We start from the raw sequence: 116,249 nt of genomic DNA, 5'->3' as shown, positions 1-116,249 counted from the left end.
ATACATATGTTAATCCCAGCTACATTTTTACAAATATGATAATCTTACACATCGTCTGTTCTAAAAAATTTCGAGTTTGAAACTGTTGTAATAATCAGCTTGAAATTCATCCATATTACTGATATCAATGCCCATAATTCTTTCTTCATAAAGCAGTTGTTCTCGCTCTTTCTTTTTTGTTTCTCGATCTTCCCTTTGTTTTTCTCGATCTTCCATTTTTTGTTCTCGCTCCTCCCTCAATCTTTCTCTTTCCAACTAACATCTCATTCGATTGTTCAAGTAATTTCATTTTGGACTACGTTCGCTTTTCAATAATTTCCGTCAACATTTTTGTAATTGAATTAGTAGGAACTTCTGTTACCTTAGATTTTTTTTTTCTGTCCACGTTCCTTTGAAGCATTTCTTCCTATTAGTCGTTCCAATGAAGGCTCATTGATACAAATATCAAAATCAGACAAGTTTAGCGAATTAGGAGTAGATGGCGATGATGTTGTAGGATTTGTATGTTCATAAATTTTTAATTTCTTCTTCGAATAACCTAAGACAAATTTGGGTGCATGTCACAACTCATGCCAGCAATGTAGAAATATGAAAGAAGATTTTTGTAGGCTCTTGTACATTTCTACTGTTTTAGAAATCTAGACAATTAAATAATAATATCAATAAAATAATGACTAGCAACATGATATTAATAATTATCAAGCATCAAATAATGACAGAGGTTATCTTATTTTGTTCTGTTGTTCCACTTTGATTTCTGTCATCTATTTGGTTATGGTATCCAGAGAATTTACTCACAACAAGTTGAATTGTAGACAACCGATGTAAGCACCCCCGCCTAAATCTCCTAACGACTCAGACTACCCGAACGGGAGCGCTTAAGGAAGGAGAAATAATGGAACATATAAGACAAAAACCACCCTAACATGCATATCAAAAATAAGAACAACGGAAGCGAAGCTAAACACATGCATGCACTACGGGTACCCCACTAGCATAGCGGTCACATGATAAATAAATAAACACAGACTCTTGTGCCAACATACACAAGACTCGAGGAAAAACCTGGCACAGTACAAAATAATAGAGTAAATCCTACTCAGACATCAGAGTTGACAGAAATTAATGGGACTGCCTGTACACCATACCGACACTGCTGCTAGAAGCTGACTCTCTTGCCTATGGCCCACGCTGCTATTACCTGGAATAATGGAAAGCAAAGTGAGTTGAGAGACTCAGCAAGCATAAGGAAAGAAAGGTTGGAGGCTGGACATAACTAGAAAACTCTCCCCAAAATAAACCCCCAGGTACACACAAGGCATAAGACGCTACAACACATCAGTATAGCATAATAAAACACATACCGGTCCTTGGGGCCCACATAAGACACACGACACCCAAGTCCCATACCAACCTGTCGCTGCCCTAAAAGGAAACAAACATCTCCACAAACCTGCGCACGTTGTCCCGGGTCGGTACTCCCGTCACCCGTCCATGTCGGTACTCCCGACACCCAAGCCATAGGTTCCATCGGAACGGTACTCCCGTCCGAGAACTATATATGACCAGTAGCCATGCAATGCACATAAAAATGCAATGGCGTAGTAAGCATCAACATGATACACTGGCACCCATACATCCAGGCATCAGGCCATGCTCCACCCACATAGTAAACCACACGCGATGCATATGCCCGTGCTGGATGTAACCTAACTAAGTTAGAATGTTCGTGTCCAAGCATACTTAATAAATGAATACCCTAACATGCAACCCATACCCATGTGCATATCAAATCATGAATAATAATATAATGAATCTAAACGTGTAGTAAATCACATACTAGTAGAGCTAGTCAGCAGTGTCCGGCACCGGTCAACGGCCAGTGACTAGCAGTGTCCACCCGACGGTCCATATCAGGGTCGTACAATAGTCTACCCCAACGTCACCAAACAGTTGACCCCTGCCCCACTGCTCGATAGCTCTAACCAAACCATAAATAAACCCGCACGTCTAGGAACATAGTCCCAGGCTGGGTTCGACAACATTCCAAAAGGAATGAGGGCAGTACAAACCCCCGTAGGCACACAACAAATAAAACTCTAGAAGTCCCGAATTTAATTTAAATTAAAACAAATGAATAATAATTCAACAAATAAGGCTAGGCACTGAATTAGAGTAAGGGAGAGGATAAAGTACGAGAAATCACGGGGTCTTTCACGGGAATTAAAGATCATGAGTAGAGGGTTAGGAGTTTGCCTTTACACGGCTATTTCCTGTCTTTCTTGCACTCTCGCTGCAAAGTAAAACGTTTAATAGGGATTAATAAAACCGTAGATCGCATTAATTAAATCTAACCGTATAATATAAATAATTTAGCTGTCTAAAATCTCACGTAGGCTCACCATAAATAAAATCCCAATAAGTCTCATATTTATTTTAAATTAAATTACGCTAATAAAATCCTCGAAGCCAGCTTAATAAATTAAATTTAAATCAAACAACTCAAATATCCATAATTAATAAACGGGCCGAAACAAACAAAGGAAGGGTAAATAAATTGACAACGAAAGGAACGTTGTAAAGGATATAAAGAACTTGCCTTAACGAAGATATCCTTAGGCTTGTTCTATTTCAAAGCAGTAAAAATTATACAAACTGTAACACCGTAATAATTTGTCAAAATTAATAAAATTGGCCTCTAAACGAAATTTCAACCGTATAGAATATTTATTACTAGCTTTTCTACATATCTGGCAATTTAAATCTTCGATTAAACTTGATTTAATCTGAATTTTCCACCCAAAATCTCCCAATTTCTCGCTCGCGCGCGCAAACTTTTCCTAATTTATTTGCTACTTCTGCTGGTAAAAGAAACGCCCGAAATCGAGCTTAATTTGAGGCAAAACGAGCGGCTGAGGCGCGGCCACGTGGCAGTCGCTGGGCTGCACAAAAGGCCACTGCCTCAAGTCCAAAACGACGCCGTTTTGGGCGTCAATAGCTGGGAAAAATTAGTAGAAATTCCATCCAGCCTCTGGCCACTCTCGCGCGCGACCGCTCGCGCCACAGGCCTCATCCAACCTATATATGCCTTTAATTATATTTAAGGTGATTTTCGGACACTTCCGCAAATCACGTTTCAGCACCCAGAACTTTCATTAATTGCACATACGCCCAAACTTTCATTTCCTCTTATTACACTTTCACCCTATAACTTTCAAAAAAAATCCACTAAATTAATTTATTTTCTTATTTTCTTAAATACTCCCAAATAAACAATTATTTTCTCAAAATTACATAAATAAACATTTTTCTTAATTCTCCAAATACCCAAATAAATTAATATTTCCTTTAAACCCACAAATAAAATAAATAATAATGATTAACCACTTTCAAATAATTTAATTAATTACCTTTACTTTCCTATTTTCTCAAACAACATAAATTATTATTTTCTCTTAATTCCTCAAATATTCCATAATGTCCTCAAACACCGGTTTGAATAATTATTATTTATTCTAAAATTTCGGGATATTACAATCGATGCATCAACGAATTGGGATTTCGATCAGATTTAAACTCTTTATATTGATTTAAATAAGCATGAATCCTTTCTCAATACCTTTGTTTTGTTTGATCATTATCGTGTGTAGCATCCGTACTAATATTTAGCCATGCTAAACCAGCATTAAATCCTCTTGCGTTGAGAAATTTTTTGTTCGTGGCTTTATTTGAATATTGAGTTCGAATGTATTAGGTTGGGATGGAGTGGTAGCGATATTCGCATACTCGTCATAAAGATTCAGGTTGTTGTTCAGCAAATTTGTGTAGTATGGTTCATTATCTCTCTTCATTATAAATAAAAACTAATTGGTCAAACTGCGTAAAAAAAATCACAAAAATAAATACTCTCCTTATGATACAATAAACTACTATTTTAAATATCACATTAAATAATTTAATTGAGTAACTCTAACATCCATTTTTACGTTTAGTTTCAAAATAATACATTAAAATAATGCGATACACGTTTACAAAATCAATAATTAAATACACACACAAAACAAATAATCAAATACACACAAAATAAATAATTAATAATCAAACAAAATCTTAAATAATAAAGAACTTCTTAATATTAGAAAGTAAACAAATAAAATAAAATAGTGAATAAAATTGCAATTACCATATAAATAATTCAATTTAAATAACTCAAAATTGATTACTTATTAAGAAATTCAATTTAGTACAAACCAAATCTCACTGTGTGTGCGTTGCAGATGAAGTTTAATTTAATATTAACAACTTCTTAATATTAGAAAGTAAACAAAATCAAACAAAATCTCAAAATAGTGAATAAATTTCAATAACATACAAAACTCACTGTGTGTGCGTCGCCGCTGCTCCGTGTTCTCTACGCGTCGTTGCTATGCCTTCTTCTCTGCACGTCGTCACCGGCTCCTTCTTCTCTGTACACCGCCGCTGCTTCTTCTTCGCGTGCTATCGCCGCTGATTCTTCTTCGCGTGCTATCGCCGCTGCTCCTCAATGTTGCTGCTGTTGCTAAAACTTTTCTCTGCTGCTTCTGTTCTTCTTCGAATATGAGATTGAAAACAGAGTCGTTAAGCTTCAAATTTCAGAAGCAAATAAAGCCGTTGAGAAATATAGGGAGCAAAACATGGCTCCTCAACTGTAGGGAGCCATTTCAAGCTCCACAAAAATTTGAGGAGTTATTTGACAGGTAAGAAGCAGCGTTGGAACAAAAATTTGGAGAAATGCTCTCCAAATTTTTACTTAGGGAAGATGTTGGCTCTACGCTGGAGATGGCCTTATAACCAAATTCAAATTACTTTATTTAATTAAATAAAAAAATTTGAGCTTACCTTTAAACTTATTTAATAAACAAATCGAATTTGAGGTTTAGGGTACTCATCAGTTTATTTATAACTCGTTTGTAGGTTCTATATAATTTGTAGTTCGATTCAAACTTAGGGGTGTCAAAAAATATCTGAAAATTGGTGAAACAGACCAAACCGAACAGAATCGTGCCTTTTGGATTGGTTCTATGGTTCAAATGTTAGGTTCTAGTTCTAAAAAATTAAGAACCCATATATTTGATTTGGTTATTGATTTTTTTTTTCAAACAGTGGTTTGAATCGTCGGAACTGATATTATATATACTTATATATATATTATAATGTTTTTAGGTATACATATATATACATATGCATAAATAGTATCACTTCCTAGAAAACTAGCGAGATTCATAAATTCATTTATTTTTAGACTTTTATGCACTATTGCTATATTAAATGGTCGATATAATCTCATTTGATAAGGTAGTCTATGAATTATTTTGTTCTACTTTTACTTCAACATTTGAAGCATTAATGAAGTTATGGGTTTATTTTAATTAACAAATTTGTTTGTAATTTCATATTCTATGAAAATGTTCAGAAGCTAAATGTTAATTGGATAGAACCGAAATCAAACCGAAACCGGTTCGGTGTGATGGATTGGTCACGGTTTGGTTTTATATATGTAATGGTTTGATTACGGTTCTTATATTTTTGGAACCGTTAAAAATGGTTCGGTTACTGGATTCTTATGGAACCAGACCAATCCGAACTATTAACACCCCTATTCAAACTAATGTATGTTTTTACAATTGAGGAATTTTTTAGTCATATTATTGTATTATTCAAATTTCAAATATGCATTGTATACTAATTTTATATGTTCTACTACATAAACCAAATTGAAATCAAGTTTTAAATGAGTTATAAATTTAAAATTTATGAAAAAGGCTTATTATTCTAAACTCATTTAAAATTCGTTTGAAACTCACTTAAAAGCTCATTTAAAGTTTATTTAATATAAATCAATTAAATTCGAGTCCCAAAGAAAATTTTAAATAAACAAGTTTGACACTCAATTTTAAGCTCAACTCAAGCTCGAATTTAACTTGAAACTAATAAAATTCTAAACAAATAAATTTGAGCTTTTATGGATTCTACTCAACTTTTTTGCATCATATATGCACAATAGAAAATATCTGCTGTGATGACAATTAATAACAATACCAAGCTATTTTGCTATTGTGATATGTTAGTTGTCACTTCATTTTATCACAAGTACTCGGATCCATATCACCTAAGCTAAGAGTAGGGTCGGCAGAAGAAAAAAATATCCAAACTATTCAAATTGAACTCTCAAATCACCATATCATAATTTTCTTAAACTAAGATGTCGATTCACTATTGATGAGTTTCAATAAATCAAAACCTAGTAAACCAACTGGCCAAACTACTTAAGAAGGCCACATCTTACATAACCTAAGTAATAAAGGAACCCTTATGCTTCACTTCTCAAAAACCCTAAGTTTGAACCTTATGCCTCACTCCTTTGTCATCCATCTCAACTCTAGACTCGTCTATAACACCCAAAATATTTTACAAGTTTTGGAATAAATATATAAATGTGAAAATTGGGGGAAATAAATATACACATATACTTATGATATTATATAATAAATATTAAGAAATACATATAGATATATAATAAATTTATGGAAATGGAATACTTGTAATTAATTCATAGAAGGATTTGACACTAAAATTTAAAATGAAAACGAGAGAAAGAATATGCAAATAGAAAAGATTTTGGAGAAATAGAAAACTTTGGTAAGGCCAAAAGTGCAAATTCTAAAGGCAATAAAAGAAAAATGAAAGGGATGAGGGTCAAATGAAATTTAGAAAAGAAATAAGGGTTTAAGTGAAAGTTCGAGGAAAACTTAAGTGTAACGCCCTATTTTTCAAGCACGTTATAATTCAGGACAATTCTGGGATAATGTTTTTTTTAAATACTACTAAAACTAAGACTAAACCATATCATTGCTCTTATCCATCTCAAAATTTCTATTTATTTATCTCCAAAGAGAATCATAATACATATCAAATGCGAAAACTAGAATTGAACCTAACATCATAACATTAATCATAAATCAGTTCTTACATCATGGGATAAGTTCAGAAACATTAATACATAAGTTCTCAACATAACATGAAACATGACATAAGTTTTTTTTTTTTTTTTTTTCCATCATAACTTGAAAACATAACATATCATAACTTAAAGCATAACATAGCACGACTGATACATGATTGGGTTCTTATACAGGAACTAAATGTATAAATTAACTTCATAATGCCTTACGTCTTTACAATTCATCCGCTTCTATGTCTTCGCTGCAAACCTCATCTGGAACGTTTGAATGTTCCAGGGGCAAGGCCCACATTAGATGATGAATCATCTAAGTAAGAGTACATCATAATGCATATGTATGAATGCAATGCACATAACATCATAACTCTCATGTTTGGGTCGACTGCACCTTAAGATTACCCGTCATTTTTACAGTCTCCCTGCTAGATTGGGGTATATGGGTGCATCATTGGCAAAAGCAGTGGTGCTAGTACCTAATCCCAAACTCATGCAACGTATGACCGTAAATCTCATCATGCTCATATGCATACTTTGTCATCAATACATGTAAATGCAATTCACATAACATGTTCACATTAAGACATGACAACATGATGAAAATACTTACATAAAATCAGATTTTGGTGAAACCACTTACAAACTATTTTCATAAACTAAATCTAGTTGAATAGTACCACTTACCTTGTAAAAAGATAATTTTGCCCCTAGCGTAATTTTGCTTTAAAATTTACACCGGACTTTCAATTATACTCAATTATAAACCTTGACATGCCATGACATCATAATTACTTAAGAAAATTATTTTTCTAATTTTTTTCTAATTTCTCCAATTTCCTCCTATTATTTCCTTAAAATTATGAAATAAATACTTTCTCATAAAATTTTCTCAATTTCTCTTCACAATAATTCCTAAAACAATATTCCTAAGCTCCTGAAATTTTCTCATAATTTTTAAAATCCATGTTCTATTTATTTCTCATTTTGCCTTTGATTTTTAAGCATCTATTGCCTCAAAAATCTATAATAAATACTAATCATGCATTTCTCTTCCAATTTTACCATAAAAAATTCTAGAATATCATTATAATATTTCTGTAATTTTTAAAGAAATTTTTGAAGATAACTGACCTTCCCCCGAAGTGATTCGGTATTCTTCTATACTGCGATGAAGTCTCGATTTGCGTATCTAACAACGCCTTTTGTCTCAAATTTTCACACGAACTACTAAACCAAACCTATAGGATTTTTCTACAAATTTTTGGTATTTTTCTCTATATTCTTTCTTTCTCTTTCTCAAATCTCTCTCTTACTCTCAAATCCTTATTTCTTACAACCTTTCTCTTTCTAATTCAATTCCTCCAACCTTTCAAGTTTTCTATATTTATTGAAGTTGAATTAAGTTTAGTATAATTGTAGTGATCCACTATCTTTTATTATTTTATCATTTTTTTAAATTATTTTTCGCTAAATCTCTCCCATAATTTTTAATTATTTGTTCATACTCTACTTTATCTTCCACATTTCTCCATTAATTCACCCATTATCTTTGATTATTTGGCCACACTCTACTTTGTCTCCCACATTTCTCTATTAATTCATCCATTATCTTTGATTATTTGTCCATACCATATTTTGTCTCCCACATTTCTCTATTAATTCACCCATTATTTTTTATTATTTGTCCACACCATATTTTGTCTTTCACATTTCTCCATTAATTCACCCATTATCTTTGATTATTTGTCCACACTCTACTTTGTCTCCATATTTCTCCATTATTTCACCCACTATCATTAATTATTTTTTACTTTAATTAATTTCAACTAAATCTTATTTTGAATAAACTATTCTTTCATTTAGTCCATAAATTTAAGCATACTTTCTTAGCCTACTAACTCTAAACCCATTTAATTAGCCTTTCATCTCTCAACTTAGCCCATTAACTATAGGCCCATTTACTTAGTTTTTCCTTTTTCAATTTAACCCACTAATTCTAAGCTCATTTATTTAACATTTCTCTCTCTTTTTTTAACTTAGTCTACCAACTCTAAGCCCATTTACTTAACATTTCATTTTTCAAGTTAGCCCACTAACTCTAAGGCCATTAGTTTTCTCAATTATAATCTCTAATGGATGTCAAAAAAAATATTTTAAATACAAAAATTATTTGCTCTTATTTTCAAAATACTAGGATATTACATTAAGGGCCAAAGTAAGATTTTAAAAAACCCAAACGATAGATTCCTTGCTCCACCAGCTGACTATGGCTTTTCCTCAAATGATGGGCTACGACAAGGCATTTGAGTGGATCTTTGCAACTTCATAGCCTCTCATTGAATTGTTAGGGCCCACTTCTGAATATACCCACTAGCATAGGTGTAATATCCCGAAATGTTGGAGACGATAATAATTATTAAATTTCAGTATTTCGGGTCCGTATTGAAAATTTAAGGATTTAAGGTAATCAAATAATAGTAATAATAATAATAATAATAATAATAATAATAATAATAATAATAATAATAATAACAATAATAGGGATAATGCTAATAATAATAATAAATGTGTAAATTATGTTAACTTAACTTAAATTAATGAACTAATATATAAATACATATATATATATTGCCAATGATAATAGAGATAATAATATAATTATAATAATAATAATAGAGTAAATCAACTAAACTTAGATTAATTTAAATCAAATTAGTATGTTTAAAAAAAATGTGTGGTTGTGTGCGTGTGCTTGGAGGCCAAGTATAGCATAGTGGCCTTGGTTCTTTGAAGTTAAAATAGAGAAGGAAGAAAGAAGAAGCTCGTGGGAGCAGGGGGCCGAGAGATCGGGAGAGGGAGAGAGCCCAACCGAGAGCGGAGAGAGAGAGAGAGGGAGTGTGAGAGAGAGCTTGAAGGCCAATCAGCCATGGCCGCGACAATGGAGATCGAAGGCGACGAGCTTGGTAGCAAGCGCGTGCGGTGGTGCAAGGAGGTGCTGATGGTGGCCGGTAGGGGCCGACGTTGGTGCGCACAGGTGTGCGTGCCATGGAGAAGAAGAAGGAGCAGCGGACGTAAGAAAGAAGAAGAGAAGAGAAGAAAAAAAGAAAAGAAAGAAGAAAGAAAGAAAAGAAAAAAGAAGGAAAAGAAAGATAAGAAGAAGCATGGCGCGTAAGAGTAGATGTGGGGAAGAAGAAGAAGAAGAAAGGGAAGGAAAAGAAAAGAAAATAAAAGGAAATGAAGAAAATAGGGGAAAAATAAAGGAATTTTGGGATTAATTTGACATGGAAAGTGATCAGGTACATGGGTAAAAATTAGTAGAAGCATAATATGTTTAAATTATAAATTTTATGCGGTTAGATTTAATTAATTTAAGCCATGGTTCTATTAAATGTAGCAAAACGTTTTATTTCCCATCAGGAGCACAAAAGAGGCAAGAATCAGCCGTTTCCAGGCAAGCTCCAAACCCTCTCTTTGCGTTATTTATTTCCCGTGAAAGTCTCCGTCGTTTCTCGTATTTTAAATCCACCCTCACCGTGACTCGGTTACACGCATTAATAATTATAATCCGCGTGGCACCCATTCCATCATTTGTATATTAATAATAGGTTTATTGGTGATTAAATATGTTAAGTAAATGATGTATTGGTGTTGTTTATTCTGTCCGTCACGGAGCTTCGTATCGCTTCGCTTTCCTTGGGAATGATGCCGAACCCGTTGGGGCTAAGTTCATAGAAAATGGATGTGGTCAAGAATATGTGGTTATGTTGATAATTTATTCTGAATGTTGAGATACTTTCCTATGTATTAGAAGAGATGAGCATAAGAATGATATAATGGAGTTTATGTTTTCATGGAGAAAGTTTGTGAAATGATAAGCTTAAAGTGACTAAGTTTAGTGTTATTTGTATGTGTGTCTAAGGGGATGGGTACAAAGCCATTGACTGTCGACCGTAGGTCGTAGCAGTTGATGGCTGGATGTATGGGCGCCAGTCATCAACTGTTACGATAAGCGTTAGATGGGCCAGAAGAGCTGGTACTATCAGATTCCCGCCCTAATTGTGTGAATATCATGATGTGTATGCTGCATAGGGACTGGGTCGCATTCACTTGGGGACATACCTTGTGTGTGACGGGATGTGTGAGCATTTGCATGACCCGATTAGTCTAAGAGCTAACCTGGGTACTTTAGGTGAGCCGGTGCATTTAGAGCATTCCGCATGTGTGTATTCCTATGTGGGCGTAGCATGGCCTGATACTTGGTTTATGGGGGCCTTGTCATCATGTTTATGCTGTAAAAGCCATTGCATTTCCTAATTGTTGCCCTACATGGTGAGAATGTATGGCTATAGGTGATTAGTATGGGTGGTAGGCGTGGCTCACGGTAAGACCTTGGGAGTGAGACCCACGGCGGTGTGGCCCACGAAAAGACCTTGGGGAGAGACCCACGACAACATAAAGACCTGGGGTGAGACCTACGGCAACAGATTATGTTGTGAGCGACAGGAATGAACATGTAAGGGAAACGGTATGGAGGTAGCTTATAAAAGACTGCTAACAGGTTTGTGTGTTGGACTTGGGTGTCAGTGTGTGTTTTACGTGGGCCCCAATGACTGTTTATGTGAAATTTATTATATGTTTATGCATCTAGAAATAAGGCCAGTATTGGGCATGGCATGGCATGACGTTGCATTAGCATGAATTGCATGGGGGTGTTATGGGAATTGTCTTGTTTGTACCCTTCAGCCTTTCTTTCTAGAACTTGCTAAGTCTCGCGACTCACGTTTGCTTTCCATCATTCCAGGTAAGAGAAACGTTTGTGATAGCAGGTACGTTCAGCGGGGTTTGGGTCCAAATCGTCGAGTCATGATAACAAGTGCAGAGCTTTCCCAAGACTAGGCCTTGGGTGTCATTGTACCTGTGTTAAGGTTAATGCTTTATGTTTGAGATATATGTGTATTTTGTAAGCCAAATGGGCTCACGGTGATCAGTTATCTAATGACAATTATGAGAAGTGTTAAATGATAAAAAGATTATGATTTAAATAAAAGTTGTTTGTGAGTTGTAGTTGTGTTATTATTCGGTATCATTTTAGTAATGACCATCTCACGGATCCTCTATGCGAGCGGAGGCTCCAGGAGACGGGCCGTTATAATAGGACATCCGAAAGAAGGTCATTCCAAAATGGAATACAGAAATAAACATATCAAAAACTTCATATAATAAATGGACATGAGCGATAATCATTCTTACATCATTTCTTAAGACTTTAAAGCCATAAACTTTTTAAAATAAACAAAGGGTGCCAATAACATACAAAAAGAAATAACCTTCAACATCGGCCTTACACACAAATCCCAAAATCTTTAGGCTGGGAGAAATCTTTGTACACGTCTAAATTTAACTTCGAGCCCTACTAGACTCCCTTTCTACCACAATTTTGCCCTCACCTAGAATGACAAAAGCAAGAAAGTGAGTCACAAGACTCAGCAAGCATATGTATAACAAAAGGAATAAAGATAAAATAGATCTATAAAGGCATGCATAAGACAAGAATCAATGGAAAACTATTACCTGACATTTAGAAACAAACTTTTGATCATGCCTTCTTCATTAGTAATACCTCAATAATTGGTATTTATTTGCTTAACAACAAGGCACACATTTAACTCATAGAGTAATATTCGCACAATTTACATAATGGCATAATACCCTTTTTCCATGCATGACTCATAACATAAGAAGTCACCAATCCATGCTCATGCATTATTATATAATGATAGAAATACATGTGTCACATTGGCCCTCCAAGCCTCCATATCCATGGGACTATATATGTATATATATCAAAATTGGAAAATGCTATTGGTACTCCATAGGCTACATAATGTAGCTAAAATGTCCAAAATACCACTCATCTAAAGTGAGGCTGTAACACCCTTTCCCTCGGACATACTCAACACCTAGAGATCCTCGGGCAGGGAACGTCACATGGGAGAGTAGAAACCTAAATATTCACATCATAATATGCATAAGAGAAACTGAAACAAACACTAGACTTTACATAACATTCATCATTATACAATCCAAATCATGCATGGAGACTTTCATCACTTTACAAATGTACATTCACAAAATATTATATTTACTTCAGGAGGAAAATCCTAAGATACTAGTCTCCTAAAACACTCCCAAGACCTTTGTTGAGGGTGGCCCGACACACATGGTACTACCCAACTACTTTACTTAGACCATCATCCGCTACATCCTTGTCCTTACCTGGAATGGTGAGGAATACAAGAGTAATCCACAAGGCTCAACAAGTAATAAGCATAAAAGAATGAGAAAGTTGAAAACAGGATATAGGTTTCAAAATATACAATGTTGTTTTTCTATGTTTCAGAATTTAAGATATGCAGGTTTTGACTCATTTTGAAACCGAAGGGAAACCATCTAATTCTTGTCCAAATGATTTTAATTTTATACCTATTCAAATCGTATCGAGTCTAGTTTACAACGCTTCAAATGGTTCATCAATCGGATATCTACATAAAAAGTTATGGCCAAAACTAAAACCATACATGGTGCGCAGGCTGGTAAACATACATGTTTCGAAACCTACATGACATGTTTTGAAACTTGGTAAACAGAATCTTATATTTCGAAACCTGCATGACTTGTTTCAAAATGTATGACTCTATTTTAGCTATTTTGAGACACTCTGCCCAAGTTTTGAAATGCCAAGCCAAATACACTATCACACACGCACCCAATGCAAGTTATGCCATGCAACATGCGCATTAAAGCTTGTAACACATACATGGCCTCCTGGCACAATTAATAATCATAATACATACTAGGCCCGTGACTGAAACCTGCATCCACAGAAATTGTAATAACTCTGGGGACTATTGGTTCTGCCATACTTATAGCTATAACCGAATACTTATACATACATAAACCTTCGCCCATGGTTATCACCAATGGACATACTCCCCAGTTGTCATCGAATGAGTGTAAACCCTAGTCCAGCTAATACCCATTGGTTTTGGGGGATATCCCGACGGAGATTTTCCGCACTGCACACTATAATGCTTATACAATGTAACAACTTCAGTGGCCACATTCAAATACTCGTGCAACAGATAAAGTATATGCTCCATGCTCACTCATGTATGAAATGTGGTAAGCTCATACAAATTTTATCCTCGATACACAATTACCACTCTTTCCAAATCATGCCATGCCAAAGCTTAACATTCATAAAATTAAAGACATCTACATACCATCATCATTGCCACGCTTTCTTTAAAACTTCATTAGAACTTTGGGGCATTTAGAATTATAAGGATATGCACCCTAGCATTGGTCCAACACATTTTTTTATCATTTGGGACCAACTACGACAAGAATACACAAACACAAGGTATGGGAGAAGACCAATTCTCTACCAAGCATAATTTCAAGAACACACCATTCCTTAGGAATTGTAGGAGAATTCAAACCCTACTTAAGCTCATAACAAACATGTACAAAACTTAAAAGCCTTCAAATTCAAGAATTTATCCAAAATAAAACCAAAACCCTACTTCACCCCCAAACCACTACCAACACATAAACACCATACTTTACAACCTTTACACACTTTCAATTTCTCACTTCAAGGCTTCAAATTAGGGAATTTAACCATAACCTAAAACCCCCCAAATCTAACCCTAGGAGAGAATTTAAATGACCATAGAGAAGATATGGGAAGAGGAACTTGCCTTAATTCTCTTCTAGTTGGGCACTTGATGATTTTGGAGCCTTAGGAGAGAGAGATTTTGCTTCAAAATTGGAAGGAAAAACTGGAACTTTGAAGGAGGAGAGACCCACGAGAGCCCTTCACGGTTGCGTCCCTTTTTCTCTTAAATTTTCAGATTTTCTATGCTTATATACTTCTCCCAATTTCCTTTTAATTCCCACCACATAAATTCCTTTAATTTTATTTATTTAATTCCCAACTTAAATCTCCAACCTAGCATTTAAGTCTTGGACTTTTCTCTTCCTAAGTCCATGCTTCTAGAAGCCAACTTCAATTGCCTTTTTGTGCCTTCCGAGAACACCACTTTCTCCATCCCAATTTGGCCATTTTTTTTTTACTTTTCAACTCTCCTCGTACTTGACTTTTCCATTTCCCTCATTCCTACACTAAACTTATATTTTTTCTCTAAGCCCACCATTTACTTTGCTTTGAATTTTCAACCACAGTTAGACTAACTCCTAATTTTCTATCCCCACATTATACCCACATAATTTGCATAATTTATTGAAAATGCATTAAACAAGAAATTTACTTACCCGGCTCTTCGGATAAAAATATTTATTTTTCCCCAAATAACCCGTCCCTAACTCTCAATACCTGACAATGATTGGATTAGGCTTATTAACCCAAATATTCTAATAATTAAATTACCAAAGAAAAATTAGGGCATTACAGAGGCAGTGAGGTGATGTGAAGCAGTGAGACGCATAACTAAAATACCCCTCACCCAAGGCGGCACGAGGCGCAGTGAAACAAGACGGTGAGGTGCGATGGGTATTTTTGTCATTTATGATGCATTATGTAGCCCATGGTGTATCCCATGGAGTACCTATAGTATGGTTCATCAAAATTCATCTACTGCCCACAGTGGCGAGAGCATCACCTACTGGGTATATGGCCACCTCACCCGCGTTCGACGCCCAATAGGATATCCCGTCTCACACTACAGAACTTAGCCCTCTCGCCAAAATAATAATAAGAGTCACAAATATAATGGTAGTAATGCATCACACATGAGATTTCATGGACATGCCAACCAAGAACATTCCTTAACAACTTCCCAAAATGTGATTATTATGCTTAATTTAGATTTAGGAAAGCCTTAACCAACTCAAACTATAACCAAAGTATATAACATTATATATCAAATTGAATGTTTCAAAGTTTAGATTATAACGCTTCAAACGGATCTCAATTTGGACCTCTACATCAAAAGTTATGGCCAAAACATTGCAGCATGCATAGTGTTTCCAAGAGTTATCAAGTCGACTTGGGGAGAATCTAAGTTGACTTAGGGCAAGTCGACTTTCCAAAAACAAAGTCAACTTAGGCCAAGTTGACTTGACCTTCTGGACGAGTCAACTTGGCTGAGAACAAGGAGAAATGGCCAAAAAAACTGGTTTCAGTTGAATCAACTTAACCCACAACAAGTCGACTCGACACAACAAAAATGCACGAAATGGACACAAATCACCCAAAATCACCCATGGCTAAACCCTTAACCCCCAAATTGCCATTCGTTGAAGAAAAGATGGGTAAAACAAGCCCCATAGAAACCAAAACAAGACTCCGTGAAGCCATTAACAGAGACTCAAATCTTAGGAAAACATAAAGAATAACTCATCTAACTCAAGCTTTCAAAACACCATTGAAGGTATGGAAAATATGAAGTTTAATTAAACATAAGGATATAACTTGCATTAAAAGATAGGAGAAATGAAGATAAATGCTTGCCTTTAGATGGAGAGACCAAGAAGATGAAGACTTGCTCAAGGTTGAAGACTTGCCATTTGAAGCTTGATTTTTCACCAAAAGAAGAGGAGAATGGATGATGAAGAAGAAGAAGATGATGATAGAAAAGAAAGAAAGGAGGAAGAGGGATGTCGAGAGAACCAAAGGAAAGAGAGAGAGAGAGAGAGATAAGAAGAATGAGAATTAGAGAATAAACAAGAGGGCATGGCATGCCCTTCTCACCAGCCACCTAACCCACCAGCCTCTTTTTTCCACATTTCCCCCTTACACTCACACACACAACAATAACTCTAATAAACCCCTTTTAGTCTTTTTGCTTCATTTTTATTTTCTTTAATCAATAATTATGCACACAAATATATATATAAAATTCATTTGCCAAGACCCACTTTTACTTATGGTCCAAGCCCATCCAAAAATCCATTTCATATTAGGCCCATGAAATTATTTAACCCACCACTTTCATTGGGCTTTAGACACTTGGCTCAAGCCTACTTTATGACACCATTTATTCCTTAAATATTACACACACACATTAATTTATTTTCAAGCAAAATTTTCCCAAAAATATTATTTTAAGTTAATTGCCTCTTAACCATAAGAAAATATTTGCACCATTTAACCTCTTAATCACCCATAAATTATTCTTGGCATCTAATAATTAAGGCCCACATGAAATGCACTACACCAAAAATATAATTATCATCTAAGACCCATTAAATGAGTCGTTACAATTTGCATAGTTGGGGTGGTTGGAAAACCTTATAAATAGGGTCACTACCATAAAAGGTTCAATTTGTTTGAAATATGGAAGGATTAGTCAAATATGAGAACTCTGGTCATTTTTACGATACTCCAAGGGCAGAGAAAGGTAAAAGAAAGTTGAATCATTTGCATGAATTTTAATGATTTTGATGCTTAACAAAACAAATCATGAAAATATAAAATGATAATCTCTTAGAAAAATGAATTTATGAAGTGCCTTTAGGTTTAGAAGAAAAATAATCGAGTATGAAATAAAGAAAACCAAGTTTGAGATTTCAAGAGTTAGATACTGAAGTACTAAAATGTATTTGAAAATTATACTTGAGTATTTTCTTAAGAAATCGAGAGCATTCTTGATGCAATTAACAATACTTGAGTACAATATAATACTTGAGAAACTGAGAGCATTCCTGACGCAATAAAAAATACTCAAGTACAGTAGAAAATAATACTCGAGTATTTTTTCAAGAAAATAAGAAAGTTTTAGATGTAGTAAAAATTGCTTGAGTATTAAACAAAGCAATACTTGAGATCTGAAGATTTTTTCAAAACCTAAAACAAGATTTGTTAAGATACTCAAGTACCAAAAAGAAATACTCGAGTAGTGGAAATTGAAGTTCCAAAAATTTGAATTTCTAGCCATTGGAATAGAACATTTTCAGTCTAATGTACTTCCTAATGTGCATTCAACTTTTCTCTAATTATTGCAGACTAACTTTTACAGACTTGATCTTGCTTATTTTGGCCCAAAGAATATATTATGGTTATCAACAAGTAGGGACAGCTATCACGCTCTGTAACAGTCAAGTGAATCTAACTAGTTGACCATTTTTGTCTATATAAGGATGCAACAGAGATAAGAAGAAAAGTTGGAGAAGAGGTTGAGCCAAACGATCTGAAAAAACAACAACTTCACATTCATTCTCGTTATACAATTTTTCTGTAACCTTTACTACCCATAAAACAAAACGCTTTGTTGCAAACTTGAGAATCCTCCTATTGTGCCTAATGTAAAACACCTTAAGTGTTATCTTTTGTGAGTTTTTTTTTTATACAATGAGTGTATCTCACAAATCCTTTTTCTGAAACTATAAAAGTGATATGTGAGGGATTATTGCTTCAGCCTTAGAAAATCATTTGTAAGGTTAGATGTTTGAGCCTATAAAAAATATTATGTTTGTGTAACAGAATGGCACCACATACCCAATAGGGAGGTGAATTAGGTGTTAAAAAAAATTGTTTCTTTTGAAAAATTTTAAAAATAAATATTAATTTTAGTCAATAGAACAGTAACTTGTAAAATGAAAAAAGAAATTGCAAGAAAGCAAAAATGAAAGAGCACAAGAGAGACAACAAGATTTAGAGTAGTTCAACTCAACCTAACCTACATGCACTACTCCAACTCTCCACTAGAGATTTTGAAATCCACTATAAAACTTTTAGGTTGCAAACCACAACTTTTTACACCAATTACCTCCCAAGCTAGTTCTTCTAGCACAATCAATTAGGAAGTAAATAATACAATAAAGATAATGAGAACAACTACTCTAAAAAACACCACTCTCTACGATAACAAACTAATACAAGGATATGAAAAGAATTTACAATGAGAGAAATGGTCTTAACTGAAAATGAGAGTGAATGATGAAATACAAGATTAGTTCAGAATGTCTAATATGAAACTTGAAAGCCCAATTGTTAATCTTCCTCTTTAAGCTTCAAATCTTATTCTATTTATAGGCTTTGTCGTCCCTTCTTAATGATATAGTCGTTAGAGACAAAAAAAAACTAACATACGGAGATTAATTAAGTACAATTAACTGTTGAAGTTTCTACGGCAAAATCAATCGACTAATTTTCAAATTTTTAAATAGGTTAGACAATGTATAAAAGCCAATCAATAATTTAGAACTTTCTACTAGAAATGATGCAATAATTGTCAATAGCAATCAATCAAGGGCATGTGTAACAGTCGATGGTTTTTAAGAATCGGTAGACAGTTTTTAAGAATTGGTTGGCAGTTTATAAAAATTGATCGATTGTTTTAACTATGAAAAGCTTTGTTAAATAGATAATATAATAATTGGTTAATAGGTAACACCACCTAGGTGACAATTTTGGCATTTGACTTCAAAAATGAATGTTTTATGGTTATTTATTTAAAGTTTTGTGAAACCAATAGTCATCATCAAAATTAATACAACAAAAAAAACACAAGGAATGTTAGGTGCTTGAGCATGTGTAAAAAGCACTAGAATAGTGATTGTATAGAGCATATATATAGTGCTTGATTTTTCAACAAACACTCCAATAATGGATTGCAAAATTCATGGTGAGAAGTCAAGATAATGGATATAGACAAGTTGTTGAACCACTATAAATACTAGAGACATCATCTCCATACCTTTCACTATTTACTATTATTTATTTCTGCTATATTTCAATTTGTTAAAAAAAAAAAAGTTTAAATCACTCATTGCTTAAGATTTAATTACTTAGTGATCAATATCTTTTCTATAAAAAGGAATGAGAGAAGAAAAAAGGGAAGAAAAAGAACCAAGAACTAATAACTTTGGGTGTGTTCTGGTAAGATGATAGCAAACGAAGAAACAAACAACAAGATCGATGCATGGCAAAGAGCACTCGGGATGGCTGATGTAAGCACATGAGCAAGCCAAGAAATTAAAAATATATATATGAAGTAATAAATAAATTTCTAGAATGATTAAATAAATAGAAATACCTTCCAAATCTTGTCTTATATTTGGTATAATAAAATGTGGAATCTTTCTATGAATGTCCTAGATTTCGAATAGCTAAACTTAAAACACCAAGTTAAGACCTAGTGAATAGGTGAGTTGTTCCATCCCCAAGTATTCAATTCACTTTCATATTGTTTACACACGTGTTATCATGTTATTGGTGTGAAATTTTCTACATTCACTACATCATAATATTATGTTTATATGTAACCTTGGATATGATATTGGATAACATATAAGGTTTGTTGTCATTTAATTTGGATGGATTTGATGTTTACCCATCTCAACCCAAGGAAGAAGGGTTGTAAAAGATCATCTAACCTTTCTTTCAGTGCTAACCACTTTATTATCGTCTTGTGGAGTACATGTTGCATTATCATACATGAAATCTCATTTCTTGAGCCCTCACTAAATAATTCAACATTTAAATGGGTATACTCAATATTGTCAAGTATTCATGAATGTAGTGAGGAAGAGAAGATTTATTACTAAATTGCTTCTTATATAATATTATTACGAACTTTATGATCAGTTTATTTTGTTAATTTCGATGGCATTCTTTAATTTATCATAATGTAATCTCGTTTATGATACGAACCTATTTATCTTTACGATAAAGAATCTGCACAACCTAATTTCCATACATTTGATCATTTACTCTTCATGCGTTACTTTATTTTCAAGAAATATTAATAGCAATTATTGTCATCACATTTCAAAAATATATATAAATTCTTGAAAGGAAAGAGAAAAGCCTATATTAACACCTCTTATTTAATTATTTCTATATGTATTGGGGTGTTACACCCTTCTTAAAGTCTCTCACCATCCATCCCTTTCTCTAGTCCATTGTTTCACTCTCTCTCTCTCTCTCTCTCATAATCACATCACTTCTAAGTATCTTTAATGTTTGTGCCTCATTTCTTTGTAATTGACTTTGATGGTTTCGTTGTTGATTAGATTTTTCGCATTGAAATGCTACATTTTTTTTACTTTATTATGTACTATTTGTGCACTATCTTCCTTCAAATTTTTTTTGGTCAAAATGACTTTGATGGTTTGGTTGTTGATTAAGTTTTTTGCATTGTAGGGCAACATTTTTTACTTTATTATGTACTACTTGTGCACGGTTTCCTTCAAATTTGTTTTGGTCAAAATTATATACTATTTGTGCATCACAATTTAGGGCCTGAAAGAGATGGCTTTTAACTTTAATCACTAATAATTCATTAGCTTGTTGGTTTTTAGTAATATGTTTTTGGTTGTTGGATTGGTGGTTTGGTTTTGACTTTTATATTATATGGTTTGATTTTGTGTATGTTGGGTCCATTCTATTTAAAGGAGGTGAAATGACGGAAAGTGTAATAGCTAGTAATCCACAGTTATACTTTGATTGAGAAAAAGAAAATTGATAGTTTTTAATTTGTGTAGTTTGATAATATATATATGTCTTTATTTTGTAAATGGAACCTAAAATAGACAACATCAATGAAGATGTCAATCTAAATGAAAAGTCACCAAATGACGAGGATTCTCTTGATAAATAATAAATGATAATTATCACTCTGTTTGTCATAATTAGATGTATCTAGGTAATGGATGTGCATATATCATATATTAAATAATGCATATATCATATATCATATATTAAAACTATTTTTGATGTGTCACTAGGTGTTCATCATATAATTAGGCATATCTTAACATGCTAACAGGTGATCCAAGTTAAAGGGGCAAGGAGAAGATGGAAAATAGATGATAAGTTTTTTTTTCTTAATTTCATATTTAAAATGTTCTTTCATTGTAAAGTTTAGTTTCATTAATTTAATTGAATATTGGAGAACGAGTTGAAAGGATTTAGATTATCAATTTTATATTACATCTTAATAAGGTTTGGTCTAGACTGCGTTACTTACAAAACTCTGATTAATTATCTTAATTATAATTAAAGGGTCAAAAAGTGAAATTCAAGAAATAATGTGGGTGCAAGTGTAAAAAAAAAAAAAAAATCCCAAACTTCCAAGATGATAACATGCCCAAAAGGACAGAGCGTTACCTTGACTAATAACGAAAATTGAACATTTTACACCTATTTTAAAATCATCCTTTCAATTTCTTTTTGTTCTCATCTCTTCTTTCTCCTTTCCTCACCTCGTCACCATTTCTTTTGAGTAGTAAAAGTGCAACATCTTACTTTTTCTCTCTATATTTCACCTTAAACCTTATAAAACATAGTGGGTTGTTGTGGTCAAACTATGTGGGTTTTGATCTCTCTCGCTGATAGAAATCTACCTCTCTATCCCTTTCTATATCTGTTTGGTAGCAAAAATGATCTGGCCTGATCCTTCTCTCTTTTCATACACACACACATCTGTTTCTTTTTATATATTTATCTCAAATGATAAAAATAATAAGTTTCTCTTGCTCTTTCTCTCTCTGACGACACCCATTGTCAACTGCTAGTAATAGGGAGAAATCATCGATCTCAACAATCATAACTATGTCCTATATTTTTTTTAGTTTTTTTTTTCATGCAGTTTTAGAAGAGAGTAGTGAGTGAGGAAGGAATTTTGTGGATTTTTATAAATTTAACTACTATTATTTTATTACAAGAGGCATGTGTTGCATGGTCATTAATCACAAGGAAGGTCAGTGATCGGCGGGGACTTTCAATCAAACGTTAAAGGTGGTATGTAAAATTTACCATCCCTATTATATTATCTTTTATATATTTTGCAAAATTATAAACTTAAATTAAAAGAAATTAATTTGTTTTCTTTTTATCTTTGTGTCTTTTCAAGATCATTCAAATTCAATCATTCCCATTGAGCCAACCCTAATTGATGATTAACTTAGCCTTTAGGCAACAATTTGTCACCATATTTTTCTGTAAAAGGATTTTTTAAATACTTTTTGAATTATATTTATATTTAAATGCCAATATAAGATATTTAATGTAATTGACCAAGATTAACAAATAACAAACAATAAGAAGAGAATGCACAAAGAAATTATAGCGATTTGGCTTATACCACGGATACATCCACTCCGCAAGGCAAACCCCCTTCCATTTTACCATCAATAACACCATTGACGTTTCCCACAAGTTTACTTCGAAAACTTATTACAAACATGTAGATCTTATTAGACTCTAGGAAGTCAACAATCCACATAAAGATTTATAAAACAATATACAAGCTAATATCTACACTTAGGCAAATATATAACAACGAATAACAATATCAAACAAAGCAACAAATCTTAACAAAATAAATGTTTTATAGCACTAGTAGCTCGAGGCTTTAAAGATATTTTTGAGTATCTAAGTTGCTTTGATTCACAATGAGATATTTGAAACTTGAGAGCTTTTTTATGCTTGAGAGTCAAACTTTAAGACCTTCATTTTCATGTTTCTAATGGTTAAAGTGCATTTAATGCTTGAAAGGAACTCTTGTGTGAAATATTAACATGCTGAAAAAATAGCCATTTATTGTAAAATAGTTAACTATTTCTAAAGTAGTCAACTAGTCTAGTCTCTTATTTTTTGTTCAGTTTGAATTAGTTTGCCTATAATTAGAGTAGTCAATTATTTGGATCCCTTAGTCTGGTGGCAAAATGCTTGTTTGGTCACCTATTCTGAAGTAATTGATTATTCGATTCCACTGTTTTTGTGCCAAAATGCTAACTTAAATTTATTTTGTTCTGCTACTCTTAGGGGTGAGCAGAAGTTCGGATAAACCGAACTGAATTGAACTGACCAAATCTGGTCGGTTCGATTTTTTTGAAGAAATTATTTAGTTCGGTTACTTCGATTCGATTTTTTTTATAAAACAATTCGGTTCGGTTTACAATATTCTAAATTTTCGATTAACCGAACTAATCATGAGTTGAGCCCCACCCCCCCCAACTATGAACCGTGAGTTGCCCTCCCCCCCAAAACACGGAACCCATATGGGCCACACCCAACCCGACCGACACTCATACTCTCCTCCCTTCTCTCTCTCTCTCTTTTCTCTATCTATCTCTCCCTATCCTCGCCTGCGAGCAGCGAGTTCGTGTGCTGCTGAAGGCATAACCGCACCCCCCATTCTCTCTCTCTATCTACCCCCACCTTCCCACTCGCAGGCAAGACTACGAGATCGATTCCGGCGGTCCCAAACCATGAAACTCACACCCAACCGAATTGAAACCTAACCCTCATCCCACCATCCCTTGCATTCGTTTCTTCTTTTCCTTGTGCTTGGTCGATCGACGAGGGCTATTCCAAGATCTAGGCCATGGCAGCGGCGTTAGCAGTGGTGGCTGTTGAAGTGGTAGAGGGGCAATCGGCGATGGCGACATGCACTTCGAAGCTCGTTGACCAGGCCCTTTTTCTTCCCAAGCGCTTCGAAGCTCGTCAACTCTTGCATCAAAGACTCAAAGGTACGCGTAATTCTTCTGATTCAGTGATTCTTGTTCACTTGTTCTAGAAAATTCCGATTGGGAAACTCTCTGGCTATTTCTGATTCTTGTTCATTTGTTTTGGAAATTCTGATTAGGGACTTGGAAAATCGTTTTGGTTTCATGTTCGGCTATTGTCGGTTCGATTCAGTTATTGCATTTTATTCTTCGGTTATTTCGATTTCGGTTAGTTCGGTTATACTAGGATTATCGGTTGGTTCGATTCGATTCGGTTATTAGGGACAATTCGGTTTGGTTTGGTTAGGAATTTTTGGGTGATTCGGTTCGATTATAACCAATTGCACACCCCTAGCTACTCTTGAGGAAGAGTGTAAACTTGATCATCTATTCTATAGTAGTTAACTGCTAATTCCCTTATTCTGAGATAAAATGCAAATTTGATCGCCTATTATTATGTTCCCCTATTATAAGATAAAATGTTATTTTACTCAACTATTATCATGCAATCGACTTTATATTCAACTACTATTGATTTATATTCAAACATATTTAAACATGAAATTTACTTTAAAAAACTTTATGCTCATACTTCATTGGTTTTGCCAATCATTAAAACTTAAGGTTGATTTTCTCAAAAAACTTTATGCTCGGCCACTCATTTTCCTGTACGATCAAATTACTTTTTGAATGTTATCTTAGCTTAACCTCATTTAAATCACTAAACGCATCCTTAACTCTACCTGTCATTCCCATGTGTACAGAGACTCATCTCATCCCAAACTTTTTCTCTTATAGCCGACCAATAATTCCCCGTCTAGTGTCCCCGGTCCAGTACCCTCAGCGTGTGGCTAGTACACAGTCCCCGATCCAGTACCCCCAGCATGTGACTAGTACACGGTCCTTGGTCCAATAACCCCCAACCTGTGGCTAGAACACGGTCCCGATCAGTACCCCCAAGCTTTGGCTAGTACACAGCCCGGGTTGCTCTGATACCAAAACTGTAGTGGCCCACTCCTGAATAGGATATCCGAAAGGAGGTCATCACAAGGATGATATAGAACAATAACATACAACACCACGTTACTATCCTTAGATAAATTCAGCGGAAGCCAACACAAAGATTTATAATATCTTGGCACCATGGCCTACACAAATGAAATACAAAGGCACAAATGAAATTTACAACATAAATTTTTTCTCATAACATGCCATCATCACAACCACTAACATGGACTGTCTATCTTGGGATGTCTCTATACACCTCTAACCCTGGGCTTTAGCCCCCACTGGACTCGCCCTCAACCATTGCTTTACCTTTTCCTGAAATGACACGAGAATACAACAAGCTGAGCCACAAGACTCAGCAAGTATATTTATAAAGTATGAAGATATAGAATCAAAGACATGGATAATCAAGATAGAGTAAACAACAACTCTATGAAAAGATATCAGTATAACACAACTCATAAGTTTTTCATTTACATCAATTTTCCATGCTGTGATTATTATACATACCAAGTAATCATTTTCACACTTTGCACCTACACCAATAGTAAGGTGTTGGTCCCTTGACATATAATGGCTACTCAAGAGGGGGGGTGAATTGAGAGATAAAAACTTATTCAACCGAATTCTTTTATTTTAAAAACTCTTGAGCTTTTCTTATACAAAAAAATACTTTTTATAAATATATATGTTGTTTGGGAGTGATAGCAATATAAATATGCAAGCAACAATAACAACACAAGAATATATAGTGGTTCTGTATCTTCAACACCTACTCCACTATCTCAAGGTCAACCCGACACTTGAGATTCCACTATAACCACACCTAGATTTTCCAATAAGCTCACCTAAGAAATTTTTACACAACCGAGGTTTCCCTTTAGCTCACCCTGAAAACTAATACAACACACCTAGATTACAACAGGCTCTAGGATACTACTCACAATTCAAAATTAATATAAATAAATCCTATATCCAAACAACCATGGACTAATATGGAATTAAACACAATGATATTATAAGGCAAATATAAATAATACAAGAGTTACTAATAAGACGAAAACTACTTCTTCTTTGCCTTGGGCTCCAAATGATGTATCTTTAATGCTTGGGTCTTGGATTCCTTTTCTTAAGTGCTTAAGAGCTTGAGAGTGCTTTAGAATGATAGGTCTTGATAGAGCATTAGCCATCTCCAAATTTATCCCTTTCCTTTTATAGTTTGGCTTTCAATGGCTCTTTCAACGGCTAGAAAATCCAACCATTGGAGTTTGGGAATCGACTTCTCTAAAACAGAAATAAACTTCTCTACTGCTAGAGTCGCTTCGAAATACATCAATACTATCATATCAACTCTACATAATATGCTCTCGGTTGGGTCGACTCTAACTTTGTAAGAGTTGACTTTAGCTTAAAGGGAGTCAACTCATTTGAACTAAGAGTTGACTTCTAAAGCCAATTTTACAGAAAATAAATTTTATACATATAACAATTGTTTGAAGATATAATCCATATCATGTATACATTACAACATATTTACATTTACTTCTGAAATAAATGTTCATATTTTCTTTAATTTATATTTTACCTTCTATTTACTTTAATACATAAATGTAAATAAGAAAGTATCCCCATTTGGATTCAATAAAAATATTTAAAAAATTAAAATCCATAACAATAAGAAAATAGAATTTTGGTTTTAGAACAAATTCGGGATTTGAAGATTTCACCACCCCCAAAATACGTACTTTCTATTTCTTAAAAAATTTATTAAAAATTATTTTAACAACAATAAATATTAGCTATCAAAATACAGGGAGATATGTTTTTCAAAATAAAAATATTTTCTTATATGTCCTCTTATAATGCACTAATCTTTTAGACTTAGAAAAATAGCATTTCTTGGTTTATTTTGATACACAAAATACTATAATACTTAAAATATATTTTCCAATATAAAATATATCAAAATTTTATTAGGGCATTTTAAATACACCAAAAATAGTTTTACTAAAATTATGTATTGTTAAACATCAAAATACACAATAGATCGATGGGAGCAATTTGGCTTAACATAAGAAATTTTTCACATAATTCCTAAGGCTCCCATGACCAATATATTCATACATGAATATATATATATATATATATAAATCATGAAAATGCATCAACAAGCAATAACAATTTGAGTCTCGCCTGTCAGGTTGATAGCCACCTCACCCGCGTTAGACGCTCATAGAATATCCTTGCATCACCCACGAATATAGTTGTCGCGCAAAATAATATGTGCACAAATATATAGCCACACATAGGCATCTCAATACAAATGCATAACATCATGCAAGTGTTACCCATTTTATATCCATGGACACATTTCTCAATTTCACCTTTATTTTTAGATTAGAAAATCAATAAATGAATGTTGAAATTAATATACAATTACAACCCATATCCCATAATAAATAATTTATAAATTATTTTTTTCACCACTCAGGATAAAAAATACAATTCTACACATTGAAATTCAACTTCTTAAAGCGAAAGAGTCGACTCTTGAAATATGGAAAGTCGACCCTTGAAAATAGGAAATTTTCAATTAAGCATGTACTTCAAAGGGCTCTTACAAACTCAAGAATTGTCCAAATGGTTCAAATCTTATATCAATCGAAGCCTCAAATCTATAGTTTATGAACCAACAATCGGATTCAGAATCAGAAATAATTACAATGAGTTATTGTATAACGCCCCGCTTTCCCGAGTGCGTTATAACTTGGGACAATTCCGGGACAATAAAATTTTTTCTTTCAAACACTAAAGCTAAACCACATTATTCCTCAAATCCGTCCCAGAATTCCCATACATTAATCTCGAAAAAAAATCATTATACACATCAAATGCGGAAGCAAAGATCGAAACATGATATCTTAACATTAATCATAAATAAATTCAACATTCCTCAAAACGTTCAGAATTCAAAGTAGCAGAACTTAAATGCATGGGCTACATAACATACATTTCAATTTTCATGCACCCTGATAAGTGCCATTTCATGCCTCATTCATCCTCGAATCTGCTACAATCTCCACCTAAAACGTTTGAATATTCCAAGGGCAAAAAACCCAAATTAGATGATAAACCATCTAAGTAAGGGTACATAATGCTATATCATGTGTGTATGCAATGTCTTTCCTCGTAGGTGTCAACTGCACCCCTCATGCTACCTACCATTTTTGCGGCCACCTCTTTTGAAGCCGGGGTGTATGGGTGCACCCTTGGTAAAGCAGCGGTGCCAATTCGTACTCCCTACGTCCACAAATGCGCGTGATCAATGATATCAACGTGTATTTATGCATTTCATAGTCATGTCATGTATGCAGTCTACGTGATGGATACATATCAGGGCATGTCAATATGATGAAAACATTCCCGAGAATTGAGTTTCTTAAACATAAATCACTTACAACCAAACATTTTCTATAAAACTAACTTTAATTGGGAAGTACCACTTACCTTCTCAAGCTATCTCGATATTCTCGCCTATCTCGAAGTTTGTGCATCATCTCGATTTGCGTGTCAACCTCAAAATTTGCACAAGTCTCTTCAACTTTAGCCTCAAAGCATCCTAATCACCATAATTATTTAAATAAGTATCCAAAACCTATTTTCCATAATTGCTTGCATTTTCTCTATATTTCTTCCTATTTTTCCTCATTAAATCCAAGCTAACTATTTCTAAAATATTTTCTCAAATATTTCACTACGAAAATTCATAAAATAATATTATTGAATTTTTAAATTTTTTTAAGAAATTTTACTTACCTTAACTTAGCATCTCCGGCTTCCTCAGTATGCGTGCCACATCCTCAAAATGCGTGCCCAAACTATTTTCTCACCCAAAATCTTCAAAATATTAGTAAATATTTAAATCCTATTTTTTGGGGATTTTTCTGAGAATTTTTCCTATTTTTCTTCTTCTTTTTTTTTTCTTTTCTTTTCTTTCTTTTTCTTTTCTTCTTTTCTCTTTTTCCCCACTTCTTCTTCCTCCTCCGCCTGGGCGCGAACAGGGCACCAGCCCGCCTCCACCCGTCTGCCTTCCTTCCGACCTGCGACCGTCCTCACCGCCTGTCGCCGGCCTCCGCGCGCCACTGCCTGCGGCCATGGCCGTACCTTCTTCGCGACCAGCAGCTCCGCTTCGCGTCAGCCATGGCTGACCGATGCTGCTGCTCACCTCAGCCCTCGCCGGACGCTGCACCGCACCACCGTGTGCCACCTGCCATTGCTACTAAACCCGCCGGCCTCCTCTGCTCCGCTCGAGCTTGTGGGAGCTTACGGCCATGGCAGCCGCAAGCTGCTGCCTCCCTCTCAGCCCTCTCTGCTCCAGCGCGCACGCACACACACACTCTCTTTCTCTCTCCCTTGCTTAATTTGATGCTTCTCAATTGGCCAAATTTCTTTACCTATTTATAGATAGCCATAGACGAATGTATATATATATAAATTATATATCACACATAGTCTCAATCTTATCATAATCTTACTGCCATTTTTCTCAAATCTTACTGACATTTTCTCCAATCTCACGCAAATCTCGGATGCTGAATCTTGCAGAAAATCCTTGGCCATCACTCCAGCAATTGAATAATTCAACTTGCAACATAATGAAGCTTCACAGAAGCTCTCATTCACGCACACGCGCACGGATGTGTATATATATCTATATATTTTGCACGTCACATTTAATTGCTAAATCTCTCAAATCTTCAAAAGCTACCACAATCTCCCCATTTTACGGCCAAAATCTCGGCCATTTAAAGCTTCACAGAAGCTAACCGTTGGCCACTATCACGCGCACACACATATGTATATATATATATCTATATAGTTATTATATAATACACCAACAAAAAGGAAAATTACACTTTTAATCCTCATAGTTCATCTTAATATCACTTGACAAATTTTTTATTACAACCATGCCCTCAAATCTCAAATTAATTTGCATTACAATACCGAAAATCCAAAATTAATAACTTAAAACTTAGTAAAAAAGGACGATTCGCCCCACCGTCCTTTTCGGGCTGTTCTTTCATCCCAAAACCACTGAAAGGTTGCTCATTACGCAAAACCGGAGCCTCCCTAGGGTTCTGTTGATTTTTTGGGAGTCACCTACGACAATTCAATTTTACAGCCTAAATAACAGCTGTATTTTAGTTGTACCGAAAACCGTTCCCGATTAGATTTCTTTCGATACCAAAAATTCTATCTCAAAATGTTTATCGAGACCATGTCATTTTCCTTAGACAATTTCACTCCGAGGCATTGCCTACAGTTCATTCGGTACTTATAACTGCTATCAAGCCAATTTTTCGATATTCTAAACTCATCGAAATTACGTGGCAACTTTATACGAACATGGGGTATTACATATTGCCCAAAAATCTAAGGTAGAATTACTATAATAAAATTACAGCATTCTATGAAGAATTCAACAAGGCTGTTGTGGGTTCAAATCATGACCAAAAATTTCAAATCCTATACCGAAACGAATCCTATGATGTATAGTTTACATAAAAACAAACAAATTATAAATCAGATATAACAACAGAAAGTTATATAGCAAAAACCCAAGCAAGGTCTAATTACATGGAGTAGTAAGTTACGAATTTTTAAACAGAAATTAACAAGGCCACTAGGGGCTCAAATCGAAGCCAAAAATTTCAAGCCCTATATCAAATCGAAGCTCATTGAGTCTAATTTATAATGCAATAAACGAATCTTGGATTAGATATTTTTACTGAAAGTTATGCCCAAAATAATAAAGAATGCACAGGTTTCCATGCCCCAAAATGAACATACGGACATAATGTAAAACAACCCAACAAATAATTGTTTTGTTCTAATATAACCAAAAATATGTCATTCTTTGAAGGATTTTGGGGTAAATCAAGCCCCAAATGAAGATCCAACAAGACCCATTAATTTTGAAGAATTTTCAGACAAAAATTTTGTAAATAAAAAGAAAAACTCATTTTTAAACAAAAATGGTGTTTTAGCCATGGAGAAGCAAGATATACTCAAAATGAAAGGAATTAAACAAGAAACTTGTACATCAAAATAAAGAGAGGAAATCCTGCATAACAAGAGATATGCAAGGAGAACTTGCCTTTCTTTTTTATGGAGATAAACCAAGGAGAATAAGCTTCCTTCAAGTCTAGAAGTCCACTCTTGAAGCTCCAAGCCAAGAGATCAAGAAAATGAAAATGGAGAAGAAGAAGAAAACTAAGAAGATGAAGAAGAATAAGAAGAAGAAGAAGAAGAGGATTCTCGGAAGTGGAAGGAAGAAAGAGAGAGTGGAGAAAAGAAAAGAGAGGGAAATAGGGAAGGGGAGGGCCATGTGTCTCTCATCGAAGATTGATCTTTTTCCATTCACTCACACACAAACACAATTATTATTATACCCTTTTTGGACATTTTTTATTTCCCATTTCTTTTCTCATACCCCCGTCGGAGACGCATTGTAATCGACGAATTTGGGGGTGTTTTGGTTGGTTTTTCGAGCCACTAGTAAGCCCATCATGTTCGGAATGAAGAATAGAATAAGAGGGAGGAAGAAAACAAGGGATTCGAGGAAAATCAGTGATCGGCCGGTGAAGGAAAGATTGGAGAAGACGACCGGCTTCAAGAGAGTGAGAAACACATGCAAGAAGTGTGGGTATGGGTCCGTGAGGCAAGAAAAAGAAGGGGAAAAAAGTGAGAAAAAATGTAAAAAAATTAAAAAATTAGCAAATTAATTTTTATTATTTTTTTCTGAAATTTGGTCAGGAAAAATATTAGGGCATGAGTCTCGAGGTAGGGCACGAATTTCGAGGAAGCTTAAACAGCTAGAACATAGTGAGTGATTTTTTCTCAAAAATTTATACATGATATGTCTTGCCTAAATTGAGCATGATTTTCGTGAGGGATTCGTCAAAATTTATGTTGTAACGCCCCACTTTCCCGGGTGCATTATAACTTGGGATAATTTTGGAATAATAATTTTTTTTCTTTCAAACTAATTTTAAATCACATCATTCTTTGAATCCGTCCCAGAATTTTCATTCATTTTTCTCGAAAGAGAATCATCATATACATCAAATGCGGAAGCAAGGATCGAACCTGATATCTTAACATTAATTGAAATTCTTACATCATCGTTCCTCAACATAACTTAATACATAGTATAAGTTCTCAACTAATATTAACCCTTAATAAGGTTATACATCAACATTGTTCAAAACATTCAAAATTTAAAGTAGCAGAACTTAAATACATGGGCTACATAATATACATTTCATTCCTTATGCACTCTGCTAAGTGCCATTTCATGCCTCATTTATCCTCGTATCTGCTACAATCTTCATCTGAAACGTTTGAATATTTCAGGGGCAAAGCCCAAGTTAGATGATGAATCATCTAAGTAAGGGTACAGAAAACATATTTCGTGTATGAATGCAATGTCTTACTCATCGTAAGGGTCAACTGCACCCTTCATGCTACTCATCATTTTTGTGGCCACCTCTTTCGAAGCCAGGGTGTATGGGTGCACCCTTGGTAAAGTAGCGGTGCCAGTTCATACTCCTTATGGCCACAATACGCGTGGTCAATGATATCAACGTGTACATATGTATTTCATAGCATGTCATGCATGCAGTTTACGTGATGGATACATATCAAATCATGTCAATATGATGAAAACATCCTCGAAGATCGGAGTTTGAAACATAAATCACCTACAACCAATCATTTTTCATAAAACTAAATCCAGTTGGGAAGTACCACTTACCTCGATATTCGTGTATCGGCTCAAAATACGTGCATCGCTTCGATTTGCGTGCCAACCTCAAATTTCGCACAAGTCTCTTCAACTTTAGCCTCAAAACATCCTAATCACCATATTTATTTAAATAAGTATTAAAACCTTTTTTTCTATAATTTCTTGCATTTTCTTTATTTTTCTTTCTATTTCTTCCTATTTTTCCTCAATAAATCCAAACTAAATATTTATAAAATATTTTTCTCAAATATCTCACTACGAAAATTCATAAAATAATATTCCTGAATTTAGCATCTCTGGCTTTCTAGGTATGCGTGTCCTGATCTCGAAACGTGTGCCCGAACCATTTTCTTGCCCAAAATTTCTAAAATATTAATAAATATCCACTTCCTATTTTTTGAGATTTTTCTGGACATTTTTTCTTTCATTTTTTTTCCTTTTCTTTTTCTTTTTCTTTTTCTTTTTTTTCCTCCTCCTTCCCTGTTCACCTTCTTCTTCATTTTCTCTATAACACGCCAGCCATCCTTCCTTTTTTTTCTTTTCTTTTCTTTCTTCTTTTTCCTCTTCTTCTTCTTCTTCGTCTTCCTCATTTTCCTCTCTTCTTCTTCCTCCCCTGTTTCTTCTTCTTCGCGCAGCCCCTGCGCGGGCGAACCAGCTTCACCCAGCTCCCACCCACGCTCCAACTAGCCTCCGCTGGTCGTTTCGGTGGCTTGTTGAGCCACCTCCGGCCATCTCCGGCCTCCCGCCATCTCGGCCTGCTCCGCCGCGACTGCTGCCCGCGACCATGGCTGACCTTCGCATGTGCTACCATGGCCACTGTAACACCCCGTTTTCCGAGCGCGTTATAACTCAGAACAATTATGGGATAATTTTTTTTTTCTTAAAAACTATTTGTTAAATCATATCACTCCTTAAATATATCCCGAAAGCTTCATTCCTTTATGTCCAATGATAATCATCATAAATATCAAATGCGGAAGCTAGAATCAAACATAATATCATAACATTAATCATAATTCAGTGCTTACATCATGGGAACATAGATTTCTCAACATCTCTTAATACATAACATAAGTTCTCAACTAACATTAACCCTAAATAGGGTTCTACGTCATCATTCTTCAAAACGTTCAGAATTCAAAATAGCTTAATTTAAATACATGAGCTACATAACATACATTCAACTGATCATATAACTCATCAAGCACTTTGCTAAGTGCCATTTCATGCCTCATTCTTCCTCGTTTCTCCTACAATCTCCATCTGGAACGTTTGAATATTCCAGGGGCAAAGCCCAAGTTAGATAATGAATCATCTAAATAAAAGTACATCATAATGCATATATATGAATGCAATACACATAACATCATAACTCTCATATTTGGGTCGACTGCACCTTAAGATTACCCACCATTTTTTCAGTTTCCCTACTAGACTGGGGTGTATGGGTGCACCATTGGTAAAGCAACAGCGCCAGTACCTAATCCCAAACCCATGCAACGAATGACCATGAATCTTATCATGCTCATACGCATACTTTGTCATCAATATATGTAAATGCAATACACATGACATGTTCATATCAAGAGATGACAACATGGTGAAAATATTTACATAAAATCAAGTTTTGGTGGAACCACTTACAAACCATTTTCATAAACTAAATCTAGTTGAATAGTACAATTTACCTTATAAAAGATAATTTTGCCCTTAACGTAATTTTGCCTCAAAATTTGCGTTGGACTTCCAATTGTACTCAATTATAAATCTTGATGTACCCTAGCACCATATTTACTTAAGAAAATCATATTTCTAATTTTTCTAATTTCTCCAATTTCCTCCTATTATTTCCTCAAGATTATGAAATAAATACTTTCTCATAATTTTTTTTCAATTTCTCTTCACAATAATTCCTAAAACAATATTCATAAACCCCAGAAATTTCCTCATAATTTTTAAAATTCATGTTCTATTTATTTCTCATTTTCTCTTTGATTTTCAAGCATCTATTGCTTAAAAAATCCATAATAAATACTAATCATGCATTTCTCTTCCAATTTCACCATAAAAAATTCTAAAATATCATTCTAATATTTCTGAAATTTTTAAAGAAATTTTTGAAGATAACTTACCTTCCCGCGGAGTGATTCGGTATTCTTCTATATTGCGATGAAGTCTCGATTTGCGTATCCAACAACACCTTTTGCCACAAATTTTCACATGAACTACTAACCCAACCTATAGCATTTTTCTATAAATTTTTTGTATTTTTTTTCTATATTCTTTCTTTCTCTTTCTCAAATCTTTCTCTTACTCTCAAATCCTTCTTTCTTACAACCTTTCTCTTTCTAATTTAAGTCTCCAACCTTTCAAGTTTTCTCTATTTATAGAGATTGAATTAAGTTTAGTATAATTGTAGTGATCCACTATCTTTTATTATTTTATCATTTTTTTAATTATTTTTCACTAAATCTCACTCATAATCTTTAATTATTTGTTCATACTCTATTTTGTCTTCCACATTTCTCCATTAATTCACCCATTATCTTTGATTATTTGGCCACACTCTACTTTATCTCCCACATTTCTCTATTAATTCATCCATTATCTTTGATTATTTGTCGATACCATATTTTGTCTCCCATATTTCTCCATTAATTCACTTATTATCTTTGATTATTTGTCCACACCATATTTTGTCTCCCACATTTCTCCATTAATTCCCCCATTATCTTTGATTATTTGTCCACACTCTACTTTGTCTCCACATTTCTCCATTATTTCACCCACTATCTTTAATTATTTTTTATTTTAATTATTTTCAACTAAATCTTATTTTGGATAGATTATTCTTTCATTTAGTCCATAAATTTAAGCCCATTTTCTTAGCCTACTAACTCTAAACCCATTTACTTAGCCTTTCTTTTCTCAACTTAGCCTACTAATTATAAGCCCATTTACTTATCTTTTTTCTTTTTCAATTTAGTCCACAAATTCTAAGGCCATTTACTTGATCTTTCTTCTTTTTTTAACTTAGGCCACTAATTCTAAACTCATTTACTTAACATATTTTTTTTTTCAACTTAGCCTACTAACTCTAAACCCATTTACATAACATTTCATTTTTCAAGTTAGTCCACTAATTCTAAGCACATTAGTTTTCTTAATTATAATTTTTAATTGATGTCAAAAACATATTTTAAATACAAAATTAATTATTATTATTATTCTCAAAATACTAGGATATTACAGCCGCGGCTTGCGTCTATGGTGGTTGTCCGCCTGTTGCAGCTGGTTCCGGCTATCCTTGCGGCTGCCTCCAGCTATCATTGAGAGCTCCCAGCTCTCTCTTGATCTCTCTCAGTCTCTCTTCCCTCTCTCGGCCAAGCTCGATGCTGCCTTGCTTCTATTTCTTCTCTAACTCTATCTCTATTTATAAGCCCTCACTCGCTCCTTCATCTCACTGCCCATACTTTCATGCGGAGAACACACGCCAATTTCCATAATGCTTGCAAGTCATGGAGATTATAGAGGGTATGGGATTTGCGTGCAAAGCCTTCCATAATTTGCATAGGTATGGGTTGCAGGGCATGGCTATGCCTTACGCACAAGCATACATATAATAATAATAGAAAATTACATATTTTAATTTAAAAATTCATCTCTATTTCATTTATACAATTCCCTAATTGCAAATACGCCCTCAAACGCTGAATTAAATTGCATTGCAATACCGAAAATGCAAAATTAATAATTTCGAAGTTACTCGATAATGTCAATTTCACCCCAGTGCCCTCACCGAGCCATTGTTTTACCCTGAAATCACTAAAGGGTTGTTCATCACGCAAAACCGGAGCCTCTTAGGGTTCCGTTGATTTTTCGGGAGTCCCCAACGATAATTCGATTTTACAGCCTAAATGGCAGTTATATTTTAGTTGTACCGAAAATCATTCCCGATTCGATTTCTTTTGATACCATAATTCTTATCTCAGAACGCTCATCGAGACCATGTCATTTTCCTTTAGACAATTTCACCTTAAGGCATTCCATACGGCCGATTTAGTACTTATAACCGTTATCTAACCAATTTCTCAGTATTCTAAACTTATCGAAATTACGTTGCAACCTTACGAAAATATGGGTTCTTACATATGTGATCTATGTGCATCTCGCCATGCATATGCATGTTTATTATATGTTGTCTTGGTATTTGTGATATTCCATTGGGCATGAAATTATTGACATATCAATAATTGTGTCATCCATATTGACTATGGTGGGATGAGACGTTGCTCTAGTAGCGAGCCTTGCATTTTTCCCAAGTGAGTTTTGTCGGAATGACTATAGAAGTATCCTGTGCTATGTGTGTTTGACAGGGTTACTGTCAAGGGTTCTGTGCTGGGGCTAGAATGCTAATGAAATCTACTCTAAAGTGTCGATTAATTCATATCCATGCATCATGCATTCATGAAAATTCTTTTAATCCTTCACTTAAATGATTCATCTTCCCATTTGGACTTCATCCTTGAAATATTCAATGTTCCAAGTGGGACGAGCAGTAGAAAAGGAATTGATGTTGCCGGGACATGATTTCAATTGTACATATTTATGTCCTACACCAATAACAGGACGAGTTATGAGATTTCTGATGATATTATACATGTTATTATATGCTGATTTGTCTTATGGATATTGTAATTATTATGGTTATTGAGAATAATATTGTACGGTTTAAATTCATTTACGATTATAACATCCATCAGGTTTCGATTTTACTTTCGCAAGTATTTAATTTACCATTCATTAACTTATTATTTAGAATGCTAAATATATATGTTTTATGAGATTTTAAATATGGTATGTTAGGGGTTTTGAGATAGTTACGGAAAAAAAATCCCGAAATAGTGGCATGACTTGGGAGGGCGGGTCATTACGTAGGAGATCTTTTAAGTGTATCTTTTTATTTTTTTAATTATAAAATTGTTAATGGGTAGGTTGGAGATGTGATAGTGTTGAAAACATTGTTCAATGAAAAAAAAATCTATTACTATTAGTGTTCTATGAAGTGTGGATCATTTAAATAAAATGCAAGGAGAATAATTAGTTCTTGACTTTTGAGAAATGCATGTTTGAGTAGCTATTAAGCATAATGCTATTCGAGCGCTAATTGGTATGTATCTGTACCACCCCGCTCTCCTAGGGAGGGTTAGGTAACGTAAGATTTTGGGGATATATTTTTTTCCAAACAAACAACGAAAACCAACACAAAACTGTTTCTTGAAGATCCTGTTACACCTTTTTAGTATATCAATTATGAACTATCAATAAACTAAGACAGGTTCATAAACTTAAATGCGGAAGCTGGATCAAAACCTTAACAGGTCATAACCGAAACCACTTTATTTATAATATAAAGTTGCACCAACATTTACATGACGTTCTGAAAATAAACAACATAACTAAAAGGACATAATATAAAATATCCTCTAATCGCCATCACTCCTTGGCAATTTCTTTTCCCTTCGCACCGCTGCCTGGAACGTTTGAATATTTCATGGACATAATCCAAATTAGATGCTAAATCATCTAAGTGAGAGTTCAAAATCACATTTTTTATGAATGAATGCAATACATGAAATAAACCAATACACCTGGTAAGCCCTAGCCCAAGAGAATCCCACGCGCTTAACCCTACCACGGGAAAAGAGCAATTTCTCTAAAAGCTATGCCACTATACCGACTCGACGACACGACGCGATTCTTGCTTAAATGGGGCTGTCAACGCATCTCACTAGATTACGTTCCCATCTTAATCATCCAGGAACCACCATACAATCTCAATTCCAAAATTTCACATGGACCACCTAGTCATCCTAGTGCAACTTTCTTGGCCAAACGGCCTGGCACGGAAACCAAGGCGGCTATCCTGACATGCACACCAATATCAGATACCCCTATTATTCCGTCACGCCCTTGTAGAATTACGGCTACACTATCTAGACAATATCTTAGGCTGACATCTCACATGAACAACACAATATGAACCACCTAGTCATCCTAGTGCAACTTCCTTGGTCAAACGACCCGGCTCGAAAATCAAGGCGACTATCTTGACATGCACACCAGCATTAGATGCCCCTATTATTCCGTCACGCCCTTGGAGAATTATGGCTATACTATCCAGACAACATCTTAGGCTGACATTCCATACGTACACATAAAACTCAAGACAATGACATATTTCACAATTCAAAGCATCATATAAACAACATTTTATAAAATGCAATGCATAAATTCAAAACATTTAGGGATGAATCTCCCTCATAAAATCAACCGTCACCGGTTATCGTTTGCATACAACAAAACCATTTTGCATGAAATCCCAACACGTTTAGATAGAACAAGTACCAAGTTTTTGTAGTGAACAACTCACAGTAAACAAGTTTTGGGGGGCGAACACTCACCTAGAACGAAACTCAAAACACCTTGAATCTTGTGCCTAACCTCGACTTTTGTGCAACTCCTCAAGTCTTTTAACCAAACCACCTTCTGACACGCCCTCACGCACTGCCCAAGTGCTCTGCGCGTGTGATGCCTCGAGTAGTTCTCCTTGTCTTCTCATACATTTTATACCTGATCATGTATCGATATAAACTGTTTTTGGAGTTTCTCACTAGAAGATTCATCTTCTAATTGGACTATATCCCTGAAATATTCAAACGTTCTAGGTTCGATGAGCGGCTCTAAGGGAAATGAGGTAGCTGAAGAAATTAGCTTAAATTACTGTTTGTAGCATGATTAGCATATTTTTGTTTATGTGCGAACCTATATAATTTTGGATATGTTTAAAATGTTCAGTTATCACTTGATGATGTCCATGTAATATATTTTGTAGACGTCTTGAACAATTTTATGATAAATAAAGTATTATGATTGTGAACCATATCAGGTTCGATCTAGCTTCCGCATTTGAAATTTTAACACATATCTTAGCTATTCGATTATTGGGTTTGTTAAGTTAAGAAGGTGAAAATTAGGGTTTTTGGGATATTGTGTGATGTATGGCAGTGATTATGCTATGAATAATTTTTATATTCCCAAAATCCTAAGTTATAACACACTCAAGAAATTTGGGGTGTTACAGTTGGTATTAGAGCGAATCTAAGGAAAAATTCGCATGTGGCTCGATAAGTAAAGCCACCGTAAGTTTTGGGAATTAGGTTTGGATTTTTTGAAATATTTAGTGGCATACTCTTGTTGCTTATTCAAATTGAATTGAACCATGCCGTGATGATTTAATAGATCGCCATGTCTTCTTGCTAGATGGTGAATACAAGAAGGAATAGGCGCGCGAGAGGCAATGGTGAAGAAAGCAACACTAACCCGCACCCAGGAGATGGTGTGGGAGGTCAAAGAGATGCACGAGCTGACCTCCGTGAAGGCTGGATTGATAGGATCGACAGAATCCTAGAAGGCATGGCTGGGCGAATTTTGGAGTTGCAGCCTGAGCAAAGAAGAGTAGATGTTTTGGAGAGATATTTACGACAAAACCCACCAGTGTTTCGAGGAAAATCAGCAGATGACCCTGCAATCAGTGAATACTGGTTGGACCAGACCGAGAAGATCCTGCAAAGATTGAGAATCTTGAATGAGGATAAGGTCGAGTGTGCGACCTATATGCTGGGAGAGGAAGCGGCTCAATGGTGGAGGTCTATGCAGCGAACGATACCTAACCGGACAGGATCTCAAGGGTCAACAACAGATGTAGAATTGGGGGAGGCACCCCAGATGTCGTAGGAACGATTTAAGGAACTATTCAACGCGAAATTCTTTCCCACTTGTTGGAAGTTGGCTAGAGCTCGAGAGTTTATGTGCTTATGCCAAGGGCCAAATATGACGGTGGCCCAATACGAGGCTGAATTTTTGCGGTTAATCAAATATATGCTGCTGTACGGGATGGACGATGTGGAGAAGGGACAAAAATTCTTACAAGGCTTGCGAATCGAATTTCAACAGCTGATGAGTCTGGTCCATGTGGAGTCTTATGCAGATATAGTTTTCAAGGCTATGACCACCGAGGAGAATATGATGCGGGTGGCAGAACTAAGGGCCATAACTGTTCAAACTGGAGGATAATATGAGAAATCCCACTCGACTATGGGACCTCGGGATGGAAAGATAGTGAAAAAGGGCAAGGCGTGCTTTAAATACAAGAAGAGGCACCCGGGTAAGAGGTGCGATGGCCAAAGCATTGTTTGTTATACCTGTGGACAGCCCGGGCATACTTCCAGAAATTGCTCAAAGGGAATGGTCCAAGAAGGTAAGGCCATAGCAGCAGCACCAGTGAATGTGATTTGCTACAATTGCAACCAGCACGGGCACATCTCAAGAAATTTCCCAAAAAAGAAAGAGCAGCCGCTAAGGATTGAAGAGGGAAAGGGGACCAGACAGGGCCGAGTCTATAACTTGACCAAGGAGGACGTAGAGGCAAATCCTGCAGTTATCCAAGGTACTCTCTTCATTTTGGATATTCTTATGCATGCATTGATAGATCCAGGGTCTACTCATTCTTTTATATTGCATGCTTTGACTAGGAGTTTGAGAGTAGAAACTGAGTCTATGGGATGTCTTATGGTGATTTCGACACCTATGGGTAAAAGTATGAAGTCCTCAGAAATGGTGAGGGGATGCGAAATTAGCCTGAGTAATGTTTGGTTCCAGGCTGATCTGATTCTATTAGAAATATATGACTTCGACATAATTTTAGGGATGGATTTCTTATCCAAGTACGATGCCAATATAGACTGTCGTAGGAATATAATGACCATAAGAAAACCCGATGGATGGTGGGTCAAAGTTCGGGGACAAGGCGACCCTGAGGTCATAAAGATGATTTCAGCAATGAAGGCAACAAAGTTGTTGAGCCGAGGAGCTCATGGATTTATAGCTTATGCTTAGTTAGAAGAAAGAGAGGTACCGAAACTCAATGATGTGCGAGTGGTACGAGAGTATGACGACGTGTTTCCGAAAGAATTACCGGGACTACCTCCACCTCGGGAAATCGAGTTCTTAATTGAGTTAGTGCTAGGAACCCAGCCGATATCAATTCCACCATACTGAATGGCTCCGGCAGAGATGAAAGAATTAAAGCGTCAGCTATAAGAGTTGAATGATAAGGGGTTCATTAGGCCAAGCACATCACCATGGGGCGCACTAGTGCTATTTGTAAAGAATAAAGACGGGAGTCTAAGGATGTGCATTGACTACCGTCAGCTAAAAAAGGCTATTATAAAGAACAAGTATCTGCTCCCAATGATAGATGAGTTGTTTGATCAATTGCAAGGTGCGAAAGTGTTCTCAAAGATTGATTTGAGATCCGGATATTGTCATCTAAGAATTAAACCAGATGATGTTCCGAAGACGGCATTTCGGTCGAGGTATGGCCATTTTGAGTATTTTGTAATGCCATTTGGATTAAGTAATGCTCCAGCAGTGTTTATGGATCTTATGAATAGGGTGTTCAAGCCCTACTTAGATCGGTTTGTGATCGTCTTCATAGATGATATATTGGTGTATTCTTCAAATGAGAGTGACCACATGGAGCACTTGAGAATAGTAATAGGAACCCTCAGGAAACACCAATTGTATGCTAAGTTCTCGAAGTGCGAGTTCTGGCTATCCCAAGTGGCATTTCTTGGCATGTGATCTCAACCGAAGGAATCTCAGTGGATCCAGATAAGATTGAGGTTGTTCAAGGATGGAAGCAACCGATGTGCGTAACTGAAGTATGAAACTTTTTGGAATTGGCAGGCTACTATCGAAGATTCGTGGAAGGGTTTTCAAAGATAGCTGCACCTATGACGAAGCTCATACGGAAAGAGGTCAAGTTTGAATGGACTGCAAAGTGTGAGGAAAGCTTTCAAGAGCTCAAGGACAGACTGACCTCAACACTTGTGCTGGCAATGCCTAGTGGGCCTGGTGGATATGTTGTATACACCGATGCCTCGAAGGTTGGTTTAGGCTGTGTATTGATGCAGCATGGTCGGGTGATCACATATGGATCACGCCAGTTGAAGAGACACGAAGTGAACTACCCAACACATGACTTGGAGTTGGCAGTGGTGGTATATGCTTTGAAGCTATGGAGGCACTACCTATATGGAGAGACGTTCGATGTATTCACAAACCACAAAAATCTAAAGTATGTCTTCTCACAGAAAGAGTTGAACATGAGGCAGCGACGATGGATGGAGTTCCTGAAGGACTAAGACTGCATCATCTTGTATCACCCGGGGCGTGCCAAAGTGGTAGCTGATGCTTTGAGTAGGACTGTGCCTACTGTTATGGCCAGGTTGATGGCCCAAGAGTGGCTGCTGATTGAGGCTTTTAACCTAATGACGGTAAGTGTAGTGCCGAAGGGATCTTCTGTCCTAGTAGCTAGCCTGACGATTTGGCTGGATCTGGAGATCGAGATACGTGAGGCTAGTGGAAGTGACCAACGTATACGTCTATGGGTAGATGAGCGAGCCCAGCCCAAGAGTTCGGATTTTGAGATGCGAAATGGCATTCTCAGGTTTCGGGGTAGAGTGTACGTGCCAAACCTTCGGGAGTTGAGGTAGAAAATTTTGGATAAAGCCCACAGAGCTAAGTATACCGTGCACCCAGGAGCCACGAAGATGTATCGAGATATTCGAGAAATCTACTGGTGGCCTGGGATGAAGGCCAGTGTGGCTAGGAGGGTGGCACAATGTGATATATGCCAAAATGTAAAGATTGAGCACCAGAAACCTACAGGATTGATGAGACCTTTGGAAGTTCCCGAGTGAAAATGGGAACATATCACAATGGATTTCGTGATAGGATTTCCAAATAGTCGAAAGGGCTATGATGCCATTTGGGTGGTGGTAGACAGATTGACAAAGTCAGCGCATTTCCTGCCTACGAGGATGGATTAACCAGCACGAAAATTTGCAGAGCAATACGTGAAGGAAATCGTACGACTCCATGGTGCGCCGGTAAGTATAGTTTCAAATCGGGACTCGAGATTCACCTCGAGATTTTGGGAGAGTTTGCAGGAATGCATGAGGACCCAGCTAAAATTGAGTACAGCTGATCACCCCCAGACTGATTGGCAATCAGAGAGAACAATTCAAACTCTCGAAGATATGTTGAGATCTTGTGCCCTTGATTTTGGAGGAAATTGGGAGGAGCATTTTCCATTGGTAGAATTCACGTACAACAATAGTCACCACGGCAACATCGGGATGGCTCCTTATGAGGCTTTGTATGGAAGAAAGTGTCGATCGCCTATCCGTTGGACTGAAGTAGGGGAATGACAGATGTTGGGGCTCGAGCTTGTGCAACAGACTACCGATAAGATTCAAATAATCCAAGAGAGGATTCAAGCTGCACAAAGCCGACAAAAATCTTACGCAGATCAAAGAAGAAGGGATCTAGAGTTCGAGGTAGGGAATCTAGTGTATCTCAAGGTGTCACCCCACCATTTGGTAACGCGTGGAAGCGATAAAGGAAAGGTGAAGCCAAGGTATATAAGACCATATCCGATTGTTGAAAGAGTTGAACCTTTGGCTTATCGATTGGAGCTTCCGCCTAGCTTGACCGGGATTCATAATGTGTTCCACGTCTCCCAACTTCGAAGGCATGTGCCAAATCCAACCCTTGGAGTTCCGGTAGAGACAATTGAGCTAAGGAATGACTTGACCTACCCGAAGTCACCTGGAGCAATTTTAGATCGCCAAACTCAAGTGTTGCGAAATAAAGAGATCTCGTTAGTAAAGGTTCAGTGGGGAAAACACTCGGATGACAAGGCAACGTGGGAACTTGAGGAAACAATTAGGAAGAAATATCCTCATCTATTCGAGGAAATGGAAATAGAGTAGGGAATTTTTATATTTTCTTCCAGAAATTGTATTCCAAAATGCAATAATTATTTAACCTTTAATAATTTTGAGTATATTTCAAATTTCGTGGACGAAATTCTTTTAAGTGGGGGAGAATATAATACCCCATATTTTCTTGAAGATGCCACGTATTTAAGTGAGTTTAAAATACCAAAAAATATATTTGAAATGGCAACGAGTGACCAAATCAGTCGCAGGGAGTGCCCTAGATCTTAGATACCTAAGGATAAAGGTATATTTTTTACGAGCGTCTCGACGCGAGATTTATGATGCTGAAAGAAATCAAATCAGAGACGATTTTTGGTTAAGCTAAGTTGTAGCCTAAAATAGCCGAATGATGGTAAGGGGCTTCGGGAAATCGTACATATCGAGTAATTTTGAGTTGTTAATTTTGAGATTTTAAGTATCTCGATAAATTTGATGTTTGAGGGTGTAATTGTAATTAAAGAATTATCCAAACGAAATAAGGATAAAATTAAGAGCTTATGTGGTAAAATATTAAAGTTGAGGATTTGAAATAAGGGCCAAAATATCATTTGGAAGAAGTTAGAGAATTAGCTTGGATTTCAAAAGTTAAATCCATTCTAGTTTTGGATTTCAAAAGCCATTCAAATATATCTTTGAGTCTTTGGAGTCCATGGCTTAGATTGTGACTAGTGGCATAATGTGATTGGTTGAAGAAATCTATAAAAAGACACCATGGGTGGTTCTCAAATCATTCCAAGCAAATTTGAGAGTTGAGTCACTCTAAGAGAAGGAGCTTTCTCTAGAGAGAGAGAAGAAAGTTTAGCAATAAGGCGGGAAGGAATCGAAGGAGAAGTCGGGGAGAACGAGCCTCGTCAGAATTACGACCCTTCGCCGGAATTCGCCAAAATCAGTCAGAAAAAAATTAAGGTAAGTCCCTTTTTTTTTATAATCATGTATAGGGGGAAGAGATTGTTGTGTAGGTTCAAACGGGGGTCAAATCGGAGTTAAAATAAGGAAGTTATGGCCGAAATACCAAACCGACGCAATGTTGTCAGAAATCTGGTAGCAACGCGTGAGATACATGTGCCAGAAGTGGCTGCGCGTGAAGGCACGTGAGCCACCTTCCTAGGGCGCGTGAAAGTGCGTGAGGGGTCCATTTTCCTTCAAATTTTCCAGTTATGCCCCTACTTTAATATCCTTCAACCCTATGTAAAAATATTTGAGGTTAGGTTTACCAAAAACGCGTGTTTTCTACAGAAACCTAGGCCGTTTGCTGTGAAATTATACTGTCTAAGAGATAAACAAACAAGGTGAGACTCCTATACTCCAAATCCTATTTTTTTATTCTCTTATGAGAGAATTCTATTACATTAGATGTGTTTTGTGAAGTTTTTATACATAAACTCTTATTATTCTCTTACGCGAAATCATGTTGCATGTATGAAATGTATTTATCTGAAAAATATATGCTATTGGCTTTTTAACTGTCGCATTTATAAAATTCGTGTGGCCATACTACTGTACCTATTTGTTGTTGGCCAAGGGCAAAGTCAGATATCCCCCGAGAGGCGTTATGCGTGCGCCATCGAGAAAGCTCTCGTGGGGAAGACCGTGAGTCTAAGGAACAACGAATATGGTGCTTGCATGAGTTCTATGAGGTCGGGCCAAAGTGACATGGTTAGGGACCTCCTGAGAGGCGCTATGCGTGCGCCATTGAGAAAGCTCTCGTTGGAGGAGGCTGACGTGTTCATGAGGCACTTCAGAGTAGTTCTCCTTATCTTCTCATACATTTTATACCTGCTCATGCATCGATATAAACTGTTTTTGGAGTTTCTCATTAGAAGATTCATCTTCTAATTGGACTATGTTCCTGGAATATTCAAACGTTCCAGGTTCGACCAGCGGCTCTAAAGGAAAGGAGGTAGCTGAAGAAATTAGCTTAAATTACTGTCTGTAGCATGATTAGCATATTTTTGTTTATGTGCGAACCTATATAATTTTGTATATGTTTAAGATGTTCAGTTATCACTTGATGATGTCCATGTAATTTTATGATAAATAAAGTATTATGGTTGTGAACCATATCAGGTTCAATCTAGTTTCCGCATTTGAAATTTTAACACATATCTTAGCTATTCGATTGTTGGGTTTGTTAAGTTGAGAAGGTGAAAATTAGGGTTTTTAGGATATTGTGTAATGTATGGCAATGATTGTGATATGAACAATTTTTATATTCCTAAAATCCTAAGTTACAACACGCTCAAGAAATTTGGGGTATTACACTTATCTCTAAAGTCATTTATGAGGATTTTCTTGAATCTCCCAAATGCCCCTAATAAAAAGGTTTCAAGAATTACACTTTGGCCTAAACTTTTGGGTAATTGCACTTTGACCCTTTTCAACATGGTTCCCGAACTAATTTTTAATTGCATTTTAGTCCCTGAAGAATGGGTTAATTACGCTAATACCCCTGATTTTTAGGTAAATTACACTTTTACCCGAACCTCAAAATTTACGATTTTGCCTCTGGCTTAGAAATTAAATTTTTATCTCCAAACATCCACAATCCCTTAAAACATCATATTTTCTCAAGTATTTGAATCTAAAAATCTCGAGTATTACATCCTTACAATCATTCGATTTTTCAAGCTAAAATTAGTCGTAAATCATGTATCAAGACACTTGTCACTGACATATATTTTTCCTTAGATATTTACATTCTAGGGTACTCTATTCCATCGATTCGATAATTACTTAACTAAATTCTCAAACTGATTTTCAGTTCCTTAAACTTATTTGACACTTTGCAACATGGGATATTACAATATCTTTGACACGGGCATGCAAATGGGGGTTTGGTGTCCCTCTTATTTTGTTTACATAAGGCAAATGTTATATTCTCAATACAAATAACATAACATTCTTGTGATAATAAATTAATTTTAATTTAAAAATATACCGTCTTTAAAAACTACCATACAATCATATAATGAAATTTTTTTGACTTGTTAGATGTTTTTAGGTTCTTGCGCATAATTACACTTCTATATTTTGTGTTATCAACATTGAAGTAATGATTATGTTTGATTTTTGGTTGTAGTTAGTACAACTAAAAAAATGTTAGATTTTAGCTACATCAATATTGTCTAATTGATTTGTCCAACTGCTATGTATAATTAACTGAAATATCTTGTAATATTTTTAATTATGCTAGCAATTCTATTTAAGTTCTTTTGTTATTGAATTAATTTAGAATTTATTAAGCATACAAATGGAAAATGAAAATGAAATGTGCAAGTGCCATTGAAATATAATTTGGTAGCATTTCAAATGTGACATTGAAATGTAAATGTGGTGACATTTATTTATTTTAATATATGGCATTTGCCACAATTATAATTTTCTTGTATCACTTTTGAAATTTTTAATTTTTATTTGTAGCATTTGCATATATTGTAATGCGAGGCATTTGAAATGTCACAGTTAGAATTTTCTTGTGCCACTTCTAAATTTAGGTTATATTATTTGTGACATTTGGAAGGGTCAAAATTGTCATTTCCACTTGCATTTAAAGTGTTAGAAAAACTATTAGTTATAAAGTATTAATGTCATTTGTAAGTGCCACTAAAATGCTACAAATTGCTTTGCCAACGTGCATATTCGAGTCCTTTGTAAAAAAGTACAACTAACTCTTTTTAAATAACATTTTTGTGTAACGAAAAATGTAGGGATAAAATGGTCATTAGCATATTCATTATAAAGGAGATATGTGCTATTTTTTAAAATATAGGAGTAGTCAGTGTAATTTAGATATAAATTTTTAAAATAATCTCTAAAATTGTGTTGTATTAACATCTCCTTTCCGTGTGTTAATATATACTATGTGACCGTTGTACTAGCGGGGTACTCGTGTGCGTGCATGTGTATAGCTTTACTTTAGTTGTTTTATTTCTTGTGTATGCATGCCAGGGTAATTCCCGTCTTGTGTTTCATTCTTTTCCCTTCTTTAAGCGCTCCCGTTCTGGTAGTCCGAGTGGTTGGGATATCCGGGCTGGAGTGTTTACATAACATTTCAGATCCAAACCCTTCTAGAGACTCTCATCTGGAGACACGTACTCGAAGCCTCACATAACATACTTTCATACTTCATTTTGCAGCATGATACTATCTAACTTTAGCATTGAAGGGCTCATGCAAGAGAGTTCCCTGTGTGCCATTTACTGTGTTTGTGCTACAGACTCATTTGGAGACCCTAAAACATTGTACCTCCTGAAAACTCACAACTTTCCCGAAGCTAGGTCATCCAAAGACTAGCCATCCAAAGACCCAAGTCTTAGGGAAAGAAGTTTCTCGAAGACCTATCCTCCCCTTAGGCATCCAAACTTGGGGTATCCTTTTAGCTCTCCGGGACAACAGATCGAGCTTGGCCCTAAGAATCCAACTTTCCTGGACAGCGGATTGAGCCATCCTTTAGCCAGACACATGCTAGCACCCCTTGCTAGCACAAAGATTTTGGGAAAGCTTACAAGAATGCATGGAGACATGATTGAAACTTAGTACAGCCTAACACCTACAAATCGATGGGCAATCAGAAAGGACTATTCAAACACTCAAGGATATGTTAAGATCATGTGCCCTAGATTTTGAAGGAAATTGGGAAGAACACATGTCGTTGGTAGAATTTGCGTATAATAACAGTTACCACATCAATATTAGGATGGCACCTTACAAAACTCTATATGGAAAGAAGTGTCGATCACCTATCTGTTGGATTGAAGTAGGAGAAAGACATATATTAGGACTCAAATTCATGCAACAAACCACGAAAAAGATACGATTAATTCATGAAAAGATTCAAGCGGCGTAGAGTCGATAAAAATCATATACAGATAAGAGAATATGAGATTTGGAATTTGAGGTAGGGGATCATGTGTGTCTAAAAGTGTCGCCTCAACATTTGGCGATGTAAGGGGGAAAGAAGGGTAAATTAAAACCACGGTATATAGGACCTTATCCGATCATAGGACGAATTGGACCTCTAGCTTATCGTCTGGAACTTCCACTCAGCTTGTCCAACATTTACGATGTCTTCCATGTGTCTCAACTTTAGAAACATATACCCAATCCAACACATGAAATTTGGGTTGAGACAATCGCGCTGAAAGATAATTTGACCTATTAGGAATCACCCGAATGAATCCTAAATTGTCGAGATCAAGTCCTGAGAAATAAGGTAATTCCCTTAGTAAAGAATCAGTGGAGAAATCACACAAAAGAATAAGTAACTTGAGAGCTCGAGGATACTATTAAGAAGAAATATCCCCAGCTGTTCGGAGAAATGGAAGTAGAATAGAAAATTTTTACAACTCTTCTAGGAATTGTACTAAAGATCCTTGTGAATAAAGATATATTTTAAACAATATGACTAGATTTTACGAAAATTGGGAGTATTAGGCCAAGAAAAATTTCAAGGACAATTTATTTAAGGAGGAGTAGATGTAATAACTAAAAATTTTTTGTGTACTCAAGTGTAATTATTATTGGGACAAAAGTGTAATTTTTTAAAGTTTTAGGACTGAAGTATAATTTTTGAAACTTAAGGACTTGAGGACAAAGGGAGTGAAAAAGGGCAAGAGTTGAGGGCTCAAAGTGCAAATAGTAGTGTGAACACTTCAAACAGTCGATAGCCGCACAATGGCCGCCAGCAACATATGTTAAATCAACATATGGGGAGAAAGCTAGGCCATCAAGGCCTAGGAGAAGATGATCGGCGCAAAGAAGTGATTGGATTGGCCAAAAAATTGGCCAAAAATAGGTGGGTTATGGTCAAGATTTTTCACCAAGTTTTAACTAAGAAATTCAAGCATTCGGGAAAAAATTAGGGGAAAATGATAGAAGTCTTTTGTTATCCAAGTGAGAGAGTGAATTTTTTGAGAGTTTGAGGGATTTTGGTGTTGGTTTGAAGGGGTTTCAAAGCTTCGCCAAAAAATAGAAAGACTCGTCGAAGATGCACTGTAATTAACGAATTTGGGGGTGTTGGCTAAATTTTTGAGCCACCAGTGAACCCATCGTGTTCAAAAGGAAGAATAGAGTAAGAGGGACGAAGAAAATAAGGGATTCGAGGTAAACCAGTGGCTGGCTAGCGAAAGAAAGATTGGAGAATATGATCAGCTTCAGAAGAGTGGGAAACACGTGCAAGACGCGTGAGGTAAGAAAAATAAGGGGAAAAAAGAAAAATAGAGAAAAAATGGAAAAATTTATTAAAAAATTCTAAAAAAATAGGAAATTAAATTTATTAATTTTTTCTAAAATGTGGTCAGGAAAAATATCAAGGCATAAGTCTCAAGGTAGGGGACAAATTTTGAAGAAGTTTAAACAGCTAGAAAAAGATTATTGGTTTTTTTTCAAAAATTTATACGTGATATGTTTTGCTTAAATTGAGCATATTTTTGTGAGGGATTCGCCAAAATCTATGTGCAACTTGCCATACATATGCATGATTATTATATGTTGTCTTGGTATTTGTGATATTGCATTAGATATTAAATTATTAACAAATCGATAATTGTGTCATCTATATTGACTATGGTGGGATGAGATGTTGCCCTAGCAGCGAGATCTACATTTTCCCCAAGTGAGTTTTGCCAAAATGACTATAGAAGTATCCCATGCCGTGTGTGTTCTCCAAGGTTACTGTCGATGGTTTTGTGCTGGGGCTAGAATGCTAACGAAAGTTCCTCTAACGTGTTGATTCATTCATGTCCATGCATCATACATTTATGAAAATTATTTTAAACTCTCACGTAGAAGATTCATCTTCTAATTTAGACTTTGTTCCTAGAATATTCAACGTTGTAGGTGGGATGAGCAATAGAAAGGGAAATGAGGTTGCCGAAACATGATTCAATTGTATTTCTGTCCTACACCCATAACAGAATGAGTCATGAGATTTCTCATGATATTATGCATGTTATTATATGCTGATTTGTTTTATGGATATTGTAATTTTATGGTTATTGAGAACAATATTATATGGTTTGAATTCATTTGCGATTATAATATCCCATCAGGTTTCGATTATATTTCCGCAAGTATTTAATTTACCATTCCTTAACTTATCATTTGAAATGCTAAATATATATATATATATATTAGGGGATTTAAAATATGGCATGTTAGGGGTTTTGAAAAGGTTATAGAAAAAAAAATTCTGAAATAGTGGCATGTCTTGGGAGAGGAGGTCATTACATAGGAGATCTTTTAAATGTATCTTTTTTTTTAATTATAAAATTGTAAATGGATAGGTTGGAGATGTGATAGTGTTGAAAACTATTGTTCGACGATAAGAAACTATTACTATTAGTGTTCTATGAAGTGTGGATAGTTTAAATGAAATGCAAGGAGAATAATTAGTTCTTGACTTTTGAGAAATGCATGCTTGAGTAGCTATTAAGCATAATGCTATTGGAGTGCTAATTGGTATATATCTTTGATGTGGGCATGCAAAGGGGGGTTTGTCGTCCTCTCATTTTGCTTGTATCAGATAAATGTTATATTTTCGATGCGGATAACATAACATTTTTGTGATAATAAATTAATTTTAATTTAAAAATATACTGTCTTTAAACACTACCATACAATCATATAGCGAAAAAAATTTGACTTGTTAGATTTTTTTAGGTTCTCGCACATAATTACACTTCTATATTTTGTGTTGTTAACATTGAAGTAATGATTATGTTTGATTTTTGGATGTAGCTAGTACAACTAAAAAAATGTTAGATTTTAGCTACATCAATATTGTCTAATTGATTTGTCCAACTGCTATGTATAATTAACCAAAATATCTTGTAATATTTTTAATTATGCTAGCGATTCTATTTAAGTTCTTTTGTTATTGAATTAATTTAGAATTTATTAAGCATACAAATGGAAAATGAAAATGAAATGTGCAAGTGCCATTGAAATATAATTTGGTAGCATTTCAAATGTGACATTGAAATGTAAATGTGGTGACATTTATTTATTTTAATATATGGCATTTGCCACAATTATAATTTTCTTGTATCACTTTTGAAATTTTTAATTTTTATTTGTAGCATTTGCATATATTGTAATGCGAGGCATTTGAAATGTCACAGTTAGAATTTTCTTGTGCCACTTCTAAATTTAGGTTATATTATTTGTGACATTTGGAAGGGTCAAAATTGTCATTTCCACTTGCATTTAAAGTGTTAGAAAAACTATTAGTTATAAAGTATTAGTTATAAAGGAGGAGCCAGTCCGGATTATCCAGAAGTAAGATTTTCAGGTTCTCAATTTGAGGACAACCCTTTACATGGAAATTGGGTTGTTCCTGGTGTAGAAAATTATGCAATTGAGGCAACGCGACCCGAAGTGTTGATTCCTTACCAGGGTGATATTTTTTACCAAGGCGCATTATTTAAAAGTAAAAAAGAATTGATTTTGGCATTTGAAAAATATTGTGTTGATGTGAAAATAGACTATCGAATCAGACGTTCATGCACGGTTCGATTTGAGGCTGGTTGCAAAGATGTGAATTGCAAGTTTTTGCTTCGTGCAAGATGCAGACCTGGTTGTACGTTTTGGCATGTGGTGAAGTTTATGCCGGGTCACACATGTAGTCCGGACATCTACGATTCACATTTTCGGAGTGTGAAGGCGATTGTCATCGGGAGTTTGTTCTCACAACGAGTGGCAATTAGTGAATATACACCTGGAATGCTAATGGGAGAGCTGTTTGAGCAGCATGGTGTACAGATCATGTACACTAAAGCTTTGAGGTCTTTACAACATGCAAAGAGACTTGCTTATGGCAATGCAGATGAGTCATTTCAGCAGCTACCCTTATATTTTCACATGTTGAAAGAAACAAATCCCGGCACTATCACGGCAATAGAGACAGATGAAAATAATTGTTTCTTGTATTCATTTTTTGCTCTTGGAGCTTCACTTCAGGGTTTTCGATCTTACATAAGACCGGTTGTTGCTGTTGATGCCACCCATTTGAAAGGTAAATATAAAGGCGTGATTTTTGTTGCCACTTGTAAAGATGGAGAGGAGATGATTTATCCCATCGCTTTTGGATTTGGGGATGGTGAGTCTGACAGATCATGGATTTGGTTTTTAAGAAAATTGAGAGAAGCTATTAGCGTGCCGGAGGATTTGGTAATTGTATCCGATCGACACCAAAGCATTGCGAACGCGATGAGCCTTGTTTTCCCTCATATCCCACATGTATTTTATTTCTTCCACCTTAAGCAAAACCTAAAGAAACGATGTAGACAACGAAAGGATGTGATGGAGACATTCTACCGTGCAGCATACAGCTACACCCAAGTAGAGTGTGATACACACTTGACAGAAATTCAATTGATGCATCCTCAAGCGCATCTAACATTAGTGGAAGCAGGAATGGAAAGGTGGTCGCGTGCATATTGTTCGAGAAAAAGATATTCCATGATGACCACCAATATTGCCGAGTCTCTCAATAAATGCATGATGAAAGCACGTCGGTTGCCTATAACGAGTGCACATGAATTTTTGAGACATATGCTTCAAAAATGGTTTAGCGACAGACGTGCTACTGCTGACAGGATTGTAACTGAGATTACCTCCGCTGCATTGGCACATATCAACTTTACCCATAGCAAAACATTAGATCGAGGATGTAGTGTAGTTCCTATAATACACGAAAACAAGTTCCTCGTGAAACATGCAAAGGAAGGCGATGGGATCGTTAACATTGATGCAAAAACATACAGTTGTCGTAAATGGGATATTGATCAATTACCGTGTCTTCATGCGGTTGCTGCTGGCAGGTATCATGGTTTGACTTTATTGTTCTTATTACATTCATTGTTTAATGTGATATATTAACACTCTATCTTGCTTTGTTTATCGTACGTGACAGTTTTATGCGGGTGCACTATAATTCGTTTTGTCATCCATATTACACTGCAAGCTGGGTCAAAAAAGCATATGAACTTCCCATCAATCCGGTCCCTAACAAGTCCGCTTGGGTTATTGCTGCACATGTTAGAAGGGTGGTTGTACACCCACCCGTACAAAGAAGACAACCGGGTAGACCAAGAGAGGGTCGGATTCCTTCTAGTGGGGAAGCTCGTCGAAGGAAAAAATGTAGAAAATGCGGTGCACAAGGGCACAACCGTCTATCTTGCCCTAATGAATGGTCTTTTTCCATTGGAGAGTCGAGCACAACCGCTACTACTATAGAATCAAGAGATGCTGCCGTGGCCACTGCAAGAGCAAATCGAAAATGCAGCATTTGCAAAGAGGCTGGACATACTCGTCGTCGGTGCCCTATACAGTTGAGCAATCAAGGTGATGATAATTTTGACAATTATCTAAACAATCAATAGAGATGAACTCATTCAGGAATGATAATGTCGTCACTTATGTTAATTGTTAGATTGTTTGAAGAATAATGTGATTCCTTACTTGCATTTATAGTGTGAATGGATTTATTACTGACCATATCCTTCATATATCAGCAATGCTCAAAAATCACTTCCACAAGAGAAAAAGGATCACCAAAAGGCTTCTTCTAAGATATCATCAATCAAAACTAGTTTTTGTCATTCTCCACCAGAAATGAATGTTGTGTTTTACATTATTATTTGAATTCAAAATATTTTAGCAATTGTAATCTTTCGGTTTCCTTAATTTAAACTTGTAATTGATGATTGAAATGTGGTTGTTTGTTGATGGAGAGAGAGACTGAGTCTCTAATGTAGGTTGAATGGCCTGAAAACAAAGGAGATTCTGCCAAAATTTTCTAAAATTCAGTGATTTACTTGTTTTCAAACTATTGGGAAACTAGGAAAAAACACCAATACAAAAAAAAAAAAAAAAAAAAAAAAAACCTATCGGGCTTCGTGCGCCTACAAAGCCCGATAGGGCATCATCAAAGCCCGATAGGCTATTTCTTCCCCTTTTTAAAAAAAAAAAAATTCAATTATTTTTTAGGTTCAATTACCACTAAAATGAGCTCTTCTAAGGTTTTTCGTGTTAATTAAACACAAAATGCACATCAAACAACTCTATACATCACATTGGAACTAAGGTGGAATGGATGGATGATTAAGTGTTCCTCCTTCTATCTATCAAGTGTTGTTTAAATTGGACCAAAGAGATCTTAGCATATTCTATAAATTAAAATTTGGAATAATGAGTAAGTGATTTACTTGTTTTCAAACTATTCTAGAAAAAAACACCACTACAAAAAAAAAAAAAAAACCTATCGAGCTTCGTGCGCCTACAAAGCCCGATAGGGCATCATCAAAGCCCGATAGGCTATTTCTTCCCCTTTTTTTTTAATTTTTCAATTATTTTTTAGGTTCAATTACCACTAAAATGAGCTCTTCTAAGGTTTTTCGTGTTAATTAAATAAATTAGCCTATCGGGTTTCGTGGCCCTACATTTTATCGTTATTTACATTTAGTTAATCAAATTTTTAAAAAATTTCGGCAGAATCTCCCCTGTTTTTTTACAATAAACCTGCATTAAAGAAGTCTCCCTGTCCAACAACAAACTACCTCCACAACCACTTATCTCACCAACAACACAAAAACACATATCATCAAGAAAAATAGCCACATCCTAAGTATACACTAACTACTTCTATCTAGTTCAAATCACACCACTTTACAAAAGAATACATTGATATATCTATACAACAGTGTTATGTTTATACAAAAAAATTCCTATTTGCCTACGAAGGGTATGAATATCCGGAGTTGGTTGCATCTGCCACTGATCCTCATTTGCGTCAAGATGTCATGGGCGTATTTTAAAATAAGGCACCTATAACTATCCCTGTATTAGACATAATAATCAATTGAAAAATAATCATATTGAAAAATTCAATTGACTCTATAATAAGATTTTAATTAATTAATTTACCTGTCCTGTTGTTGAGGCACCTTCTGAGGATCAATACTCTCCACCTCCCATTCACTATCTGAAGTGGCAGTTTCGATTGCTTGGGAGTAATATGCACTGCTCTTCAGCATAATAGGTAGAAGGCTTGCCAATGGTTGTACAGATTCTACTCGGATCGTCCGGCTATCTTTGTTAGTGGCGTTGGAGTCATATATCACAACTTTTCTATCCTTCAAACAAATCTTGACCAGAAACCAATGATAATTCATGTAATTACACGAGACCAAAGCCTGCATTTTTAAAGATGTGTTAGTCATACGGAAATAAATACATCAATGATAACATTATTAACACGTACGTAGTCGACCGTCCACCAAGGAAGATTTTCGTCAATGCTCCCATCAACGAAACGTGCCCACTCTTTCGGGACAGTCCCCGTAGAAGGCACGAAAACTGTCCTAGTGTCCCCGTATGTTTTTTTCCAAAAATCTGCTATAGACACCTGCAACCAAACAAAAAGAAAACAGAACAATAACCCGGTCGACACACTAAATTGAAATGCAACAAAACAAAAAATACAAGAGTAATTTAATATGCTTGGAGAGCTCATAAATAGCCCGATCGACATGATAGCATAATTCCTATCGTATCGTGGATGAGATTGTGCACGTCTTAAGCAACACATGTAACTATCAATGTGTTCCTCCCCCAACCATTCGGTTTCCTTCTTTATGCGTTGGAAGTCGACCGGGGATAGATTGAGCACGTAACCAATGTCACGACTACAATAACCAAGAATTAGAATTTCTAAAGTTAATAACGTATTGTTGTTGTAAATAGAAAAATAATACAAGTTACTTACCAAATATCTTCTTTAGAGGTTATGAACTCAATGTAGCCTTTAGGGGGGTTAAGACCATCATCCCCAACTTCATCCCCCACTTGGTCAGGAACTGATGACACTGCCTCCAGGTCTGCCTCATTCGCTAGGACATCTTTCTTTCTCTTCTTCGGTCGGATCAGATCAGTGTAAGGAGATTTTAAAAACTGCGATGGTTGTTTCTCTCGCATAGTACGTTTGCTGACTCGAACCATTTCATCTTTTAACTGTACGATATGTGATTCCATATAAATAACTAGTTATTACAACATGCATTTTTAAAACGATATGTAAAACGTATAAATAAAAGTGAATTAAGAACTTACCACAGATGTAGATGTCTGGCCCTGGAAATCGTGATGATCAAGATCTATCTGATCAGCACCCAAGTGCTGCTCATCGCCATCGTCATTGTGAGATGGGGAATCCTCAATAGACGGGACACATAAATGAGTGGATAGTGTTGTAATCTGTTCTCTCATTTGACCCATTTCCTTATCAAATTGTGTCCTCATCTGACTGATTTCTTGTTGCATCCATGTCCTCAACTGATAGATTTCCTGTTGCATCCATGGCCTCAACTGGTAGATTTCCCCATCTATCCTCCGCAGCGTTTCCAACGTTAGATCAAGCCTCTCGGTTAACTACAAAAGGCAAAAAAAAAAAAAAATTAAAAAACTTACTACAAACAATTACAAAAAATAAAAAATAAAAAACATTATTATAATAAATATACCCCATCCTCATACTGTGCGTGATGCGGACTGTGCTGCCCAAATCTTGGCCTCCTCTCTTCATGTACAACCTCTTCCTCTCTCTCATCATCTCTATGTATCCTACCCCCCTCCTCCTCATGCACACCCTCCCTACCTCTACCCTCCTCCTCCTCATGCCGGCCCTCTCTACCTCCACCCTCCTCCTCCTCATGCCCTCCCTCCCTACCTCTACCCTCCTCCTCCTCATCCCTGCCCTGCCTACCTCCACTCTCCTCCTCCTCATGCCCTCCCTCCCTACCTCTACCCTCCTCCTCCTTATCCCTGTCCTGCCTACTTCCACCCTCCTCCTCCTCCTCATGCCCGCCTTCCCTATCTCCACCCTCCCTACCTTTACCCTCATCATCTTCCTCATCCCCGCCCTGCCTACTTCCACCCCCCTCATCCTCCCCCTCCTCCTCCCCACTCCCTATTTTGTAGACATCAACTCCAACTGAGTGTCGAGGGTTGTATGACCTCCAAAAATCAGTCTCTCGCTCAGCATCGGTGGGATCTAGTGTCGTAAACGATCCTCATGCCTACAAAATTGTATTTTTTAGATAGATATTACATAAATAAAAAGAAATGACACATTCTAGATCACATTTACACTTACATTCATCAAACATTCCTCGTAATTTTTTATTTTTGGCCTTTTATTACACAACCATTTCCTGCACCTAGGAATGGTGACTGATTCGGGTAATCTGACGGCCCATTTATTTTCAATATATGGGAATGTCTCGATCAACCACCACTGTAAAAAGAGCAAAAAAAATTATAATAAAAAAAATATAAAATAAAATAAATTAAACAAACGTTAGTAAATTCAAATTATATACAATGTATAATGTAATACAATACAAAGAGACCTATTAGTGATTGTACCTGAAATGCCCACACAAAACCATAAAGGTTGATTTTCTTCTCAACCTCACTAGTCAGCTTCTCCTTCTTTGTGGGCAAACGAATGTAATGTAGACTTTGACTATAGATGTACGTCCCCCAAGGGAACGCCTCAAATGCATGTAAATCCTCGACCAGAGTCCACATGAAATCCTCAACATATGCGCGCTCATCATGACCCAACAATAGTATATTGATCATAACGATGTAAATTAGTTTCAGGACATCCTCTGTTCCCAAGTCATTTCTTGTAAGTTGTAGTTTTATGTTGTGCCCAGACACAAATCGCTCTCGTGGAAATAGGCGTGCCCGTAAACTATTTGCCTCACACGGTCCTGCTTTAATGATTTCTTTATCAATGCGGCCAAACCGAAGTCCACTAATAAGGATGAACTCCTGTCTCCCATACCTATATGGTGCGCCGCCAATCTCAAACCACATTTCATCGTGGCGGGCACCAATAAGTGTTACCTCCCTAACCAGAACTTAAAGTAGCAGTTGTGGTGCAGTCATCATTTGTGATAGAGGCATCTGCAAGAAGTGACCTAATGGGCCCTGCACGAATCTATCCAACAATGCATACTGGTTGAGAGTCTCACGAACTACCACGAGATGCTTGATCCCACAATGAGTAGTGAGTCGCGTTCCCTGCGGTATTACTCGGTGAGTGTGAACATAAGTAAATTCTCTAGTCTGTGGATAAGCCATCTGCAGGAAAAAGAAAAAAAAAACAAAACATAAAAAATTAAAATAAATTAACAAAGAATCAAATAAAGAATTTGAAAAAAGTTAAAACTAATATATGAAAAAAAAATAATAAACTAAAACATACGTAAACCAATCATTGATGCCGTTAGTTTTATTAATTATTTATGGAGATCCTTTTTTGGAATTAGCAAAATAAATTCAAATATTTGTATGATAAGACAAAGAAATTAAAACTTGGAATTAGATTTTTTTCCCGTTATTTTCCTATATTTGTATGACACTTTTTCTTTTGTATTCAAACTTGTATTTGTATTTATTTATTTTTGTATTCTAACATGTATTTTAAATTATTATTTTTTTTCTATTTTTCTTCTGTATTTGTATAATTCTTACAAGTTATTTGTACTTGTATGAATTATAAGTTATCTGTATTTTATTCAATTAATATTTTTTTTTAATTTTCTTCTGAATGTTAAATTTTTGAGATATATGGCCCTATCGGGCCATATCCGAGCCTTATCGGGCCATATTCGGCCCTATCGGGCGGCTTGGATATGGCCCGATCGGGCCATATCAGAGCCCTATCGGGCCATATTCGGCCTTATCGGGCGGCTCGGCTCGGATATGGCCCGATCGGGCCATATCAGAGCCCTATCGGGCCTTATCTCCGAGCCTTATCGGGCCATTTTGCCCGATTAGGCCCGATAGGGCTCGAAGAGATCCCTATCGGGACATATCTCCAAGCCCTATCGGGCTCTGCTCGACGATATGGCCCGATAGGGATCGGCCTATCGGGCACTATATGGCCCGATATAGGGCTCGGTCGAGCCCTATCGGGCTTATAATTGAAAATGGCCCGATAGGGCTCAAAGCCGAGCCCTATCGGGCCTAATTGAAAAAGGCTTGTTAGGGCTCAAAGACGAGCCCTATCGGGCCTTGTCCCGATAGGGCTTAGGGCGAAAGCCACCGTCTTCCTCGTAGAAGACGGTGGCGGCGCCCGATGTCGGCCGTGTTGCCCGACGTCGGGAGTGACGCCCCGACGAAGCCCGACGGTGGGCTTCGTCGCAGACAACCAAGCCCGATGTCGGGCTTCGTCGCCCTTGTCGGGCGAGATGCCCCAACGAAGCCCGACAGTGGGGCTTGGTTGTTTGCGACGAAGCCCACCGTCGGGCTTCGTCGCGAACGAAGCCTACTGTCGGGCTTTGTTCGAGACGAAGCCCGATGACCAGTCTTCGTTGCTGGCAACACAAGCGAACTGACGACTATGTCCACCAGCCCCAGCGTCAACAAATCTTCACCAAAATCACACAAAAAAGCATACCTTGTTCAGCGATGATGAGATCGACGTCGTTGGTAACGATGGCGGTCGGTCATGGCGGCGGTAACGGCAGCTGTCAAGCGGCAGTCAGGCGGCTGTAGTGAGAGAGAGGTCAACTGGTTGTAGTTGTGAGGGTTGGGTACGGTAAGGGTATTCTAGTATATTCCGAGTTTTGTGGGTTTAAAATTGTGAGGATATTTTGGTATTTTACTTTTTTTAATTTTTTTTATTTTTTAAACAGAATTATGGTCAAATCTGGTCAAGTGACTATATGATGCTATTAGTTTGTTTAAAATGTTAAAAAGGTTTTTTTTCAGAAATGTGACTAAAAAGGAACTTTGTATTTGAGGGGTTGTTATTTTTTATAATTTCCACTTATTATATTACTAGCGTTAAACCCATGTGATAGACGGAAGGTGTAATCACAATAAATTTAAAAATTAAATTTTAATTAGTATTAAAAAAATTTATATATTAGTCTTGAAAATGCAATATCTTAAATCTTAATTAGTATTGAAAAACTATACATTAGTCTTGCATTAAATTAAAAGTAGTGATTGATTAATTATTAAAGTAAAATTATTTATTATATTATATATTTATTTATAAGTTATAATTATAAATATAAATTAAAATTCCTAAACATGAAGAAAGATGAATTTTTCAATGCTAATTAAAAATTCACTTGAAATTTTTAATTTATAATCTTGAAATTTAATATCTGCAGTTACAATAAAATTTTGAAAAATGAATTTTGATTTATTTTTCTTTCACTATGTGATATGTTAAATCTTAATTAACATCTAAAAACCCATACATTAATATTTATTTTTTAATAATTGAGAAATTAATCAAAAATATTCAAATATATATTTATTTTAATTCATTGAGAAATTATATATCTATACATAACTTAATTAATAATTGAAATTATATATTCAAATTTCTTATTAATAATATTTATTTAATTGATAATGAAAATTTCTAAGATACTTTATAGTAGATCTCCAATTTTGAAATAATAAGTACAAATATAAATTTTTTTTATTTTATATAAATGAACAATTTTGTATGACTTAATTAATAATTTAAGTTGTCTATTCATATTTTCTTCAGAAATAATATTTATTTTTGATTGATTGAGGGATTAATTGAGGAATTAATCAAAAATAATATTATAAATAATTTTAATTAATAATATTTATCAAAAATAATATTTATTTTTAATTAATTGATGAGAAGAATAATTGAGTTTAAAATTAAGTTATAAATAAATATTATAAATAGTATTGGAAACTCATGCTTAATTTTTTACTTTAATTATTAATTATTACTATCTTTACTTTAATGTAAGTTTTGGAGGTAAAAAATACTTTGGTAGACTATTGGAGGAAAAAAATATTTTGCAAACTATTTAATAACTAAATATTTATATACACATAATAATGTATTGAAAAATCTATGCTTAGAAGTTAACTAACTAAATATTTAAACAGGTGGGTAAATAATATACTCGTTATAAATGGATTTTAATAATTTTTCAGCAAGGACGCCAAAAAAATCATGAAAAATCAATATAAAAGTGATTTTCTGGGTGCATCTTGTGTAATTTCTTGATACGTATCTATTTTTGTAGATTAAAAATTACTTACGTGCACATGTATATTCAATTATTTAATTGTGTTCACAACAAATTATTTACTAACTAAATATTTAAAATACACACAATAATGCATTGAAAAACCCAGGATTAGTATTGAAAAACTCATATATTAAAAAATTTATTATTAATTTTATAGTAATTATTAATTACTGTTACTTTTAGTAATAATAATTTAATTATTATTAATACAAGTTTTGAGAAAAACTTCTTTTGTAGACTATCCTACTTTATTATGTATATATTTAATATACACATAATAATGTATTGAAAAATTCATGGTTAGCATTGAAAAACTCATGTATTGAAAAATTTATTATTAATTTTACAATAATTATTAATTATTGCTACTTTTAGTAATTAATATAAATTTTGAAAGAATTTTTTTTTTTTTTTGCAGACTATCTTACTTTTGTATATATAAAGATTTCTGATAACAGGAATATAAATTAAAATCATAATTTTTTGTGATCAAGTTTATTTGACTATTTTAAATAATTTTGTTGTGAAATTCTTATTTATTATATTATATTTATTTATAAATTTTATAAATATAAATTAAAACTCATAAATGTGGGAAAGCATGAGTTTTTTCATACATAAATTTTTCAATACTAATTAAAAATTCTTTTGATGTTTTTAATTTTTAATCTTAAAATTTAATTTCTACAATAATAACAAAACTTTAAAAACATGGATAGTTTTAAAAATTTGATACCTTAAATATTAATTAGTATTGAAAAACCTAACTATTTGACTATTTTAAATAATTTTTTATGAATATGTTAAGACATTACATTTTCAAGACTGTAATATAATAAATAATTTTATCATAATTATAAAAGTAAAATTAATAATTAATTAATCATTATCTTTGATTTAATCTAAGTTTTGGAAAGAAAAAAATTTAGTATACTATATTTATTTATAAATAAATATTATAAAATTTATAATATATCCATTCCTTTGTTATATTCATTCGTTTGTTATTTTTTATTTATTATATTATATTTATTAATAAATTTTATAAATATAAATTAAAACTCATAAATGTGAAGAATCATGAATTTTTTAATATTAATTAATTTTTTTTAAAATTTTTAATTTTTACTCTTGAAATTTAATTTTTGCATAACAAAATTTTGAAAATATGAATTTTAATTTCTTTTATGGCCTTAAAAATGTAATACCTTGAATATTAATTAAAATTAAATATTTAACTACCTTAAATAATTTTTTCTGTAAATTTTAGAGAATTTTTTTTTTTTTATAAACTATCCTCCTTTTATATGTATATATAAAGATTTATTAATATTGTTATTTTGACTTTGAAAATAAAGATGATAGATCTAACTGAAATTTTTTGTGGATGAGTTTTAAAGAAGTCACGCTTCACCTTACCCAACAACCAGACTAAGACCTTACGCGTGTCTACACATGAGAGGATCTTGGGATTACCACCCTGAGAGGATCTTGGACATGGGACCACTAGACTAAGACCTTACCATTTGTGTCACCCAACTAAGCAACTTTGATTGATGTGACACATTACATCTAAACAAATTCTTGTCTCGTTTGACAAATTCTTTATTCATTCTTACAAATAACGTTTTTCGATTATTAAAAATAAATATTCAATTTGACAGATATAATATTAAAAAAATTCACTATTAGGACATCTTCGTTGGAGTAAGTTTTGGGAATCAAAACTTAATCAAATATAATTAAAAATATTGTTTAATCATATTTCTTCTCTTATTTATAATTTAAACTCTAATAAAAGTGGATTTAAAAACCCGGATAAATTTTTCAAACCCTTTACTTCATATTTTTGAGTAAAAAAAGTCTACTCACCTTACCCAAAAACAGATTAACGCCATCTCTGCCCCCATGAATATAGCACGGATAGTTCATAAGGTAAAAGATTGTACTTAAGGATGCAGGTTCGAGTCATGACAGTCGCAGTGTAGGAGTTTGATTCTTTTGCGGGGATGGCTCCTTGTGGGCACTATACACTGTGCCTCCTACCTTGGGGGCCGCCGTATACCGTGATTAACCATTTTCACGTGCGTAGAGCCGTGTGTGAGAGGCCCTTAAGGTGAGAGATTTCACCTTTATGTACCCAAGATTAAGGCCATCTCCAATCTACTTCTCTATCCCACATTTTATTTTATTATAAATAAATTACTATTTATTTTTAACTTATCTCGAAAGCTGTGCGCCCAACCCACATTTTCTATTCTCCTCTCTATTTCATTTATTTTACTTTATTTATAATTTTAATATATACACAAAATCAATAATTAAATACACAAATTAATAACTAAATATACAAAATAATCAGATATACATAAAATAAAATTAATAGTTAATTAAATACATAAAATAATTAAAAAATAATTAAATATATACATACACAAAATCAATAATTAAATATATAAATTTTTTTTCCAAACATTTGCATAAAAATTCCCCAAACAATTTATGATCCTTGTTCAAATATACACAATCAATCTAGTCCTCGTTCAGTTTGGAGAAGTCGAAGAAGATGACCTATTCCTTGTCGCAGACACTAGATTTGGTTGTCGCAACCGTCGCCGTCGATACCCTCTATTGCTGTTGTTACTTGCTGCATCAAAAACTACTGTTATCTCTCGTCGATAGTTGACACCGCTGTTGCTCCTCACCGCCGACGTTAATAGCTGCTGTTGCTCCTCTTCACCGCCACCGTCATCACTTGTTGTCGGTGTCTTCTTCAAATTTTAGTAACAAAGAGTCATTAGAGAAATTGAGGAGCAAATTTTCACTCCCCAAACTGTATAGAGCCATTTGAAACTCCATTAAAATTTAAAGAGAAAATTGCTCGATAAGAAGCCCCTTAGAGATGATTTTCAAGAATTTTCCCCACAAATTTTGGTTTAGTGAGAATTTGGTCCCTACGTTAAACATGGCCTAAGAACTTAAACGTGAACATAGTACTAGACCAAGACCTTATCATACGTGTCACACAACCAAAGGACTTTGACTGTTGGGACACATTCCATCCAAATGTGACCAATCATACGTGTCACACAACCAAACAACTTTGATTGTTGTGACACATTACATCCAAATGTGACCAAATGCAAAATAATGTGATGCATGCCAATGTCAACACTAAGGAAAAGTTTGAAAGAAGTTAAGCTCGCAATGCTTCGAACTATGAAGCAATATATATATTTGAATATTGTCAAAGTGTATGATAATTTAGTTTAGTAATAGATTAAAAGATGGTAGGATAAACATTTTAAATTCTAGTTTTCTATTAACACCTAACGAGATATATATTATTTAGGTTTTGTATGATATTATATTATTATCTTTTGACTCAATCTGCAATATGTCTAACCCAATGAATGGAGCTACCGAAACACGATTCGATCTAATCTCAAAATATTTCTTAAATAGCCAACTGTTTCCTTAGAAAAAAAAAATCATATATCTTGAGATAAGATGTATAAATATAATTAAAATAATTTAATTATTTAAAAAAATAACAAATTCTCGAAAGCATTGAGAGTGAGTTCCACCTACCGCAAGGAGTGTGATAGTCAAAAAAATTAGGTCCCCATTGGATGAAGACATCAATGAAAAGACTCTTTATTTTGACGAATAATTAAATCATATATAGTGTTTGTTGGAGTTTATAGAAAAAAAAAAAATGAGACATGCTATTTAACTATAACATTAATTAAAATCCATTATCTATATTAAGTAACTGACAGGGTACCTTAAATCTGACATTTGAAATCAGATGGGCTAATGGGGTAAATCTAACATTGCTTCTTGGAGTGTTTATTTTATTTTTGTAATGTAAAAAATTTGACGATTTTTTTATTATAAATAATTTTTTGTTTAAATTATTTTATTTTTTTAAAAAACTCACGATCTATCTTAACATATTTACTGACTTGAGTTTCAAAAGATTCATCGATGAATGAGATCTTGTGGTCTTTCCATTTGCAGGGAGAGATAATTTAGAAAGTGCTCAAATTTAAAGATTACCAAAGTAACCTATGAGAATTACTTAAAAGAACACGGGCAAATTATGAATTGGATGATCATTGACCGTCTAACCCTCATTGTATAATAAAATATACAAGTTATTAACAATCTAACAGAATATACAACTTTAAGTATAGATGATTAACAAATTATAAATCATATAATTGACTCAAAACACAAGATGTGTTACTATTATTTATCCCACAAAATTATAGTTTTTTCTCACAAAATTTGACAAAAATATCATGCAAAAATAGTAGGAGGAGCACTAGGCTCTAACCGTATGTCACTTGAAGAATGATCCTGGTGTTGCAGAGCCAATCATCATTTTCCGTCTCATATGAAGTACCTGTAAAAAGGGATAGGGATTCGTTCTCTTGTGATCACTCCGATACTCAAATCAGTTCACAGGGTTATGAAAACTAGAATATTTAGTAGAAGCTGGAAAAGAAAGATCCCCCACATATCCTTGTTGTTTGAATTTATAAGGTGATTCCCTCCTCTTGTTAAGATAAGACATCTTCTTTTGAATTAGAGATCTCCTCAACGCGTTATAGGAATTTTTGTTGGACTTTCCTTTGCTGGTGAACTAAAAAATTGCCTTTTGAACTTTTGAGATAAGGATTTTGTCCATTACAGAGCCATGGTTTTCGATGGAATGGATATGGTGATTGGTTTTTGAGAGGCTCGAGATAATCTCCGCCCCCATGAACTTCAGAGTGATGGTTGAGATCAAAGATGCCAGGAAATCCTCGTTAAGCAAATGTTAGGATTGTCAGTCATTTTATTGGGATGGGTTTGTCATGTGTCTATCCCGAATTTAGGTTAAATGACGACTTTGGATTGATTTTCTAACAAATACATGTCTTTGTGTATCATTAGCTGATTTGCAAGGGGATTGGGATAATTATAAGCTCAAGGGTATTTCTCTCATCGAATTCGATGGCTCATATGCAATGATTTGAATGAGAAAACTCACTAGAACCATAACAAAAATGAATTTTTATTAGAATAGAAATATTTTTATATATTTTATAATATTTGTGTCAAAATTAAAAAGTGTTTTTACTCGATAATAAAATTTATTTTTGGATTATAAAACAAAAATACGAGTTTAACGCTTCTACATTGAGACTAAAGTAAAAGGTCAAAAAATAAAGTTAATTTTTACCAAAATCATCCTAATTAACATTTAAAATTATAACAAATAACTTCAATTACATTTACTCTTTGTTTTAACTTTGTAGAGATGACATTTAATAACATTTACAAGTCAATAATATTGGGGCTGCGTGACGAGACAATGACGAATCTTATGTCTTAAATAAATATATGAATATCTTAATACTTGTTATAATATTCTCTATTAAGATCTTATATTATATATTATATAAATTATTAATAAAAATATTAAACTTAAACATTCAAATAACATTTCACAAAAATACAATTGGAGTGATGATGTCTAAATTGAATTGGACCGATTGATATTGACCAGTAGTTTGGAAATTCTTGTAGGCAGGACATTGACATGTCATTTTTTATTGTTTTAATATTTTTTAATTATTAAAATTTAATTATTAAGTAAAGTTGTAGAAGGGTCTTTCATTTTTAAAAGATTTAAGGTGACCCACATTGTCACTTTTGTCTTTCTAAATAATATTATATTATTTATTAAAATTTTGTAATATGAAAAATTCACTATTAGAACATCTTCGCGGGAACAAGTTAATTAAATATAATTAAAAATATTTTGTTAACCATATTTCTTCTCTTATTTATAATTTAAACTCTAACAAAAGTGGATTTGAAAAACCCGATAAATTTTTCAAACCCTTTACTTCATATTTTTGAGTAAAAAAGTCTAGTCACCTTACCCAACAACCAAACTAATAATTTACACGTGTCTATGCATGGAGGATCTTGAACATAGGACAATTAGAGCAAGAACTTACCATATGTGTCACCCAACCAAACGCAACTTTGATCGATGTGACCCATTACATCCAAATGTGACCAAATGCTAGTGTTTGATAACATAAAAAAAATATAAAAAATATTTTATTTAAGAAATTAAATTTCTTGTATGTTATTTAATACATTATATTTTTCTATAGAATTGAATTTCATGATACAACATTTAAAATATTATTTGACATTTTTTCCATGAAAAATTCTATCTAGTGGGGGCGATTTTTGTTTTTCATGCAAGTTGAAAAATATTTTATTTTCTAACTAAATACTATCAAACACACCCTAAGGAAAAGTTTCGACAAATTAAGCTCGCTATGTCAAAGATTTCAAATTATGAAGCTGTAATGTCTTGAGAACCAAAGATCAGGTTTAAGAAGAGACTCTAGAGAAATTAATATATATATTGATGATAATAAGAAATGAAACAACATCACCTGAATATTTTTTAGACTGAATGTGGATAAAAAACTCTGAGTTAAGCGTGCTTGACTTACGGTAGCCCAAGGATGGATGATTCCTGAAAAGTTCGCGTAGAACCATTAAGATAAGTTGATAATGTATTTTCTATCACACGATGCAGGATGTTACAGAAACAATATATATATTTGAATACAGTCAAAGTGTATGATAATTTAGTTTCGTAATAGATGAAAAAGTGGTAGAATAGACATTTTAAGTTTGAGTTTTTGTTATTTCTATCAACCTCTAATGAAATATTATTTAGATTTTAAATGATATTATAATATAATCTTTTAACTCAAATTGCAATGTGTTTAACCCAATGAATGGAGCCACTAAAACACGATTCGATCTAATCTCCAAATATTTCTTAAACCGCCAACTCTTTCCTTATTCAGAAAAAGAAACCATACATTTTGAGATAAGATGTATAAATACAATTAATATAATTTAATTATTTAAAAAAAATAACAAAATCTCGAAAGCATTGAGGGTGGGTTCCACCTACCACAAGGAGTGGGATAGGCAAGAAAATTAGGTCCCCATTGGATGAAGACATCAATGAAAAGCCTCTTTATTTTGACGAATAATTAAATCATAGTGTTTGTTGGAGTTTATAGAAAAAAAATAAAACTATAAGACATGCTATTTAATTAACATCATTATTTAAAATCCTTATATTAAGTAACTGACAGGGTATACCTTAAATCTGACATTTGAAATTAAATCAGATGGGCTGATGGGATAAATCTAACATTGCTTGTTGGATTGTTTATTTTATTTTTGTAATGTGAAAAATTTGAGAAATTCTTGTAATATAGTTTTTTTTTATTTAAATCGTCTCATACATTTTTTAAAAAATTCACGATTTGTCTTGACATAGTGACTAACTTAAGTTTTGAAAAATTATCGATGAATGAGACCACCTTGCGTTCTTTTTACTTGCAGGGAGAAAGCTTAGAAAACGTTCAAATTTAAAGATTATCGAAACAACTTAAAATTTGAGAATTATTTAAAAAGAATATAAGCAAATCACGAACATCATTGACCGTCTAACCCTCATTGTATAATAAAATATACAAGTTATTAACAATCTAACGGAATATACAACTTTAAGTATAGATGATTAACAAATTATAAATCATATAATTGACTCAAAACACAAGATGTGTTACTATTATTTATCACACAAAATTATAATTTTTCTCATAAAACTTGACAAAAATATCATACAAAAGTAGCGGAAGGAGCATTGAGCTCTAACTATGTATTTGTTGAAGAATGAGTCGATAGCTCATATGCAATGGATTGGTTTAGGGAATTCACCAGAATCTTAAGAAAAACGAGTTTTTATAAGATAATTATTACTATTTATAAAGTGAAAATTAAGTGATTTATTTATGAATATGGTGAAGATTAAATGTGAGGATTTTACACATATTTAAAAAAAAATGAATTTACCCATTTATTGGGTCTCAAAGGTGTCACGTATGATCGTGGACTTAAGATCACATAATTAATTAGTATTTTTAACATCATGACCAGAAAAATTTATACTTTAACACGTAATTAATTTTGAAAAACATCCCAAAAGTAGTACTTGGATGCCTGTATTTGGTAGGTAAGCTCAAATAGGCAACTGGGCGCGCCAGTTGTGCTCCCTATCACCTACCAATGGTGGGTGGTTTTCGGTCTAAGTCAATAATAGTAATAAATAATAATCACTAGTTGGTGGTGGTAGCCGGTGGTCCGGTCTTCATACTGTCGGTTTGATTATTAAAATAATTAAAATTTATTAATTAATTAAATTGAATCAAAGAATAATATCCAATCGGATTTATCAATTAACTCAAAAAAACTTAACTAACTAATAATTAAAAAAATCGAACCCAAATTGTATAAATCAAACCAAATCGATTAAACAGAAGAAACACACAAAAAAAAAAAAAAATTGATAAAAAACACACAAAATCGAAGAAGACGATGTCATTTTATAACATTAAAACAATATCGTTTTAAAGTTCGATTAGTTCAATTAATTCGATTCTTTCGTCCAAAAATTGAATCGAAAAATGAAAATCGAATTTTTGAAAAAAATTAACCTAATTGAATTGAACCGTTGCAAGAAAAAAATCAAGTTTAAATCGACAAATTCGATCGATTAAATTAGTTATGGTAAATCAAATTTTTGTTCACCTCGACCTTTGAGTACCACATTATTATTATTATTATTATTATTATATATTTATTTTTTTAATGGTACAAGTTATATTCTAAATCATTAATTAATTACATACCTATCAGTCAATTGAAGCCGACAACAAATTATTAATTCATAAAATCACATCGAAGCCAAATCAAGTTAGATAAAGGCTTGGCTCAACAAGAATTTTTACTTGAAATCTATAAGGGTTCTAAGCCTCACCATTGCCATTTAGTCTAGGCGTCATTCGTAATGGTGGTACTCTTTTATCATTTGAATTTTAGGTCTAAGTTTGCCTGGCGTTTTGATTTTTTGGGTAGTCATTTCTAGCGCAGTCCCATCCATGTTTAAAGTCACGAGGGGATTAATAATATTATTTTAAATGACTTCTAATACAATTATGTCAATTTTTTAGAGGGTTGCGTCAACAGCAAGAAAATATAGCGAATTATTATATAATTAAGTAACGTTTATTAACTAAGAAATGAGATAGAAACAGTCAAATAAGATAAATATTTATAATATTTGTCATTTCTAATGTGTTTATTAAACTTATTTGATACTCTTCAAAAAAATTCTTACGTGACTTCTTATTTAACTTTTTATAGATAAATTTATCTAAAAATCCTCCAAATAAATTTATCTGATATTTTATGATAAATTAATGTCATTTAATATATTTTTAAAATTTAAAAATTTTCTCCCTCTATATATTTTATTATTTAATACAAATTTCTTTCACTAATTTTTAAAGTTATTTTATTCAATTTTATATTTTATTATCTATTATAAAAATATATTTTGACAATTTTTAATTATCTAAGTGGAATTATTGTAATTCCACCAATAATTATTTTTACTTTTTGAATCTTTTTAGAATCTATTTTTCAACATAAATTTAGAAAATAAAACACTATTTTTAATTTTAATTTTAATCTTTAGTGACAATTCACATTAATCATAAAACACTATTTTAATTATAAATTTGTTAGTGATGTTAACATACAATTTTGAATGAATTTGATAATAGAGATATTTTGGTAACAAAATCATAACTTGGTACTTGTCATATGTATTTAATAAACATATAGAAAAAATATAATTTTTAATAGATTTTAAAAAATTTAACAAATAATTTTATAGAAATCTTAGAATATTTTTCAGCCTTATTTTGACTATTATATATCTTGATCCGAAAAATATTACAATCTTATATTGATACTCCTTCATTTTGTTCATTTTAACAAACGTTATCTAAGTAGTATTTGGAAACCTTAATGATAGGTTTGTTTACGAAATAAATATTGATATGAAAAAAAATATATAATGACTGAATATATGAGCACCTTAAAAAAAAAATTAAAGTTAGAAAAATACTATATATAAGTTCGAGTGACGGTACTCGTGTACTAAGATGTCAGTTAGATTAAATAATTATATAAATTCAAATCTAAAAGATAAATTTTTACAAAATAAAGTGTTGGTAAAATTACAAGTTTAAAAAAAATTATTTGAAATAATTTTTAATTAAGCGTGACCAATAGTTTTGAAAACTTAAAACCCCATCAAATAATATTTTTGTGAAATTTTCTCCATAAACACTTAGACTTAGGTAAATATTTATTAAATTAAAAATGATTTAACTATGTTTCTATAAGATTACTAAAAAATTTAATAGAAAATGAATATTATGACAAAGCTAAGTATGTTTACGTAACTATCCTTAATTTACAGACTTGTCCTTGGCCTTGCCCCTTTAAAACAATATATATGGTTGTGATGCGGAGTGGTTGGCTAAACATGTCCCATTTACCGGTTGTACAGCTCCACAATCGAGATTCAAGACGAAGCTCAAACTCCACTACGGCGACGGAGGCTACAGCTTTCCGGTGGCGGTTCTGCCTACCCGTTTACGGTAAGGATTGCGGAGGCTCGCTTTCTGTTTCTGCGAACTCCGCCTCTGGGAACAATTGCACTTGTTTTCGCAGTTTCCATGGCGAGAGGTACCAAATACGTAGGTCCATGTATACAAGCACGATTAATTCAGTCGTGGAATCCAACTGATTTGTTGATTTCATTGATTGAGGATGCGAGACCTTATGGTTTGATTGGATTGTTTCTTCTTTTCTGGTTTAAGTGCTTGTTCGGTTGCTGACGGAAAGTAGGTAAGAAGAAAGTAGGTCAAACGTTTGGTAGTCGAGTGCGTAATTTGTAAGCCTAGCTTCCTTCATCACATTTGCTTCTGAGACATCTGAAAAATGTGGACTTTGATTTTAAATATTGTATTTTATTATTTCTTTTGGTTTTCCTCTATTGTGCTGTGTTTGGCTGCTGAGAAAACAAAACAAATCAAGTCTCTGTGTGTGTGTGCGTGTTTTTTTTTTTTAATTTATAGCGCCCAAAATTTTGGCAATCAGACAGTTAATTGATAAAATAGCTGGTGTTTCCAGATTAGTTTTGAAGACCTATTTCTAGGGGAGGCAAACTCGAGGAATTGGTGTGGTTCTGCTATACTCACAGACTCAATTTCTTCAGTTTTAAGATAGTGGAGAAATGGACGCAAAACTTGCACACAGCTGGCAATTCTCAACATGGATTGATTTGGAGAAGATGGTGAAGAAGCCAAGTGGTTCCCTCCAGTTTTCTCAAAGATATGGGGAGAAAAAGCGGCTTCAATTTCTTATTTCTAGTCATTTGCAACCTACAAGAACTGCCACTTGGCATAGACCTGTAGAGCTGAAGGTCTCATGTTCTTATAGGGACTTTCCTGGTAGGTACAAACACACAACTATATTTTTCATAAAGCATAATACCATGCGTTTTATACTGTGCAATTCTTGAAGACGATTTATACTGTAAAACCTGACTCCGTCAATTTTGGTTATGATAAACAGAAGTTGCAGCAATCAGTCAGTTTCCTTTTTGTGAAAAGCTTGCTTCATTAACTTGCACAAGTTTATTTAGTAGAACTGCCAATTAGAAAGCAATTCTTTTGGGTTGAATGCTCTGTATTTGTCACATGTCTGGCAAACCAGATGACCAAATGATCAACCTTGCTGTAGCGATTCAAGTAATTATCTTTTTGTTACTAAGAGTTTGCCTGAGTCTTAATTTGTAGGTTTAACATTGCAGTCTGGAAGTTTTCCTGCTTCTTTTGATGAAGCTACTGCCTTAAAGGTATGGAATGGCATCCCTCTTGTCTCTTGTATGTTTAATTTAGGATAATCCCTGATTTTGAGGGCATATGGTGGCATTTAATGTTTAGACATTGTGGCGTCATGCATCTTTTAAGTTTTACAGCCTGATCTAACCATGAAGTTTCGAAGTTGCGTTTGGCTGATTGGCTCACACTAGGTAGCTTGGCTACGTCTCATTGAATGCTATTAACATTGCAGAATAAATCAGAAGAGATTGAGCCATATCTAAATGGACGGTGTATATATCTTGTTGGTCAGTTCATTACTTAGGTTATCTGCAATCAGTTTATCAGGTCATCAAATGATTTATGCCTTGACTATGTTCTGTTAAAAATTGCAGGAATGATGGGATCTGGGAAGACAACTGTTGGCAAGATTTTGTCTGAAGCACTTGGTTATTCATTTTTTGATAGGTATTGCAACTGATATCTTGAGTTTGTTTCCGAAATCATTGAAGAGTGGAGGGAACATAATTTGAATCACATGGAGCACTGCCTGATGAAATCAAGGGTTTTTAGTTTACCAACCCAAAAGATATTGGGACTGTGTAATCCAGATAGGATCCATTGGTTACATTTGTATTCTGAAAAATTAGTTCCAATATTTGCCACAAGAAGTCCTGACATTATTTGTCCTGCTAAAAACTAATTACACTTAACCCTAGAACGTAGTGGGCAATACTAATTGAACTGTTCTATGTTTGTGAATGTCAGTGACAAATTGATAGAGCAGGCAGTAGGGGGTACCTCTGTGGCTGAAATCTTTCAGCTGTATGGTGAGAGCTTCTTCAGAGATAATGAGGTCAGAAATGTAGAAGGATTATTCTCTGTATTTTAGCATTCTGTATTTTCTTATCTGCTGCAAGTTAGTGCAAGTTGCTGTGTTTATTTTAGTTGATAACTATATGTATTGTGGCAATGTAGTTAGAAGGTTATCTTGCTGAGTATAAATATAAACTCAGCATAGTTTTGTAATGTTGTTGATTTCATTTTTCAGTTTATCTAGTGATTCACGAGAATTTCTTTTCTCTCTATTGTGCCCTAACCTGCTAGTCTTGTTTGCCTTATCATACTGTTTTATGGTATCAGAGCCATTGATGCAAGTCATGAATTTGAATCCTGATCTTAGTGTCTCCTCTTCTCTTCCACCGCGCTCATCCTGTTCTTTATCTTCTGCATCACAATCTGATTTTTCTGCGGTTGCAAGAGCGTTTAGTTTCGTTCCGATAAAATTGGATTCCGACAATTATATCTTTTGGAAGGCTCAAGTTCTGGCAACGATCAAAGACTTTGATTTACTGCCTTTCCTTAACAAGAGACTCCATTGCCACTGAAGTATGTTATAGATCGTGATAATGGAGGATCTGAAGCTTAGACAGTGAACTCGAAATATCTTAATTGGCTGCGATCAGATCAATTACTTCTACCCTGGCTCTTTTCGACGATTGCTAAGGATGCATTAGCACAGGTGATTCATTGTGAATCATCTGCCGATGTATGGTCTTCACTTGAAAGTTTATATTCATGTCAAACAATTGCCAAATCCTTTCAACTAAAGTAGCAGTTAAGATCAGTTAAGAAGGATTCTTTGTCTATTAATGACTACATCCTTAAACTCAAAACGATTGGACATTCTTTAGCTGCTATAGGTGAGCCACTAGATGATAAGGAGTTACTTCTTGCAATTCTTAATGGATTAGGTCATGATTATGAAATAGTTGTGAGCCTAATTACTTATCAAATGGATGAAATAGATCTTGAGAAAGTGCAGTTGTTGCTAATGCACGAACAAAGACTAGCATCTAAGAATTTGCCACAATCGACAATTAATTTTGATTCAGTTACACCTTCATCTATGCAAGTCAATATGATTGCATATACAACAAGAGGTGCTAGTTATTTTGTGAACAATAGATGTGGTTTTAGTCAAAAAGGAGGTGGTTATATGAATCAAGGTGGAAGAAGACGAGGTAGACATAATGGCAGGCGGATTTATTGCCAATTGTGTGGCAAGCCATGGCATTTTATTGATAGTTGTTATCATCGATTTGATAGAAATTTTCAAAGGACACCTTATTCTAATCAAAGATTTGATTCTCAAGTCTTTACTCAGTCTGATTCAAGAGCTTTTCTGGCCTCCCTAAGTGATTCTAATGAGTCCTACACGAATGATATAGGTTCTGTCCAAGGAACTCACTATAATCAATTTCCTTCTAACTATAATCATTTTTCTTCTTCTCCTATTGATCACAACCTTCACTTGTACATTTAGACAATTCCTAGTTTGTTGACTCTAGTGTAACAAACCATATCACTTCCAATCTAAACGATCTGTCTCTACATGCTCCTTATAATGGTGGAGACAAAGTTTAAGTTGGTAATGGTAGGCAACTCTCTATCTCTAATGTTGGTCTTGGACATTTACTTTCACAAACAAAACCTAAATCTTGTGTTACTTTGTCAAATGTTCTGCATGTGCCTAATATGAAGAAAAATCTAATTAGTGTCTCACAACTCACATGAGATCATGATCTTGTTGTTGAATTTAACTCTCATTCTTGTTTGATCAAGGACAAGAATACCGGACAAGTGCTACTCAAAGCACAGCTTAAGAATGGGCTATACCAACTGAGTTCAACATTTGATCCTATTGTTCCCAGCTCTTCAACTCATTCTATTAAACCTAGACATGTTGTTAGCAGTGCATTTCCTTCGAATTGTAATAAGTTTTCTTTCAGTAAGTGTACTAGACAGGCTCCATTTAGTCATGGACTGTCATCTAGTGTAAATGTTGCCCAAATTAGCAATGTGTACCAGCAATGGCACGCAAAGCTAAGGCATCCCTCTCTCAATGTACTATGCTTAGTTCTAAATAAAATTTAGATTCCTTGTTCTTTCACATTACTTTCCTTTTGTGATTCTTGTCAAGTTGGAAAACTAAATCAACTTCCATTTGCTGATTGCCCTATTACTACTGTAAAACCTCTTGAGTTGATCTATTCAGACCTATGAGGTCCATCTCCTACTTTGTCTAGTGAAGGATATCGATATTACATCATCTTTGTTGATACTTACACACGTTATACATGGCTATACCCTTTAAAGTTAAAATCTGATGCCTTATCGACCTTTGTCACTTTTCACAAACTTGTTGAACTTCAGTATCAAACCAAAATTAAAGCCTTTCAAACAGACGGCGGGGGGGGGGGGGGGGGGGGGGGGTGCTGGGGGAATTCAAAGCCTTTTTGCCTTCTCCATAGTCATGGCATACAGCCACGTTTCACTTGTCATCGTACCTATCAACAAAATGGTGTAGCTGAGAGGAAGCGTAGGCATATTGTTGAAATGGAACCTACTTTACTGAGTCATGCTCATATGCCTCTTAAATTTTGGGTAGAAGCATTTCAAACAACAGTGCACCTTATTAATTTGCTTCCTTCATCTTCACTCAAGTTCCACACACCATTTGAACTGTTATATCATAAACAACCTAATTACCTCATGCAACATTTTGGTTGTGTTTGTTTTCCTTATCTAAGACCATATATTAAGCACAAATTTAATTTTCATTCAACCAAATGTATCTTTATTGGGTATAGTCATGTTCAAGTAGGCTACCGGTGTTTGCATCCTACTGGACGAATTTATATTTCAAGACATGTCAAATTTAATCCGGATGATTTTCCTTATCCTAGTCTATTCAAGTCTTATTCACCTTATGTTCCTTCTGTTTCTAATAGCTTTCTACATTATATTTTTAGTCTCTTCCTTCTTTTCTCTCCTTTGCAGTAGTATAACCTCTGGGTTCCTATCAAACAATTCCTTGCCTCAGTCTCCTTCTATTTCTTCACCACCTATGCAGGCTTCTTCTCCTTCTCCTAGACCTATCACTCGTGTGTCTAAATTTCAGCTCCTTCTTGTCATCCTATTCTGACCAGGTCCAAGGCTAAATCGCTTGCCATTACTTCACCTCATCCCCTCATGAGTTCTTTCGAACCTAGTTCCGTTCATGAGACCTTCTTAGACTCACAATGGGTTAAGGCTATGAAAGGGGAGTTTGCTGCCTTGTAGTGTAATCATACTTGGGATTTAGTTCCTTATTCTAAGGATATGAATGTTTCCTTATTCATCCTCGTTCCCTTCGCCATCTAGTTGAATTCATAGCGATCGGAATTGGCCCGGACGGGCTCTGATACCAGATTGTCAGGTCTAACAGAGCTGACAAGTAAGTCTCGAGAATTCCGCAAGGAATTCTAGAGAGTTGTAGAAGTTTGTGATCGGAGAGAGAGAAGCAGAAAGAGAGAGAGAGAGAAAGAGGAAAGGAATTGAGAGGAAAATTTTAGATTCAATTCATTCATATCCTTCTTGGATGAGATCAATCTCTATTTATATTGATCTTCCCTCAATAAATTGAAATTCTCTCACCTAATGCAACTTGTGTCTTAACTGTCGGTGCCACTTGCAACAAGCATGTGTGTGTTAGTTATTCTATTTCCCTCCTAATCTCCCAAGTTACAATTAGCTATTTTAGGCAGTACATGACAGTGCTCATTGGCTCAGAGTGGTACGTCTCATTTCTGATTTCTCTAATCCAACATCGTCCATTCCTAGTCACGGCTTACAGACTCCGGTTCTATCAATCATACGACTCGCTATCCAAATCAATTTGACAATTATATGCCTGTCCCTAGAAATTGATAAATCTTTGTAGCTGATGGATTAACTATTCCAATTGCTGGTCATGGCAACATGAAAGTTACCCCTATCCTTTCTTTACCTAATGTCTTACATTTTTCCCAAACTGTCAACCAATCTTCTCTCCATCTCCAAAATCACCAAGGACCTGAATTGTACAATCAAATTTTTTGATACTCATTGTGTTGTTTAGGACCAAACCACAGGGAAGATGATTAGGTTTGCCAAGGAAAGGAATGGGCTATACTATCTTGCAAAGATTAAAGGTGACTTAGATGGGCAGAATCAGTTGTTACTATGCTTACCTAATAATACCACCATCTCTTTAGAAAGATCCAGAATTTGGCTTTATCATTTGACGCTTAGTCATCCTTCTTTTCAGTTTCTTAGAACTATGTTTCCTTTATTTTTTCAGAACATTTCAATTGATAATTTACATTATGATATATGTGAGTCTGCAAAACATCATCGTACATATTTCCTTTTGTGTTCAATAAAATCATCTAAACCCTTCTCATTAATTTACTCTGATGTTTGGGATCCATCTAAAATTCCCAATATCACTGGTGCTAGGTGGTTTGTTTCGTTTATTGATGATTGTACTCATAAAACTTGGTTGTATCTCATGAAAGAAAAATTTGATGTGACCAAATTTTTTCTTGTATTCCATAATATGATCAAAACTCAGTTTGGGGAAAATATTAAGAGGGTTCAATTTAATAATGAAAGAGTATTTCAACCAATTTCTGATCTTTTTCTTCTAAACACAAGGGATAATTTATGAATTTTCATGTGTTGACACTCCCCAATTGTTGAACGCAAAAACAAACATCTCTTAAAGGTTACTAGGGCATTACTTTTTGTTATGATCCTAGGGTTTAGATTGAAATTTAGGAACGAACCAAGGGAAAATTAGACAGAATGGAGGGAGAATTAGACTGAAAGAGAGGGAGATAGCAATAAGAATAGAGGGAGAAATGTAGACACAACAAAGAAAGAGAGAGAGAGATCAGAAGGAAACAAGAGAAATCAGAATAATTGAGGGGTAAATCAGAATTCAATATCATTCAATAACATACATTCTCTAACCACTTTGGTCTATTTATAGGCTATTCTCTCCTTTTAGTTACAATATAACTGAGAAGTACAAATAGGAAAGCAACAAAGTACAACAAAGGAAAAAATACATGTATTAGATAATTCCTAATATATCCTTGGGTAGTGACAATTCCCCCCTCTTTGAGAGAGTTCTTGTCCCCAAGAACTTATAGCGATTGGCCATTGCTATTCGTCTAATCTCAGCTTTCTCTATTTGTTTTATTCTCCGCTAAGTAGAAAATCTGGTGAAGAGAGGAAATGAGGAAGAAATTTAAAAGCACAGGAGAGTTCATTCTCCGCTAAGTAGAAAAGTTGAGACGATGAGAGCATGAAGAAATAAGGAGAAGGAAAGCGAAGTGTCATTTGGTCAAGATGGAAACAAAGGAGAAGGAGGAGAAAAGTTGAAGAAAGCAGTCATGGTGCAGCAACCTATAGCAAGCACGCTGGCTAGATAATTTATTAAAGGTGAGAAACTAATGTCTAATGTTTTTCATGTTCACACAACTTCTTGTCTTGCTGGTTCATGTAATTTTAAAAATGATATGCATGAAAAGTACAGTTTTGGTTAATGTCTTGTTAGATAACCAGGGGTAGCTCAATATTTGGTATGTTCACCAGGATTAACCCGAGAATAAGCTAGTAAGAGTATGGCCTAACTGTTATGTGGCTAGCCTAGGCTGTGCGCTAAATTGAGATGCATGTATTTGAGAATTTGCATGAGTATGCAAGTTTTGAAAAATATGGCATATCATAAGCATTGAGACACTTGGCATGTGTCTCGATGCATTGCTTGTAATTTTTTACCGAGCTAAGGCACTCATCACATATTTTAATATATGTGGCACAGATTGACAGCTGGACAGAGCTTTGAAGGGGCCAAATTTTGATGGAAGCTTGAAGGCTACGCCCTTTCTTAAAATTATGGAGTTATCACACAAGGGTGATGGTATTTTGCAAACTGATAGAAGTGGGTTGCATCTTGTATAAAGTTTTGTTGTATAAATTATAAATAAGATGCAAACCCCATACGACTCTAACTATGGTTTCCTTGTAAAGCTTCTGAGGATGTGTATAACTGTTGGAAGTTCAGTTGCGCGTTTTGTCAAATTTGGGTGCTTGAAGATTTCTTAGAGCTATTGGATGCTAGAATTGTGAGCAGTCACAGGATTGTTGCTTGGGTAAAGTAGTTGTGGCTAGAAGCAAGAAACGGGCAGAAAAATTCAGTTGTTAAGGACAAGGCGATTAATTTTAGGAACCAAGTTTGGTGCATAGTCTAGCCTGTTCCAGCTGACTGAGAGGAGATAGTGCCAGTCACGTGAACGCTCTGCAACATTACAAAATAAATAATTTCAAGCCAAGAAAGAAACAAGTAATCCAACATGGGACCGTGGGAGGTTAAGAACACTTCCATAACATGCTAGGTTGATAGAAAAACTTTGAAATAAAAGAGAAATTAATACCTAGCATCTAAGTTAGTCCCTTCCAACTTCTTGTAAAAGGGTTATGAGATGGGATTCAGGAGAGGTGTCCAACATTAATAGCCTGTATATAATCAATTCAAACTCTTTTTTTCTCTAAAATCCTCCATAAGGCTTCTCTAGTATTGAAGCTATTTATAATAATTTACAATGCTCTAATATTATATTTTTAAAATTGACTAATAATAAATAGTAAGAACATTAATAACAAAAATATCAATATTTTAAGTTTTAAAACTATAGTAAATAATTAAAATTTATAATAAATATCATTGATGCTTATAATGAAATATTGTAGTATTAGTAATATCGTGAATATTGTATTGGTAATTTTAATCTTATAATATTTATTAACATTGTTTATTCATAATTATAATATAATTATATTGTTAATAAATTATTGGCATTAAAATTATAATATTAGCAATATAGTAAGTATTATGTTGATAATATTAATGTCATAATGTAGTTACATAAATAATAATAGGATAAATTTATAGTACACCCTATGAACTTCAATCCTTTGACTCGGACACCCCTTAATCTTTGTTTTTCGTCAATTTGGTTTGACATCTCATCTGTTGCTAACGTTGTTAAGTAAATTGACCATATACCCCTTGTGCGTTTTGGCCCGGACACCCTTTATACTTTATTTTTTGTACCAAATGAAATGTATAAAAGATGAAAATCAAAATGTATTAGTGAATGAGAAAACGATTAAGGAGAGATGGAAGGAGTATTTCACAAATTATTCAATGATGGTGGAGACACAAGAGTTAGTTTGGGACATCTTAGTAACTCTGAAGGGAATGTGAGTTATACATTTTATCAACGCATAAGTTCAAAAGAAATAAGACAAGCATTAAACAAGATGAAAAATCATAAGGCGGTGGGACCAGATAATATACCAATAGAAGTATGGAAATGCATGGGAGAAGAGGGCATCTCCTGTCTAACGAAATTATTTAACGTGATCCTTAAATAAAAAAAGATGCCAGGTGAGTGGAGGAAGAGTACTTTGGTTCCTATATACAAGAACAAAGATGTACAAAATTGAAAATTACAGATGAATTAAATTAATGAGCTATACCATGAAACTCTAGGAGAGAGTAATAGAGTAGAGACTTAGAAAAGAAACAGACATCTCGGAAAATCAATTTGGTTTTATGCCTGGTAGGTCAACAATGGAAGCTATATACCTACTGAGGTGCCTAATGGAAAGATATCGGGATCATTAGAAGGGCCTGCATATGGTGTTTATAGATCTAGAAAAGCTCTATGATAGGGTCCCTAGAGAAGTATTATGGAGGGTTTTAGAGAAGAAATGAGTTCGAATAACCTATATACGAACCCTTAAAGATATGTATCACGATGCAGAAATAAGGGTCGGAACATGCGGAAAGGATACTGAATCGTTTAAAATTACAATGGGACTGCATCAAGGTTCTGCACTAAGTCCATACTTATTTGCTTTAGTAATGGATGAATTCACTAAACACATTCAGACAGAGGTGTCATGGTGTATGCTATTTGCAGATGACATAGTGTTGGTGGATGAAACAAAAGAGGGAGTGAACACTAAGCTTGAGTTGTGGAGAAACAATTTAGAATCTAAAGGATTTAAATTAAGTAGAAGGAAAACAAAATATATGGAATGTAAGTTTAGTAAGAATGCAAGAGTGGAGGATGTTATAATAAAATTATAAGACCAAATCATACAAAGAAAAGACAATTTTCGATATTTGGGATCAGTGATTCAAAAAGATGGAGAAATTCACGAGGATGTCACGCATAGAATTAAGACGGGTTGGCTAAAATGGAGAAATGCATTGGGGGTGTTATGTGATGGTAAAATCCCATTAAAACTGAAAGGAAAATTCTATAGGATAGTTATAAGACTAGTTTTGTTGTATGGCTCAGAATGTTGGGCAATTAAACACTAGCACGAGCAAAAGATGAGCGTAGCGGAGATGAGGATGTTAAAGATGGATGTGTGACCATACAAGAAAATATAAAATTAAAAATGAGATTATTCGTAATAAGGTAAGAGTAGTGCCAATCGAGCAGAAGATGAGAGAAACTAGACTAAGATAGTTTGGTCATGTGAGAAGAAGACCAAGAGATGCTCCTGTGAGGAGAGTTGATGAAATGGAACAATTAGTCAAAAAAAGAGGTAGAGGCAGAGGTAGAGTCAAGAAAATTTTGGGAGAGACATTAAAGTTTGATATGAAGTGTATGGGCGTAAATGAAGATATGACAAAAGATAGAAATACATGAAAGTTTAGAATTCATGTAGCCGACCCCACGTAAGGGGATAAAGGCTGGATATGTTGTTGGTCCCTAAACTTTCCTGAAATGGCCATGGCACCCCATTTGTAAGAAACAACATTAATTAAACTAAGATTAACTTCAAATGATCCTTAATATCTATTTAATTAAGTCGTTTGTAATTTGGCAAATAATAAAGTATGGAAAGGTGTTCATGCCAAAGATCTAAAGTTTAAGAGGTGCACGGTCAATCTACTTAATGTCATTAGTAATGGAGCGGGTATTGTGGGAATTTTGGGAAAGTTTAGAGACCAATTTGGCAAAAATACAAGTTTAGGGGTGTGTGAGCCAATTGCCCCAATGTTCAGGGGGTGTAAGGTCAATTTTTCCTAAATTCCCCTTAGACCCCCCTGTGGTTCAGGCCATTTGCATGGAGACTCCATGTGGTTTAAAAGTGTTTGTAAATGTCTATTTGGTTTATCTTTTTTGCTCTAACAACCCCTCCCATCATAAATGACATTAGTTAAACCTCATTAAATTAAATTAAGTTAAAATTAAAATAAATTTGACTAACTTTAGAAATCAGACTCTTGAATTCATGATTTTGTTAACATCTTCCCTTACACTGTTAACACACTCAACATTGCACTCCAATTCACGAAGAATTTCAATCTCCGATTTCACTACATCAAGTTGAGAAGCATGTCTGGGCCATTTTCATTGAACTGCAAGATTACGAGGCCTTGGAACCCAAGCAAGGCCAAGGAAGCATCAAGTCAGATTCTAATTTGCTAATCATCTTGTCAGAAAACACTATTATATTGTGCTAAAAAAAAAACATCACACCAAAAAGCATTGAGTTTCACTAGTTAGATTCCGATTCACTAATCATCTTGACAAAAATGAAAAGAAGTAAAATTTAGTTCAGTGAAAGAGGGTTTATTACATCAAGTCACTGTTCTTTCATTACATTTCTCTAATTTGCCTTGAGTAAATATTAATACATACACATATACATGTGTATTGTATTATGTACTGATACATGTAAATGTGAAATCTTCTTTGTATTAAGTACATATGGAAGGGAAATATTACTAATTAGTTACTTCCTTGCAGACAGAGGTATTGCAGAAGCTATCTTTGATGCACCGTCTAGTTGTTTCCACTGGTGGAGGTGCAGTTATTCGGCCTATCAATTGGTACAGCACATACTAATTAAACCCTTGACAATTGGATTCTCAGGGTGCTTTTAAGATGCTTAGCTGCTGCTGTCCTCTGTTCAGGAAACACATGCGAAAGGGGATTAGTGTCTGGTTAGATGTACCATTGGAAGCCTTGGCAAGGAGAATTGCAGCTGTAGGAACAGAATCTCGGCCCCTTTTACATGAAGAATCTGGTGATGCTTTTGCCAAGGTATGCCATTTCGTCCATAATATTGAAAATAGCAATGTATAGATTCCACTTTCTTATTTGAAAGAGGAACAAATAAGTGTCAATTGTGTATGCCATCTGATGATTCCAACACCTGTAGGCTTTCGCACGGTTGTCTACTCTTCTGGAAGAGAGGTTTGAAGAATATGCAAATGCCAATGCTAGGGTTTCCTTGGAAGGTATGATTTGCTCAAATGTATAAAACTGTCAGTTTATGACCCTGTGCTATTTACAGTTGTGCAATTGTGTTTGAAAGTGCTATTAACTTTTCTCTCTTTTTTCTTGTTTTAAATAATTTTACTTGATTCTGGAACTCTTTCCTGTGGAGCTGGAAATTTTGTGTTTCATTTAAGTAATTGATTCTTCCTAATGATATGTAGGCCGTTACTATTTTTTAATTAATATTAATAAGTCCTCTTGTCCTACCTCATATTGATTTTCTTATAAACCATCATATTAGGAGCTTATGCCTTCAGGATAATCTTTCTGGTAAGTTCTGATATAATAAACTTTTGTCATGATGCAGAGATTGCAGCCAAGCTAGGTTACATGGATGTATGCAACATAACACCTACAGTTATTGCAATTGAGGTCTCTCTCTCTCTCTCTCTCTCTAGGATGGCATGCATACCACCTGTTCCTATTTTAGGTTTAATTCAATTCTAAAATCATTTTCCAGGAACTATTTTCTTATCGCAAACCGTGTTTATGAGAATGACTGTTCTTCTAGATGATTTGATTTCATGTTTTTCAGGCACTAGAACAAATCAAGAGCTTCCTGAAGTTGAAGTAATAGGAAATTCAGTGTCCAAAGGACACCACATCCATGGGGCTATTCTTGTTTTCGTTAGCGCCTAGTAGTATCAAGATTACACTTGGTTTCGACCAGTTGGGATTTTCAATCGACTAAGCAGGGCCGGGCGGGGCAAACAGAACTCGGCAAGTCCTGTGGTTCGAATTTTTAAGGAAGGCATGACATGTATCATTCTGACAAAATGTTGTGCGGTTATTGTTTGATTATGCTTAAAGACGTGGCAGTTGTAAATAAGGGTGATATAATTGTGCATTCTGAACCATCGCATTACCAATTCATTAGGTTCTTCTATACGTAGCTGCTGTTTGTATGCATTGTTGCTAATTGTTGTTATTCTATGTTTCCAATTCTTATTTGATTCAGCCACTGCCCTGCAAGCCAGCCTCTGGCATTGTGCATGAACATGGAGGAGAATTGATCACAGCAACCAATTTGAAGGAACAGGAAGGATATTTACTCTTTTACTAAGGTATCATATGTTCACTGCAACATAGACATAATTTTCTGTTGCATCCTTTCATTTCTTGGATCCTCCAATTGCTTGCCTGTTTTTGAATGCTAATCGTAATAAGATATGCTGCTACTTATCTAGTGCTGGTTCACCCATCACAGTTACACAGCCTTCTCCACCTCCATCCACAGGCGCAATTTCCTGGCGTTTCATCAAATGCATCTGAATGTCTGAATCACGTTAGATCTGGTTTAGATAATTTTGAGGGGCTAAGCTTCAATTACAATGGTAAGGGTGTTTTGTTATGACCAAAGGGTCTCGAATTTGAATTTTAAAAGTGACTTCTTTGCAAAAAGAAAAGAAAAAAGAGAGAACAGGGAAAAAGAAAATATGTATAAAGGCGACATTTTACGTTCAGGTCTTGAGTTCTGGACGGGGCCAAGAAGTGAATGGGAGGTTGAGAGCATTAGCATCGGCTATGGAGTGCTGACCATGATGAGAATGATGGCTATATATAAATAAATATACAATCCGGATTTCAAATCAAACATAACTTAGGTATTTTTGCTGAACAATTTGAGTAGTCATTTTCCCAACTCTCCAAACCAAAAGATCACTGAACAAAATACGTTACAGTTCTTCAAACATAGTTTAATAATCTAAGCATTGTCTGAAACAAGAGGCAACTTGGCAGGCAACGCTGAAGCGTTCACCAAAATTATAGACCAGTAACCATTTTCACCTCCCTGGAAATGGGACTACAAATAAGGATGACAAGGCTCTATAGATCTCCAAGTTTTTCTCTTTGATCAGATCTGCGGACACAGATTCTGATCCATGCAAGAAGCTGAGTGCCCCGCCCCCGTTTAGGCCACCACCGGAGTGACCACCTTGACTGTTTCTTCTCTGTCATTTCAGGCCGGCCGCAGTCATCCTCTTTGAGATCTACCTCCTCTTTTATATGCAACATTTTGGCAAATATGGAGGGGCCAACCAATATCTACAACTAATCCATTCATATGGATTCTCACTCACAAATCATTTGGGCAATCGCAATTCATCAATCATGAGAATGTGCTATTCAATGCAAGATAAATTCGCATGCCCCTTTATGTTGAATGCATTCTACCTGGACCATTCTTACGCGCGAGGGCATTTATGCACCACGGCAAGTATATAGTAAAAGAAGCCAGAGTAGCATCGCAAGACCCACCCATATACTCTGGAAATAATATTGGATCAGAAATAATTATAGAAACCATGGGACCTAGCCATAGATAGAGCATAAAATTGGCATGGCAATTGAGAAGCCCAAAGTACATAGAGGTAAGATGCCGATATATATGAAGGCAAATTGCGACGGAGCTAAACAGAGGGGTGGGGGGTAAGATTTTACAAATATATATAGAAGTTATTGGACTGAAACACCGAATACTGTTGAGTCAGCTTCTCAACCACCTCCTCATCGATGAGGTGAGAAAAGTTTTCCACTCAAGTTGTGGTGGTCCATCTGGCTTGTGAATATCTAGTTCTTGGCTTCATCACTGATTCAGGATTTCCACATCCAAGCAGGAGATAATGAAGTCCATGAAGACTGTTCGAATTTATTTCTTTCATTTTCTGAACCTGATATTCGTATAAATATTAATAAACTGTACAGTTAAAGGAAATATGAAATATCAAACAAGTTATCCGAAGCTAAGGGAATTTACAAGAAAAATGCACAAATGAACAGCATAAAGTGGCCTGCAATTATAGTCGACCTGATTCTCAATAAAAGGAAATCTATACATAAGGCGCATAAGACTATCCCCCATAGATAAATCTGTCAAATCCCAAAAAAAAAAAAAAAAAAAAAAACTTTCCAACCACTCATGCACCTGTCAAATCTTTCTCCTGTTCATATGCACAAGCCTACCAGACAATGTGGTTATGTATCCAAATCATCACAGATTCTGCCAACTTGATAGACAGCAGTTTCAACTGATGTTTACTTACCTGGAAAACCAGATAATGTAGTCTTAAGTGGATTCCAGACACTCATCTACTACATTAAATGGAATCCTTAAAAGTTTCATGCCCATCTAAGAGGAAGCCATCAAATGGATAGTGATGATCTACTCTCAAGTTGTCCACAAACTAGTTCATATTATGGCTACACCTTATGCAGGCAGGGGTTTAGCATGGTGAACAAGGAACTGCATGTTGTTTCCATATCACTTAATTTTAACCATTCTTTTTCTTTCTTTTCTTTTTTGGGCTTCAAGGAGACAGATTAAGGATCTTGGACTTAGACGTTGAACAAGACATTACCACCCCATTGTTGGACATTCCCATCTCTATTATCTTTCCATAAACAAAGGATATCTAACAACATCCTCAAAATGCAGTGAAGTCAGTTTCTATAGCCTCATGGATAATTCCAAGGGAAATTTCTCCCCCTCTATTTTTATATCTCTAAGTTGCTATACAAGCCATGAAAACACGGAGTTCACCTTTCTTGGTTTACATCTCAACATGGCAAAATGGTTAACTTTGGTCCTTACTAGATGAAAGAAGATAAAAGATTTAACATACAACTATTCTTCCCTGTGCTCAACTTAAAAAGATTTACAAGTACACAAATAAATATTATGGCAATGATACATCAACACTAGTAGCCAAAGATTTCACTTCAGTTCGCAATTGAACACATGCCTTTTTGTTTAGCCAAAAAATGAAAGGAAACATTTCTTTTAGACTAAACAAAACAAAACTTTAAAATGGTTTAGATTTAAGGAAACAGCTCTCATGATCAACGTCACAAGGTGCAAACCAATCAATCACATCCAAACATCAAAACAGATGCAAATAAACCCATTGGAGGCATGTCACAAATAGTCACCAAACCCAGACAGCCTAGTGCCTGGTCCACCAGAAGAGGAAGAGGAATGGCAGAAAGGGTTTTCATTGGGATAGAGGCAGGTTTGTGGAGGAGAAATAGAAACCCTATTGAGTATATGGAAGGGGTAAAGAAGGTGTAACTTAACAACAATTTAGCTTAACTAAATGCATTTCTAAGAAAATCCTGACCCACAAAAGCATCTTCAAGGGACTAAGGTGTATATTCTGGTGACTCTGTGCCCCTCCTCTCTCTCTCTCTCTCTCTCTGTGTCTATAAATATATATATAGGCACATGTATGTATACATCAAAGCCATTCAAGAGGAGGTCAGCTTTGCAGCCAAAGAAATTAAGAGCAGTGATTGCTTCAACCATATCAGGAACTCAACAGCAGAAGACAAGAGGTTTACAGTGAAGTCAAATGAAGTTCTATGCAAGGCATACATAAGAGTGGCGGAGAGAGGGTCTGTGCAGATCAAGTCTGCAACAGATCAGCTCCACACCCATGCACGCACATGGATACAAGGTCTTGCGGAGGAGGGTGGTGGGGAGATATTTTGTCATGAAGTTTCTAAAACGGCAGGCTTTTTTTATTTATTTTTTATTTTTTAAATTGACAGTGTTTGAAATGATTACTCTTCTCTATTGTATTTTTTTTAACATACTACTCATTACTTTTATGATTCGTTAGTAGAATTCAAGTGGAGGGTGTTGATGTACTTTCAATTTCACTAGTTACTTAACCATACAAAATTGCATAAAATGGACAAATTCTATTTTGAAGTTGTTCAGCAAATTTCAACTGACAAGAAGTAATGCTAAATGCTGTTACGTTCGAATAGTATTGTTCAACTGGAATGTTATTTATATTAGATGCTTAAGATTGCAGGAAAACACCAGAAAATCACACGCACAATTAATTTGCATCTGATATTCAAATACGAAGAATTGAAATGTTTACAAAAACTAAAAGCTTTCATGCAAATGAATATTCTATTCCATTACTCATGACATGCAAAATTATGCAAATCATGTAGCATAATAGTTAATACTACTCGAGACTTGACAAATACCTAGCTAGCAGAGGAAAAAAAATAGAAGTTACAACTGAATAAAAGCTAGATAGAAACATACCCAATGAATCATCATACTCATAATCCAACTGCCGCACAATGAACAATTGAAGACCTATTTGGAACCACAAGAATGACATCTGACCAAACAATTGATCCACTTAATCCCCCACAACCGTCTTTCCAAACCTCAATCTCTGCACAAATAATCTCCATCTCCTTGGCAATCCCCTTGCCTTCCCACACCACAAACAACCTCCCACTCACATTTGCTATAGTTGCGCCGCACATAAACTTGGGCAAACCCTTCCCTACCCCTTTCAACTCCTTCCACCGATCCTCCTCCGCATCATACCCTCTAATCCTCCCCAAATAATCATAGCAATACAACACCCCATCCACTACCGCCGCCCGCCCCCTCCACCCCATATCAAGCTGCGGCGATACATCGCTCCACTTTCCGGTCGCCGAGTCATAAACCACACCTCCACGATCCGCCATCGCATAAATCCTATCATTCATCACAGCGCTAGCGTGCATCCACTTGTCCTTAAATTCAATTTGACTTGGCACAGCCGACCACGTTCCCGTCACCGGATCGAAAACCTCCGCCCAATTCATGGACCGCGACCAATTATCCACCAGACACCCCCCCATCACGTATATTTTCCCGTTCACAGTCCCAGCGGCCGCGAATTCCCTTCCGACGCGCATCGGAGGTCCCAATTCCCACCTGTTGAACCGGCAATCGAAAATCCAGACGCAATTCGACGGATTTTCGTTAATCGCTCCGCCGATCACGTAGATTTTGGATCCTAATACTGCGAAAGCGGAGCCGATCGGCTGCGAGGGGATTGAAGGAAGAAGCGAAGGAGTTCTAGGTTTGTTAGGGTTCGTAGGGTTCTGATCGAGCAGATACCAGCGGAACGACGAGTTGACTCGTACGTTGAGGTAAAGGAACTGTTCAGTGCAGTTGAGCTGCGATCTGGTTGCGTAGAGGAGAGAGGATTTGACGGTGGAGCGCCAGGATTTGGAGACAAGAGAGAGGTAGGGATGGAGAGAGCGCGGGACTCTGGCGATGCATTGGAGAGCGACGTCGTCCGGCAGGTCCGGGATCAGAGGCGGCGGTTGCAACGGCGGATGGGCCGCCCGCTTGCCGGCGCCGGTGGAGATTTCGTCGGACATTGTCGGCTCCTCGCTTCTTCTGGAACTTCTACTAGTGGCTGGAAGCAGGAAATGCATATAATATAGATGTGGTACATGTATGGTCTATATATAGGCATGGGCATATCCATCCATCGAGACGATGTGTACATGAGAAATAGAATAGAATGGATGGCAAATTTGGTGGTAGCTGAACTGACGCCACGTGTCTACCAAGCAGTCTCCCTGGTTTGTGTGTGTGAGATGGGGACTCGACCATTAGCTCACGATGGCGCCACGGCAGCACGGTATAGATATCATTTTCGAAGGGGCTATTACCACCAAAAAGCCAATTTTTTTTAAATTATGATAATTTTATTCAATTATTCTAATTTTGATAATTAAGACCAAATTTATAAAATTAGTAACAATTTTATTCAAATTGAAAAAACGGGCTGCTCGGCTTGTTATTTCATTTTTTTATAATAAAATATTAAATATATTTTTTTGAGTGTGAGTTTAATTTTTTTGTTGCAGGAAGATGAGCTAAATAAATCACCCTCGCGGTTGCCCAGTCGCAGTCGCAGTAGTATAATTTTGTTAAATACAACTTTATATAACAGTTTAACATTTTATTATAAAAAAAATATACAATTCAAATTTTATATATTTGCTGTGTGATTATAAAAAGAAAGTGATTGTTTTAACATTTATGTGTAATATAGAAAAATAGTTTATGTTTTTTTTGTACATTTTTAAGGGAGTATAATCTTCTATTTTGTATTTCAAAAAATTCTGGTGAATGTATATGTATGTATATTACTTTAGTTGCCTTTATGAAATAATTATTTATTATTGCTTATAAAATGACTTTGTTATTTGTTATTTTTTTTTTGGGCATAAATTTATGTTTAAACTTTCTAAGTAGGATAATTTTTTTTTTTGGGTCCTACTTGGACCACCATCGTAGTCAATGACAGTGGCGACAATTGAAAGTATTTAACTCTTCCTTCCTACTGTCATTGCACCGAATGTATTTAAATTTTAATTAGATTTTAGGGACTGTTTAAAAATAAAATGAGAGTGATGGTGATTTGTTGTGGAGCTATCTAAAAAATTGGTTTAAGATGGAAGGAACTGTTTGTTTGGAGTTATTTAAAAAGAAAGTGAGGGTAATTTATTTAGTTAATCTTCCTATAACAAAAAAATTAAATTCACACACTCAATAAAAATGTATTTAACATTTTATTATAAAAAAAATTATAAAAAAAATGAAATAACAGGCCGGGTAGCTTGTTTTTTCAATTTGGATAAAATTGCTACTAACTTTACAAATTCGGCCTTAATTGCCAAAATTAGAAGGATTGAATAAAATCGCCAAAACTCGAAAAGTTTTATCTTTTTTGTGCTAATAGCCCTTTTGGAAAAAGGGTTAAAAAGACATCCATGCCGCCTAATTTTAACCATTTATGATTTTTAATTTGAGTGGAAAGTGCCCCTTAAATTATAACAAGGGACTTATTATATTTTTTAAATTTTAATTTTGAACTTATCATGTACCTCATTATTCAATCAACACTACGCGTGAAATCACGCGTGATTGAGGGGCGTGAAACAACACCCACTTCTTCTCCTTTCTTATTCCAATGCCGACAACCTCTTGCCTTCCTCTTTCCACACCGCCAATGATCGGGCATCACTCACAACACCTTTTTTCTTCTTCCTAATTCCCAGCGTCGACGACCTCTTGCTTTCTTCCTTTCTCGCCACCGCTAATCGGGCAACACCAACAACACCCATTTTTTTCTTCTTCCTCATTCCCAGCTCCAACAACTTCTTGCTTTCCTCTTTCTTTGTCGCAGATGACAACTCACCTTCCTCATGGCCGTCGATTGATTGAACTCACCTTGACCGACGAAACCCGATTAGCTTTCATTATCAATCGAGTTTAACCCCTATCTGAAACACAAATTCGGGTTTCAAAAACTTGATATTGGGTTTCATCCTTCGATGAAACCCAAAATCAAGTTTTTGTATTCTCTTTGATCAATCATTTTTGCTTGTCGTTGGCAACCATTATGGCCGCGGCTCTTTGACATTTCAAGCTTAGTACTTGACATAGGTAAGATTGATTGCATCGCTTGTCATCGTTGTTGGGTCATGACTCTGAGCATGGTTGGACGGACCGATTGCACTGGGTATTCCTCACCATGGAAGTTTGTTTGAGTTGCTGGCAAATGAGAGGCAATGATCGATTAGTGGCCATCGATGATGGTGGCTAACTCCTTGTGGGTTCATTGTGTGTTGTGGCTCTTTTTTGTGAGTGCTCCATGCCCTTGGCCGTGGGTTATTGTGATCGCTTTCGCCTCAGCAATTCGCCATGGTTGCTGGCTCTATGTCCTCCCAATTTCAAGTTTCATTAAAGGATGAAACCCAATCTTCTTCTTTGTCGCCCCTATCACTGTGCACTGTGTATGTATTAATATAAAATTTTGATAAATAATTATGTATAATTTATTAACATATATATTATATTAATATAAAATTTTATACAAGAGCATATATGTCATGCCTAGGATTTTGGGATTTGAGGGGTATTAATAGGTTCCGTTTTGCAACTTGAGGGTCACAATAGGTCCTTCTCAAGTTGAGGGACACAAGTGGCTAAACGAGGAGAGTTTAAGGGCAAAAAGATGTTTTTAGCCTTTTGGAAAAAGTAATGCTATTTAAACTCTTAATTTTGATGTTTTGATTAATATTTTATATATTTATATTAATATAATAAAAATTATAATATTAATACAAAATATTATTCTAAGTGTTGAATTTAGATATTTAAACAATATTTTCATATATAAAATTTGGATTTTAAGTAAATTATATTAGGTTTTGTTTGCATTTAGTAAACTTCACTTGCTATTTTTAAGGTTTGATTATAGATTATTTTTATATTTTTAAGAATATTATTATTTTTTGTTCTCCAAAAATCAAAATTAGACATTTTAACCTCAAACTTAAAACTCTTTTCACTCCTATATATCTCTCATTCTTTATATCTTTTATCCTTAGCGAATGAAGTAAACCCGATAATAGTCAATCTTTTGTGACTGAAAACCTTCGCCTCTCTTTTCTCTCTTATGTTTTTTTTGTTGGGGTCTAGTTTATCCATTACATTATCATTTAACAATAACAACTAATGGTTCTTGAGGAGATACTTAGACTGTAACAAACATACAAGTTCATTCTAATACTATAATAAACCTAAAAGTTATGATATTCTTGTTTACAACTTTGTTAGGTTCATAATAAATGTGTTTAAATTTTTTATTTTTAGAAATTATGAAAACAAAAAATAAAAATGCAAACACATTGCTAAATGGTCCTAAAGTTAATTTGGTGTTTAATTAGTTTAGTATGAAGTGGTAGATAAATCATTATACTTTTTTGCAGAAATATAAATATATAGAGTACATTTTGATCAATATAAATATACAAAGTACAATCTTGACTTAGGAAACCTGTAGCTAATTAGGAACCCTAAACTGAGAAGATATATCAATATTAATTAGGTAACTTACAGCTAAAAAGAAAGATTTATTCTGTATACAAAAAGAAAATATATTGACTTTATAAAATTTACAGTATAAAGAAATTTAGGACTGATTCTCTTTACTGTTTTCAGATCTTTTTCAGTTTTCAGCAGTGAAAACGTGTTTATTTTCATATTTTCAAATACAAAAGTCCATTTAGTTGGGTATATTAGATATTTACTAAGTACACTAAAATTTGTAATTGATTATCTATTATATAGCCTATTTTTAGTCAATTACAAACAAGATATACTCGATTAATATATCATGCCTACTTTGAGTTTGACTTTAGTCTTTTATTAACAAGAGAATTACTCAAGCATAAAAGAATTTTAGTCTAATATAAGAATTAGATCATTTGTGTTATTTGATTACACCAGGTTTTTTACTCGATTAAGAGAACCAACATTTTAACCTAAGATAAGATATTACTTTATTACTCGAGTAACACATTTGTACTCAATTAAGATCTTTGACTTACTCGATTGATTTTTATATATTACTCAATTATTTTTACAATCATTCATTAAGCCTAACACATTCACTACAACAAATTTTGGATTAAGAGGCATTTAAAAATGCCTTAATAAATAGTTTATTGGGGCATTTTAACTATTAAGGCACTAATAATAATGTCCCATGTAACTGTGCCACAAAAACGTATTGAGGCACTTACAAATGTCTTAAAAACAACTATAAATTTAAGTTTTTTACGACACTTAAAAATGCCTAAAAAATTATTATAAATTTATTTTTCATATCCCTCACAAGGCCTTCTCTTAATTCTAACTTACTTCTCACTCGGCTCGAACCCTGAACCTTTCCTTCTTCTTGCACACGCGTGACCACCTAATCTGGACATCATCTTATTAATATATGTGCCTATGTTTATTTTATAGTATATTTAAGTTTCATTAGAATTATTCTATTGGGGCATTTAAGATTTGTCTATTAGGGCACTTTATCAGAGTGTCTTGTTAGAATTATTTTAATGGGCATTTCAAAAATTCTGCCCTATTAGATTTATCTATTAGGACACTTATATTTGTCTATTAGGGCATTTCATTGTTGTGCCTCATTAGAATTGTTTTATTGGGGCACTTCTTTAAATTGTGCCTTAAAATGATATTTTATAGGACACTTAATTGTTGTGCCTCATTAAAGTTATTGTATTGGGGCACTTTTTTAGATTGTGCCTTAAAATGGTATTTTAGAGGACACTTTCTAAAAAATACCCTAAAAAAAATGCCTCAACAAATCATTTTTGTTGTAGTGATTGTTTTGATCATCATCTTATTATCACTTATCAGAATTTTCCTATTTTCTTATCAAATCAAAACTTTAACAACTTAATATATTACTCAACAAGACCATTGTAGATAGCTTTGCCAATTCAACTTGTTGCCAGTGATAGTAAAGATGTTATTATTTGCAACTCTTGTGTTGGTGGATGTACCAAGGATGATCTTTGAAGATAGGTTAGTTTTTCCAATCATGCTGTGGTTTATGGGTGTGTAGGATTTAGGTTAGGGATGGCTTTGATACCATACAAAAATATTTGAGAAGAAGAACTTAATTTCTTTATCATTTTGATCAGTATAAATATACAAAGTATAATCTTAGCAATTAGGAAACACACTAATTTAGAGAGCTGAAAAATGGCCAATTAATTAGCCACCATAATCTCCACATTTTTTCTATGGGCTAAATTAACTATTGTATTTTAAATGAAAAAAAATAAATTACTATAATTTCATATTTAGAGACATATTAGTCATTATAGTAGATATTGTCTTAACATGATCCAATATTTCATAAATGATGTGAACTTTATCTTTAATCAAACCTTAAATCAAAATTGAGACCCAAAATCATTTTCCAACACTAGATCAAAGAACATTGTAATTGTGATATTGGGTTCTTACTTGTGAGTTGATTGTGACTACATATGGTTGCTTGAATGTTAATTAGTTTGGGCATATGTGATTGTGTGGGGTTTTTGAATCTAGACTTAAGATTCCATTTTTGGGGTATACGATTGTGTAAGATATTTTTAAAATAGATTTTTGGTTTGGTTTAGGAATTTATATTTGTGTAATTTTGTTTAATTGGTGATTGTTGTTGCTTGAATATAACAATAAATTTATTGACTAAAAACGTCGTCGTCAAGTTGTTGAAAATCTGTAAGAAAAAGAATAATTAGAGGATGCAAGTAAGTCCCGATGCGAACACCTCGATGGTTAAATTAGACATTAAAGAGTTGAAGGCCGTATTAAAACAAGTATAAGAGACATACGTTTTTGGAACGAGAGATTATCTATTTATAGAGGAGCACGTAACTTTTTCAGATCCCCTAGTATTAAGATTCTACAAGATAATATTTATCCTAATATTTCGAGGTCCACTAGGATTGAGATTTTTATGAATAATATTTATCTTGATATTTCATTATTTATTATAATTAAGATTTTTATAGATAATATTTATATTTTATGTAGGACTCAGAGGAATTTTTGGATATTGAAGTTATTTTACATGTAAGGCACCCTTCTCCCCAATTAAGGGAAAATTTACTAAAGTAGTATTTGTTAACCAATACGTGGGGTGCAAAAAGTGAAATATAGAAAGTATTCTAAATAAAAATGTTTTTCATTATATTTGTTAAATTTATCTGATAATTCTTAGAAAAGAAGTCATGTGATTTCGTATCTGAAAATTTTCAAATAAATTTATCTCTTCCTTCTTTTCAAATAAATTTATCTTGAATCTTATAGATAAGAAAAAATGACTCATATATCCCCAAATGCATCTTAAAAAATTTAACAAATAGTTTGATAAAAATATTGAAATACTTGTCATCTTTATTTTGACCATTCTATATTTTAGTTTAAAAAATATTTCAATCTTATTTTGATACAATTTTATTTTACGAAATTTAATAAACATTATGTAAAAGGATTAATTGTATAACTTATTCAAAATTGAAACACCTTTATATATGTATTCATATACATATATATATATATATACATGTACATACGCATGCAGGCGCAACTATCTCCTGTGAACGTGTGGTTGCCATGCACTTACGTCACGTGCAGAATGCCACAACTCACCGCAATTGTCAACTTTATAGCGTGTGGTTGATGTTTTCTGATTATTTTCATTTTAGTGTGAAAATAGTTTTAAAAATATATGTTATGTTTGATGAGTTAAGCCTGAAAAATGAAACGAACATGAACTTGGTGCAGTCGTACCGTACGCAGTAAAGATATCTTCTTCTTGTTGTATAGTCATTGTCAACGTGAACTGTATGTATACATCGGACCGCACCAAATTGCCAGCTTCGTAAATCATAATGCATCTCTTTGGCAGTGGCGGAGCCACATGCAGCCAAGGGGTGGGCAGTTATCTACCTGGATTTTTAAAAAAAATTATTATATATAATAATTTAATATTTTTAATTTTTTTTTTCTAAATGCCCACCCTAAATTTTTTAAAAATTCTAAATTTTGATATATTAGTAGATGAAGATAAAGGTATCGGGTGATTGCTTTTTATTGCCAAAAACCACGGCCACGATGGCTGGTGACAATTCTCAGTCTATTTACGCGCATTGGGTTTGGTCAAAAGTTTAATATTAGATTTATGAAATTTAGCCGTTAGATTTTATTGGTTTTTTATGTATATTGATCGATGGCAATAAGGGTGTCGAGTGATTGCCTCAGATCGTTGAAAACCATCGGTCATGGTTGCTGGTGGCGACTGCCAGTGCTTTTTACAGTATTGGCCGAAAATTAAAAATAAAATAAATGAAAATTTGACCCACTTTTCTTTTGTGTGTGTTAATCTCCCTTGACCATTTCTTTAACTATGTTTTAATTAAAAGGATTATTTTTTTTATTTTTTGTTATAAATTTGTCAATTACATATTTGAAACTACTGCTAAAAACATATTTTCTATCATGAAGTTTGTCAAGATTCGACTACGTAATTGGATTGGAGATTAATGATTGAATGACAGTTTGTCATGAAGTTTATCAAGACTCGGCTACGCAATTAAATTGGAGATTAATGATTGAACGACAACTTAGTTGTGTATATTTAAAAAAAAAATATTTAATAAAATTAATAATAATATTATTATGCGATGTTATTAAAATCTGAAAATACATCGATTGTATACTTTATTGATATATATATATATTTTAATATTATATTATTTTTAATTTTTTTATATTATTTAATTTTAGACAGAATTTAGAGTTTTAGGGTTTAATTTTTGCCCACCTTGTCTAAAATTTTTGGCTCTGCCAATGTCTTTGGCTTCCTTTATTTTCACTTTTATTTTAAAGTGTGTGAAACTATACTCTGTTTTTTTTTTTTTTTTTTTTTGGGATTTTAGGCTGCTTCTCTTGTCTAGATCCCATCTTAGCAGCCACGTACAATGCCATTTTTGTCAATCAAATATGGGGTTAAGAATGTTACCATTTTGGTAAGGATGTGTGGGTTAATTTAGGCATTTACGATGGCATAATTTTATTTAGATAGAGATAGAGTTTACTTTGTTAATATAATTATAATATTATTGAACAACATTAAAGTGATATCTATCATGATTAACATGACCTTAAATCTAAAAATATAGTGACTTATCTGATTCTTTTTAAATTACAAATGATTAATTTAGTTCTAAATCTAAAAATATAATTATCTATGTAACCTTTTCAATGACAAATTTAATATTTAGACTAAAAGTACATTTACTTATTTGGTATTACTAGGTAGTTTACCTCTATTGTTATTGTTGTTGTTAAGATAGAATAATAAATTTATTTGACTAGAAACGTTATCGTCAAACTGGTTGAGCCTATAAGAAATAAAACAATCAGAGGATATGGGGAGATTCTCATGCAAACACTATGATACTTTAAGTCAAACACTGAAAATGATAAAGGCAGTATTGAAGCCAATATTAAAGATGTATGTTTTTTTTTTTAAAATGAGTGTTTGTTTATTTAAAGAGGAGTATGGAGTAATTCTAATGAGTTCAAGATTAGAATTCTTACAGATGACGTCCATCTTGACATTTTGGAACCCGTTAGGATTATAGTTATTATAAATAATGTCTATCTTGATATTTTGGAACCTATTAAGATCAAAATTCTTATGGATGATATTTATTCCAATATTTTGAAATCCTTTTAGAATTAGAATTCTTTATGGATAATTGTCTATTCTTTTCATAGAATATATGGAAGAATTTTTGAATGTTAGAGTTATCTAGTTTGAGCGTTGCGCAGGACCTCTTCCCCGATGATTATGGGAAAATTTATACCTTTTACCCCAAAGAGTTATTTTGGGCTTTGGTTTTTTTTGGTCTTTTAATGGGATTTTGTCTATGACACATCAATTACTCCCTACTTTTTCATTCAAGTTTCTCGGATGGAAGAGTAGATTGGGTCATGGTCTGCCCTCATTTCTCTTTCATTTTGATGGTTGTTATTAATATTAGATCATTCTTACGCTTTAGCATTTTCGATTTTTAAACCATTTTCATGCTTTTGTGTTTTAGCTTTTAGACTGTTCTCGTGTCTTTGTGCTTCAATTTTAAGATAGTTCTTGTGCTTCAATGTTTGAACCATTCTTCTCCATTCGCGATTCGATTTTTGGAGCGTTCTCACATCTTCGTGCTTCAATTTTTAAACTGTTCTCACACCTTTGCACTTTGATTTTTAGACCATTCTCGTGCTTTCGCACTTTGATTTTTAGATTGTTCTCGTGTCTTCACGCTTTGATTTTTTGAACCATTCTCGTGCATTTGCACTTTGATTTTTAGACATCTGTGTGTATTCGATGCGAATCCTTTGTCCATTAATACAAGTGACCCCCAAACATCTTAATGGTCTTCAACATCCATGTGTGTTCGGGGGCAAGTCCTTTGTTCGTCGATGCAAGTGACCCCCGAACATGTTAACAGTCTTTAACATCTGCGTGTGTTCGAGGCGAGTCCTTCGTCCATCGACGCAAGTGACCCTTGAATATCTTAACAGTTTTTTCATGAGTAGTTTTGCCACATTTGTTTGAGGTGAGTCTTTCGTCCATCGACATTGATGCAATAGTTAGTTTAAGAGAGGGGTGAATTAAGCTTTTTCACCATTTTTGAAAAATAGGCTTGAATAAAAGAAATCAAATTAAAAGTGTTGTAAATGAAATAAAGAAAGCGATACACAAAATATAGAGTGGTTTAGCCTCAATTGCTTAGTCCACTACATTGATCCATGACCAAGGATTTTGCAATCACAACCACTGGTGTATTATATTATCTTGTAAATTTTGCAGGCTCAACTACTAATCTTTACACTTGGATTTTTATAATGAGCTCAGTCACAACCACAATCTTTTAACAGGATAATGTATAACCTTTACAACTTGACTTTTCAAATAGGTTAAGCCACAACCACTATCTTTTAAAGACTAAGGTGTAACCTTTATAAATTCACAATAGATTGTGAAAAAGATAACTCAAGAGAAAGATGAATAAAAGAACAATAGGCACAAATGCTCTTCTCTTGATTGAGAAAGTTACAAGATTTTGAATGAAGTACACTCTTTAAGAATTTTTCACAAAAAGATTTTTTATAGAAACAAGTGAGAAGAAGAATTAAAGTAAAGGAAGAATTCTTAAAGATCTTTTGAATGTTAGCTGACATGGTAGAATTTAACTTTATTGTTCTATTTATCTCACAACTATCACTTTTTGTCTCTAACAACATTAACCAATATTTATTTAATCATTCAAGAATGCATGTGTTGTTTGATTTGCATTAAATGTTTTGAAAAGTAAAAACTGTCAAGTATTAAATCTGTCTAACAGCTATAATTTTCAAATTCGAATGACAGTACTCGATTGGGTTATAGAGATACTCGACTAATGAGATACTCTAATCAATTGAATAAACCAGGTAATCGATTAAATAAAGAACTTACTCGAGTATAAACAAGCATTACTTGATTAACTCATAAGCTACAGATAACATGAATTAATTACTCGACTACTAGGCCACACTTACTCGATTAACAGAAATGTATATCTGAGTACAAAATTTTTATACTCGATTAAATTTGAAGCACAAAAACTTAGCCAGATTTAGTCAAAACCTTACTCAACTAACCCAAAAGTATACTTGACTTTTAGAAATACATATAGTTGATTGACAACTAGCTTTACTCTATTAATTTTAGAAAAATAGAGAGGATGCATAAGTTACTCGACTAAGATATCCTTAATAGTCGATTGAAAGATTTTCTCACAAAGCATATAATCAACTGATTTGAAAAGCACACAAAATATTATTTGACTGATCTTTAAAATGAAAAACAAGAGATGTGTAAAGCATTTGACAAAAATAGATACTCGATTAATTCAAGTACATTAGTCAATTGAAATATAGGTTTTACTCAATTCAATATATGCTCAGATTTTTAATGCTCTGAAGATACTCAATTAATCTCAAAGCATACTCAAGTGCTTGAAGGATTTACACTTGATTATATGAAGTGTCATACTCGATTATAACTTTAAGAAGTATAGATTTTGTATAACACATACTTGAGTTGGAACTTGCAATAATCGATTGAATTACTTCAAGACTCGATTATCATGAAAGCAATGCTGAGTAATACTTGATTAATTTTGTAAAGGGCTTTTTATACTTAGCCAAATTTCAAAATATATTTTCTCAAAAGCCTAACATCATGCTTGATTGATATATGACCATATATTTTGACATCTTGAAAATACATACAAATATATGAGCATGAAGTTATCTAATGATAGACAAATTAGCTTAAGAGAGGGGTGAATTAAGCTTTGTCACCCTTTTCAAAAAACAAACTTAAATAATAATAGACAAAATGAAAATGCTATAAATGAAATAAGAAAGTAGTACACACTATGTAGAGTGGTTCGGCCTCAATTGCTTAATCCACTACCTTGATCCACGATCAAGGATTTTGCATCCACATCTACTGGTGTATTATATTACCTTGTAGTTTTTACATGCATGCTCAACTACTAACCTTTACACATGTCTTTTTGCAATGGGCTCAACCACAACCACAATTGTTGTGGGGTGCCCTCAAATTTTCCTAAGCCTTAAGCATCTTTTCGATGATTTTTTCCCTGGAGAGTCTTCGGGACGATAGCCTCCTGGGCCCCCTAATGGGTCATTTGGGATTGGTCTAGCCTAATTCATTTTGCATAAGTGTAGAAACCCTTTGGGGTCTCCCAGATCAAAGCCACCTAGTGGCCTCGAAGCCCATTTCGGGACCATCCGAAGATAGCCATTAGGGCCTCACCCCGAAGATGTCTCCAGGCCCTCTAGTCTCTCTATGCATGCACCTCATCGGAAGAGTCTCCTAGCTAGACCGTGGGTCCCACATGATTGTCTATAAATATTAGCCTTTTCGAAGGCAAATCGACCTTTTTTATATTCCTCAGTCTCTCTCTCTAAAACCCATCCAAAATGCCCATGACTACTCTTCAGGACTTACGGGAGACATTGCACTATATACATACATACATTGGACACTTACATACTTGTTCATTTCTCATACTTCTCAGACTATTATCTGACTAAGGTATCAGAGAGCCTGCATGAAGGAGTCTCTTGCGTGCCTTTCTGATGTCCTTTATTTTTGTAGGCTAAGGCAAAGTCGTGATCCCCGAAGGCTCATCTTCTCAAAGACTCTTCGAGGCATCCATCCATCGTCGCTCTGAAGACCTTATCTAGGTAAGCTATCTCGAAGGCCCTAAAGACCCATTTCGAGCTTTAGTTGTTTTGTCTTTCTAAGACTATAGCTTTAACTCAGTTCAGACCCAATTGACCTCACTGCTAACATCTTAGACCCTCAGCTTTGGAAAAGGACTATGCTTTGGATGATCCCAAACAAATAAATGTAATTGTTATAGTTTGGTAACAACAATTTGGCTCCATATGTGGGAAATTGAGCAAAAATCCATCTTTTCCCTGTTGTTTTAGGGATTAGTTTTGAGAAAATGTTGTACCCCGCTTCATCTTGTAGTGCCTCTCAATGAGCTATGCTCTGAATCCTCCAGGAAAGCACTAGGGAGCTTTTTGTAAGGCTTTTCTCTTGGTATTATGAGCCTTCCAAGGTTTTTCTCCTGCTATTATGTCGGCCCTCAGGAGAAGAACGCACCTCTCTACCCTATGTCTCTGCTGAGGCGTCTATGTTGTTCATCAAGGCACGAATTCAGGTTAGGTAAGTAGGAAGTGAGGAGGATGGTCCCCCTGTTGATGAAGGCCAAGTTTGGGAGCACGCTAATTCCCAAACTTGAATTTGATGTACAAGGATCTCCTCCCTAACAATGTTGACCCCGTGGGAAAAGTGATGCCAGAAGGCCAGAGTTATGAAGACCTCTTATGCAGGGAAAGTACTCCTGGGACGTGTCTGCAAAAGCATTCTATGAACCTAAGAGGCACCTTCCTGGACTTCCCAGCTTCCTCGAATATATTTTTCCAAGTTTGGGGAGTTTCAAAAGCAGAGGGTGGCCTACCAACTCAAGTGGAGGTAGGCGTTGTAAAGTTGCACAAAGTAATGACGAGAGGACAAGCCAGAAATTCCAAGAAGACAGACTGAGAAGGCCATAACTTTCGATCCACTCATGTCACAACCTCAACCCCATCTTTCCAGAAATTCCACCCTAGCTTACTTAAGGCCCTGTTTAGGACAAGCCAGGTGATCGACAAACTAAGAAGGCCATAAGTACTTTGAAAGCAGAAGGCCGCCCAACATTATGTCTATCATTCCAAGAACGCCACCCAAGTTATTCCAAGATCGAAAGTAGAAGCTATCAAGCCACAAGAAGAAGCTGTCAAGCGAGGACACTACTAACTTAAAACTAACTTCTTGAAAATCGCGAATGTAGGTGCTTGTTTTGAACCGCAAAAATAAAATGCTACTATGATGTAAAAAATGTATATAAGGTAACATATATATGTGTGTATCCTCTATTTTGCAGTAACTCAGTGAAAGGCTAAGATAAGATTCAGATTAAGGAGCTAAAGGGATAGAAACCCTTAGGCTCGACTCGATACTCATCTCTTGTAGTCTCGAATTCAAAGACAGACAATTATGAATAAAAGAGATTACAAAACAGAAATATTCTAGCAACACTACAAGTCGTACAATATTTTGATAATGATGGCAACTTTGTCAAAGACTCATTCTACTACAATAATTCCTAAGGGTAGACGTAGGCAAAGTGTTGAACTACTAGGACAAAAATTGTTCAACCATCACCACGGTCAAAGGCACCTTACCGGGTAATTATCACTAGAATATCGCCATTACAAACCACTACAGTTATAATCCAAAGCAAAAATATTTGTCCAATCTTTCATACATTGGGCTATAAGAGTCGTGCCCTGATACACTCTACTTGCGGACGTAGGCGTTTTTCCAAACTACTAAAATAAAAATGTTTATCCTTCTACATGATAGCAAAAGTAGGTGCTTCGCCTAACCGCTCCAAAAAAATTATATGATTGCGGACGTAGGCACTCTGTCGAACTACTTCGACAAAATCTTATCATAGTGAAAGTAAACACTTTGCCAAATCGATTCAACAAAACATTATAATTGTGGAAGTAGGCACTCCACTGAACTGTTTTAACAAAATATTCATATTTCGATTGCAGACGTAAGTGGATGAAGAAAAATCCCACTGAGCTGCCAAAACAAAACTCACAGATGTAAATTATCGAACTGAGTCAACAAAATAGAATGCCTCTTGGTGCGCTCTATGCCATTAGGGCCCCTATCCTCTCCACTCAGTATCATTTTTTATGGTCCCAATTCATACTCATTCGGACAATTCCATTGTATTTGGATGCAAAGACTAGGGTTGTTCTCTTTAAATAACTGCTCCATAGGCCCTTTGCATCCATGCACCAATTGGTGGAAGGAATAGAGTTTCAGGAGATTTTCTCTATTTTGTAGGACTACTGGTACTCACCAATTTCACTGCACTAGGGCGCCTAAGATTGTGTACTGCTCCTTGTAGCCAGACGTTTCCACAAAAGGACTTTATGGGTCGGTGTCCTCCCTTCTGCATGGCCCCAGGGCATAGTAGCGACATTTCAACTATGAACGAGACTAGCGGGTCAAAGGCGGTCGGTGGACTCAGGCACGCACCTCACCCATCGTTGCGAGTGACAATAGTGGTACTCCTGATTGATGACAGATGCGAGATGAGCTAATATTTCTCCTAATATCCATTTGGGAATTCTATATTATGTCTCAGAGTTGGATATTTCATATTACCCTAACAGGTATATTGGTACCCTTGAAATTACTTTACTCTTTCTATAAATATATATATATATATACACACACAACTGTTTTACCCTCCACAAGTTGGAAGAGGTCAGCACCCTATTACACTGGGGAGCTGGATTCAATTTATGTGCCGATGAATATGCAAAAACATAGATACTTGGACCTTGCTCAAAGAAAAGACACATGCTTATCGGTAACGATTGAATTGTTTTTATTTATGCTCCATGCATTCATATAGTTTATGCACATGTTAGACTCTCGTGTAGCCAACCAAATACCAAATCATTACCCAAAAAGAATGCTCATTGTATTCGTATCTATTTAGTTCCCCAAAGTACAAAAAGTGAATGAGCCAAAAGTATAGAAAATGGGGGCAAGGGTAAATCTATCCTAGATCAAGGCCCTAGGAAATCCGTCCTCCTATGTAAGGGCTCCCTTTGTAAAATACAAGTTTGTAAATTCAATGTCTTCCAAACCCTCTATTGCCACTATCCCCTAGGGAGTCCCATGATCAGTTGGTGTCTCCGGCTTCGGCATGAATGGGCTCGACAGACCTGCAGGTTTGGCGAGTTCCTTCTTATTTTCATTCAAAAATGCCTTTGGCACCATGGGGTCGGGATCGCCATACTCCCGCCAGTCGCGAATGCTTGTGATCATGTTGCTTAAAAAGACAACATCAAAAAAATAGGTGTTTGGGCGCGTTCTTTCCAAGTACCCCCAGGCCAAGTAAAACCCATAATTCTTAAAGCCCGATGCATACCTTTCTTTCTCCTCGTGACACACCCGAACAATCAATATTCCTTTACTGCCTCGGCCTTGATGGCCTTAATGCTCATCCTCCCGAGCTGATCAAATAGCTCATCAACTCGCCTATTTTCCTTTTGAAATTTGGAGCGGGTGTTGTCCCTCTCTTACACAGCTTGTTTGAGCTCGGCAGACAGGATGGAATTGACCCCTACCAGCGGCTTCAATCTTCTTATATTGCTCGACATTGCCCTTTAAGGAGTCTTTCTCCCTCTTTGCCTCCTTGATCTCGAGCTCAAGACAAAGAGCTTGCCCCTTGTACTTTTTGAGGTCTCAAACCTCATGTTCCAGCTGTCTTATTGGGTATCTTTAGCAAAGGGTGTAGTGGACCATCTAGGCTCTATCTGCTTTAGCCTTAGCTAGCTTCACTCGAGCATTTTCCGTGGCCATTGCTTGGGGTTGTATCCCCTGTTAACCCAATAAAATCCCTAAACATTAGGAGTTGCAATAAATATTAAGGAAGCATTAGAAAGAAATTGGAAATCTCTCGTACCTCTATTGAATATTAAGCTATATTCGATGGTGGTAATGGTGGTACTGCTCCTTGCACCTTAGGCATCATTGGTCGTTATGCCAATCTCTGCCTCGATCTTCCTACTTTTTGTCCCCCAAACTATGGTGATTGTGGGCATATACTCACTTTGTGTCCTCTCTAGCCACATCGGTAGCAAATAATCTCCTGGCTGGGAACTCGTGGATAGTCCATCCGTATATACCCTAGCTGCCCACACCAATAGCAAACCTCTCATTGTCCTATGCGACACGATCCCCGATGTCTCTGCCCACATAATTTACATACTAGAAGTCCTCATATGCCTCTATTGGGGCCTACATCCCACATTCTTTTCTTGCCATTACTTCTTGCTCCCCTAAATATTGCCTGCTCACTCCTCAACTCATTCTGATCTTGCTCTATCGCATAGGCCCATTGCACCATAGTAGGATAATTTGTGATTCTGGCCCCTGTCAGTGCATGCCGAATATCTAATCTCAAGTCTCTCTGAATCTTATTGGCTTTCTTGTCCTCTGGCATCACCAACTTGGGTGCATACCATGCCAAAGAGATAAACTCGGCCTCATATTGGGCAACTGTCTTACTCCCCTGGATAGCTCGATAAATTCATATGACTTTTGCTCATGTACACAGGCAAGAATATAAGTCTCATGAAATATCTCCTGAAATTCCGCCCATATCGACTTCCTGCCAGCGTAATGTTGTCTAATAGTCTCTCACTAACGCTCGGCATCACCTCACAAAAGAAAAGTACCAAGCTGCACCTTCTGAGCATCGGTGCAACCAATAGTTCGCAAATGCTTCTCCACTGATGCCAACCAATTCTCTACATCGGAAACATCTAGTCCCCTATGAAATTCAGGCAATCACAATGCTATAAAATTCTTTAAGAGTGTAACGACCCATTATTGGGTTTAGAATTTTAGAATGATATATTAACTTATTTTAGTTATTATATAAGTTGAGCAAATTTGATTCTTAATGTTGAAATAGATCTATGGGCTTGTATGTATGGGTTTAAATTAAATGGATGGGATAATGAGTTGGGCTTCAATTTATTTAAGGCAAATGGGCTAAGAGTTGGGCTTGGGCCTTTAAGGAAATAGAAGATGGGCCATTTATTTGGGCTTAAGCCCAATACAAAAAAAAAAAAAAAAAAAAAAAAAAACATCCACCATCTACGCATCATTACTTCCCAACCCCCATTTCTTTTTCTTCTTTCACATTTTCTTTCACTTCTTCTTTATTGTTTTTCACTCCCTCTTTTACTTCTCCTTTCTTCTTTCACTCCTCCTTTTACTTCTTCTTTTTCCTTTTACTCCTACTTTCTTCTTTCACTTCTTTTTTTACACCTTCTTTTTCTTTCTCTTTATCTCCTTTTCTTCTTCTCCCTCCCGACTTCTTCTTCTTCTTCTTATTCTATTCTTCTTCTTCTTCTTCTTCCTCATCTAATACGCATTCTTTTTTTTCTCTACTGCTTCTATTCTGTTAAATTTTCTGTGGCAATTGGAGCTTCTGTGCGGGTGCTTCATCTTGATTTATTCATCCTCAGGCAAGTATCCTTTCTTCTTCTTCTTTTATTTTTCTCCCCTTCCATGTGTAGCATCTCTATTAAATTTTTTCTATCTACATAGTATAAAATTCCTAAATATTGTGAGTCTATTTGATGTCTCAAAAGGGGTTTGATTCACCCCAATATTATTCTGTGAATGGCATTTTTCACCTCCATTATGATGGGAGTTTGTTCACCTTCATTGCTCATTGTAGTGTATTTATTGGTATATCTTATATGTGAATGATGTCTGGATAATTAATGTCTATACCCGAATGTCCCATGAAATTGTGGAAAAATATCAAGTTAATGTGTGAAAAAATTCGGATGCTACAGTACCATATAGTACCTATACAGTATCTCAATACAGTACCTATACAGTATCTCAATACAGTACCATACAGTACCTATACAGTATCTCAATATAGTACCTATACAGTATCTTGATACAGTACCTATACAGTATCTCAATACAGTACCATACAGTACCTATATAGTATCTCAATACAGTATCTCGATACAGTATCTCGATACAGTACCATATAGTACATATACAGTATCTCGATACAGTACCATATAGTACCTATACAGTATCTCGATACAATACCATATAGTATCTCGCTATAGTATGATACCGTATTCGTATAGTATACATACAGTATCTTGCTACAGTACCATACCGTATCCGTATAGTACCCCGCTACAGTACCCATCCGAAAATTTTTATTAATATTAATTAAACATTTACTTAATGTATTAGAGCGATTGTATGGTGGAAAAATAACAATTTTTGCCATAACATTCTTCAATGGTATTAAATGTATATTGAGAACGAGAATTTAAATTTTACATTGCTGGTAAATGCATACATGATGCATACATGTACATGATGCTCATATATATATGTTCTTAGCGCACTTATTATTTTGCGCGGAAATAAAGGGTACCCTAGGAGCGCCTGACGCGGGACGAGGTGGCCATAGCCCGGCAGGTTGTGCTCGATACGTTATGTGTTGATTTACTGATATGATGATTAACGCATATTTTGCATCGTGGCTTATGAGCCTATGGGATTTATACTTATGATGTATGCACTTGTATGATTATACATGAACAAAAATTTGAAATTTATAATTCTATGAGATATGATTTCCGACTCATATAATTGAATATTGATATGAAGTCGTTGTACACTCCTCTCGGTGTCATCATGATTTCTCTTTCTTCATACTGCTCCTTTGTACTAGAACTTGCTGAGCCTTGTAGCTCACTTGATCTTCTTATGCCATTCCAGGTAAAGGTAAAGCAGTCATTAAGGGCGAGTCCAGTGGGACTACAACCCAAGGGTAGTGGTGTACAGAGGCACTCAACTCGGAGATCCTAGTTGCGTTTTGGTGAGGTAGATTGATGAGATTTTAAATTGTTGTTTTACATCAGAGCCTCATATTCGGTTTGTATGGCCTAAGAGCCTAGATGTATCAACATTGGTTTGTAACGAAAGTTATTGATATTCCGCTGCGTGAAAATAGATAAATGTGTGTGTTTATTATGAGGTATTGTTCTATATCATCCTTGTGATGACCTCCTTTCGAATGTCCTATGCTAGCGGGCACATTCGGGAGTGGGCCCTTACAAAGAGTGCACCTCCAACACCATCCGCTTGGCCATCATTATTATTATTACGATCTTGCACCAATTGATTGGTAGCCAACAAATCGATTACTCGCAAAATGCCTGTTAGTGTGCCCTGTATGTGGGTGACCTCTTGCCAAGGATCCCTACCAGGATCCCGTGACGTCTCTGTCATCAGGATAGCTAGTCCATGGCCCCGTGTAGGCAGTCTTCCTTGTCAAGTACTCGTGTGCCTTGCACAATTAAAATACTTAAAACACAATCCTCGAACTCACCACCCACATCTAACTCTAAGACACCCTAGCTCTACCCATCATCTTAGGTGTACACAGGCGACTCATCCCAAACAGTACTCAACCATACTCTGATACCAAAACTGTGAGAGACCCCAATCAGATCTACCGTCAGCACAGGAAACTGGAAGGAAGTCCCTCAAGGGAATAATAGAGAAGCATAATTCTACCATGCACATTCCTAGGATAACAACTTAGCACAGCGGAAACATATTATATACATAGCCAAAGAGACGTGGAGGTGTCAACATCACAACATAACCCTCAACACAACACCAAGACTTATGTATAACACAGCACCAAGGGGTAACAAACACCCTCCAAACACGCAAAAATTGCAAGATTCCCCCTAAGACTCAATGGCTGGGATCGCCCTGTAGACCCTACTGCCTGACAACTTAGATACTGCCACCCTCGCCTCGATCTTAGCCTTCCCTTTACTTGGAATGATATAAAGCAAGGATAAGTTGCAAGACTCAACAAGCATAAAGAACAAAAGGGTAATAGAGCTGAGGGAATAACCCAAAACCATCCGCAAGACACGTGCACATCCATATACGTATCCATACCATGAACCTCAAACCATGCAGTATACACATAAATAAACATGCACATAATGGTCATTGGGGCCCACATAAGACACACTAACACCTAAGTCCCTAAATCCAAACCTACGGCTGCCATGAACTGACAAGCAAATCAACATGTGTCGTTGCTCCAAAATCTGCACCAAGTGCTCTAGTCCTCATGCCAACAAATCGAGTTAAAGGTCCCCCCAACAATAAATTGAGACAAAGCTCCCACACCAATATACCGAGCCAAATCTCTCTCGGGATGGTCCTCCCATCACCCGAGCCTATGGATTTACATCCAGTGGATACATTCGCCGCGTGCATCGGTAATCATGTAATGCAACATATAAAAAATGCAATGGCATAGTAAGCATAAATATGATGCAAGGTCTCCTTAATACTAGGCATTAAGCCATGCTTCACCCACATTGTAATACACACGCAATGCCGTGCTCGTGCACAACCCTAGTCATTCTAACATGCCCATGCCCAAGCATTCATGGTACATGGCCCCCCAATGAGGCAAACTCGAACCCCAACATCACATTAACATCAATAAAAGTTGTAAAATACAAATAAGGTAGGATCAGTCGATAGATTCCCGAGCATCGGTCGATAGATTATGTCTTAGAGGAAAAATGATCAACAACTTACTCAAGCCAGTCAAAAGTTTCCTCCCACAACACCAAACCCCTGCATCCAACAACCCAAACAATAAGCTCTTGGAAGAAATATAGGGAGAACCAAGCCCTAATCAAGCTCTTGGAAGAAATATAACAAGATTGCCCCTTAACGGAGCTCACAACTCAAGAGACCCAAAGGAGACTAGAAAATGGAGAATTCAAACTGTAAAAGAGGCAAGAAGGAAGATGGACTCGCCTTAAGCAACCTATAAGTGAAGGAGACGGGTAAGAAATGCTCGGATGCAACTTTCTTATTCTTCTTCTTCCTCTTCTTCATCTCCCTATTCTTTTCCTTCCTTCCCTTCCGTTTCCTCTCGGTCGATTGCTTTTTCCTCTCTTTCTCTTCTTTTCTCTCTATTTATATACCTTCTCAGAAGCTATAGGAATGTCCTTGCATGTGCTAAAGTCTTCAAAAAGGCACCCACTGAGCTCCACCACCGCCTAACCAACCTAAAAGCGGCCTAGGAAGCTGAACCCTATAACAATTAGTCGACAATTTCAAACAATTTGTCGACAATTTCTTTAATTTGTTGACAGATTCAATGTAATCTGTTGACAAATTCGAGGCAATATGTTGACAGATGTTGCCTGCAACCACCTCCCCCTCTTACACCCTACAAACATACACCAAATACACTTAAATATCGCAAAACCCCAGACCCTGATAATGGGTCGTTACAAAGTCAGCTATTACTCTAGCTAAGAATCCAATTCGTGAAACATATTGATACTCAATTTCATTTTATCCGAGAGCAAATCAAGGCTAATGAGATTTAGTTAGTACATGTGAAGACAATTGAGCAAATTAGAGATATATATATTCACTAAACCGCTAAAGATTAAAGTTTCTTGTCATCTTTATAACAAGCATGGGCTAAGGAAGGTACAAGTTTAAAGGGGAAGTATGTTAAATTTTAACAGTTTAGAAGACGAAAGAAGTGGAAGAAGAATCAATTACATTGAAGAAGGCTAATTAAATAGCAAAAAAAAAAAAAAAAAAAATCTTTAAGTATTCCTGTTAAATCTAGTCTATAAATAGGGTTTGTATCTCAACCAGTAAATCAATCCAGTAGTAGGGCATTCTTCTTCATTTTGAAGTTTAATTTTTTCACACACACCACAAACCACGCGGTTGGATTTAGGAAAAATAAGGGGTTGCTTGCCAACATATATGAGTAATGGAAGTTTAGATGTTTAGTTATGTTTTTTATATTTTAGTTTTTAGAATTAATGAACACATATTTATTGCTGCTTAAAATTAAAAAAAAATTAAAATTAGTTCTATAAATTAATAATTGTTTAAAAAAGACCATCACAAAAGAGAAGCTAATGCAAAATATCTGCCCACGCAGGATTGACATGGAATCCAAGTTGATGTACGAAAATGACCCTACAATCACTGACTTGTCAAGTTTTAATGAATCACTTTTGTTTTCTTATTATCTATATTTTAATATAATAAGTGATAACATGGTTAAGGTATATTTAATGTATTTTATATTAGTTAATAAAATTAATTATTATGGAGTGTAAACTTTCAAAAATGATTAACTGTATAACTTATTCAAAATTGAAACACCTTTATTTATGTATTCATATATATGTGTGTGTCTGTGACTTATTTAGGGATGGTGATTAATTCTGTCATATTTTTTAATTAAAAATAAAAAAGGTAGCATTTTTAGATTAGTAATTCAGAAATTAAAGCTACGTTCTCTTTAATTTTAATTTTAAGTTTTGAATTTTAAATTCATTTTCAGTTTTCTATTTTAGTAGTCTATTTTTAAAAAATTAAAAGTGCGTTCTCTTTATCATTTTGAAAAATTATTTCTCAAAACAAAAAATTAGAAAATGCATTCTTTTTGAAATTTTGAAAATAATTTTTTATTTAATAAATTTGATTATTCAATAAATTAGAAATATTTAATATTAATATATTATTAAAAATATATATACATTTTAGAGTTAATGAATTTTATAATATTTTTTTCCATTATAATAATAAAATATAAATAAATAAATAAATGTATTTTGAGTTTAAAATTTGTTTTGAATGAAAACACTCAAAATAATTTTTTTTTTTATTTCGGGTTTTTATTATAATTTTTTTTATTTTCAAAAATCCATTTTTAAAAACAACAAAGGGATTTTAGAAAATCAAAAATTAAAAATGACTTGAAATCAATAAAGAAAACGCAACCTTAAGTGTTTAGGATTTATTTATTTAGAATTTAGAGTTTTGTTAAGTTATGGGTAGTTCGTCATTTTTCCATCAAAATAAATTTTAGTCTGATAGTCTCGGTGACGTAATTTTTTTATGACCTATCACTTTCTCTTTTTTATGCGTACGCCTTACGTGGTATAAATAACGACCATATTTACTCTCATTTATGGTAAAGGTTTTAAAATAATAATTTTTAAAAGTTGAGGTCTAAAATCTTGACATTTTACACATTAAGAACCAAATATCATACTTTTTAATTATTAAAAGAGCACAATAAATCAGTCAATCTATTTAAATACTGTCAATCGATCATCCACTTGATGTGTAATTCACAAAAATAAGTGTTTTTATATACGCACTAACATTTCGTTGTGGCAAGGATTTAAAATAATAATTTTTAATAATTAAAATAAAAAAAGTTAACATTTTACACAGTAAAAACTAAATATTGTATTTTTTAATGTTTAAGAAAACGATGTATA

At 34.8% G+C, this 116,249-nt stretch overlaps 4 protein-coding genes across 4 annotated transcripts; 3 read left to right on the top strand and 1 right to left on the bottom strand.

The window, feature by feature from the left end:
• The first annotated feature begins 24,354 nt into the window (after window positions 1-24,354).
• Window positions 24,355-54,545, top strand: LOC127804388 (uncharacterized). Its single transcript, XM_052341249.1, has 3 exons — window positions 24,355-24,499; window positions 53,685-54,370; window positions 54,525-54,545. The coding sequence occupies exons 1-3, from the start codon at window positions 24,355-24,357 to the stop codon at window positions 54,543-54,545; spliced, it is 852 nt and encodes a 283-aa protein (XP_052197209.1).
• Window positions 54,546-54,661: 116 nt separating this feature from the next.
• Window positions 54,662-55,584, top strand: LOC127804387 (uncharacterized). Its single transcript, XM_052341248.1, has 2 exons — window positions 54,662-55,023; window positions 55,116-55,584. The coding sequence occupies exons 1-2, from the start codon at window positions 54,662-54,664 to the stop codon at window positions 55,582-55,584; spliced, it is 831 nt and encodes a 276-aa protein (XP_052197208.1).
• Window positions 55,585-73,808: 18,224 nt separating this feature from the next.
• Window positions 73,809-87,314, top strand: LOC127803529 (shikimate kinase, chloroplastic). Its single transcript, XM_052339803.1, has 11 exons — window positions 73,809-73,925; window positions 74,461-74,780; window positions 75,129-75,187; window positions 75,406-75,460; window positions 75,548-75,620; window positions 75,921-76,008; window positions 85,862-85,944; window positions 86,029-86,158; window positions 86,277-86,355; window positions 86,703-86,767; window positions 86,931-87,314. Exons 2-11 carry the CDS (start codon window positions 74,564-74,566, stop codon window positions 86,967-86,969), a joined length of 888 nt encoding a protein of 295 aa, XP_052195763.1. The 5' UTR covers window positions 73,809-73,925; window positions 74,461-74,563; the 3' UTR covers window positions 86,970-87,314.
• A 1,376-nt stretch (window positions 87,315-88,690) lies between these two features.
• LOC127803528 (F-box/kelch-repeat protein SKIP6) lies at window positions 88,691-92,646 on the bottom strand. The gene is made up of 2 exons (XM_052339802.1): window positions 91,458-92,646; window positions 88,691-89,067 (listed from the first exon to the last, which is right to left on the bottom strand). The coding sequence occupies exon 1, from the start codon at window positions 92,636-92,638 to the stop codon at window positions 91,475-91,477; it is 1,164 nt and encodes a 387-aa protein (XP_052195762.1). The 5' UTR covers window positions 92,639-92,646; the 3' UTR covers window positions 88,691-89,067; window positions 91,458-91,474.
• Between the last annotated feature and the right edge of the window lie 23,603 nt (window positions 92,647-116,249).

Source organism: Diospyros lotus, chromosome 6 (genome assembly GCF_014633365.1).
Source record: "Diospyros lotus cultivar Yz01 chromosome 6, ASM1463336v1, whole genome shotgun sequence".
NCBI classification, from domain to species: domain Eukaryota; kingdom Viridiplantae; phylum Streptophyta; class Magnoliopsida; order Ericales; family Ebenaceae; genus Diospyros; species Diospyros lotus.
Note: the sequence above shows the minus strand (reverse complement) of the source record. Positions and strands in the feature narration are given on the sequence as shown.

Bases quoted from the DNA above. Each gene is read 5' to 3' on its own strand.
- LOC127804388 (XM_052341249.1), top strand. From the start codon at position 24,355: ATGGCAGCGGCGTTAGCAGTGGTGGCTGTTGAAGTGGTAGAGGGGCAA. The intron at 24,500-53,684 runs GTACGCGTAATT...ATGTGAAAATAG, and splicing joins CTTGCATCAAAGACTCAAAG to ACTATCGAATCAGACGTTCA. The intron at 54,371-54,524 runs GTAATTGTATCC...TCTACCGTGCAG, and splicing joins TTAGCGTGCCGGAGGATTTG to CATACAGCTACACCCAAGTA.
- LOC127804387 (XM_052341248.1), top strand. From the start codon at position 54,662: ATGATGACCACCAATATTGCCGAGTCTCTCAATAAATGCATGATGAAA. The intron at 55,024-55,115 runs GTATCATGGTTT...CGTACGTGACAG, and splicing joins CATGCGGTTGCTGCTGGCAG to TTTTATGCGGGTGCACTATA.
- LOC127803529 (XM_052339803.1), top strand. From the start codon at position 74,564: ATGGACGCAAAACTTGCACACAGCTGGCAATTCTCAACATGGATTGAT. The intron at 74,781-75,128 runs GTAGGTACAAAC...CTTAATTTGTAG, and splicing joins TTCTTATAGGGACTTTCCTG to GTTTAACATTGCAGTCTGGA. The intron at 86,159-86,276 runs GTATGCCATTTC...CAACACCTGTAG, and splicing joins CTGGTGATGCTTTTGCCAAG to GCTTTCGCACGGTTGTCTAC.
- LOC127803528 (XM_052339802.1), bottom strand. From the start codon at position 92,638: ATGCATTTCCTGCTTCCAGCCACTAGTAGAAGTTCCAGAAGAAGCGAG.